This window comes from Excalfactoria chinensis, chromosome 2 (assembly GCF_039878825.1).
Source record: "Excalfactoria chinensis isolate bCotChi1 chromosome 2, bCotChi1.hap2, whole genome shotgun sequence".
Classification (NCBI taxonomy): Eukaryota; Metazoa; Chordata; class Aves; order Galliformes; family Phasianidae; genus Excalfactoria; species Excalfactoria chinensis.
Genome location: NC_092826.1, coordinates 54,216,290 through 54,360,468, shown reverse-complemented (window position 1 = coordinate 54,360,468; position 144,179 = coordinate 54,216,290). Strand labels below are relative to the sequence as shown.

Here is a 144,179-nt window from a genome sequence, read left to right as displayed (position 1 = left end):
GTTTGTTTTCCCTCACAGCATCTCAAATATACATATAACTTTTAACACCTTGTCTTCTTATATGTTCATCCCTTTTCCAGTATGGTTACCATATACTAAAAAATAAATGCATTCATCTTGGTGTTTTACATTTTTATGGTTGTTTAATTAATGGTCTGCATCCACTTTCCACGCAGGAGTTAGTGTTCTACTTTCTGGAAGTTACTGAGTTCCTTTGGAGGACAGATTGGAGAGACTCAGATGCATAATATAGCAGCATAAGAACAAGGTTTCATCTAAAATGATCTTTATTTTGCTATTGTTAATTTATTGTGATAGAAAGCTTTGAAAATTCTCTTAATTTAAGTAATTAATAATGAATACTGTAATTACATAGAAATAGCATTTAATTATGATTTTTTCTATGCACAGTATGACCTATTAGCAGTAGTTACTGAGGCTCATTAGACTGACAAAAGCATTCACATAGTATATTGTGGTCATGCCAGAAACATTTTGTACTATTCTGTACTGCTTGACATTGCTTTATTATGCTTGAATGACTGCAATGAAATATGAACTCTATTGTAGCTGAAATTAAAAATTCAAAACCAATTAATATTTGAAATAAATCTTTGTAATCCTAACATTGATCCAGAATGTTATTTCAATATAACTTTCCAATGTATCAAAACAAAAGGAATAATAATTTATTAATGGAAAAGCATATGGAAAATTAAATACTAATCATAGGCAATAAACCACCCTCTGCCCCAAATTAGGACAATCCATGAAAAATGTATGGGACAGCAAATAGTTAATGGAATCACAGAATATGAATATTTAAATGAATGACTATCCATTCAGAGTCACAGGTATCAAATTTAGAAAATTAAAAGGCTTTTATGCACAGAGGAAGCAACCATATGTAGTGCAAGAATGAGTAAGGAACCTTCTTGAATTGGTAAGTAAGAATTCATTCACTCATATTAGTGAAAAATACTGAAGAATTAAAAAGAAAAGAAAAAACAATCAAACCTTTGAATGAACTGCAGAGTTGAAATATAATAAATGGCCAATCTACAGAAAGTCAATGCCAGTGAAGTGCTATGAGTAATACTCTTCACTGTCTGCCTGAGAGAATCTGATTTGATTTCTGGATTTGTTCTTTTTCCATATCAAGTAAATGCAGGATTCTAGCCAACATCCCCTTTGACTAAATCAGCCTATGTCTTTGGATGTTGTCCAGCCTTTGCTGAAAGCATAATGACTGCTTTATTTTTCCATACAGTTGATGTCCCATCAGAATTTAACCCATACTTTGTAAAATATCTCTGACTATCACGAGTATGAGAAGAGTTACTTATGAGTCTGTCTCTTCCCTTTGGCTGCTTATGGGAAAGGAGAATGCTCTATGTGGTATAATTTCAGGGTGTGAATACTCAATAAAAATGAATGCAGAAAATCATAGCCTGACTTTATTGAGAGCAGGAAATATCAAGTATAGCTTCCATAATGAACACTGTGATACAAGCTGTAAGGCTGCTAACACAAAAGTATGTTCAACTGTAACTGTACCCCACAGCTGAGTTGGTATGCCAAGCTTCACAACACTTTATTTATTGAGGGTACAAAGAAGCTAATACACAATAATGACATGAATAAGATTACACACTGTCCTCAGCACCTCATCTCACTCCACCTCTTTGAAGGCATGATGCTGCAAGCCTGGCTGACACAAACAGCCTTTGTAATTATGGCTAGCCCCATCCTTTGCAGTGAATGTCAAGCACAGAGGAGGAACAATTATTTCTGTGAGTAGAATGCACAAAGGTTTAAATCTCTCATTGAGACAGTTGCTCAAAGGGAGCTGAAAAGACATGGAAATCTTTAAATGTGGTCATTAAAATATGTAAAACAAATGCAGAGATAGAAAAGTCAACTTAGAGTCAACTTTGCAAGGTGCTGGAACCATACCAAGAATCTTAAGGATGAGCTACCTACTTGAAGTGAAATAAACCAATGACAACAAATATGTACATATCTTAAGTAGTGTAGCCGCATTATTCCAGTCTTGTTTTACATACATTTCACCAATTGCACAGTAGGGAAGAATTAAGAGCCTGAACTTTGATTAGAGTATCAATTAAGTTATCTTTATTTTTCTTATTAATAAGTAAAAAAGAAAAACAGAAAAAAGCAAACAAACAAAAACAAAAAAACAAAAAACACCCTAATTTTATTGGAATGTAATCTTCAGATTGGTCAGTGGCAGACTAATATCTTTCATTTGCAACTTAATTTTTGCCACTGCATACTGTTGTGCTGGAGGTAAAGCAGGCTGTTCAGCAGGAAATGGCATTTATGCTAATATGAAACAATGGATTAGCACTGCTGCCTCCAGCAGCACATGCAGCTGTCTGGAGAACTACTGTTCTCCAGTGTAGTGCTGAGGATATGAAGGTTGAATGAGGATAAGAATTTCCTCTCTTTCCACAAATGTGCAAGTATTGAATCAGAATTATTTTTAGGGCATCAATATGTTCTTGAGAAATAATAGTTCGAAAGAGTAAGATTGTCGCGCTTGCCAGTTAATTTTAGGAAAAAGCACTTTAAAAAGTCTGGGAGAATCTCTCGTCTGATTATCTTTTCATTTGAAGAGCAACAAACCAAAGTCACTTGTAAAAATGTTTGGCAGCAATATCAACTGGGATCATTAGAAGCTTTAAAATCCCAATGAATTCTTGCTGCTTGGCAAGCTGCCAGTATGACTTTCTAAACTCAGAAGCTTAATGCAGGTTATGTAAGACAAGATACAGACAGAAGACTAGATAATTCCAACTGTTTGACACAATTTACTTATAGAATATGCAGCAATACTGTACAAGACAGTTACCATTTGGGACACATTTAGTATGCTGCAGGTGCTTCACTTTAAAGCACAACCTTCAAATAACGACAGCTATGATGCAATCTGGTATGCAGCAGCTGCTAATGTGTATTAATACTGCACAGGAAAAGCAATTGTTTTTCTTGGCCTGTCAGGATGGCTTTGAGTAGAGAAATGTAGCAGAAATACTCAGTTAAATGATTCTGTCAGAAAAACTGCCTTTGTATCACATTCTTTGCTTTACTGATGAGTATTTCCAGTGTGCAACTGAACCTCTATAATTTTTTGTCAGACTTGTTAACTCCTGTTCAAGTTTTAGTGTTTTTTGTTTTTTTTTTTTACTATTCTTTCCTTAAATATTTCTCTTTTATTAGCTTTCTAATAAACTGATTCACTGTGTCATTGCTGTTGAGTGAATGCAGTCACATCACAAAGACTACAGCAGAGGGTAAGGAAACTGTGCTAGCAGCTATTGCAAGGAACTATACGTTTTTAGTCAAATCAATCTTATCCAAATTCAATTTTGTTTATTTTTATAAACAGTGGATGAAATGCCCTGTTTTAAGATGAAGAAATTATGACATATAAATCTCTTCTCTTACCTCACCTTCGCTATTCCATTGTCTTACATTTCCTCTAAAGTGAGAAACTCTCTTTTAAGGATCTGACACATGACTGACACAAGGAGCCAGTATAAATGTTAAAAGCCAGACACAGCAGCTGCTGTCAGGAACAATAAGCAGCCCCTTAATAGTCCCTTCTTACCTTGCTAAAAGATTTGATAGCTAAATCCAAAACAACAATATTTCACCAATTTCTGTTATCAATGACTGTGAATTTACAAGGATTACTGAACTGCCAGCTCAGTGCCTCAGTTACTGAAAGATTTTGTACAGAGATGAAACAAAACTCAGACCCTTTCCATGTTCCGGCATGGCACATTTCTCTTCAGATGTTAACAGAGATAAAGAGAATCAGCTGCTACCTGAGATCCATGACCCCTTCCTGTAAGCTGTCATTCCTTGTATCAGGGAAAGCATGGGAACAGGCAAAGAGCAAGACTTTACTCCTTCACCTTGGTGTAAAGCTCACATCGCAGTCACTAGCAAACTGGCACTAAACCTGCTGACCTAACTTGTAATACAAAGGCTTGAGTTTGTAGAAGTGAGTGCCTTCTACAAGTTGTACAAATAATTGTCTGTTTTCATTCTCATCCATCATCCCCAGAATGAGTAACTAGTGGATGCCAAATTCAGAGGAATGAGAGCAAAGTTTGACTGTACTGTGGATTTGCAATGGATAGCAGTTTTATTTCTTGAACTCCTTAATTTATTTGGAAATCTCAATTTATTTATTTATTTATTTACTTATTTACTTACTTTACCATGGAAAAGTCTGGTAAATGGAAAGTATCCCCCAGCTGCAATGGTCTGAAGAAATCCTGTTCCAGTTAGCATGACCATTTCTTTCTGAGTCTGAATTTTCTTTGAGATCTTTAACTATTTTACTTCTTAAATAATACCTCTACTCAAATCACATGAACTGTGGATGCATTTACAGTTATTTTATCCAGCTTTGATAAATTTGCTAAGCAAGATGGGTTGAAGGATGCTAATTCTGGGAGAGATCAGCTGATGAACTCTGTTATTCCCGAATAAAATTGGCCATGCACAGGAAGCAATGGTAAAAAAAAAATAAAAATAAATAAATAAATAAAAAATCTTGTTTGTGAATTTGTGGCAGTAGATATACCATTTTTCTTTAGAGCAGCCCAAACCTTTCAGCTAACAATTATTTTCATTTCCTTTATTTACTAGTCATGTCTGTCAAGGAAAAACAATTCAAATCACGTCTGTATTGCCTAGATGCCCCCCCTACTTAACATATGTGGAGCACAACCTTGTTCAGAGCACCACAGTATATTTGCTAGTATGCATATATGTCATGGTTTTGTGCTGTCAATATTCTACATCATGACATCATGTGCGGTATGAACTGTTTTGGTGGTATAAGAAAGTGTAACAGAGGGTATGTGGAAGTGTAATAGAGGGTATGTGGAAGTGTAACAGAGGGTATGTGGAAGTGTAACAGAGGGTATGCGGAAGTGTGGAAGGTTCATGCTCCAGATCTGTGGAATGGCAGCATCCCGAGTACTCAGCCCTTGGAGGAAACTACATATCCCAGGGGACAACGCGGCCAGAGATGAATCACCAGAGGAGGAGGACACACATATAATCTCGCTCCCAGGCTGGAACGTCCCTCTTTTCGCCCTGTCTTTCGCTTTGGAGCGCTCCATCCCTGCCGTCTCGCTCTATCAGCAACGTTCCAGCCTGTCGCCTAGAGATCGCAGTAGGCCCCCGGTTCTCCGGGACTCTTTTTCTCTCTTTCTTTTTCTCTGCCTTGTTTGATATAGTAGTTGTAGTTATATTGTATCATATTGTGTCTCGTATTTAGTAAAATAATTTCTTTCCTTAGATTGCTGCCGTTGTTTTTGTTCATTTCTCCCCTTCTAGGGGCAGCAGCCTCTATCACGGATAAATCTAGATAACCCGATTACAATATAGAAAGGGCAGAACTGGCTGAAGTCTCTCATTTCTTTTGGTCCCCTTCTAATTGACATGTGCTACGGAAAATAAAAATATCTCGAGGCATAAATTTTTCAGACCCTTTTCTCACCAGTATGGTATAAAACTGAATATTGTTCTTTTTCATTTTTCAGTTACCAAAAGGATCAGGAAAGTTTAGATTCATTTACAGTGAATCTCTCAGACAGGAGTGAGTCCTAGTGAACCATAAAAACTGGAGGCTTGATGTCTTGATGTGAAAAGGTGCCAAGCCATTTTCTTTGAAAATTTTGATCAGTAAAAATCCTAAACTCTGTGTTAAAAAAGAGTAAGGTGTACTTCCTTAGAGTCTTTAAATTCAGCTGTCTGTCATGAAATGTATTTGCTGCTAAAACCTGAATCACTTTGAGCCTATGCAGATACCCAAGATGATATCTGAAATAGTCTCTGTAGAGTCATTATCTGTAGTTACCTGTTTCTGATTTTTTCCATGGGTTTTAAAGCACGTATTGAAAGGGGGTGCACTTCTTCCTGGAGCTGGTTGTGGGCTGTTGTATTTGGAAGGATTTTACAAAATATTATATTATTGGTTGGTCAGTTTTGTTACCTGAAGGATATCTTAGGCTTAAGTTGATGTACCTCAGTCTTTCCCATCTAATAAACAGTGCTAATATCCCCAAAATGTTTGCAGATATGAAAAGATCTCAGTAGTAGAAAGAGGGCTGTAGAGAAAGCAGAGAAAATACTGCTAACTTAAAATGAGACTTTCTTGAATCAAGATTTAACCTTACTAGTTGTAGAAGTGAAACTTGTTTCATTCTAATTTTGCTTCTGGCATCACAGTTCTGGAATGCAACCTAAACAAAGAGAATTGGACAAAATACCCCTCTTAGATTTTTCAAGAGTTCCTAAAATCCTTATATTTTTAATTATTAGTTCATTCACAGTCTCATCAGTCTGGTTGCCAAAAGACTGTGCTTTTGTTCTGTCATCCTAATAAACAATTTATTGTAATTTTCTTCATTTCTTTTTTTTTTCCTTTTTTATTTATTTGTTTGTTTGTTTGTTTGTTTATTTCTTATATTAGTATTCCAACACATTGATCAGAATCACAGAGTCATCTAGGTTGGAAAACACCTTGAAGACCATCTAGTAGTTCCTTACATTCTTTCTTATACACTCAAATAGTCAATTTCTGTGAAGGATTTCTGCAAAATATTTATGTAAGAAATCCGTGAAGTGTTTACTGTCAGCTTCTGTAATCGTATCTCTGCTGTCAGGCTTTAGTTAGCAGTAGAGATCATTGAAGAAGTTGTACAGAACAAAAAGCAAAAGCCTTCGTTAATGCAGATTTGAAATAAGATTCTGGTCATTGAAATCCCACAAGTTAATGAAGAGATTCAAACTCACCAATGGCACTGAATTATGATACCTTATGTAAATCTTTATTTTTTTTTTATTATTATTTTTATTATTATTATTATTTTTTCCTTAGGATGATCTAAAATCTAAGAACAGACACAAGCAGCTTTAAAATTTGAGGATATTGAAGTATAAGTCTATAACTAGACTTCTCTGAATTCCAAGCTATTGCATGCTTACAGCTCTGGACGTGAATACAGCTGCTTGAACTGATTTCTGTTTCACTGAAATTTGTGGATGAGTAGAATTATTTAAGTTCTCTCTTTCTTATATTTTCTTCCTCCATCTTGTCTTTTTCATTGATCCTTCCTCGTGGAAATGGAAAGAGCAAAATGTGGAAAAATAAGACAATCTGTTTGTTAGTACCTGATTTTGATGGTTTGGTGGGTTTTGTTGTTGTTGTTGCTTTGTTTGTTTGTTTGTTTTCCGTAGCTTAGATTTGTAGAAGAGGGTTAGTCAGAATCCTAAAAAGAATCCTGTATAAAATGAGAGCTGCCATGAAATTTTAAGTTACATCACATATTTGAAGATATATTTTAAATTTACAATTTTATAGACACATAGCGTGCTTTGTGATATGATAATCCTCATCTCCACTGTGTTCTGTGGGAGGAAAAGTGTTTTATTACCCTTCCAGAATTCATTATTAACAGAACAATACCTTAATAAAGTTATAGTTCTCACTGTTTTTTGTTTTGTTGTTGTTTTTTTTTTTTGTTGTTGTTGTTAAAGAAGCAAGAAGAAAAGCTGATGTGTTCTGCTGCATCATCACAACTGAAAGCTTCCTAAAGAATTGAGTTTGATCATTAAAGAGAAGTTACCTTTGGGCAAAGATCAGAGAAATACAAAGTATTTAACTTATTCTTTGTATGCAAGCAGAGGTCAGTCTGTTGCTGTGTGTTCTTTTGGGAAGCTTGGTGCTGCCAGTTTTGTTCTGTATGACAAATACAAGTGAAGATAAATGACCTTCATTTCCAGAGTTTAACTGAAGTGGTTTTTCCAGCAAACTAAACTGCAATTAAAGAAAAAGTGTGGTTCACAGCTCTCTGCTGTGTTATAGCAATTGATCTGAATAATTATTACCTGTTTTATTTCTACTGATTCAGACAGATTTCCAGAAGTGCAACACACAGAAACAAGGAGTCTTATCTACTTGTGAAATTGTTTGTTAGGCCATTGGTTATCAAGGGACCTCAACAAAGGTTCTGAAGACTGAAATTGCAGTAATTGCCACAGATAAACAGATAAGCAGGATTGACTAAGAAGGAAATTAATCTTTTTGAGATTTCAGAAAGCTCTATGAAAGAAAGAAAGAAAGAAAGAAAGAAAGAAAGAAAGAAAGAAAGAAAGAAAGAAAGAAAGAAAGAAAGAAAGAAAGAAAGAAAGAAAGAAAGAAAGAAAGAAGGAAAGAAAGAAAGAAAGAAAGAAGCAGCAACAACTACAATGAACCACTAAACTTGTTTGTTGGTTTGTTTCTTTGTAGTTTTCACAAGGAAGGACCTAAATATTCACAGCTTCCAGGAATAAAATTCCCATTCTACTCAAGCCACAAACAGAACTTCAACTCTGGTCTTCTAAATTCTAGGAAGGGCTCTAAATTTTAAGTTTGGTGGCTGTTCTGGTTCATTATGTGTAAATAATTACTCTGAACGAATGGGAAAAGTCACATGTCCCTGTCTAATGTATTTGGCTTAATGAATCAGCAGTACATCTTTTGTGAGTCTTGCCCTGTCAGCTTCCCTTAACTTTGTCTAGAAGTACATGAGGGAACAATTTATTTTCCTGTTAGCTACACTGTTGACCTTTGCTAAGTGAACTCACAAGGTATTTCCTAATTTCAAACACTGTAATAATATTTTCAATCTTGATTTACCCCCTAGCTAGATCAGTTTTACATTCATATTATTGGACAGTATTTCCAATAAACAACTTTTATTTATAATTAATCTCAAATAGACTGTAAAAGATGCATTGTTATCTCTTCACAGAAGATGTGTAAGGATGTTCCAAAGTTATTATGGGTTAGTGCTTTGATTACATTAATTAAATTACATTAAACCACTGTGTAGAGATGCTTATTCAGAACCACAGGGTTTTAATTCAGATTAATATGTTTTGAAGTGAATTGCACCAAATCAATTATGGCATTTAAATTCAGAATTAACATGTTCATTTGGGTTGTACATAAGTTTAAGTAATCTACTTTAAACTCATATCTTTAGTTAACTACTTAACTTTTTTGAACATGTCCACACAGCATGGTAAATGTCATGGTCTCTAAGTCAATTTCAGCATTTATACAATCACAAGCACACTTTTATTTAGGCCAATATTTGAGAATAACTAGAGAGACTATAGAATTACATTTTTTTAAATGAAAATCCTTTCTCCCTCTAACAGCTTGATTAAATCAGATCAAAGAGTCATTGAACATATTTCACAAATTAAGTATTACAATAATTATCTCTTAGGTGCTTAATCTTAAAATAACTAAAAAAGTATACCTACTTAGCAAGTGGTACTCATCTAAGTTGATAGTCAAGGTAAAAGCCCTTCTTAATAGTTTCTACTCTCTTCAAAGAAACTTTAAGTGCAGAATCTTCTCTCGGTAATTCTCTCCTAGTTAGTTCAGAGCCAAGGAAATTCAATCAATGTAATATTTTGCCAATTAACTTTACTGATTATCCCACTGAAAAATAAACAAAGAAACATTAAGGGATATCACTTCAGGTTCCCTCCACACCCCTCTCCTCCCCTCTTCACAGAATCACAGAATCACAGAATGACCCGGGTTGGAAGGGACCTCAAGGATCATGTAGTTCCAACCCCCCTGCCTAGCAGGGCCACCAAACATACGCCTTTACTAGATCAGGTTGCCCAGAGCCCCGTCCAACCTGGTCTTGAACACCTCCAAGGACGGGGCATCCACAACCTCCCTGGGCAGCCTGTTCCAGGACCTAACCACTCTCCTAGTAAAGAACTTCCCCCTAACATCCAACCTAAATCTTCCCTCTTTTAACTTAAAACCATTTCCCCTAGTCCTGCTATTATCAGCCCTTTCGAAGAGTTTGCTCCCCTCCTGGGAGTAAGTTCCCTTCAGGTATTGAAAGGCTGCAATGAGGTCACCCCGCAACCTTCTCTTCTCCAGGCTGAACAAACCCAACTCCCTCAGCCTGTCCTCATAGGGGAGGTGCTCCAGCCCCCTGATCATCTTCGTGGCCCTCCTCTGGACCCTTTCCAAAATCTCCATATCTTTTTTGTACTGAGGGCTCCACACCTGGACACAGTACTCCAGATGGGGCCTCACAAGAGCAGAGTAGAGAGGGGCAATCACCTCCCTATCCCTGCTGACCACCCCTCTCCTGATGGAGCCCAGGATCCCATTTGCCTTCCGGGCTGCCAGAGCGCACTGCTGGCTCATGTTAAGTTTCTCATCTATTAGGACCCCTAGGTCTTTCTCTGCCGAGCTGCTCTCAAGGACAACTCCTCCCAGCCTGTACAAGTGCCTGGGGTTCTTCCGGCCCAAGTGCAAAACCTTGCACTTTGCCGTGTTGAACCTCATTAGGCTCTTCCTGGCTGCCAACTTCCTTGCTGCAGGCTGTACTCAGGCCCTTCAGAGAGCTGATGAAGTTCAGCACCTTGTGGTTCCTGCTGCTCCAGCATGGTTCCTCCACCTGGGTTTCCAATTTGTCTCCACTCATCTGGCTGTTCTGCTCCCCCTGCCCTGCTTGGGGCTGTTAGCTTTCCTTCAGTGATGTTCCTGTTCTGCTGTCCTTCCTGCCTTGGTTTACTTCTTATTTGTCTTGCATCTGCTCAGATGGTGGTTTTTGCTCTGTTTTGCAGTGTTCTTCCTGCTCTGATCCCTCCTTTGTGTGTCTTCCCATCTATCACTCCTGCTCTGGGATTGTTTTCTCAGCATTTGATGTCATTTCTTAAATGCCTTCACAGAGACGCAATAAGCCTATCTAATTGTTTCAGTTCTGCACAGTGTATCTAGGCTGTCTGAAGGCAGATGGGAGCCTCTGTGTTCAGCACACTTCAGCCCCTGATTGTACTTATATGCAGGTCCTTCCTATTCCTTCTCCACAACCAAAACCCTTCCAGTTATGGCCTATACTATAATGGGCTCCTAAATTTCTTGTTTGGTCAGACTCAGACAATAAACTTGTCAAGACTTTTCCTGTGAAAGACCTTTAGAGATCCAAAAGGTGCACAATATAAATGACAGATATCCTGTTATTTATTTTACACCCTTGTAAGCCTGAAGTGATTTTCCTCCTGTCAATGACCAGATTAATAACCCATTGACCATTTTTTATAGTCTTCACCCAGACAAAATTTTCTTGGCTGCTGGCAGGTTGGTGTTTCTGAGGGGACACAGCAATGTCTCCTGCATTATAGGCAAATAATGAAGGCCTTGCTGTGTTTGTGACATTTGCTTGCAAAAATGGTATCAACTCATAAAAACTGATCTCTCAAGAGCGACATGTTCATTGATTCCAATGTGGAAATCAATTCAGAATATATATATATATATATACACATATATATGTTAGATCTTGACAGTCCCTATCTAAACTAAAACAGCAAACATTTCTTGAGAGGTCTGCTATTCTTCACATCAGGCTTTCATCATGTGTTGGTAGGTAACTGATGAACTGAATCAGGTAGAAAATACAAAAGATATCCCAATCAGTACCCACATAGACTTCAGTGTAGAACAAAGGCGTAAATGAGTTGCTAAACTGAAGAAAGTGCATAACTGTTCATGGAGATAGTAAAAAACCATACTGACTAATGCTTTCATGAAATCTGGAGCTAAATCTTCCTGCTGATCCTTGGCACATTTTCATTTTTTCTTGCATTTTCAACAATAGCTTCAAGCTCTGTAAAGCTCCTCAAAACAGCCCATTTAGTACAGGAGGAAACTTCTTTGCTCAGTATTTTTGTTAGGAAATGTATTTCTGCCCTGTTTACTCATCCACAAAGACCACAATATTTTCTCACAAGATAAGAATTTGGAAACAAAACCTCTTGTAATAAAATCTGATAGTGAATCTAGAGCAAAGCATAGTTGAGGCAAAAGGAGAGAAAAGATGTGTTTGAAAAAGTATGCCCAGAGGGAGAGCTTGCTTTAAAACTTCAGAAATGGAAATTAGTTATATGTGACTGAATGTAAAATTAGAACTAGACAACCAGAGCTGAACCACTTAAAACTGTCTGGTGGTGCTTCGATCCAAATATATATATTTTTTGCATCTCATACTTAAGTTAAATCACTTGAAAGTAATGTTCCTTTATTAAAAGTCTGAACATTACAAAATTAAATTTTGGTCCACCAGTCCCAGAATATCTGAATGAAATGTCAGAGAAACATTCCTTAATCATTGGCTGTCTACCTGACTAATGTTCTAAAATATGACAGGTCAATAACTTCCTTTGTTTCTTCATTGATAAAATCCATTCAAGGACATCTCAGGTCATTATTTTATTGAAGTTAAACAATTCTAGAATCTGCAAATTCTACTACACTAACTTAATTTAGATATAAACACTTTTTTGTATTACCTATAACAGTTTATGTAACTGTGATCTTGAAAGTCTTAATTCAAGTGAAAAAAGATATCTTCTTAGTTTTTTCACTACTATGTGAATGCATTAAATATAAGTTAGATTAACTGTATTATGTATTCATTATTTTTCACAGCTTTTAAAGGTGTTTACAAAATCAATTTAAAAAGGTTTCTCAACTCTTCTCTAAGAGTGGCTACTAGTTTAAAGAGCTGCAACCAATAAGGGTTTTGTAAGGAAAGTTTCCAACATGTGAAAGAAACTGTAAGTGTCATTATGCAGATCATCATTCAGCAGCCACTCATGTCTGAACAGATGGTGAAATCAATTCAAATGAATATGTAAACATGTTTTCAAAGATCACAGCACCCTAAAGCAGAGGGATAGAATTTATTTATCTTGAACATTTCAGATATCTTAAAATAAGACAGAGATAAGACTACCGAGGCAAATGTTTTCACTGACCTTTAGCATTTTCGATGTTTAAATACAAAGTTTAGATCCTGGTCCTTTAATTTTTCTTGTAGCTTCAGAGGTTTCAGAATTTCCCAAGTGCCATTTTTGTAATGTCACATTACAACAACAACAAATGGGGTATATCCATGTCTAACTAAATTTTATCATTTAATGATTGATTTGCACTAAGGGTCAAGGGACATTCACAGATTGAGTATGTATATGTCTTTTCTGATGTTAAAGACATGGCTAGAGCTACCCACTCTGTTCCTTCATAGACCCAAATTTTGAGAGGATGCATGTTTTTTTTACAACCTACAGTCCACCCAGTGAGTTTACCTGGAATATGAGAGACACAGACCTTGGCTTTTTCCTATCTATATTTCATATATCTTCCTTACCCTTTCTTTCCCTTCTGTGCCCTTCTGTTTTCTAAAATTTTGTTCCCTGGTTTTAAAAGCAAATGCTTGCCATTTATGGCTGACTGGAATCAGAAAGCTGTGTTTTTCTTAGGATGATAGGCTTTAAGTGTTACATTTTGTCATTTTGTAGCACAGCAAGACTCTGGCCCTGTTAAGAATATTCAGTTGTCTGAATCCACCCTATCTTTTATAGACTTTTTTTTTTTTTTTTTTTTTCTTTTGTCCATAAATCTTTTATGGTAGAAATACAATGAAACTCTATCATTTTGTGTGCCAGTGGTTCATCTGCATATCATAGAATCATAGAATGACCAAGGTTGAAAAAGACCTAAAAGATCATCCAGTTCAACCGTTCACCTATTACCAATAGCTCCCACTAGACCATGTCCCTCAACACAACATCCAGTCTTTCCTTGAACACCCCCGCGGTCGGTAACTCCACCACCTCCCTGGGCAGTCCATTCCAGTGCCTGACCACCCTTTCTAAGTAGTAATACTTCCTAATGTCCAGCTTGAATCTCCCCTGCTGTAGCTTGAAACCATTCCCACTCTCCAAAGTTTATCTGGTCCCCTAAATATCTAAGCACAACCAATTACTGATACAGAGATCCCCAATCACAATAAAACTGGTTTTGATGTTCACTGAGTCTGAAGGACCACCGACTATTGTAGGTTTGCCTGGGTACCTTTAACAAACTATCATGAAAAATACCTGTGAATCTCACTATTTTCACAGACCTATTGTTTTTTAATTGTAAAACAAGGATAGTTATCTTGTTACTTGCTCTTGCTAGGCTATGATGTAAAAATTTTTGACTGATGTCTAGATGTTTGTGTAAATGGTTTGTTATACCATTTTTTTTGTTTGAATATGAGCTCTTAGATTCTTTAGAGCCTTGTGGCCATGAAGTATTCTGCCAGTCAGATTAAGGAGCCCTTTCTTCCTTCCCCTCCCTCACCTAACCCCTATTTACTTCTAGAGGGCTCCTGAGCAGAAATCAAGTACCCAGCTTGTTGTATATCAAAATGCACATACAATCATGCACAGTCTTTGTGTGAGATGCTAACAGTCAGAACAGATAATTTAGCCACTACCATAATCTTTTAAAGTTTAACTGACTCATATATCTTTTCCATCTTCTCTGTGATTTCAGTCTCATCTGAAATATGTCTAGTCAACAGGAACAAAGAGTATCCTAAAATCCATCTTGTCATATTCTTTTCATCTCCCAGTGAAACAAGAGTTCCAATGCTAATTCAGTGCATCCTTCTTTTCTTTTTTTCAAATCCACGTGCTCTGTTTTTCCCCCTACAACACTGCAGCTGCAAGTACAGCAATTCAGCAGAAGTTGGCCATAGAATTTTGAAAAGACAATAGTAGTCAAAGAAAATTGCTTGAAATTATTTATTTCTTTTTTTTCTTTTCAGTGGTCTTTGCATCTACTTTTGGCTGAAATGTTTCACTCTTAAGTGTTCCTGTGCAACAAGAAGCTAGAAATTCTGATCACAATGACAAACTGTATTTATGAATGATGCTTTATATGGTGGAGAGAACTTTGCAGTAATATATTGTCATTTTCCACTGAAGTAATCCTAGTAACCTGTAAGCTAAAAGAAGTTGTAGAATCTTTGAGAGATCCCACATGCTTATTGTCAGTGTGTACTCAGCTTCTGTATTAGCCAAGGAAAGAGAAGGACATTTGGATGACAGAACTGCTTTGCAGTGGCTTACAAGTAGAAGTTAAAGAAGTTCTAGTATGTTTCACCTCACCACGTACAGTAGAGTGAAATGAGTTTTGCAACTACTGAACTGCAGCTGGAAATAGTGTACTCAATTTCTACTGACTTAAAATCTACTGAAAGTGAAACAAAATATCTTGAAAATGTAGTGAAATTAAGTGAAAAATTCAGTCTATGTATTGGTGATTGAACATGAAATGTGCATGGCCAACAATTTCTTTAGATATTAGAAACTTTTATCTTGTAGAATCATAGAGACGTTTCCTCTTTCCTCTTTCTTGAAAAAAAAAAAAAAAAAAAAAAAAAAAAAAAAAAAAAAATCTGTCTACCTACACGTAAAGGAATTGAATTGTCTCATTTGTGTACTTAAACACATTCAGTGGAAAACCTTGAGACGTGATTTATGCTCTCTATAATATTTTTTGTTTTGTGAATTCGGGAACCCAATCTACAAGGATTTTTTAATATAATTTGTTAATCTGCTTTTGTAAAACCATTCAGGAATAAGTTGGTCATTCCTAACTGGAAGACAATAAGGTCACAAAATGCTTTTAACTTTGAAGAAAATCTTAGGATGCTTATAATGCATATGCTGAAAAACGTAGGATAATGAATACTTCTTTTTTGTTGTTTATTTTTTTCTTCATTTAAGTATTTCCATCATACTTATCTTTTTACTTAAAACAGTATAAGTTTTGTTGATAAATTCTGAAACTTCCTTTATTTGTCACTGGAAAATTCCTGGATATTGTCTTAGCTGCAATCCCTTCCTAATTGTCCTTTAACAGAGAAAGTAAAATAGCTCAATAATTACTATAAATGCCTTAAGGAAAATACCTGTACAACCTTGTTCCTATCTCAAACTATTGAAGACTGTGGTAGTTTCAAACAATTTCCAAAACATTTTTCTTTAATAGGATAGCATCTTCATGTCCTTTGATTTAATGTTTGTTTTCCCTTAAGACTGCAGTTATTCATCTGGCAAACACAGAATAGGCTACTTAGTTATTCTTCAGCTTAAACATACTGATCATCCAAACTAAGTCTACCAAGTGAAATGTGTAGCTGTTTTGGAAGATGAGAGAAAAGATCATTAAATAGTTCATAAAATTTTCACCTTTCATTTTCACAGTGTGTTCCAGAACAGAACTGCATCCCCAGGTAATAAATCATGCATGAATTAAGATCATATTATGGTACATGGAAACAGGGAAGTTGGATGTGTTAATCTTTGGTAACTTCAGCTCTGGAGATGTTTTGAGAATAAAGTTGCTATCCCATCATTTATAAACATGGGATATTTTTCTAATCACAAGGACGTGGAGTCTCCTTCTCTGGAGATATTCAAGACCCGCCTGGATGCCTACCTGTGTGACGTGGCGTAGGGAGCCTGCTTTGGCAGGGGGGTTGGACTCGATGATCTCTAGAGGTCCCTTCCAACCCCTACAGTTCTGTGATTATGTGACATATGATCAGAAATGTTTCATACAGCATTTTGAAAGCATTACTAGAAGAAAATCATATAGCTCTGTTTCTTGATTCCCTCCAAATTGATTCAGTGACTTGATTAATCAAAATTGAAATGAATGGAGGTATAGCCACCTTGCTGGTAATAAATATGTTCAGAGTTGTTTCTGTCTGGACTCTGAGTTCATGTGAAAGGGAACTCTTGCTTTATATAATTTGAAAGAAAAAAATTCTTGCCAGGAAACATATATTATCTATCTGTAACTTTTAGAGGTCTTCTGAAACTGTCTTGGTAAAAATACATCAGAGTGGACAAACAAAAAATATACTCAGAAAGAAGTAATTGTGACCTCATCCTGTGTCAGAACATTTTTTGTTGTATCGCATTTTTTCTCGTGTTGGTGGAAATCTCAGGCTACTTGTTCAAGGTCCTGACCTGCAGATAGGAGAGATTTTGATTGAGATTTTTCAGTGTTGTCTAAAAACTTTTTTGAATCCTCTCATCCAAGTGAATATCCTAACCTTTAAACATAAAGGGCACACAGCATCCTTTAAGCAGTCAAAGGTTTTTATTTTATTTTGAATGAAAAGATGGGCATAAATCTTAAGAAGAATGAAACTATTCTCTTTCACTATGTTCTATTAACAGATCCTGCAGCTTAAGGCAATGATCTATATCAGCTTTATAGGGGATTACAGCAGTCACTTGGTAGTTCATAAGACACCAGAAATTCAAGTGTTTGCTTATTTTCAACTTGTAATAAAAAAGGGCCCAAGGACCTGCTATTAATATCACTGTATCATTCATGTCACCATCATGAGACTGCCTTTAGCAACTTTCTAAGTGGTATTTACCCTCAAACTGGTACTTGAACACTTTGTGTAATATTTGCCTCCCTCAAAAATAAATCACTATCAAAACTTTCATATCCCCAGACATGTGACTATACCATTAGCGCTGTCTGTTTTCCTACATGACCTTTTTCAATATATTTAGAACTGTCTTATTATTCTTGACACCAACATCATTTCACACCATGTGAAAGACTTCAAAATAAGTGTCTGCAGGTGGAATTGCTAAATGAAATCTTGTCTGACTTTTCATTACCTACTGGAAGAACTTTATTCTCTTTTTTGCAATGGTTTTCCTATAGGAATAGTAGAATGTATTGCTCAAGGGCATTTTGTAGACAAGCATTTACTGCACTGAATGTTTTTACATCATGGAATACCCTGATGATTTTGAAACTTTAACATTATGTTAATAAATCTGACAATGTAAGATATTCTTGTGTCTACATCCACATTAGTCGTGAACCTAGATATGTCTTATCATCTCATTTTTAAAGCTACTAAAGAGTGCAGAGATAAATGGCTACACATTGCTTGCCCCAAGGACAGTGAACTGTAGGTGTCAACGTGGAGAAGACTAATTAGTCACCATCCACTACCTCAAGGTCAGAGAATGAGGTTTTTTGTAGCTTGCATTAAGTGATCACCTACTCTGTCCTGTGGTCAGAGTGTTCCTCTCCATTTTTTCTCTCTCTGCACCTTCTATCTGGGCAGCCATGAGGAAAAACTTCCAGTATTCAAGTCCTATTTTTGCAAAGTGCTTTGTTCATCACCAAGTCTTTGAATAATACATAATTTATTTTCCTCATAGAATCAATTGATCACACCGTCACCTTGGCTGTACTTCAATAACTGAGCAGACTGGCATTGAAGTCTGTTTATCTTCACATGCATTCTCATGTGTTTTGGGTCTTTTTGATGCATACCAGGTTTGTGCAACTTTGAACACTAAAGCCATATTGTATTTCTGTGTGTTCAGTGTGCATGCATGGTAAACAGTTGTCCAGCCTCATTCATATTTTCCTCTTTATAATGTCTTTGAAATGACATTATGCTATATTAATACTGAAAATAAGTTTATCATCATTTCTAATACACTATCACAAATTCATTGACTGCCCTTTAAAATTTCAGCCAAATCAGATCTTTTCCATTTACATGTATTTTCTTCAAAGCATACTGTACATGTCACATTTTACACCATCTGCATTTGTCTAGCTAAAGCCATTGCTTAAGTTAAAAACAAACAAACAAACAACAAATTAAAATAATAATTAACTTCTCTCTGTATTCCTGTAATTTATGACATGCAATTGCAATGAAGAAGCACATATTCTTTTATAAATGGGCTTATCTTATTTGTAAAAGTAAGACAACTATTCTGACCTCACTGCATGATTTCAGTCAGATACCATATTATTATTATATTTTAAGAGGGGTAGAAAGGATGGACACATTCGATTTTCAGGAGAGAAGGATCTTCTCTCTGTGGGAAAATCATGTAACAGCATCATATAGGAGAATAGTGACAGATGCTTCATATTCTGAAATATGACCTAATATTATTAAAGCTGTTCTAAAATAATTTAGATTCTCCATGAAGTAAACACTCCCTTTCATTCATGTCATCTATAAGGTGTATAACAAAATTGACCAATCAGCAGGCAACTTCATTGTGCTTCTGTTTCTGTTCTGTTTTCCATTCATTTAATCAATCACATGAACAGAACATTTGCTCTCCAAACTGCATTGTTCAGACCTTAAATCAGTTAAATTTCTTTTCCATTAGGTCTGTAACAAATCAGAAGGGAAACTGCAAATACCAGTTACAAGTTTATGTTAAATCAAAAAAAAAGCAAGGAAATTCAGATGATGATGAAGAATGAGAACTTTTAAACAAGGACAAATTGTTTTCTCCAAATGTTTAGGCAGGAATATGATATATATTGTGGATATATCAAGATTTTCAGATGTCATTCCTCCAGTGCTCTCAAAACATCTGAAGTCATGTTAATAATGTTAAGAAAGACCAAAACTTCTGAATGAACTGAATTTCTTTCCATTTGTACCTCAAGTCATATGATGAAAGTGAATCTCATCTTTTTCTCTTTGAAAGATAATTTCTCTATATAGTATTATGAAAAGGAACAAAAGTTGAACAAATTATTTCACTTATGACTGGGAAACGGATAGCAGAAGATTTTTCCATAAATGCGGCTTTTATTTAAACAAACTGCTAACATTTCTGTAAAGTTCTGCAAAAAAACATTTAGGAGTCTGAATTCTAACCAGGTTGTTTATTTTGCTCTTCATTCCTAATCACTGACAATACCCATTTTGTCTTTTTGCTTGCTGCAAATTTTAGTTGATATCATTAAAGACCTTTCCACAAAAAATTCAAGACCTCTTCAGTGCATCATAGTAAAGTATAGTTTATTGTTGCATGTCACCTGGTGATTTCCTTTTTAAATGTTACCTGGTATTACATCTTTGAGTTAATCTGCCACTTGCTTTCTATTTTTTGGTGCATCATCCAAATATTATAAAGCTCTGTAATACATTCAGCTTTTACTGTTCTGCTTTATTTTGTATTCCTGGCAAGCTATATTGCATTGTTTCCCATACAATTTTCAGATTTAGATATAAAGATGTACTTAACAACAAAGACTTGAATCTATTTCATTGAAAAGTCCCTACAACTGTGAAAACTGACCATTTATTTCAATGTTTTGTTTCTTCCCACAGCAGAATCATCCCTGTCATCATTGAACATTTGTGCACACAATACTGAAGAGCCAAGAATGGTCTATTAGCTAAATAGCCTTTCACTTTCTCACATGTTTATTAGTATCTTAGAGAGTTATCACAAATACATCAGAAATTACTTTCTTCTGCAAAAGCCATGTTGATACTTTGTACTATGGCATATTTACCTTTAGGTGACCCTTAGCTCTTATTTCTACCATTTCGCCTGCTTTTAAGCTCAGACTGATCAATGTTTATCCAGATAATTACCTGGCTTTCTTTTAAAAGCAGACATTACTACTTTCACCTTTTATTCCTTTATCAACAGTTTCAGTTTAAGTATTACTATATACTCATCCATAAAAAATAGTTTCAAACAGGAAATATCCTCACCTCTGTGATGAAAATACAATGCAGAATTTACCTTCTTTTATTATTTTTCTTATAGAACTTCATCTTTCTTGCATATTATATGTATAATGTCTTTACCTCCCTTATATATCTGCTTTAAGTATCTGCCCTGACAGATTTTCATTGAACTATGAAGCAATGAATACCATGTGATTGCATTCTATTTTCTGCTGTATCGTATTTCTGATTCTGAAAAGTAACACAAAATCCAGTGCTAATCCTATTAAAGTTTTCATTTTATGACTCAGAAAGTGAATGTGGTTTGTGATCGGCTGTAGCAAATAGAGCATTTATTTAAATAAAGCACTAGCAATATGTTTATTTGTTTCAAATCTGTCATGAAAATTCACTCATTGAGCCTGATCAATAGGGTTGGGGCATTTTTTGTTTGTTTTTTGTGGGTTTTTTGTTTTGTTTTTAATAATTTATTTTGCAGAGGTAAAGGTCCTTGCAAACAATGCAGTTATGGTGAATTTGTGGTCATTTTTCTAAATTGCACTTCAAGAAAAGTTAGGGACATACAATTTTTGTAACACCCTAAGTCACTGTACACAATCATGAGTGGATTATATGTAGTTCTTAAGAGCATTTTTGAATTTACTTTTGAGTGATCTTATAAATGTTATCACCAATAATTTCTCACTTTCTGCATGGCAGCTGACTTCTGAATATTTTGAAGACACTGATATGATTCATGAAGATTACTGCTTTATTATTTTCACAAATGCAAATATCTGCTTGTCCTTGAGATTTATTAGAAAACTTAGGGACTGTCTGGGAATTACTTGTATTCTAGCAAGCATGGTCTTGTATGAGACTCTGTCTTCACATTATATGTTACGGATAAAGGGTAAGGACTTCATCGTTTGTCTCTTTTCTTGCTTCTGAAAGGCTTATGCAGAAACAGGCTGTGATAAATCAAACTGTGATTTGTAGCATCAACCAAAACAAGCAAGTTGAACAGTAGTGATGGACTTGTACTGCATTAAGTAGATGGGAGAGAAATGAGGGAGGAATATTTGGCATTCCAAATGTCTCAGGCAGGTGGTGCCATATGATATCCCATACCACATAGTGTTTAAATTGTGTAAAAAAACTAAAACTGCAATGCTTTCCATAAATTGCTGAGGAATCACTTAAAAAATTCCATATATAGCTTGCTCGAGCAGTAGAAACTTGGCAGAGAGCTCCTTTGCAGCCCATCTGGAGGTATTATGAGTGTTAAACCTGTGGTTTATGTTTTGGTGTACCTGGTTTGATATCCTCTTGTGAATTCTGTTTGAACCAAAGACTAAACTAATCAAAAAGTTTAAGTACAAAATCTAACTCCCCTAATGGAGGAAGTAAGCTTCCAATGAGTGACACCACGATATTCAGATCAGTATAAGCTCATACTCTTGTAATGCTTAGACATGTTCTGTTGGACAGTGCACTCTGTCAATATATGGTTAATTTGCATCCAGAGATTCAGGTTAGATATTATCATAACTATTTGAATAATAAGGTCACTGAAGCATGGAAAGAAATCGCCCATCTAGACTTTGTCATCTCCCACACTAAGTATTTTTAAGGGTTGGCTTCACAAGCATGCATCAGGAATGACAAAGATGTAGTAGTTGTTCCTGCCTTGTGCCAGAGAACTCAGTGACCTCTTGAAGTCCCTTTCAGCTTTATTTTCCTATGATTCTATGAAGATTTGAAAATAAATATAATAAAAGCTCTGAGATGCTCACAGACTTCAATAATGGAGCCATATAATGTTTTGAATAGATGACACAAGTGCTCTGTTCCTGGGACTTTTGCCAACTAAAAGGTTTTGAACTACGGCTTTCCTGAATACTTATACTGCTGAATCCCCCAATTTATCTCTAGTGAAGCCTTTATTCTTAAATTCATATAAATAAATCAGGCATCTGAACAGAAGGGAACACGTTCTGATTGTTAGGAATTGATTAGTATGCTGCAAGTGCTAATAAATGAAAATGCATACCTACACATAGATAACATTTCTCTGATTTAGACCATTTCCCCTCCTTGACCTCTGATCTCTGTGTGGGTCATCTGATCAATTACAAGCACATGCAGATGTAAAGACGTAAAAATTTGCCTGTTAAAAATTTGAAAATTACCTTAAAAAGTACATTGAAATGTCATTATAATGTACAGTCAAAAGTAAGATAATGCTATGTGTGAGTTCTTTTGTAATCTTATTATGATACCTTGTTTTTATAAGACATATGGACTTTAATTTACCACAATCTAATACTTTTCTAAAAAGATTTTTTTCCACAAGAGCTAAGCAATAGCACCATCTAGAAGAAGTATTGTTTCAGTTATGTGTTAGACCCTTTGAACCTATTGTTCCCATCCCTTTTTCCTTCTGGATTGAAGATAACTCTAATAAGCTTCCGAAATTAATTCTTTCTAAGCCTTTTAATTTAGTCAAATTTGGGTGGACATTTATTAATTTACACAAGGCATTAGAAATTTAAAGTAAATTCATATTCCTCTATGTAAAATGAGGTTTCAGTAATACTTTTCAGTTAAATAACTATAATAAAGAATTAATGAAGAGAACATTTTTCTGTTTCATCAGGCTGAGAAATGGTTGATCCATTGTTAGGATTTTTCTAAAGTACAGAGATAAAATCAGAAACTTGGCAGAAGGGATAAAGCTTAGAAAAGTATAAGAAACTGAGATTGGACTGTAAAATTGAAAATACTGAAAACTCAAGATAAGCCTTGCTACACTATATGGGATATATGTTCATATCAATAACATTGGGCCAATGCTAACATAGCACATGACACATGACAATGTAGCTTGGTCAGATAATACTATGATAGCCCTGAGCAACTTTTCTCCTTTTCTCCCAGAAAAAAAAAAAAAAAAAAAAAAAAAAAGACAACATTTTGTCTGTGGGCAAAATCTGGGTCTCTGGGTTTAGCACACCCAAAAAAGTTTCACTGATCCTGGATCACTGCATGAGTGAAGAAGTGAATGGTTAAACTCCAGAGAATGAATGATTGAACATACATTTCTGGGTATTTATGCTGGTACCGTACATTCAGGAGCCAAGTTCAATAATATTAGTGGTATGGATATTTATGCTTTAGATTTGGAGATTCAGTGTCTCTCAAATTTTACATCTCACCATATTTGGCACTTTTTTGAAGCCTCATGAACTGTCCAAAACAGCTGTAGTAAATCAGCAGCCAGTGGATCTAGCACCACTCATGTGTTTGATGTATTTTAGAAGGTGTACTTTTTTTTAATTTTTTTTTTTTTTTTTTTTTCAGGGAGACTTATGAAATAATTTATTTAAATTTTTTTAATCTTTTTTCATAGTAAAAAAGAACTGCTTGAAGTAAAGCTTTTAATTTCAGTGTGCTAGTGTTTGGAAAACTGCTGATCATAGCCTGAACCTCTGATTAACCATGAGGCGAGCAATGAGTCAGCTGCTGGAGCACAGGTAAAGGTAATTCAGCTGTGCTACCAGGAGGGGTGGAGCTTGGCTGCACCTCTCCTAGATCTTGTTTAAAGGCTGACCACCATTAAGGTAGGATCTCTTTCTGGAGATTGCTCCTGTGTGGAGTTTTGCAGTGAGTCTCAACATTGGTGAGTGTTTATCGTTTATTCTCTCTATTCCACAACATTCCATAACCTCTGTTTATCTATCTGCATTATAAGTGTACAATTGCAACCGTACAGCTAGTTTCAAGAAAACATATTTTAGGAGAAGCTTCTTTCATCCAGCATGGAATTTTCCACAAACAGAAAGGCCTGTGGTCAAGATGTTGATAAATCATTAGGATACATCATCTGTAGCCTGAATTATGGAGGGAAAAAAAAATCAAAGAAATAAACGTTGTATCTGGGAGGAAAGGGAAGTATTTTTTTTTTTCCCTTTTGCTTCCTCATGGTTGTAAAACTTAGCACAAGTTCCATGAAAATAAAAATCCAGCATCTTTACCTGATAAAGTTCATCTAGACTTAGCTTACAATGTCCATTAAACTTCTATTTTTAATTTTTTTATTTATTTTTTTTTTATAATTGAATGAATGAGCTTGTTACCTATGTCTACCTCAACAAATTCTGAATTGATACTATAGTTTCCCTAAGCTCTGACCATAAAGGAATAACTCAACTAGAAATGCTAGGGGAAAACAAGTACCATGGATAGGAAGGGACAAGCGTAGTCCTTCGAGTTCCTGCAAAAAAAGGTGTGGCTCTTGTATGTTCCTGCACAAGCTATAATTTTTTTCTGCATAGGAAGATTAATCCTGATGTGAATTGAATTACTGTAATTCAGCTAAGAAGTACGTATGTCAGGCATATGTAATAAGGCACATTTACGTTGAGCTAGCACCAAGCAGTGGTCACACAATCACAGGGTAAAGTGAGCACTCTTTTCTAGAAAATAGACCATGTTTCCCATGGAAACCTTGTAGCTCAAACTCCTTCAGGTCATGGTCATTATCTTGATGGGAGTTCTCATCCGGCTGCGAGTAGAATCAAAGCTAGTTTAGGAGCTCCCATGCTATGCTTCTTGGCACACTGCAGACAACCCACTGAGGCTCTCATTGCTCTTCATGAGGAGATGAAATCACCAAAAAGGAGACAGCAAAACTGTAGTAAAAATTGAATTGCCTAAAACTCACATTTCTTCAGAGGTGGAGCTGCCTCCCTTGTGTATAACATAAATGATAGTTAACCTGGAGAAGTTGTAAATTTAAAGAGAATAGAAACCACAACTCCACAGTTTCACATGAGAAGTGCTGTGGACCTTAGTTTTTTTTATTTTTTAACCTACACATGGTTATTGCCATAATGTCACAACTGAGATCTGTTATTTTATGCGAAATGAATATGGTGAGAATATCTACTACCTACCTGTTGTTTTTTTTTATTTAGAATGATTTGGAAGAGAATAAAAAAGAAAAATGTCATAACCAAGAAATATGATATATATACATATCAAAAGTTAGAAGATTATACTTTTTGTTTGTTTGTTTTTGAAGGGGGCAGTCAGTTTATAAATATCAGGTATGTGACATATGTATTTAACATGTTTCAACTTACGTTTAAAATGCATTAAACATAACTGATTTAGACTGTTTATGTTCTAAGTACAAAGAAGCAAGACATTAGTATTTAGTGCACTTTTAATTAAAATAGCAGTTTACTCTAAGCCCTAGAATTAATTACTTTTTGAACTGCTTCTCTGCTTTGCTAATAATGTTTGGCAGTTTTAAAATAGAGTAGCTAAACTTCAGGCTATTCATTTTAGAAAGCTGATGCAGAATACATTGGATAAGCAGAACTGTAATTAAAAAAACTGTCATGTGCAAGTTCATACAATTAATTTAACCATAAGACCTCTGTGAAAAACTGCATATGTGAACTGTGAATGAAAAGCTGCTCAGAAAATGGAAATCAAAGCCAATTGTAGCATTATTGACCTAATGATGTGAAATGTTGCCCTACTGAGGATTTTAAACAAAGATGATTACCTTTACACAAGATTTGCCCTTGGAAAGAAACAATAGATTTTGCAAGAAATGTGTACTACAAATACCGTGATACTGTTTTTTTACCATATTTAACTATGAAGAAATACTATAGAAATGAAATAATAGGATGCACATTTTAAAGTAGAAATTGAGAATTGTTTTCACCTAGTAATGACGTACTGGTGTAAAGAGTAGTCAAGGAGGAATTTTGTATTTATGATTAGCTTGCGAAAATGACTACCTTGATACCTACTACCATTATCCTTCTTTTAGAGTATTTTGATACCAGTCTCCTATAAACAAAGCTTCCTCAGACATCTTCAGTCATTAATGAAATGTGTTTCTACATAAGGTAGATAAGTTTGGAAGCAGTAAAAAGACCCAAGAATGGACAGGTGTGGCATTAGTGTGTCTGTTACAAGCAGGGACTGGTATTGTGATTCACATGCGGTATATAAAAATATAAAACAGTCTCATCCAGTTGCCAGTCCCACTTGTAAGTGATGCTGTGTCTGTGGCTCTCTGGAGTGCTCTTCATACTTTTCCTAGGTCAATTATGTCTTGGATTTGCTTGTATATCTGAGAACCTCTACATGATTCTGTTTTTACTCAGGGTCATTGTGTTTAAACTTCAGACACCTGCTGAGGGGTGAAACTGGATGGTGTGATCCCAAGTAAATCCATCAGAGGTCACTGGTGAGTACCTGAATTCAGATCATCAGAAGAATTTAATTTTCACTGCTAGATGTTGTTTTAATATTTAATAGTGAAAATTCCTGTATTCTGACATATTTGTAATTAAGCAGTTTTACCTCAGAAGATTTGTTTGCAGTGGTATACATTAGGAGCATGTTTATTTGTCACTACATATCTAGTCTTTCCATCCCTTGCCAACCTGCCAACCTCCCCTCTTCTTTCCTCCTCAAAATTAAGAGCAGAAAAGTATAAGGCCAATATAAACTATTTGCTAATCTAGAAGCTGGTAATTGAAACTGAACTTCATCTAGACTGATAAATGTGTTTCCAACAGCCTCAGTGAAATTTTGTTGATTTACACCTGCTGACCCAGCTGGGCATCTATTTGTAATTCAGTGTTCCCATATAACTCTTCCTCTTTTACTGTCATCTCAATCTAGTTACCACTACATCATTTATTTACTTGTAGCTTTGTTATATATGCTACATATATAACCCTTGTGATGGATATCACAAAGACGCTGATTTGGCAGTGAAAAAGTAACATGCAACACTCAAATTGTTTTTCTCTAAAACATTATAATTAAGTTTCTTTTTTGAAGAAGGTTTACAGTAATGAGCATTTTCATGCAATCTAACAATATTTCTGTCTAAAACGTGTGACCTGCCGCTACCTCCCTTATTCTCTCACAAGGATAAAATGTTTGACTAGACAGCAAGATTCATGCTCTTCTTTCCACTGCATGAGATTACTAGCATTCCATTTAAATAATAAAACAGAACCACTCTGCCTCTCTACTGTAAAAAAAGAAGTATTTGTCTTTAAATGTAAATTGAGTCCTATTAACAATTCCCTGGAAATATCTACTAAAGATGTTCCAATTGAACATTAATGAAATAAGAATTAGTTTAACTTTCCAATTCTTTTAAGGTTCTATACTGTCAGGTAGGAGAAACCATGCTGTTCAGTCTTAATAAAGATTTCATTTCCATTGTCAGTGCTTCAAGGAAAATCCAAGTACCTTGATAACAAAATTGAACTTTGTTATAACAAGCAGTAGAAAGAAAGTTATGTTTCTTCACACAATCCCTATGTAAATCATTTTTTTAAAATAAAAATTTTCAGGTGGGATGCGCATTTGCTATTGGATATATTTCTCCTAAATACAGTTGGAGGAAGAACAGTTCAGGCAAAGCTGTAATGAGATGGCTCAGAGTTAACTAAGATGAATCAGCTAATATCTAATAAACCATTGAAACAAGGATATTCACTGTGGTGCATAGTCTACCTGTACATTGTGCCAAGATCCCAAAAGCATCAATCATTAGGCTATAATTCATTACTGCAGTGGCCATTTCTGAGCATTTTCCATTCACACATGGCAAACCAACAGGCAAACAAATGCTCTCCTAGAGCATCTGCAAATAATTAGTTAAAGAGGATTGATATAGGAGAAATTTTCTGTTCCCCTGTGAATTGATAGGGAGGGTTGTATTTCAGAACACCAATAAAAGCAGTGCCCAGAACTTTATTACTTATACTAGTAGAAAGTTCCTGCAGTCCGTCAGCAGCTACTGTTGGCTGCCTGCAGGCACTGGAGTCCTCATGAGGATGAAGTCACTTGAATATATTGAGAAGACCATCCTACAGTTTACATTTTATTCCTCCACTTGGGAGCCTCATGGTTTTACCTGGCGCTTTCATTTTGCATTAACATTTTCCACAGCTGGTATCTTATCAAGATTCTTCCTCCCAGACTCCCACCACTTATCCTTGCTCTTCTCCCCCATAATGTGTTTGTTTTTTGTTTTTTTTTTTTGTTTTTTTTTTTAATGTTAAGATTGAGGAAGATTCCAGAAAGAATGCATTTTAATTCATGTAAATATGGAAATGAAATATTTAAATATGTTCTGCCTTATATGAGTGTTCCTATTTGAATTGGCATAGTTCAAATAAAATGAAGTCAAAAACCTCAAAGTTGACTTACTTGTAGTCTTCCTTATACAAGATAAAGCAGTTCAACTAGGAATACCTAATTTCAAAATTCTGCATATGCATATGACTGTGTTTATGCAGATGCATAACATTTGATTTTTAGCAAGATTTCTAAATCTTAAACAGAGTTTAGGATACGAAATGAAAGATGGCCTACATGTTTTGCAAGTTTGAAAATCTCTCAGAATATATTTTTTTTGTGTGTATGTAAATATGAATCACAGAAGAGCATATTTTTCCACTCAAATGATTATTTTATAGATTTAAAAATGGACATGTATCTACCTAAATCCTTTGTATGACCCTGAATTATTCTTTACTATAGGATCCTCAATCGTTTAGTACCTCATATCGTCCTTGAATCTAGCAGTCTTTTGTAGTATTAAACAGCAGTTATAATAATAGAGAAGGGTTGATAAAATATTTGCAATTAATATATAGTAATATATTTGTAATTTATTATTTCATAATAAAAATCAAATAGTTATAGTTCTTTAATGCACTTACCCAACATAACTGTTGCTGAAAACACAAAAGAAAAAGTGTTGCATGTAATTTTTGCAGTTGGTCTTAACATACAAAACTAATTTTTGAATATTTGGTGGTTATTAGGTTTAAGAGTCAGTGTGAACATTAACTAATTAATCAATTAATGTGATGTGGTCTCAAAAGCTAACAAAGTGTTTTTAGTGCCATATGAATAAAACTGATCTTTGTAAAAGGAATTTTCACAATCACATAATATGCCTGTTGTTTGGCAACTAGATAGAAGAAATGCTTGGGGAAAAGTGCAAGTAGCAGTTTTAAATTATGTTTTCATTGTGTTGTAAGTTAAAGATGGATATATATATATATATTAAGGAAGAAAATAAATATTTTAAAATTAATTTTAGCTTCTGGCATTTTAGTTTCCATTAAGCACATTCCTATGGTTTATATTCAACAGACTTCTTCAAATTCTTAGTCTGTGATAGATGACTCAGAATATAATCTTGGGAAAGTTTTGACGTAAGATTCCTGCGCTCTTAAAATGTCTTATTTGGAAACTGATTACATATGATTTTTCATTTTCACGTTTTTTTCTAAAACTTTATTTTGATCACAGTGATAGTCACAAAACTCCTGCAGAATGAACTGGAAAGGAGAGCTTTCCAACATTTCTGTTTAACAACTTTCTTCCACATTATGTCAATGATAAGCATGGAATTTCAAGAGTTCTTTTGTATACCAGTGTATCTGTGCTTAATGATAAAACAATTCACCAACATGTGAATATGTGAATTACCAAAACAATTGAACAAAATATCAGAACCAAAAAGCAAACAAACAAAAAGAATAAGAAAAAATAAAACAACCAAAAAAATCACAACCTAAATAAACAAAGAAAAAGCCCTGACATCTCATATACTATACTAAGAATTCTGTTAGGAATGATGCTTACTGAGTCCAAATAAAAAGTCCTTGAAACTCTTGTATAGAATATATCAGCCTCAACAACTGAATCCTGGCTAGCACTTTTGCAACTATTGTTTACTTCAGAGATAACAGTTGGCAGTGGTTTTCTAGGTCAGTGGTCCCTATCTCTAAAATCTGGAGTATGTGCTTTTTACTTATACAATTATACATATATACAACTACACTAATGTATTATGTACATTATGAAATATATGTTTAAAAAAGGAAATAGAAAGGTGAAATAAACACTAAAGAAACACAAATTTAAAATTAATGTTTAATTTATTTTCATTTTCTAGTGATACAAAATATTTTCATCCTCTTCTCCAATGGATTGTCTCATGCACCCACAGGTCTGCATTCTACTTTGAGACAACCATTCTAGTTAAAGACTGAGTACAAAAGCAGCCTTATCAATTCCTATGTCATACAACAAATACCTTTCAATTAATGCAGTTTATGAGGTCTCTAAGATAGGAATACTACTACTACCATTACCACTACCACCACCACTACTGCTACTACTACTGCTGAAGTAAGAATCTTTTAGAAAGGTGTCTGTTGGCTCACTAAGATAGTGAGCTATCATGTACATAAGATGCATAGACCATTTAGTACTTAGTAAATCATGGGCTAATTATGAGCAACTCTGCAGATAAAAAGCACCAGATCTTTTTTCGGTCCTTCTGTAGATTACACTGCTTTTATATATATTATATATATAAATTATATATTTAAGTGTTATAATCCAGGCTGTCTGTAAGAGGGGAAACAAGAAAAGTTTCCCAAAAAAGCTAGTGAAAGAGGTGTTCTAAACCTGCTGTGTTCAGGATGTTTGATTGTATGCATGGAGCCCCAGAGTCCTTCTGCACTTACAGGAGAGAGGTCTGCGAATGCCCAGGAAATGGGTAATACAGAGAATAGGTTTTAAGTGACCAGAAGATGCCATTATCCTGACATCAAACATGGACCAGTTTCCATTGTTACAGCTTCTGTCCTAATTGAAAGAAATATTGGGCAATTCCAGGCTAATGAGTAATTCAGTGCAAAAAGATCTCACTCAAAAGGTGAAATGGGTGTTACTGAGATTTTCTCATCAGTATCTGTTTTGAGGGGAGTTACTTAAGTGTAGCATAACATAACTTTATTCTTGTGTACTGCATTCCCTTCAGGTGCTGGCCAAAAAAAAAAAAAAAAAAAAAAAAAAAAAAAAAAAAAAAAAAAAAAAAGACTGTTTCTAAAACATCTTTCAGTTTAGTTTCATCCATAAATAGTACAACTCACACACTAATAGACTGCTCCAATTTGCAATCCAAAACGCGGTAAGTGGTGCAATTGAGAGATTCAGTTCAAAAACACCCTCCTAATCTGAACCAAAGCACGGATGTAGATGTGCTGATTGGCTTGGTGATTCATTTTAGCATTTCCAAATGTCAGGTTGTGTGTAGTTGTATTATTACGAGCCTGTAGTTTGGAAACTAGCAACAACAACAACAAAAAAAAACATTTGTGAAGAGATCATAATGAAAAGTACATCTGCAATTATATACATCAGCAAAGAATTCACAGTATCACAGTATTTAAGTGTAGAGAAGTGAAATATCATTTTTATTTCTTCTTTCTCACCCTCAGAAGGGTAGATTGCTATCCATAGAACTGTAAAATAGATTCTCCTCCATTTCAGAACTTAGCTGTTTCTTGCAGTTCGAGGCGTTTTCTGTATAAAAGTGTGGGAGTAACTCATGTCTACTTGGAATCCTTTAAGTTTTTTTGTATTTTTTTTTTTTTAATCTATGGTGAAAGGAATTAATTCACTTAGTTCTTAAAGGACATAGTAATCAATGGCAAAGTAGGGCTGAGATCAGACAATGTGAAATGGCCCAGAAAATTATAAATGCCGGACTAATTGTGACTTCATAAGAAAGATTTTGACTGAGAAATTTATAGGGGCAGTTCACCTCAAGTACTTCAATGTTGGGAAATTTTTGACTGAGAATGAATAATTTTTGAAAAGATATATTCTGGCTCAAGGAGGAAATCATTCACATATAGTGTCTAATTCTTCTACATGTTATAAATGAAAACAAGCTAATTCAATCCTGATCTTTAAAGAGATTCTTCTTCTCCTTTATGATAGAAAGGAGAAAATCCTTTTTATCTCTTTCCTCATGCTTCTTCTTCCCTCAGTGCTTAATTCTGCTATTTATTGTACAAACACAGAGATTAACTACAGAAGGAGAAAGCAAGACAGAAGTCATAATTTTATCTTTTCCTGTGATTGAAACACTATTAAACATAGTTCCAGAGGAAAGGATTTTTATCTGCCTATTAAGTGTCCAATCCTTGACATAGCTCTAAATGATAGACTGCACACTACTGTTTCTGACAGACCTGTCAGAAATATTTTCATACTTGTTTGTCTTTTCTTTCATTTTGCAGATCTCAGCTAAAAAATATATATATATATATATTGCCTAAATTTGTGTCCATATGGTTGATCTTCTTACTGCCATCCAATCCATCCTCACACTGATCAGCACCTAAGGAACATAGACTACAGGAAGGAAGTTCTCCGTATCTTGCTGAACAAAATCTTCTGAGTCCAAACAAACCCTCATAAAAATCAATAGAAAAACTCAACTGTGAAAGTGAAAGGAGGAGGCTGACAGAATGTGCTATATAGAGAGATTGCCACGTAATGGATGGTTAAAACTGAAAAGAACAACACTGCACTGTATGTACTGCATCAAGAAACACAACTGCATTTGGGTGCCCTTCTTATTTTTACAAATAAGATTTCAACTGACAGCCAATAAAGAGCTAAAAGAAGATGTTGCTGCCATTTCTTGTAATAATATAAGATGATGTTAGTAAACTGAGGAAAATACAAAACTTCAATTAAAACTTGAAAAAAAAAAAAAAAAAAAGAAAAGAAAGAAAAGCCCCATCATTCAATATCTTAAAAGCAATTAAAAATCAATTGGAGTTTTACCAAATGAAATCCAGAGAATTCCAAAGAATAATAAGATGTCTTTTGAGAAAACTGCTTATGGTCAGTATTCTTTCCCATTTAAAAATAATAAGTCTTTAAACATCTTATCCTTTATTAAGTGTGAATACCTTTCTTATTATTTTTAGTTTACTGCTCAGTTGAAATGTAGGGCATGGTTACTGGCTCATTAAAGGTGGAAAAAAGAGCCCACGCTAATTAAGGAAATATATACCCACACAAAACTGGTGTAGTGAAAAATGTTGATGAGCTGCCACTTTTTCAGGAGGAGTATTCACCAAAGCTGATACAAACAGATTCTGTGATAAAATGAAACATAAAGTCCCTCAGAATGTGCTGGTTGTATGAAGTTCAAAATTTCGTACTCTATAAGAAAGGGCTCTATATAACTGGAAAGTGGTTTTGGTCAGTATCTAACTTGCAAACCCTGTGTGCAGGGGAGTTGGGCTGGATGAACTTTGATGGTCCCTTCTTACTTGAACTACTTGAACAATTCAATGATTCTATGAATGCATTTGAATAAGCTTTTCCACATCCAGTTATGTAGATCCTGACATGTCCCCTTGATGTATCTTTACTAGAACAGATAATGGTCACCATGGCTTTTCTGTGGATATCTTGCTCGGTTGTGACAATTGCTGATTACATTTTGCTATAATTTAAGCTTACCTGCAATGTACCAGTCACGGTTTGTCAATACTGTTGCAGTGGTATCCTTCAAATGAAGAGTGCCAATCTGAGATATTTGAAGATATAAACCCCCAACTCAGAAAAGGAAAAACATTGAGGCTTGCTGCTATACAGTGTGACACAGCACATTTCCTCAGAAGAGCAAAATCAGCGGTTTTGTGCCTACTTGTTCTATAACCTTCTTTTAAATAACTATAACTTGAAACTTAGCCATATGGATGGCTGCATCACCCTGCCAAAAAAACATCTGACTGCCTATAAACGCTCCTCTGACTGTTCTCAGCACTGTTCTTTTTCAGTTATCCTACTGTTGCTTGACGAGGGCATACTGCACATCTGTAGTACAGAAGTTTATCCTATGGATAAATCAGATGACTTTCAATTACAGAACAAATGAAGTTCAGTAACTTGAGGTAGGAGAGAATAGGGAAGGTCAGAGAAAGCGCTGAGATGGCTGGAAAGCAAAGCAGGACAGTTTATTAAGATTAACAGCTGCAGACTTGATGTTGCTAATGGCAAGATGGATTGCACAAAACACAGGTTAATCTTTTCAGAGTCTTATTTTTGCTACACTCCTTATTGTAGGGAGCTTGCTGCAGAATCCTGTGGCTGTGCCCTTCTCATCCCACACAGTTTGTGAATGCTCAAGGCCGGGCTGACGGTGTGACGGCTAATGGCCATGTTAGCAATTGGTTCTGCCAGCCAGGATCCCCTCTACTTCACCGCCAGGTTGCACACTGCTGCACTGACTGCCTGCATTCATAAACGCCAACAGAAAATATTTCCTTGATTTCAGAGTACAGAACAGACAATCCACAGAGTGAGAATAAAAGTGATGTTTTTTGTTATAGCATGGCGATTTAATGGGAAAACGACAACAACAAAACGACCTGAGTGTTTCCCATGCTTCCCCTCCTGGATTCTGTGCTGTCCCAAAGGCGGCAAATAAACCCTCGGCTCGTTAAAAATCTATCCTAACACAGTGGTTCCGCAGCTCGCGCTCTCCCCTCCCCCAGGCATCGGCATTCCCGCTCCGCGGGCGCGCATCGCCCCTCCGCGCCCGACCGCGGGCACGCACCGTGCCGTCTGCTTGCGCTCTGCGCGTAGATGCGGATCCCGGGCCGGATTTTATCTTCTCTCCCTTCTCAGCCCCTTCCCCGGCAGCTCCCCGCCCCCAGACGCACTTTTCCTGTAGAGCACAGTGCATCAGGTGCGGGTGTGGTGCAGCGGTTACCCGCTTCCCCCGCACCCCGGTGGCACAGATGCCCCTTCCTCTCACCCCCTCTGTGCACCCCCTCTGTCCGCCGCCCACTCCTGCGGGTGTCTGTTCTGCCCGCCCCGCTTTTTCTCCCTGAAATCCTTTCCGCTCGTCTCAGCCCTCTCATCACGTTTGCCCCGCTCTTCTTCCTCCGCAGCCAGAGGGATGGGGGCCTGAGGGTGGGAGGAATATAGCCGAGGAAGCGGATAAGCCTGGGAGAGGGAGGGGGGAAGCAAACGGGAGAGATTTTGCTGTCGTCTAAAGGCTGATTGGAAGAGGCAATCATTGTATCTGCGGTTGGAGGATTAGCGGAGAAACTTTTATAGCTCCCTTTAGTGAGTGCATGCGTGCAAACGAAGTCTCTTCTCCAAGAGGAGCGTCCTTTCGGTTGGCATCAGGTGCAGCTCAGGGAGGGACTTCGATCATTTCCCTCATCAGTGAGCTGAGGGGCGAGGGGAAACGACCCCTCTCCTCTCACTCTTCCTTCCCCAGTACTGAAATCGTTCCTTCCCCACCACCACCGTCTCCCCGTCCCTCCCCTCTCCTTCCCTTCCCCTGCTCTGGATGAATGGAAGAGTCTCCGTGGTTTCCTCCTGCACCTCGCTCCGGACCGGAGCAGTGAGGGGACATCGCTAACCCTCATCCGTCTCTGTCTCGCTCCATCCGTTCCAGAGAGGACCTCAGACGGTGCCATGTGTTTTCAGCCTCTCGCCGCTGCGACCACTTGATACCACGCAACGCGCGGGGAGAGAGAGGCTTTTGCAAAATGGATTTGTTCGATTTTAAAGGATTTTTTCTCTAATAAGGATAGCATTGCACACAAATATGACTAAATCCCCTATTTGGTAAATCTTTCTTCCCCCCACCCCTCCTCTTTGGGTTCTCTCCCGCCCACCCCCACCCCTTCAGAGGAGCAAGCACGGGGAGCTGATGACGGACCCATTAATCCCTTCTTCAATGCATCAAAAGAAGCCGAAGGGCTGGAAGTCGCTGGGCGCGGAGTCCTGCAGGAGATGTTTCCCTCCGCTCTGGGTTCTGTATGAAGCTGGGGACTAAGGCTTGGCTCACCCCGCCGCCGCCCGCCGGCACCCGGAGGCGCGGGTCGCCGCCGTACCCGCTGCCGCGATGCTCCGCTGCCGGCAGTGCTGCCGGGAGCTCACCGTGATGGGATCGAGCCGGCCGTGATCAGTGGAAGGCGGCGAGGGAGAGAGCGAGCGGGAGGAAGGGCTGCTCCGCTCCGCTGTGTGTGGGCTCCGCGTTTTGGTGTTGTTTTGTTGTTGTTGTATTCTTTTTTTTTTTTCTTTTTTTTTTTTTTTTTTTTTTCTTTTTCTTTTCCTACTTCCATCCTCTCCCTGCCACTGGAAGTCCTCCCGTATCTAAATGGAATTAGAGACCGAAGCCCCTTGTGTAAGGCACAGACATGACCCATGGGCGCAGCTTCCTTCACAGTGAGTATCTCCTATAGCCCAGCCTTACCTTCCGCTGCCCCCACAACTCGTCCAACGGGACCCCATGACAAACTCCCCCCACCCCAAAAGACCCCCTTCGCCCCTTCCCCAGCACCACACTGCGGTGCGGTGGGGGGAGGTTTGTGTCTCAACGCCGCGCTCCCGCTCGCGCTGTCTGTTGGTTTTCACCTGGGCGCGACGCGTCTAAATGGCTTTCGGAGTGCCGTGGGGAGAGGGAAAGCGGCCCCCCTGCTGCCCCACTCGGGACTCGAACCAGCGATCAGAGGCTCCAGGAGCGCTGCGCCCACCGCCCGCAGGCTCCGCTCCGACGTTCCCCCTCCCTTCTCCCCCCCCCCCCCCCGCCCCCAGAGGGGGTCCTCCCCGAGCAGCGGGGGGCACCGAAATGCACCGAGACCTCGGGCTACGTTGTGGGAGCCTCTCCTCCCGGCGTAGTTTCGGAGGACCCTCACTGCTGGAGGGGGCACAATTCCTTTGCCACCTCGCTATGCGCCCACACCTGTAAAACAGCAGTGCTATGGCCGGGTATGGCTTTTCCAAAAACTCTTCGCTAGGCTAAACCACATTCATGGCAAATCATTGCCTCCAAAAAGCTTCCTGGTAGAGAGATAAACCTCTTAATGTGAGGCTTGCAATGGGAAAATGCACAAATTCATAAAGATTCAAAGATGCGCAATCAGTGGAAGTAGAAAGTATGATTATAATTACAGTAAAGATTACAAGAGGAAAGAGAGGAAGAAGGCAGAGAGAATGCAACAAGAAATTTGGTGGAAACTCTTTGAAATATTTCCCAAACCTGGATAATGCCAATATTGTTGGCTATCCCGAGGGATAGCTATGAATGTGTAAAGGCAGTATGATTGGTCTCTTTGGGAAGGGGGAGTCTTCTCTCTCTTTCCCCCCCCCCCCCCCCTGCAAAAATGTTCTTTTCTGATGGTTTGAAAAAGAAAAATGCAGGAGATCATAGCATAGAATGGACTATCATGGGTGCTTGAGTGAAAGGTATCATGTTATCTTTCCCTGTATTTTAATTACATGACCCCATGATTTTAATTACATTCTGGTACCATATATATTTTGGCAATGCTGGTGTTAATGCCACTGTATCAAGAAAAAAAATCTCTTATTATTATTATTATTTTTAATACGGGATATATATTTCCCTCCAAATGATGGATCTGATATGTGAAAAATATTTGTATCTCTCCTTTTTTTTTTTTTTTTTCTTTTTTTTTTGTTACATCTTCCATTTTATTAACAAATTTATTTTGACTCCCCATGATGATAAGTCAGTGTAGCTCCTGGCTTTGGAATAACACAGCTCTGCAACTTGGAAGCTCTCTTTCTAGCGGTTAGCTGGAATTGAAAAGACCTGTGTTTTTCTATCATATCTGTAATTATATCTCAGTGACTTGGACCAAGTCTCTCTAATTTTCTGGACTTCATTTTTAAACATTTAGAAAAGGAGAGCCAATAGATAAAGGTGATGGAAGGGACCCTATAAGAAAAAGACATGAATTGTGATTAATAGCCTAAGAAGAAACATTTCTCACGTAGGGTTTGTTTAGCTACTGTTCTGCCTATTCTAGCTGTATATTATATTCTACAAATAATAGTCTCCACATTCTAACACCAAACCACTTTATTAAGGAGAAAATCGATTTCAACTGGTGAGAATTATGGGCATAGATGGGGTGTGTTCACTGCATGAAACACAACTAAGTAAACGAGCAACTTAGTGAATGCGCAAAACCTTCATTGCCTCCAGATTCTGATATAGTCTATGGTCAGAATCCCAGCAAGAATGCATTTCCCGAATCCATCCCGGAGGAGGTTAAGGGCATGAATGGTTGGGTAGCATCCAGATCTGAGCAGAAGATGCAATGTTCTCACTGAATGCCCATGACACAGAAGAGTTTTTAACTACCAGCCCTGCCAACATCCGTCTCTGTTAGCTGGGGGATTCAGAAAGACACAGGGACTGTGAGCCTGACCAAGAAACAAAGAATGTGCTGCCAAAACTTCATTTTCCCAGCACCTCAACCTTTTCCTGCTTAATAGGGTAACCATCATCCACACCTAGAGCCCTCTGTCACACAGGAAGGGTCAAAGGCATAGAAATAGATGTCAAAGCTATCTTCAGAAGAACCACTGGGGATAATAAGAAGAAAGCAATCTATTCAATTATATGTGTTAAAGACCACCAATTCCTCCATATAATCAGTGACACAAGTAGAAGCTGGTGAATCCAAAATACTCAGGATAAACGGACAAGTTCCTCTCCACTTTAACTTTAGCTTTGCCTGGGCACTAAGTCTGGGCTTTATGCCAAACTCACTGGGGTCAAAATCCTGAGTGCTCCAGGAACTCATGCTCTTGCTATCTCAGTTTCTCCTGGAAATAGCTGGAGAAGACCAGGAAGGTGGGAAAAAATCATAGAACTATGGAATGGCTTAGGTTGGAAGGGCCCTCAAAGCCCACCCAGCCTCACTCCCTGCCATGGCAGGGCTTCCCCCAACCAGCTCAGCTGCCCAGGACCCCATCCAACCTGGCCTTGAGCACCTCCAGGGATGGGGCACCACAGTACCTCCAGGCAGCTGTGTCAGCACCTCAGCACTGCCATCATCATTGCATGATTTTTTCATCAGAGAGTAGGCTAGTTAATTTGGTCTTCTGAAGCAAAAATATCTGAAGAACTACTGATCTTAATGTTTCCATCTTAGTTTTTTCTAGTTGAAACATTATATTCTGTAACATCCAAAACTCAAGAGTTGCCTCCAAGTTGAATTCCATATTTGTTCCCAGGAGCCTCGTGTGTTCTACCATGGTTGGAGATTCTTATTTATAAAACAGACTGCAGCTTAACTGCTGCATAAAGCAACATACTCTGATCAAGTCAAACAAACTAGATTAATGAGGCTATTAAACACACACGATAATTTATTTCACTGAGGATTTGCATATGAAAACCTTAACCCTCACTTCTTTCATAGTCCCAGTACTTATTTTTTAATTTTATTATGCCTGGATAAGAAACCAAAGTGTTTCAGTGGCACTGAAACTTAATAGGTCTTTGTCTACTTCAGATGAATACAGCTTTTATTTTTTTATTATTATTATTACTGGACCAAACTATGATTATATAACTAAATATGGGTAAAACGTTTTGCTTTTATATTAAAAAGGGGAAAATAAAATAGGAGGCAAACATTAATGCTTGGAAATTGCATTTTAAGCCAAATATTTCTCCACTTCATTTAAATACATTTGCAAAGATGAACACTGTCATAGAAAGGTTACAAGGAAATGAGTTCATATAAAAAGTGAAACTTAAGGATAAAAAACAGAAAATATTGAATTTTTTACAGTAATTCTATTTAAATTGTGTTCTTTTCAGATGTTTACATTTGATTTAATTGCAGGCACTATTACACTATCTAATGCAAATCTCTCTTTCAGTCGTAGCAAGTCTAATCATCCTACATTTGTCTGGGGCAACCAAAAAAGGAACAGGTACGTGAACTTCAGACTTGCTTTTCAGATATCATATTAAAGTCTTAAGTTTTGAAGTGAGTTCTTAATATAGATCTGGAAATTGTTTGTAGTCCACTTACTTCCAGTAGGTTCATTTGTTTTCAGTCTGTACACTCCCAAAAATCCAGTAGTGATTTTTTAACAAGTTAGTGACCTTATCCATGGCTAATGCTAACTAAAGGCTCAGCCTGACATTATCTAATGGCTTCAAAGTGCCCTCTCTTTCAGGCTGGATGTTCATATTTGGTACCTAGCAATTTTGTCTCAAAATCTTTTTGATTTCTGACATAGAATTCAAAATGTGAAATTAGGTGTCCTGGCTCCTTGTGCAGTGTGGGTATAGAAAAATGGTCTTTGAAACCCCGCATACTAAGTGAGGTGATGGCGAAGCAGGGTGGGATGCTCAGCACAATGTGTGTCTGAACGCATATCTGAATACTCACTCCCTGCAAACCTGAATTAATTTCAGGAGATCAGGATCCATTTCATCCTTAGCTTGGATACAGACCATGAAGAAAGAGAAATGCATGCAGAATCTAAGGCAGATCTCAGGTGGTTAAAATTATCCTTGGAAGGTGCCCGTCTCCTTCTATTGATCTTAAGAACCTCAAACAACTCAGCTCTGAACATGAGAGGCTTGGCGAGACAGACTTTGGATACAGGCACCTGGCTGGGAGCAAAGCACAGGAGGCCATTTGTGATTCCTGTGAACTCTAAGAACTGGTATTTTTCCTAGAACCTGCCATCCCTTCAAGTCTAAATATATTTCCTCCATTAAATCCTTCTCATTTTGGCCTACTAGTTAAAGCACGATGCCCAGGAAGCGATTCTTCATCTCCTTCAGCCTGAAAAGAGGGCCCCTGAAAAGCAGGTCCAGAGAAGGGCTACAAGGCTCGTGAAGCACTATGAGGAGAGGCTAAGGAAGCTGGGGCTGTTTAGTCTGGGGAAAAGGAGGCTGAGGGGAGACCTTATCACCCTCTTCCAGTACCTGAAAGGTGCTTACAGTGAGAGTGGGGCAGGTCTCTTCTCACTGGTGACAAGTGACAGGACAAGGGGAAATGGCCTCAAGTTGCTCCAGGGCAAGTTTAGGTTGGATATTCGGAAGTACTTCTTTACAGAAAGGATAGTTAAGTACTGGAATAGGCTCCCCAGGGAGGTGGTTGTATAGCCATCCCTGAATGTGTTTAAGAGAGTTTGGATGTGGTGCTCAGGGATATGATTTAGCAGAGGGTTGTTAGAGTTAGGGTACTATAGTTAGGCTGCGGTTGGACTTGATGATCTTCAAGGTCTTTTCCAACCTGGGTAATTCTATGATTCTATGATTAAAATCTTTGTCTGCAAGCTTGCTGCCAACATGCAGAAAGGGAACACAGGAGTTTCAGGGCTTGCAGACGAGGACTGACTGTGCTCTCTGATGTCTCACCCTGGAGGAGGAAAGTTCTGGGCTGTGGTTTGTGGCCCCAGAGCTATTTATTCATTTTACAACAAACAGAAAAATAAAAATAAAGGAAATATTTGAATAAGAAACTAGGAATTCCCCCATCCATCTCTGTCAGGTGAATCTAGATTCACAGCACTGTGAATTAAAAACAGTTCTATCAGAATTCTGGAGTACTTTTCATTGGTTTGTTTGCTTGTTTGTTTCCTTGATTTTGTGTCTTGTTGAGAAGGAACACACTTGATTTTTTTGTATGCAAGTGAGAAACTCATATCTTCTATTCTTGAGCAGGTAATTTAAAAGGTGATGTAAGTATGACTTCCCTCAAATATTCATGCCTCTTTTCTGCTTTGAAAACATATTTTGAGTGAGAACACCCTCAAAGAACAGTCTAAATTCCCTCCAGGTCAATGATTATACTTAGGCTAAACTGCAAAAGCTGAGACCACCATCAGAAGGGACTGTTTTGTTCTGTGGGGGAGTTCAAAGTGTCACAGAGATATCATAATTTGTAAGCTAACCATATGATTTTTAATGTGATAATTTCACAGAAAAGCAGACTACTGCCGAAGGACAGAAACCAGTGCAGTGTGGAACTTGGACAAAATATGCAGAAGGAGGCATCTTCACTTCTCCCAATTATCCCAACAAGTATCCTCCTGACAGAGAGTGTGTCTACATTATAGAAGGTGATCAGCCAGTGAATCTTTGTAGTCTATCAACTGTCAAAAAAGTATTTTACTTTGCCATATGTGAAGAGTAGATAAAGCTTGTAAGTTCATGATAAATCTTTTCAAGAAGAAAGATTTTGAAAAGTTTTATCTATCTCAGCAGTTTTATTTTTATTTTTTTTAAAAAAACAAAAAACTAAAACACTTTGTACAGTATACCAGGAAATACTGGAAAATGCTAGATTTCCTAACAGACTAATAACATAGTTTAGATGTCAAGTCACTTAGGAATAAACAGTATTATTTATTTTAGTGAATGGATAGAACCTAAAATGCTGTAACATGACAGAAAACAGAATATTTAAAATGAATAAAAGGCATGAACACAGGAAAGTAAAATGCTTTTGATTTCTCATATAATTTTTTTAAACTTATCATAACTGAATCAGGGATGACAAGTATAGCTAGGTGAAGTACAGTAAAGAAGGTTATGCAGAAAACGTCCATACAGTGAGCATAAAAATATTTTCTACCCAAGTGTTCATGAGAAATGAAAAATAAGCAGATTAACAAAATGAAACAACAAGAAGAAAGAATAACAACACAGAAAATACTAGATGTAAGATACAGTTTTCAATGAGTAGATAGTTGAAGGTCTGGAGTTGATGTAAAAAAGTTACATACTTGTAATTTCTTTTCACAAATCTTAGCAAAATGGATGTGAAGGGATTCTTGTAAAAAGGAATCTGCAAAAGGTAACAAAAGATTAGATACTGTTGAAAGTTGGTAACAGAAAAGATGAATCAGGAACAGGAATGATAAGGCCCTGAAACTAAAATGATTCATGCATGAGTTGTGATTACATGCAAAATACAACATTGATGATTACTCTATTCATGCTGAGTTGGACAGAATTATTAACTTCATGTGCTGGAACCAGAAATTATAGAAATATTAAAGATGCTGATTGTTCCAAGAGAGATTTTGAAAGCTGTATAGATCATTCTAACTGAATTAGCTGCTTTAGAACCCTCCAAAAAACACTTAGAGAAAACAGTTTGTCTTTCCAAACCTAGTGCTGAGTTACTAATAGAAACATAATTCATAAAAATCTTTCAAGGAAATGATGGATAGTAAATGTTGTATGTATTAGTTTGAAAATAAATAAATAAATAAATAAATAAATAAGATCTCTGAATTACAATTTAGTGATAGGTAAATTGACTGAAATCAGAAGTAAAGAGATGGTTATAAATCAGGGAGTCAACAAGACCTTTAAGATAAATTTATGCTTCTCCAGCCTTCCAGTCTTCTTCCAGTATGAGTCTAGAATTTAAGCAGATGTATAGTATGTCAGTTCTTTCATAGGTTAGAAATACTTTTAAAACAGCAATGAAAATCAATAATAATAATGAATATCTGGGTTCCATATGCTCTACTTAGTATTATATTGTGATATTTTTGTATCATTTATGCTTCTAAATCAAGGTCTTTTTGCACATTGCATTGAAATGATCTCAACAATCCCCTAAGGAGGGAAGGAAACATCCCTGTTTTATTTTTTAGGAACTGAGGCACAGAGACAAAGAGAAGGGTGGTAGAAAACAAACAGAAAACCAACAACAATAACAACGACAACAAAATATCAATTCTGTAAACCCTAATCCAGTCTCTTAAGTCATGAGGAATTCCTTCTGTTAGTAAGAAGGTGCCTGGAATATACATATTGTAAGGACCTGTCTTTATTATTTTAAGTATTTATGAAAAGATAATTAATAAAATGAAAAGTGATAAAATCTGCTATTGAAATAAACTGTTTTAGAATAGCTCAAATTGGGAATATCAAAGTATAGGAAAGAAATGTTTAATCATCTGTGTTCTAGACAATGAAATTCTATGTTGACAATTTTGTAGTAATATGCAGTGCAGGAAATAATGTGAATCCAATAGACATCTTTATATGCTATGGGATAAATCTATTTTAGGCTCTTTACTTCTTTTCTAACTGCGCTGAACAGTCTGGATTCCAAGTGGGTAGTTTAAAACCTGATGTCTCCTGTTTCGTATGTACTTTGATAGGAACCATGCATACTGCACAGAACAGAATGCTTTTAAAAAGTCCCCAAAGTAAGTATAGATGTCTGTGGAACCATACTTTCAGAAGTACCAGTTTTGGAAAAGGGCGAAAGGAGACACACTGGAATACAAAAAATAATCTTTTGTAGTTGAAGTAATGTATCTGTTGCAATTTATTCTTTTTACAATAGATAAAGACAGCACAAAATGACAAAGAAGGCTAGCCAATGAAAATATTTTCACATATCTTCCATACATTGTAATATTTTCTAATCCAAGACATAAATATCCATAAACATCTCTCTTTACATTTTATTCCTATGTTTATTATTGAGATTTCAGCATGCTTAGAATAGCTTCTGTCTTCTGTTATATACCAAGTATCAAACCACAGGGACTGCTGATGTGATCCAGACTAGCATTCCCACACTGAAGTCACCTCTTTGTAGCTCAACGTGCCAGTACCATAGAGTACTGACTACTGTGTAACCCAACTTTAAATATGTGTATGGCTCAGCAGGTTCCCTCCTGCATGCTTGGTTTCTTTCCTTCATTTTTTTTTACTATCAAACACTATCAAGGGTAAATTCTGATGGCTTTCCACAAATGCAGTTCCGACTGACTTTAAAGTGAGCATGGCAGCAGATAGTCTGTTATAATAAATTTGATTCTCATCTCACGTTTCAAGTTTTCCCCAGTATTTTAGGTCATCTTAAGTGTATGCAAGCCTTTTATCATTTCAAAATTATCTTGGTGAAGTAAAAGAGCTGGCAAAAATTGCCATGATCATAAACTTTTAAAGGTGAGGATTTTTGATTATAGAGTCTGTACTAGCAGTCAAAGTTGTAAACAGATCAAAAAGCTAGAACTTTCTTTTTCCTTTCATTTTTTTTAATCAATTTTTTTATTTTTGTTTATTTATTTATTTTTTTTCCTTCTACTCTGGTTGTAATGACAATTAACTTTTAGAACAACCAGAATTTTTTGAAGTCCAGTTTGAATGCCTTTTTAAAAGAACTGCTTTAGGTCCTCCAGAAGTTACGGACTCAGTACAAAAAATATTATGCTACAGAACAGCTTTTGGTGAGTCCCATTTACCTTTCAAAATGAATCAAGTTTTTTTTTCTTCTTTTTCTTGTTGTTTGCTATGTCATTTTGGGCATATAGAGAACATAGGAAATAGCTGAATGTGTACATTAAGTTCTCTGTTGGGACTAATTTTACCCGTTTCACATATTCACGACTCTTACCTGGCAAAATTCGCAGCTGCTTGGAACCAACCACAGCAGTAGCATTAGACTTAGCAGAAAAATTGGGTGCACATACTCTAGAGGGAAACCAAATAGGAGTTTCTGTAGAAGCAGTCTTCTGTTGGTTTCAAAAATATGTGGGCAGTAGGACCATCATAGTTTACACAGTATATTTTAAGAGCTCTTTTGGAAATAAATAATACTTATATGCTTTTTTTATCAGATCTTATTTACTAAATAAGTGTTTATGTATAAATACAGTTATGGACCAGAATTGCTTCTGAAGAAAAGTATTGCTTCACTTATGAAGTAAATCTTACACTTTATTTCCTTGTGGAAATTTATAGTAAATTATATAGTGAAAATCTTCCATGTTTCATTTTTTTTTTTTTTTTTTTTTTTCCCAATGAAATTAAACACTTTCCTCCTAGATATTTACCTGTATAAAAAAATAATCCCCTCTCAAAATCCTTTTGTATTTCAGGTTGATTTTTTGAGTCCAAAAATATTCATCAAAACTAAGAAAAAAATCATCTTTCAAAGTAGGTTATAAGTGTATTTCCTATCAATAATAGCTGTACAACCAGAAATCATTCAAAACTGTTAGTATTGCAGTATCCCAGATAGATAAATTTTGATGTCTCATTTCTATGCTGTCTGGTAAATTGAAACATTTTTTCTTAACTTCTGCTGTCACTTACACAGTCTCAGAGACTGATCAGAATCTAAATCTTAATTGTGTGTTTTGTTGCAAACGTTCTTCCGTAGCTGGAACACAAATGACTTTTTTGTTCATTGAATGTGAAATCTTAATATAACTCTTGTATAAGATAATTAGATGAAAACGATGGCAGACGTAAGCATTAAGTAACTTTTCTACCATATTAAATGTCTTTGAAGAAACATAATTGGAAGCTAAATATGGAAGATTTTTATGATTTGAAATGCAATCTTTTTCTGAGATAACTTCAATGTATTTCATTTGGACACAGCAAAAACTTTCTGACACTGTAGTCACAAGATAAGCTTTGAAGATGTAAGATGTGAATGTGATTTACCTGTGAATGAGGACCATTTCATGAGGGCATCCTCTGATTAGGCAGTAGATTCCAATCTAGTATGGAATAATTTTTTTTTTTTAATCTGTTTACTTGATTTTTGTATGTGTGTGTATGTACTTATGTATACTTTATTATTAGTCATTATTCTAGTCACTGTATTTCTGTGAGGTTTACAGAGATTAGATTTGCACATACTGTTGCAGAAAGAAAGCTGTGACAAAATACATATATTCACAGAGTACCTGCTTGCTTTAGTTTACTTATAGCAAGGAAATTTTTTACTGAAGTCAGTAAAAATATGAGAAGATACTTTTTTTTTTTTTTTTTTTTTTTTTGGCTAAATTGTAGATAAAGTTGGGAGTTTGAATTATGTTTTCATCTCTTGTTCTCATTTTCTGCAAGATCCCAATCAATACTTTGCTTGTTAGATTATTGTGACAAAATGTTTAGCTTTTTGGTCTAGGTTGGATGTTAGGGGGAAGTTGTGGATGCTCCATCCTTGGAGGTGTTCAAGGCCAGGTTGGATTGTTGGATTGGGCCCTGGGGAACCTGATCTAGTAAAAGTGGAAGTTTGGTGGTCCTGCCAGGCAGGGGGGTTGGAGCTTCATGATCCTTGAAGTCCCTTCCAACCCAGGTCATTCTATGATTCTGTGAAGCAGAGAAGTTCATATCAAAGTCTGTAGAGGAAAGATAGCATGAATGCTTACCTAGTATCCCTCACAATCTCTGCTCAGTTTTCTGTAATCATCTCAGTCATTGTAATTATGGAAACAGAAAGTGTTGCATTTCTGAGAAGAGTTAGGAGAAAAGAGCCATCCTCCTTTGAGCTAGTGCACGGAGCAGTTTGTGATGCAGAATAAAATGAACTGGGAAGCATTCACTGGATTTAAGAATGGTTGGTGCAATTGTGCATGAACAGATAAGCTCCTTTCACCTTCCCAGTGACCAGTACAGATCCAAATCATTTGTTGTGAGTGATCCTTGACTGATGAGGAAGACCACATCATACCTAGGGAGGCTTTTTGGAATTCTGACTGGCATGGGCCAAAATCATTCTAGGAGGTGGTTTTAGTGGTTAAGAAGTGAGAACTATGAGTTGCCAGCTTCTAGACTCACACCCTGGCTTTCTTTTATTTAGCAACAGAGAAGCAGTGCTGATGAATGGTCAGTGCTCCATTCCTAAAGCAAAGCAGCCTCTAAGCATGGGAGACATGGTGGAAAGATGGAAACTCTTCCTTGGGCACTCTATAAGTTAAATGTAATTTTCTTTGATCCTTCAGCAAGAACTGAGCTTGACTAGAAAAAAAACTTGGCTTTGTTGGAAAATTAACAAAAGTAGAGGAGAGTAAGCTACAGCAACATTTTGATACTAAAATTAGTTTGCCATGTGAAATTCAGAGTACTGTATGGAGACTGTGAAAATGATGTGTTTTTTTCTCAGGCCATACTTCCACTGAGCCAGTTGATACAATGTGCAAGTCTGTAGGCCTCAGTCTCATTTACCTCCAAGGTCTCATGTTGCAGTGAGGATATAACTGACTTAAAGCTACTTTTTCAGTATCAAAAATAATATGAATGGACTCAGAAGGGAGCTTATGCCCATTTTTACCATATGGGAAATGAGTCTTGGATTCAGTGAAATCTGCTGAGTATTTAGCTTTGGAACTGCTGACCCTTAATATGAAACAGAGTTTGCACCACCATAAAACATTAAAATAAAGCTTCTCATATATTGATTGTGTTGTATTTTGGTTAGTGAGTATGCAAGTCTTATAGAGCATTCCCAAGATCATCCATAATGTTGTCATTTTTTAGTTCTCAATACTTGACTCTTTATTCCTTAGATGAGAAATGAATAGTTCTCAATAAATCTCCTTGAATAAAAATACAAAAGATGTTTGTAGACAGAAAAATGATGATTGTTTTCTTCTTCCGAAGTCTTACTTAGTTATGTTTAAATAAAAAAAAAAAAGAAGACAAGTGTTGTAGGCAAAGATGGAAGCACATGGCAACAGACAAGGGTTGAAAAATCTGAATGAAAGAATCAATGATGATATCTTCCAATAATTCAGTCTATCATTATTACCTAAAAGACCTCCTTCTGTCTTCAGACTTCACTCAGAATAGCATTGTCTTTCCAAGGTTTTTTGTTGCTGTTGTTGTTGTTTTTTCCCCTTTTCTGATTTTGTTTTCCTTTCTCATTTTCATTTTTTCAGGGGTTCTGAATTTCATGCAATTCTATCTAGAGAAGTTTTAAATTTTGATTATTCTATTGAATGTTTGTGGGCACAAAGATCACAGGATGAAAGTATTGCAGAGAATATGTACAAGTCAACTTCCTACAACTTTTATGTAAACAAAGAGACAATAGTAAATACATTCATAATCTTGAATTCCTTCAAATGTGTAGCAATTAGGAAGGTTTCTTTTCTGCTTTAAATATTTCATTAAATATAAATCACCCCAATATATTAAAAAGTAAGCTATTAAAATGCCCTTAAATCTCATATAACCTGTGTTATTAACTTTTTTCTTCAGAGTTTTACAAAATGAACCCATGCTTATATACATGAGGTAGTTGTAAATGTTTGTTTTTTTTGTTTGTTTGTTTGTTTGTTTGTTTGTTTTTCTGTAATCTTATGTAAAGTAAGATTTATGTCTACATCTTTAGCTTATTTTAATTATTCTCAGTTCTTAAATAAGTAATGAGGTCATCTGAAAAGTTCCTGTTTCAGATTTCAAAATACATACATGGTCTAGCTTCTTGTCACACTGATAATTGTCTTATTATTTCTGAGAAAATAAATGGAAAGATACTGACTGCCAGAGTGGCAGTGCTTGCCTTGTTAAGCATGTATCCTAGACTTGGAGTTTGATCAATATGCAAATATTTCAATGTGAAGTGAATGGCAAAAATTGGGTAAATTTCTCTACTAACATGTAGAATGTAGGACATGATCCCATGAGAGGCATAGGATGTGGTGACAATGAATCTTTGTCTTTGCAAAAGATGGTATAGCAAAAAGTTTCACTACTACACCAAGACCTGAACACATTATTAATCCAGTATAACTTTTTAACTACAAATTGGATTAAGCATAGAAGCAGCACATCTCGGGGATTCTGCAGCTTTAGAACTATGAATATTTTCCTTTTAACAAAATGCTACAGTTGAAACAGCAACTGAATTGTGTTCCATAGGAGATGACAGGGAAATTTTATATTTGATATCATTGTGATTGCTACTAGTTTTAGTATCTGTCACTAAAGTGTTTTTGTTGTTTATGTTTTTGTCTAAAATGACCACTATAAAGTTCATTCAAGCTTATTCTAAAGAATATTCTTTTACTCTTCAGTAAGTTACTTTTGCTTCATCTTAATTCTTAAATATGCATTAACTTCACTTTTTCTTGTTTTAATGAGAAAATTTATATGAATTCTACTCAGAACTACTGTATGTATGGGAAAAGAATTTGTGCATAGTGCTATACTGCAGTTCCAAACAGTTTTTTCTTCATCTTTGTATTAATTATAAAAGTATTCTGATTCACATTTCCCCTCAAATAGAAGACAAAGCTGTTTATTCAGATACATTAGATTCTTAGAAAGCATTTGTGTTTGACATAATTTTTCCTAAATTGTGTTTTGCTTTGCGTCTCAGATTTCTCCTTTAATTTTACTAAAAATGTATGCATCTTTCTGTGAGTAGATGAGTAAACCAATGGTGTAAAGTCTAAATATGTATATATACACACATATATATATGTTGAGATTCATATGCTAAGCTGTATGAAAATTGTTTACTTGGTTCTCTTAGTTTTGTATCAAGTTTGAAGGATTTTGCTTTAGAAAATAATATGATAATTTTCTTTTCATCTCCAGCTGCCCCTAGACAATGCATTGAACTACACTTTGATGAAAAATATTCCATAGAGCCTTCTTGGGAATGTAAATTTGACCACATTGAAGTACGAGATGGACCTTTTGGCTTTTCTCCAATCATTGGACGTTTCTGTGGACAGCAAAATCCACCTATGATAAAATCCAGTGGTAGATTTCTGTGGATTAAATTTTTTGCTGATGGTGAGCTGGAATCTATGGGGTTTTCTGCTCGATACAATTTTACACCTGGTAAGTATAAAGCATCACACATTTTGATAGAGAAAGCTAAGTATATTAATTTTGCTTATGATGTATAACGTATAATGATGTGTTATTTAATATACTTAATGGGGTCTATCTTAAATATCAAAGAAAATATTAATAGATAGGAAATAATACAAGATATATATGTTGGGATTATTCAAGGAAAAAATATTCAGTACAGTTCTGTCCAATACACAAATGCTCTGGCTCTGTGGTTTTGATAAGAATTGTTTTCAATAGAATTCTATTACAGTAAATCATTCAAAATATGTCATGGGAAATGTTGTGCTTTATGCCTGATTTTTACATCGTGCAGCATATCCTTCAAAATTATTATTGATAAAGTATTCTAATAAAATAATCTAGTTATCTCAGCAAATTCCATCTTTGCATTTCCACTTCACCAATTATTTCATTAGCTGAGGAGTGGACTAGTTCTCCCTTACAATAAAAAAAAACTCATATGTTTTGCCAGGGAAATGTGGAATTCAAATACTAAAATGTACTAAGCAAATTGTAATTGTACAGCTATTCATTTGTCACTTTTAAATCTTAATTCATCAAAATGAAATAAAATTCATAGTCATACTTCTCAACTGTTTCTTATCAACAAAAGATTGCTGCTCTTAAATTTCATTTTTGGTTGAAGCTACAGTATGTTGCACTGAACTGCTGGATTTGACGTAGTTCTTTACCTTTTTATGTATTGACTGATGAGTCATACCTTAATATAGCTTGATTTAAAGCACTATAATTATTATGTAATTTTATCAATTATGTCACTATTGTTTCAAATAAATTGTTGTATTAGGTGGCAAAATATTCTTTTATAGATATATATGTATCTGCTAAAAATAAAGAGCCTCAGATTCAGTTTGCTTAATTATTCCAGCAGCATTACAGAAAATACTAGGGATACTTGAGCGTTCCTCTATGTGGCTTTGGTTCTCTAATGCAAAGAAAATAGTTATAAACTTGATCAGAGTAGTTCAGTCTTCTTTTAAGTCAAAGTTACTGGCTTCTAGAGGGAAAGCATACTTAGATAATTCAAAGAACAACAGAACACAGAATTTCTGTAGGAAATAACCTAATAAAGAGGTAGATATATGTATTATAAATGCAAGAAAATACATGAAATTGCATTATACCCTTACACACTTGCCACTGAAAAGTGAGTTAAATCTGTATATCTCAGTTACCATGGCTCTCTGGACTTTTGCCATTTTCCTTTCCATCTTTCTCAAAAGTTCTTTGCCTCAGATTTCCTTCTTTTTCAAAGGGATTTGCGTTATGGCTGAAAATATGTTTGTAGCATGACCTGCAGTTTAGTCTGTCTAAAAAAAATTCATAATGATAATTCATAATGTCTATGATAATTTCATGGACAATTTTTTATTCTCATTTCGTTTCTACTAATTTCATGGACAATTTTTTATTCTCATTTCGTTTCTACTAATGTAAGGTGGATTTCTACACAGAGATCAATGCTGCTGAATTTCTGTAACAATATAAATTATTCCAGACTTCAGATGGAATGGCTGTCTTTTTCTTTTCCTTTCTTCTTCACCCCTTTGCTTTTTATAGGAAGCTTTGCAAATGATAAAGGGTTTATATGAATATTGGCCAAAATGAGAGTAGGAGCAATTTTACAAGTGCAAAACTGCCTTCTTAATCCTCAGTAACAGGGATTCAGTTCACATTCTGGATGAATTGCTTGACCAGATATAAGAACAGATTAGGCCTCATATTTTGAGATGTGCTGTCTAAGTATTTGCAGTTAAAGGTTTCACTGTCATCTCATCAAAGATTGACAGCATTTAAGAGGGTGTAAAAGAGAGGCACTGACTCTAGAAAGTGTCATCTAAATTCATCCCTGACTACTTTTGCAATTAAACTATATAGAAAGATCAGAAGAAAAAATAAAAATAAAAATAAATAAAAATAAAAATAAAAATAAAAATAAAAATAAAAATAAAAATAAAAATAAAAATAAAAATAAAAATAAAAATAAAAATAAAAATAAAAATAAAAATAAAAATAAAAATAAAAATAAAAATAAATCAGCTGACTTCCTTTTAAAGAAATAGAAGAAGATTTAAAGTAATTTGGCAGTCCTTGGTATCTGGAGCAGCTGAACTCTTGGAACTGATAGTTTGTTACCTCTAACTGTATGGGTGCAGAAAGAGCCCACTTGCAGCCCTCTGTAGGAGGCTTCCTTCACTCTTGTGGTAAGCACAACAGAGTTGTCTCTTTGGTACCAGCAGTCTTTGATGTTTCCCCCTGAATTATCCCCAGAAACTTCTCAGAAGTTTCTCAGCTGCCATCTTTGCTTTTTTGGATGTTTTGCTTTGTTGATGAAAGAAACATAGTACTGAGTGTGTGGGTGTTTGTGGGGGTGTGTATGATAAGATTTAAAAAATAAGTAAGTAAATTTGGCTAGATTGAAGCTGTAACCATTTATTATTATTTGACTAGTACATGGAAAAGTAGAGAAAGAGATTATTTACTATGTCTCCAGGGTGTACAGAAACAGCTAAATAGATTAAGTTGAAAAAATATCAATAAGGGTATCTAGACAAGTGTTCCAGTAAAGATCTATTAGTCTGTGAAAAAGGAAAAAGCTCTGAGGCATTTTAAAACTAGTTTAGATTAAGTCCTAAAAAAAAAAAAAAAAATAATTTGTGTAGAAAAATCCTAAGGAATAGAGTAGTATTTTGCATTTACTAAATCTTTCCTGTTTAATAATTTCCTTGATTTTTTGGACTTGAAATGATTGGAGTCCTAAGCTTTGTACATAGGTAGAGCTCCTTCCACCAAAGTGAAATGCCAGTGTAATTTCAGCAGTCTCTCAACAGGTTGGGGTTTCAGGCATCTTAGAAAATAAACATCATTGTCTCGTCATATATTCTAATTAAGTTAGACTGTACTTACATTCCTCAGATTACTTTTCAGCATTCTGAAAGATGAACTCTAACAGGACAAATGACTTTTATGACAAAAAACATTTAAGAAGTCCATCAACATAAACATATCAAATAAGTGATTTAAAAAAAAAAAAAAAAAAAAAAAAAAAAAAAAAAAAAGTAGGCTTCTCTTTTTTGTGATTTTATAAGCTATAGGATTAAGCAAGATTAGGTTGAATGGTATAATTCTTGAATATTTTTAATGCTAAAACTCTGGGTTAAAGGAAAGAGCTGCCTTTTTATTTTGTTATATCTGAGTACCAGAAACAACCAGATGCAATTTGGATATAAAATATCATTTCAGACATGTTGTATGCATGAGTTTTTAAAAGTAAAACAAAGTTTATTCATTCATTTTGTACTAATTTGATTTTATATTCATTGTTAAGTAAAATTACTTTCAAAGATTAACTTAAATCATTTCTAAATGAAACTATCTGAACTTAGTAGATCTTTCTAAATACATAAAGCCTTTTATGTTTACTTTCAAATCTCAAGTAGAAAAAAAAATGACACCTGGTTCTATAATATTTTGAAGTTTCCCTTTGGTTCATTCTGAATATAAAACATATCTGTTAGTGAAGCTTATTCTTGTTTCATCATTCTCTGGATCAGTAAAACACCTACAGGTTTCAAACACATTACATCTCTGGGTCCTTGTACTTCTTCTCTTGTCCTCATTTCTTCCCCCAAAAAGTTATGTCTCAAGAGCATTTTCTCAAATGATGTTAAAAGTTTTGTCTAGTCTAATCCTGCTGTTTCAAGCATTACTTCAAAGCGACTTATTCTTGAGAACCATTCTTTAAAATGACTCAATTTTTCAGTGTAGACAGGGATTCAGATAGAGAGAGGACATATTTATTCCATCTCTGCTACTCAGCTAGAATAATCAGATTTTTGTTTATCCTGGTCTCTGGTTTTGCGGGACAGTGGCTTAAGATATAACATCATTACTTTCAGTTCCATCACTTAGTAGAAACCATCTGTGTTTTTATTTAGTCTAGTTAATATAAAGGTCTGTTCAGCTGCCTGATAACAGAAAACTAAAAAAGCTTTATACTCTCATGCACCCAAAAATGGACTGTAAAACTCTGTCTATTCAGAAAAATGGTACTTTTATATTCACATTGCACTGGTGTGAGTAGCTCTAGAAAGACAGGAGAATACAATGATAACATCATATATCTTGAGTAAAACAAAAATCAAATCCAAAAAACAACAACAAAAAAAGTCTTCTTGATAGGGTAGGTCTGTACAATAGGAATTATGAAAATTGCTTGATAGATAAACTAAATTCAACTATAACCCTAGAGAACAGTCGTTTTAACACCTAATAAGCTTGTCCTGCCTCGTGAATTTAGGCATTCCAGACACCCATGACAGGTGAAGAGTGCTTGGGAGAGCTTGCTTTTATTTTATTTTATTTTATTTTATTTTATTTTATTTTATTTTATTTGTTTTGTTTTGTTTTGTTTTGTTTTGTTTTGTTTTGTTTTGTTTTGTTTTGTTTCAGTTTAATTTAATTTTAATTTCCAGTTCTCTTCAGCAATTGGTCTAATTGCTTCTATGTTAAAATTAGCCACAACAATTTTTAACCAACTTGTAATCCATTTAAGTTTTCTGGGAAGTAATTAACTATCTCAGGCTACAAGAGAATATATGTTTGCCTTTTCCTCTAGGAAATTGTCTAACACTGAGAGATGAGTCATTTTAAACCTTCCTTTATGCTTTTGAACCAGAACAAGATTTCTAATCTTTTTATTTTATTTTTTATGTGTGAGTTTGTTGTATTTATTCTGTATTTATTCTATTCTTCAGCATGTCAAATTGTTATAAAATGCTTCTGTGAATTATGAATTTTTAACGTGTTCATGCAAGTGTGCAGAAGACAGCACTGCATTACCATGTATAGTGCATATATTAGGACTTAAGGTCTTCAGAATGCAAATGAATTGCATGTAGTATCTAGCATGATGCATTTGCTTGTTGGAATGAAAGCCATGATTAGCTACATAAATGTCTTTTCAAGGGAATTTGTTTTGCACTCTGCTATTCTACAGACTCCATTAATTTCCATGAACTGTAGGCTAGGCCCAGAGTACTTCAGTACCATACATATTGGAAGGTAATGGGATAATACGTTTGTTTTAAATATCTAGAGAAGAAGAATACCTTGAGCGGAACAAATGAGTATATGGAAGTTCTCAAAGGAATCTGAGGTCCCATATTACCTCTTTTTATCTTTTTTTTTTTTTTTTTTTTTTTTTCTTTCCCCTAATAATATCTTGCAGAACTTCCTGCTATAGAAATCCCTGCGTGCTGAAAATATTCTATTACTAGCAGAAAGAAGCTGTACACTGAAGCTCCTACTTTGATGAACTTTTCTGTAAAAATAAAAGTAATAGAAACAGATGACATAGCTTTAAGTATTCTAATATTGAAAAAGAGAAAAATGAGAAAAATCCTATTGCAGTTTGGTAACAACTGCATTAATTGTGGACAAAAGAGTTGCATTTGTTTTGACTGTGTATGAGCGTAAGGGTGAAGGGGCTTTCCAAGATGTGTAGTGTTGTCTAACACTAGGACTGCAAGCAATATGTTTCCAACTTGATGTTTTACTTTCTGCCTCAGATATTCCTATGGAAGGATCCAAATTATTATGATTTCTCACCTAAAATTATTCATGGCTAGTTTATGTCTTTTTTTTTTTTTTTTTTTTTTTTTTTTTTTCTTACAACAATCTGTTGGTTTTTAATTTCCCCTCCTCCCACCCCCCCCCCCCCCCAAGTGTACAAGCCATTGAGGCTTAGAGATGGTAGTCATACAGAATTACTCATGTTAGAAAAGATCTTAAAGATCATCCAGTCAACCTGACAACCCACCTCTAAGTCATGTCCCTGAGCACCACACCAATATACTTTTTAAGATGTCAGTTTTCTTAGTTACCTAAGCTAAATTCTTCTACTTCCCTAATGCCATGTTCCTCCTGACATCATGACCATCCCACCTCCCTCCACAAGTCTCTTTTTCTGTTCCATGACTACTGAACACAGAATTCTAGAGGAGGTTGAGCAGGATATTTTACAGTAATATATGTGCAAATAATTATTCTTTATCTCCATTGGAAAAACTTCTTCACATATGTGATCTTACCAGTAAAGGTGATTATGGTATTGCATTGCTAAATGTTTTTAACAGAGGAACCATTTTTCCCTGACAGTCTGTCTTTTTAGAATCACCTGCAAGGAAACTTTAACAAATTTATATGTACATTCAAAAACAATCCAAGCAAACATTTTTTTTTTATTATTATTATTTTATTTTAACCTGTATTTTTCCAACACCATCTTCTCATTCTCAATATAGTTTATATTATTACTTGTTACAGAACAACCAAAATGAAATCTCAGAGGCAGAGGAGGATTTTCTTTGAATATTATCTTTGTTATGCTTTTCCCCTAGAGATACACTTCTGTCTTTGCATACTTACTACACTGAGTTGGCAAGCCTCAGTACTGATTTAGAGAGGTCATCCTCTGCTTTAAAATGTAGAAATAACTAGTGAGCCCTAGACATTTATTTTCCTTTTTAATTCTTAATCTGACTGTAATATTTGTGGAAACTGGAAATGATGGAAATGGAGGGGAGACAATATAGAATTCGTACTGAATGGAAGACTGGGTATTCTTCTTCCACAAGTGCTTGGGAGAAACTAGTCCACTATGAGCATTTTCACTAGTAGCATATATTTTAAGCATATACTTCCAACATTTATACGACATCTTACTTCATAATTCTCCTTCAAATATTTCCACACCTATTTTGTCAGGTAAAAAAATGAAATACTTGCCTAATATGTAATAAATAAGTACCTTAGCTATTTTTGTTCATTACTGTTCATTTGACCTCCTTATCTGGCAAATTTTCATACTGTTTTTACTGGGATGCATTTCTGGATGGTTGTGGTGTGACCCCACCCTAGAAACACATTTGTTTGTAACAGTTTCTCTTGGTGATCTTGGCAATGTGGCTGTTCAATTCCTCTTTAATATCCATTCCTTAAGTGGTTGAATTTTTATCTTTATGTGTTGTATCTACAAGTTTCTGAGGTGTATGGCCAATAACTCTTGACAGTGATCTCTGTCCTTTTGTATAATCAGCATGACTGTGACTCTACTGTTAGGCAGAGAATCTATTTCCGATTCTAGACACAGACCTGCTTCTTTAGTTGTCCATATGGAATTACCAGGCTTTTATGCTAGGTGCAAAAACATGTTTATATCTTTTGTTTTCATTTATTAATTATCATCTGTTGTTAATTTGACATTTGCATAGGTAATTGTTGATTTTATCTGTTCTTTACTGACCTATTTCTCAAATCTTGCAGCCATAAGTAAGGCTTCTTATTGGCATATTTAGCTTTTCTTAACAGATTTCTGCCTTCTTTGTATAGTTCTTCTACCTAACTCTCCTTAAAGAAATTGACTTTGTCGTAAAGTTCTTTACACACTATAAATGAGAAAAAGTGTTCTCATCCAGTAACTAGGTACTCTGCATAGCATAGTCTTTGAAAAGGCCAGTCATGTTTCTGTTTCTAGAATTGAGTATTTTTGCAATATGAAATAGTAAATTAGTAAATGCATCAAATTCAATTATATCATCTAACAGCCTTTGCTATAATCAGCAGTTGTTTGGCAATCAATTCATTTTCTTGAGTAATATTTATATTGTTTCATCAAGAGATCAATACATAGAGTCTCTCACAGCTGTTGAGATGACTGCTACTGAATACAGCATATCTGTATATTTGTAGTGATATTGATGGATATGATTAATGTTGCTTTGTTTATTGGTTGTAGAAAATTGAAGATAATGTAATTCTTTTGTCTTAAATATCACATTTCCCCTTCTTTGGTGCTCCTGTCCCAAAATAAGATTGTGCTTACTTCAACTCAGATTGAAATTTTATCCCATCTTTTTTCTATAAAATCCTTTTAAAGTAATCTGTTAAAATGTCTATGCATTTGACCCATCTTCTCTTTCTCTCTTACGTGAGATTGAAGTCCTTGCAATCTTCTGTATATGTACTATCATATTAATCTTATGGGATAAAGAAATACTATTATTTTCTATGTGAGAAATAGAAATAAAAAGATTTCTGTGGGATTTAGATTACAGCTATATGGCTGCACATGAAACTGGTGGAAAATAAAGAGCTTGAATATGTTTCTAAATACAGAGATTATTCTCAGCTGTATTTTTCCTTTTCTCTCTTCCAAACTCTCTCCAATTACTAAATTCTGACAAATTAGAATTGCTAACTTAAGCTGCTGACAAGCTCTTTTTAACATATTCATCTTTACCTTTACTTACACTAAGGGTTTATGAACAAGCCCCATCTCAGTAACTTTAACTTAGGCATATAGTAGTAGTAGAAGTAGACATACTGTTCTAAAAATCATCATGAAAGACAGAGAAAGTGAGAAGCTGAACTTTTTAAAGTGTAATCGTAAAAGAATCTAAACTTTTAAATCTGAAATTTTATAGGGAATATGTATACAATGATAATAGTAGGTTGATGCAAGAGTCAGTTGATTATTGTGAGTCCTTTTCAATATTTGTGTATGCTGGCTAGGTTCAAAATTTTATTTCTTCCAATGTTAATTCCCTTTTTATAGTGATACTCTTTTATAATCTCCTATATAGCTTATTATTTAGGTCCAAAGTCTAAGGCTGACAAAAAGATTGATTACCAAATATAGGATACTGCAGGTCTCACTGGTAGTTCTCCACTTCTGCTGAAAATGTGTAGTAGATACATATCTGTAAGGGAAACGGTTGATCACAGCCTGAACCTCTGATTAACCATCTGGGGCAAGTGATGAGTCAGTTGCGGGAGCACAGGTGACAGTAATTCAGCTGTGCTGTTGGAAGGGGTGGAGCTTGACTCCACCTCTCTTAGATCCAATTTAAGGGCTGACCACCACTAAGGTAGCATCTCTTTCTGGAGATTGCTCTTTTGTGGAGTTTTTGTGGTGAGCCTTGACATCAGCAAGCCCATATCTTGAAGGCCTCAGAGTTGGTGAGTGCTTTTTCTTATGTACCCTCTAGCTATTCATTTCCATCTATATTTGTACTATTCCAACTGTACAAATACCGTACTTGTATTATTTCCACTGTACAATATCAATTTAGTGACTGTCAATTTAATAATTACCATAAACCTGATATAACCTTAAGAATGCTGTTTATTCACTACCTTTTTTTTTTTTTTTTTTTTTTTTTTTTTTCTCCTCTCCTCTGGTGCAGTAAATTAAGTTTTGTTGGTTTTATAACATAATTAGTGATTTGTCTGTTTTCCTCAAAATCACCTGAAATGAAAGTACTTTCTCTATTCAAAAGTGTATCATTTTTTTTTTTTTCAACTGTAGTTATTAGTTAGTTCAAGCACATTTTTTATTTCAGCTCTATTCATCAATCAGTTTTACTGCTTGTAAAATGAAACAATAGAAGTTCTGCAACCACTTGCAATGATTACTGGTTCCTCTCCTTGGATTTTATGTTTTGAATAAAAAGCAAGTAGATTTTTGCTACATTTCTGCTACTGCCAATTGGACTTTCTGAAATGAAAGTTTCTGAGAATTATTTTTTTGAAATGAGTAATTATTGATAACAAAAGAGGCCTGTGACTTTTGCTTTCAGACTTTAATTATTTTGTGTTTGAGTTATTATGTGTTCCTTTCTCTAAAACCAGAAATTAAGTTCCCAGACAAAATCTCCACTAACAAGAGGGACCAAACAAAAGCCATGATGACCTTTAGTGTCTTGAGCTCTTTATAGAATCTCATCTCCTCACCCTATCTGGTTTTGGAATTCAATAGAAGTCAGGATTGAGAAGCTATGTCTATTGCATGTCTTCCAAAAATGAAGAAATAAAATTCTTGAGCCAGAGCTAGCTCAACTACGGATTTTCTTTTGGTGTCTATCTTTCACATTTTATGCAGCTGTGATTGCAAATCACTAATTTATTTATTCCTTAGTAACTTCATCCATTTATCCAGCATTCTGTAGACACCTAAAATTTCTGTTCTTTTTTTTCAACTCATCTAGGAACCAGTATGAAGACATTTTGATGCTGAGATACCTATTGAGAGAAACAGAATTTAAGCAAAATTGGATTGAGGAAGACGTAAATTAAAAAAGATTATTTTCTTTACAGGTCTGGCAATTAATTATCTTCCAATTACATTACATAACTTAGTCTACAACTCAGTAGGTAAATGAGGGTCTGACTCTATTGTTTCCTCAAATGGAATTGTAGAGAATTTAACTAAAATGAGAACAAATGTTTTGGTCTGTGTTACGTAGTCTAAAATGTCATAGTTACAAAAAAAAAATAAAAAATTGATTTGTGAAGTCTACCAGATAAATGAAATTACTATATGAGTGGAAGGAAAATAATGACAGATTTCCAGAAATAAGTTAGCAAATACTTCTCAATAGCACTCAAAAAATATTACTTCAGAGACCATTACATGCTAGAGATACAGAAAGATTATTTGAATACTTTGATATCAAAAGACTATTTTGTGTTTTGTATTAAGAAAGACTGCTCAAATAATGAGAAAAATTATGAGAGCAGAATTGCCAAATATTTTTTTGAGAATTTATATCCAAATAAATTATTGCCATGGAACATTCATTATTAAAAATCTGTGGTAGCATGACAAAAGCAGGCAACATGAAATGTGCTATTCTAGTCACATATCAGTCCCCTAGTTGACAGTGAGAAGCCAGAAGTTGTTGTGTAACCGGACTTACAAACATCATTTGCCAGATGTTATCTGATAGTTGAAGCTCAAGAGACAATGTTATCAAATCTGCTGGTTGCAGTATGTGGGTTAATAAAAGATTGTATGATACCACTTCTGGTTTGCTTTTTTTTTCTTTTTTTTTTTTGTCTTTTCCTTTCTTTCCTGTAGTTCATTTCTAAACTCTGAGTTAAAATTAATATTACACAAGAATGGAGCACATTATTCACAAAATTATTTTGCTTATTTTGCTGTTTAATGCTGATTTTATTTTATGGATTGAACACTTGGTCATTAACTGCCACCAACTACAAAGTTCATGATAAAATTATTTGAAATGAGTATTTTTTATTATTATTATTTTTGTAAAATACATACTGGTATAGCAGTTTAAAAATCAAGGTTTAGGTAACTTTGAGTCTCTTTGCTTCTGTGTGCTTTCTTGCTCTCTACAATGATCATTCTTAGCAGTGATAGTTGTTTATATAAAAGTTTTATTCATGTTTGTTTTTCTTTTTTATTACTACAGCTTTAAATGACTTTTAAATCAAGCGAGGAAAAATCCTGCTGTTTGGCAGCCAGAACCTGGTCTAGTCAAATGAAATTTAATTATTGCCTGCTTGTCGGATAAGCAGCTGACCTATACTTAAAAATCCTGAGTACTATGACTGACCAATTTTCACTCTTTCTAAGACACTGAGCCAGAAAATTGTTGTAGCACTCAATACACCTATTGCTAAATTCAGGTCAGATTGTGAACATAATTATCCACATTGATTAATTACCTGAATAATACTAAGAATGTCAGCAAATCCAGTGGAAGTAAAATTGTTGCTTTGGACTGGTAGTTTTTGAACAGAGCAGAAAACCTCCAGATCTGTTAAATTACAGAATCCCAGAATTGTAGGGGCTGCAAGGGACCTCTGGAGCGCATCTAGCCCAACCCCCTGCTAAAGCAGGTTACCTATGGTAGGTTGCAAAGGCAACCATTCAGGTGGGGATTGAAAGTCTCCAGAGAAGGAGACTCCACAGCCTCCCAGGGTAGCCTGTCACAAGGAAAGGCAGATGTAACTATGTTGCTATTAGACATCAGTATAAATCTCAAGCTCTCCACTGATCCATATTTTTCTAATTTCCATGATAAACCAGCTTCAGAATCATTTAATGAATACTGAGCATGTGGCATGAATGATGCATAAAATTACTGTCAATTAGTTAAAATTTTCTTGTTTAAAGAAAAGGTTTAAAAAAGTTGAAGACCCTCTGATTTAGAATTTATTATCCTGGTTGTTTTTTTTTAATATTTTAATATTTTATTTTTTTTTTCCATGTGGGTATGTAACAAAACATGTCTTACTGCTCTTGATTAACTTCTTAACACTTAACACTTTTTAAGTGTTTAAGTGGAAATCATTTGTGGGTAGAACTTGTATGAATTATGTTAATTTTAGTCATATGTAGGATACAACAGTAAGGATTTCCTCATCAAAATAATAGAAGTCCAAGATGACCTAGTGTCTTGTTTCCAACAGATTGTCTGTAATATATCAGTATTAGCAATTAATTGTGGTTTAGATTTTACTTTGTCACTTTTAATTGACTGAAGTTGGAGCAAAATGATCTGCTCAAAGAAAAGGGAATGTTACTTCCATGAAGTCATAAACAACAGGAAGCAATAGGCTTGTAAGGCAAAAATCTAACTGTAAATATTTAGGTAAACCATGAATTCACAGTGTGCACAGACCTCTCTCCTCCTTCATTGCTTTATGTTTTTTGATTCTTCCTTAAGTGCTTCAGGAACCAGAATGACCTTTCCAACATTCTTCTTTTCTTGCATCTGCCAACTGATAAAAGGACATACAGAGTCTTTCTGGGGCTTGAACTTACCTTTGTCTAAGTGTTTTTTGTCCCAAAATCTCAGAAGTTCCATCAGGAAATAAGGAAGCGTTATTGTTCCCTTCTTATGTTTTTCATATATCCTTTTTATATCTTGATTGTATCCTGTATAGTGAAATATAAAATTCATAACTATCTGTGAAATTTAAGTAGAAATTCACAGGAGTCAGTTTTTTGAATTCTGGAATATATTGAAACTCTTCTGCATAGAGAAAACTTCTACACCCTGCTGTTAAAAGATGAAGTAAAAAAGGAGAGTGAAAGTAAGGCCATCTCCAAAGCAGCTCCATGGTATGGCTTACATCTCAAACTGATATAAACCCATCTTCATAGGCTGTAGTACATTTGAGAAAACTGCTATGGTCAGCAACTCAGTGCACTTGAAGGAACATGATTTCTAACCAAGAAAACTCCAAAAAGTAGCTGAAAGAAAAAAGAAAACTGCAAGACTGAGAGTTATAGGGCTGGAAGGGCAGGACAGATGACTTATTTTCCCTGCAGATGTTTCATTTACTTACTGTTGAGCTCAGCAGTTCCTTATGCTATAGGACTTTCACAGCTTCTCTTCTTGCTTACAGAAAGTGAATATTTAAGCTGCCACATCTCTTGTGGTAGGCACACGTAATGACAATTGGAGTTAACTATCTGGTTTAATTTCCTTTTTTTCCTTCAGAAACAGTGCATTCAGGCTAAAGTGAGGTGGGGTGAAGACCTAAAATTTTCTCTCAGGTGCTTAAAAAAAATCTACAGATATCTACTGTGGGTACTAAATACAATTTAAAAACATCCTACAGCTCTACAATACTCTTCACCATTAACTTTCAAAAGTCTAGCAGCTGCAGAGTAAAATAATGAAAGGCTCTTGTTCTGTTTATTTTACTTCTTTCCACTCTAAGAATCACACATCCATGAGTATTGTCTGTTTCATCTTCCTAGTATCTTATACAGACAGCTGATTAAGCAATCAGTTGTTTTTGCAAATAAAAGCTAGATTTCTTTTCTTATAAGGCTATTCACTTTAGAAAAGTACACCTGGTTCTTTGCTAGGTGGTAAGAGAGAAATATTTGAAAATGGCAAGACATCTGCTCTTAAAGTGGAAGATGAACTGTTCACACATGAGAATTAGAATGTTTAAAAACTGTTTGGATGTGGTGTTTAGGGACATGATTTAGCAGAGGGTTGTTAGGATAGTATGGTTAGGTTGTGTTTGGTCTTGATGATCTTTAAGGTCTCTTCCAACCTGAGCAGTTCTATGATTCTATGATTATATAAAATGAAGTTATCTTCAGGACAGTGATACAGCCTACCTAACATGGCTAGCTACAGCAAAGGGATGTAAGTTGATGTAAACACTATGCTGATATTTCTATTTGTATTAAAACATTTTCAATGTGTGGTCAGCTACAGGTTATTCAGTACTACTTGAACTAGCACAATTAATTTCTCTTGAGTACAATAGCTGAAAACAATGTAGCTCTTCAAAACAATTGGAAGTTCTCTTGAATGTTCTGTTGAAAGCCTTTCCACTACAGTAAAATCACAGCAGTTACTTTATACTGATGAATTGTTCCTGTACATTTCTTCCATCCTGGTAAATCTGCTCTGTGGACAGACTAGTATATCATGAACAGCATCTCTGAAAAGACAATGTGAGTTTTCACACAATAGTAGCAAGCAAAAAACCATGTGTAAATTGATTCAATCTGAAGAATGCCCAGCAACCAGTTGTGGCTAAACCCACTGAGTCATTTTCCCCTGAACTTCTACAGTGAAGAGAAGGTATTATTTCCTTGGACTACACTACCTGTCATCTCTAACAAACCAAAAAGACAAATCCTGAGCCTTGGTAGTATTGTACTGAAATTACTGAATAACTAGGCCATACTTAGTGTTCAGCGTCACTGAGGAGAGGTTCTGTAATGCTTTTATGTTGAGCATCTTTCTCCCTAGTGAGGTTCAGGCACCATTAATCAATCACAAGAAACCACTTAGATATTATCTCGGGGACATATATGCAATACTGCCCTTGATGACTGGCAGCCAAATCAACTGCACTGTCACAGAAGAGATTGCTTGGCTCCAGTTCTTAGATAGAGTGGACTCCTAAGCTCGTTCAGTCTCTTTTCACACATTTTTGGGTGACTGGCAGACAATGGTATATGCAGACCCTGAGATATTTCTCATGGGATGATCTTTTCCTAATGTTTCTAGATATATTGTGCTGCATAAGGAGAATCTGATTCCTGATAGGGACATCCAGCATCTAATATAAATATTCAACATAATAAAAATTATCTGCCAAACAATATCGCCCAAATCATCAAGACTCCCAAACTTGATGCTTCCACTAAGCAGTAATTAACTGTTGACATTCCTGCTCTCCTTTCTAAGTCTATCTTGCAGTACAAAGGACTACTTCTCACTTTTGGGATTTAGGTACAAATATCAAGTTGTCCAAACACTGTTTGAGATGTACTTCAGGATGGCTTGATTTCTGCAATTTATACTGGAGAAATAACTTATTCTGAAGAGGTGACAGAGTAGGACAGAAGCAGGCTAAGATCCCAAAGTTCACAACTGTGTACGTAATGAGAAATCTAGACACAATCTCTGTATTTGTGTATCCTGTTCCAGTGGAGTTCATTCAAGCCACTTCTTGTCTACGCAGTTTTATTAAGCTTAATAAGTAGCTAAGATTGGATTTTCTTTTTCTGATGATTCTGCCCTTACATTTCCAAAATGATGTCAAAGACAAGTATTAATTTTTGGCATACAAATGTCTGTCTATTGTTAATATATGCAGTATATCTCATCTCACTGATGTCACCACTGCTGTGCAGGTTGTGTAACATACCAATTACAGCATACATATAATATGATTGTGTGTGAGCTGAGAACAGTAAATATGACATCAGAATTACATATATAATAAGTAGAAATTCTGGGAAGCAGTCTTTGTTATTAGCTGGAGTAAGTAGGCTGTATACTTCAACATTTTTTGTTTTCTTAATATGATTTTACTTTCCCTGCAGCTTGCATCATTTACGTATAAAATTTCCTAAGAAAAATAGTGGTTGTATACATTAATGGGGCGTTGATCACCAAGCACAAGGCAGAGGATTGCCTTTGTGTAGAACTACATCTTCAAAAACAGGATTTCTCAAACTGGTCTCAGCTGAAACAACGCTAATAGCATAACCACTGTCTTGGCTGTTGATGAGCATTGGGAGTACACTCAGGACAGCACCACTCAATCAGGGAGAGCCGTGGCCATTATGTTGCAGCAGTAGATTGTGGGGTGGAACCACAACAGGTGACCTAGATTGCTAAGGTGTTATTCCACACCCTGTGACAAGTGGAAGGCTATAAAGCTGTGGGGGATTTGTCTGAGGGGTAGGTGTTGTTTGGAGGGATGCTGGCTGTTGGGTGAGCTATATTGGTACAGGGGCATTGCCTAAGTGAAAGAATGGCTGTGTGGTGCTGGACTGCTGCTGAGTTAAATTCCAGTAACAGAGTTGTCTTCAAGTGAATTCTTGTTGATCTCGAATGTCAAGGTGAAATGCTGAGTTGTAGTCACTTCTTTTTGTACTTGCTGCAGTTAAGAGTTCTTCTGTGACTGTGCTGAGACATGAACAATTTGAGAAGTATTGTTCTACATGCAGCCTCAAAAAGATATTTGTTATTGCACACAGTGTTTTTTTTAAAAGTTGGTATATAAAATACCAAGACCTAATCCAGCTTTAGCTAGCTATAATTATTACAGAACTGTTTTTCAGTGTGTCTAGTAAACTATGTTTTTATTTGAAGATCCTGTTGTACAGATATAGAAATATTTGAGTATCAGTAAGATACAGAGTTGTAAAGATTCATTGAACAAATTTCTGTTTGCTATCAAGGCAGTAATTGCTATATTTCTGTGCATCTTGTTCACTTAGAGCATTTTTGTTCCTTAGAACTTTTCAATCGCTCTTGTAGCAGAGTAGCTAAGTCCCCTTGCTCATACATTTCACAGAATATTTATTTCTGGAACCATTTTCTCCTCCTTTAGATTTGCTTTTGTGATTCTTTATCACATTTTTATGCTTTTTAAATATATTTGTCATTTTCCTATTTGCTATTTGTATCATCAAATACTAAGAGAAAGCCATTAAAAAATCGTGTTTTGTACAGAGTTCTGCAAGTGCCACTTTTGCAAAGAAGTATTACAGTTTACACTTTGAGAATGCAGAACTTGTTTAGGCTCCCATAAATAACTGTAAAAGATACTTAATTTTGTAAACTTGAAAATAAGTAGCTGATGGTTTGCTGAAAATTGCAATTCTGTTTACTTCTCCAAGAATATTTACATGAAACCTGTTCTCTGATAAATTCTGTGATAAAGATTTGCATACACTAGAATATCTTAAATATTCATAGTTTGAAACTTGAATGACTATTTCTAGTTATTCAAGTACAGGAAAATGAAAAGATATATCTGTACTTGTGTATTAGATAAGTGAAATTGAACATGCGTATTTTTTCATTAGCAAATTTAGCTTCCACATGCTGTGATTTTTGCTTATATTTTTCTATATTAAAAATCATCACAGAATCACAGAAATTTTCAGGTTGGAAAAGACCTAGAAGATCATCTAGTCCAACCATTACCAATACTTCCCAGCTAAGCCATATTCCTCAACGCAACATCCAAACGTTTCTTGAACACTCCCATGGTCGGTGACTCTACCACCTCCCTGGGCAGTGCATTCCAATGCCTGACTACCCTTTCTGAGAAGAAATACTTCCTAATGTCCAGCCTGAACCTCCCCTGTCGCAGCTTGAAACCATTCCCTCTAGTTCTATCACTGTCTACACGAGAGAAGAGGCCGACCCCCAGCTCACCACAACCTCCCTTCAGGAAGTTATAGAGAGCTATAAGGTCTCCCCTGAGCCTTCTCTTCTCCAGGCTGAACAATCCCAGTTCCCTCAGCCGCTCCTCATAAGGCCTGTGCTCCAGACCCCTCACCAGCTTCGTAGCCCTCCTCTGAACACGCTCCAGGGCCTCAATGTCTTTCTTGCAGTGAGGGGCCCAAAACTGAACACAGTACTCAAGGTGCGGCCGCACCAATGCCGAGTACAGGGGGACAATTACCTCCCTGTTCCTGCTAGTAACACTGTTTTTGATGCAAGCCAGGATGCCGTTGGCCTTCTTGGCCACCCGGGCGCACTGTCGGCTCATGTTCAGCCGTGCATCAATCAAAAACATCAATCATAAACATATCTGTTTCAAAAATCAGCCATCTATACTGCATAGTTTAATCAAATAATTTATTCATTTCTAAGTAACTGGAAAGAAAATTGCATAATAGGTCTCATATGCACTAGGATTTTGTGGCTGACATGTCTTTCATCTTGACCTCTAACTATACATTAATTGTTCATATCCTTCAACTTGTGTATTTTATAAACATATAAATGATTCTGAGAAATTAGATGGATTCTAGATCTAACATATTCTAGGTAATGCTAATTCAATTGTACCATGATTTGTAGCAAATTCCACCACAATGGAAAATGTACTCCATATGAGATCTCACCAATGCTAAGTAGAGGGAAGGACCGCCTGTTGGTGATTCTTTGCCTAACATAGCCCAAGTCCTGTTAGCTGTCTGAGCAGCTGGGGCATATTTCTGGCTCATGTTCCACTTGGTGCCTAGGTTGTTTTCTGCACATTTGCTTTCTAGTTGGATAGCTCACAGCATGTCCTCCTGCTTGGAGTTGTTTCTTCCCAGGTGCATGACTTTGTATGTGGGCATCACAGGGTTCCTGCTAGTCCATTTTTCCCAATTCCTCAAGATGGCAGCAAGACTTTCTGGTGTGTCTACAACCCTGGTTTTGTGTTCTTTAAAAACTTGCTGAGGCAGCATTCTGCTGCATCATCCAGACCATTAATGAAGGTACTAAATAGAGCTGCAGCCTGTATGTTCCTCTGTTGTACACCATCAGTTAATGCTCTCTAATTGGATTCTGGACCCATCTATTCAGCCACCACTGTCTCATTATCCAGCCCATTTCTTACAGGTTAAGAAAGCCTACAGATATCATCAGTGTCTTCCTGGAATACTCTAAATTATCTCATTCTGTTTGTTTGCCAGTAACTCTAAATAACCTGGTGCACATTTTATATCTGACAATATTTTTCAAATCTAGTTCTGTGCATTACAGGGATTTTATAGTAAAGCTTGTGTTAACAAAACAACAATCTGTTATTTATGAAACTGATAGTAATATATCACCAAAGGAAATTCTTGGATACCCTTTTTTGTTTGCTTGTTTATTTTTAAAGGAGATGTTTAAAGAAGTATTGAATTTATTTTGGCTGCAAGGTCTTCTATTTGCATACCCTTTGCATATTTTCACATTTCCTATGTAAATACCATGTTTCTCATATTTCATTTAATGAGAGAGTTTCCCATAAGAAATAAAACAAGAAGTCCATATATTGCAGTTCTCTCAAGACTTATTGCACAATTTTCTTTCTAGTTGTAGGTGATCAATCTTGTTTTTCGCAGCATTGTTTTTTCTAACTTGGGAATTTTCCCTGATGGAACTTGATTTTCATTAGTTGCAAAAGAAATGACTACCTGGCTATCAGAAGATCTAGTCAGTCAGTTCTCAGATATCATTAAAAGAGTTCTGACTCAGCCAGACAGATAATAACAATTTAACTGAATTGCATACAGAAGGGGGGCTGAAGTATAATCTATTTAATGGTAGATTATTTTAAAAACTAAATTTTGCTGGATAAATATGCTTCAACATTTTTGAAATTTTAGAATCCCTGATAATGCCTTACTTTCAGACTGTTGTATCAGCCAATAAACTATTAATATATTACTTTAAGCGTCACACATTTTATTTCACTCTCACTCTTAAGCTGCAGAAAGATAATTTTTCACTGCCTGTCCAATTCAAGTTTGAACATATCTCTAGAATTTTAACAGAGTTTGTACTTTGGTGTGACTTTGTAATAACTGTATTGCTAAAAAATGAGATCTAACTCAGAGTTCTTTTATGCATTAAAGTGTATGGTCTGGATTATACTTTAGCTTTATTAAGTTTACTCAAGAAAGATGTTTTGAAAATCGATAATAAACACTGAAACAGCAGGTAGAATGAGTATTACATCTTGAAAACAAAGGGCTTTTGTTTGTTTTTATTAAAGATGTATGAATTCTTTTTATCTTCACTTTACTATCATTTTGAAAAAAATTAATTTTATTACCATAATGTTAATACTTATGGAGAGCAGATAACTTGCTTCTCTACTTCTGTCATGAACTAGCAAAACTGGACATAGAAGCCTTCTAAAGCAAAGCATACTAGCTACCTGGGGGGCAAGTCTGAACAGACACATTTCCTCTTGGACTATTAGACTTGCATCCCAAAGTGCTGCTTAGTAAGCCAGATCTATCTGTCCTGCGCAACTTGGCAAAAGGTTAATGCGTGCTTACTCTAGGATGTGATAAGACTTAGAAACTTGAAGAGTAAAAAGTTTTCCACATCTTCTTTCTGACATATAGTCTGTGTCCAACACTCTCCACCTATTTCTACCATGATTAGCTGATGCAGCAAGATGTTTGGATTGTTGCTACCTTTCTATGAAAATCCCTTCAGATGAGAGAAGTTCTGTCAAGATCTTTTTCTTCCTCTTTCTTTCTCTGTGTTTTGTAAATGTGTTGGAGTGTTTGCAGACCAGTCCTTGTGAACTCAGAAGAAATGTGATGGTTGCACTAGGTAGGGTTTGGATGTTAATTTGAACCAGGAGTTAAATTATATTTCCTTTAAGTGCTTTGTTTTCAGTAGTGGTTATCAACATCTGAGTATGTTAACTGAAATGTTTAATTAAAATTACTGTTGTTTGTGATCGTGTCTATGTGCTAATCTAAAAAACTGTTTAACAATTAATACTAATTGCCTACTGAATTATATTTCCAATCTCTTAAGTTCATGAGTATCTAATCAAGATTTATATTATGCCACAGTAAAAGAAAACTGGGAAGAACAATGGCAGCCTGGTTATAATAAGACAGTTTTAAAAGTTGATTTTACAACTCCAGTTCTGAGTATATCCATCATATGGCACTAGATTTCGTTTTTCATATTATTTGCCAAATTTCCACCTCCTTGTTTATATAACTTTTGATACCTTGAGATGAGAAATAGCAGGCATTTGAGACTTATTACCTTATTAACATGATGAATTCAACAATAAATTCAAATTCTGTTTATTTATGGAATGCCAAGTGGGTGCTTCTGAGAAAGAAGGGAAATCCTCACTGTTGATAGGGATGGTAGATTATTCAAAAAGACAGAATCAAGTTAAGTTGGGTGTTATAATCACATTGAGAATGCAGAATAGGCAAAAGGATTCTGAAAGGATTTGTAAATTTATCTTGTTTCATTAGACTGTATTCAGATATCTTGGGATTAACTGTGTAATGTTCTTGCTTGCCAGGACATACAGGGTTTGGGGTTTTTTTGTTTTGTTTTTTTTAACTCTCACTCATGAAACAGTGAGTGTGATTTTTGACTGAAGTAGAAATAGAATAAGAACTTTCCTCAAGAGTATCAATACTTTCCGTACTAATAATTACTATGTTGCCATAGTTTTTAAACCTCTTGTATAAGCAATTTATGATCCTAAGAAATGTATGTATATCATTGCAGTTAAATTTTAGCACAATGACATTGCAGTCAAGATGCTGAACAAAACTAATTTTTTCTTTCTCAATTTTTAAGATCCAGATTTTAAGGACCTTGGAGTTTTGAAACCGTTGCCAGGTTGGTATGTTGGATTTTTCCAAGTGCTGGAGGCCTTTGTGCTGTGCTGTAGAAAATATTTTTATTTGCTGTTCAAGATTCATTTTTCTGGTATTTTGTTATTTAGTTTGTGAGTTTGAAATGGGAGGACCTGAAGGAATTGTGGAATCTGTACAAATTGTCAAAGAAGGAAAAGCTTCTGAAACTGAAGCAGTAGACTGTAAATGGTACATTCGAGCACCACCCCGATCCAAGGTCAGTCCTTCATCTACTTGCTAATTTGTCTCTTAATTTAAGAAATTGACTTTTCTAATATGCTGTGCATTGCTTAGTGCAGACAGATCTTGTTTAATAACTTTACAGCTTGAACCTGTAAACTGTTTTTTTTTTTTTTTTTTTATTCTGCCGTAGAAAGGTAATTTATCACCTTAATCAAAATAACCTTCTTTCTCTATAAATAATGATGTGGGCAGCATTAATGTGCTTTTTGTGCCATAAGTAATTTTCTTAAATTCATCTTTAATTTTGATCATACTTTTAAGGCATCAGTTTGTTTAGTTAAGTGGGAGGCAATCTTATCTAACATAGGGACTATTAAGGGAACACTGCCGGATCCCTAAGATCATTACTGTTTTTCATCTGGGAACAGTAAAAATGGAGCCAAGGTGAATTAACATTTTTGTGTATGAGCCCTTTTTCTATTATTTTAGAGCCGCTGACAAAAAGAGCTATCATTTTCCTTTTACTGTCCCACCATACACAGCAAGCCATGTCTTCCTAACAAGCAGAAAAGGAGCACAATTAATTAATGATTCCTTTCTTGGATTCTGTTTCTTTCTTATCCATGGCTTATCTGTTATTATTCAAATTAATTTTTGCCAGCTACCTCGCTGTTTCTTGTCAAGCATGTCCATACCCCCAACCTACTTTTATCCCTTCTGCTAAAGACAAGTTCTCCACATATTCTTATTAGCTGTCTCCTAACAGCTAATAAGATGACATCATCTTCGTGTCCTCCTGGAAATTCCATAATTAGTTATCTGTTTGATTTATCCAGAATTCAGTTTTGATTTAAAAATACTAATTTTGCAGCCAAGTAACTGTAACAACAGTGTATAACAGAAGTATGCCAAACCATGTCATTAGAGGATAAAAAGTACATTAATTATTTGTGAATTTTTATATATGTGGATTTAGCTTTGCTTCATTTCATAAAGTGTAGACCAGTCTGAAAGGGAGAGCAATTAAAATATTTTATAAAATGTGAGAAAAGACTAAAAGTTATTTGATATTACATAGATGCTTTTGTGAAGGAGAGTGTTAAATCTGTAAGTCTCTTGTGAGGAGGAAAGGCTGCTCAGATGTCATCGCATTTGCAGATGACAAGAAGTTAGCAGGAAATGGCTATCTGTTTGGGGATAGGAAGGCCCTACAGAGAGAGATCTAAGCAGGCTGGAGCTGAGCTAAGACCAATGGGATTATGTTCAACAAGACCAAGTGCTGGTCCTGCACTTTGGCCACAACAATCCCAGGCAACCCTACAGGCTTGGGGCAGAGTGGCTGGAAGTGTGTAGAGGAAATGAACCTGGTGGTGTTGGTTGATGCTTGGCTGAACACGAGCCAGCAGTGTGCCCAGGTGGCCAAGAAGGACAGAGCTATCCTGGCTTATATCAGAAACAGTGCAGCCAGCAGATGCAGGGAAGTGATCATCCCTCTGTACTCAGTCCTCAAGTACTGTATTCAGTTATGGGCCCCTCACTACAAGAAAGATATTGAAGCCCTGCAGTGTGTTCAGAGAAGGGCAACAAAACTGTGAGGGGTCTGGAAGTATTATGGGGAGCTGCTGAGGGAGCTTGGATTGTTCAGTCTGGAGAAGAGGAGGCTCAGATGTGACCTCATCACTCTCTACAACTACCTGAAGGGAAGCTGTGGTGAGGTGGGGGTAGGCTTCTTCTCCCATGTGACTAGTAATAGGACTAGAAGGTGTGACCTCAAGTTGCTCTTGGGGGAGATTCAGTCTGGATGTTAGGAAATACTCTAAAAGATACTCTAAAAGATCTAAAACATCTAAAATACTCTAAAAGAGTATCCAGGCACTGGAATGGGTGGCCCAGGGAGGTTGTGGAATGACCAACCCTGGAGGTGTTCAAGAAACATTAAGACGTTGTAGTGAGGGACATGGTTTAGAGGGAGATATTGGTGACAGGGGAATGATCAGGCTGATGATCTTGGTGATCTTTTCCAACCTTGGTGATTCTGTGTCTATTGGATAAGTCGCAGTATTGCATGGGCAAATGAAAGATTCAGGTTAGATATGAGGTAAGAAAAATTCAAACAGTAGGAAATGAATTATATGGCTGAAGGAAGTTTGATCAGCAGACGTTGCTAGCAACCTTAAAGTGCAAGTACAACAAAACAAGCAAACAAACACCTGAAAAAAAAGAAAAAAGGAAAAACAAAAGGAAAATGTGAGAAACATCACTGGTCTTATTTTTTGTCAGAATAGTGGACTAGCTTATTTCTTGATGAATCATGTTTCTCCCATCTTATCTCTTCAGCCAGATAATTCTATAGGACAGTATGGAAACATTTAAATCGGTGTTTCTAAAGGTGAAAGATTTTTCAGCACGCTAGGAAAAAAAATATTTTCAAGAGGGCTTTATTCTGGTTTTCATGCATGCATACACAGATGCCTGAGTGTATATGTGTGCATATGCATTTATATTCATGCATCTATAGTCATGGTATTACTGTACTGGGAAAGTCTGGAAATTTTCAGATGTTGAGGGAGGAATTAGAACATAAACTTTAGAAAGGTATGAAGGAAGATCTATGGTAATGTTGTTTTTGGACCAGGATTCTATTGTCCATATTTTACAGTCAGCTTCCTTTGTGCCCATCTAACCTTGAGTTAATGACATATTCAGTACAATGTCAGTGATATCATTCTAATTTATGACAGATTGCACCTATGAAAACAGGCTTTCCAGCTAGGAACAGTAAGAACTCAACAACTGTCTTTAAATCTACATGCTTGTGTTCTGGGCTGCACAGTTTGTTACTGGGAACTATGCCTAAAAGGCCAGAGTTTCTCAGACAGATTTTGAGTTGGATCTTTACATCTTTAGTTTCTCAGTCTTTGCCAGTTTGTGGGCAATTTCATTTGGCTTATGCTCATCCAATCTAGTAAGATGCAAGTCTCTTCCTTGGTTTGCAATTCCAGATTCAAGCCAAGTCTGAGCTCAACATATATGCAATGAGATCAATTGAGGTGTATGAACTTGAGTTCTAAGTCTGGGCTTCAACCTAACAGTTTGGATGTAACTGTCCTCAGCAAGGTAGAATGATAGAGAACACTCAATTTCTTTCACACACTTAAAATACTGAGTCATCACTGATTACCTTGTAGCATGAAAAGTAGAATACTGAAAATTAGTGCAGAACTAGAGCTTCCTGAATGTCCAGAAAGCAGTTGAAGTACAACTGAAGCCTTGTTTTTGTTGCAAATTGTGTAATCATTTCTGCTGAGTAAGATGGCTATGAATCTGAAGTTCAGAAATACTGGGGGTTCTCAGCTACATGTGTGAGTACTACTAGATGAGGAACTCAGTGTGAGCCAATTGTGTACTTGCTGCTCAGAAAGCCAGGGCAAATGTAGTTAGCAGGCTGATGGAGGTGGGTCTTCCTCAGTGCTCTCATGAGACTATACCTAGAGTACTGTGTTTCAACTCTGGGGCCCTGTTCATAAAGATATGAACCTTTTGGAGTGAGTTCAGATGGGGGCCACAGAGATGTTCAGAAGCCAGGAGTACCTCTCCTGTGAAGAAAGACTGACAGAATCAGGGGTTATTGAGCTTGGAGAAGGATCCAGGGAAATCTTAGTGTAGCCTTCCATTACCTAAAGCAGGCCTAAAGAAAAAATGGGGAGAGGTGGTTTGTCATGGGGTGTAGTGACAGGGCAAGAGGTAATAGCTTTAAGCTAAAAGAGGAGATATTTGGATTAGACACTACAAAGAAACTACTCAAAGTGTGTGGAGGCACCGGAACAAGTTTTTCCAAGAAGTTCAAGGCAAGGTTGGATAGCCTTTGAAGCAACATGGTCTAGTGGAAAGTATCCATGCCTATGGCAGAGGGGTTGTGGAACTATATGGTCTTTTAAAATCCCTTTCAACCTTAACTCTTCTTGTTATGCTTCTGTTGGTGATGGTGAGAGGGTGTGACTCAGCTTGATCGAGGGTGGCTGCTTGATGTGATTAGGCCAGGGCAGTGAGGTTGGGCATGGGCTAAAATATCCTGTGCAGGCTTCATAGGATCCGTGCTCAGTCAGAGCCACCGGCCCAGCAGTGTAGCACACTGTTCTGCCACGTTCATCTAAGTAAGCATGGTAAAAACAAATCCAAGCTGAGCCTGCTCTTATACCCAGGGTCCTGGTGGGAGTAATCAGAGCAGGACACTATTGCTTGACCATTCAGGCATGCCATCAAAATATTGCCATGGAAGAAAGGTACCTTCAAGACACTGACACATTTAGTAAGAAGGATTTTAATCATTTCTCACTGTTTTCACAGTTACCAAATAAAAAACAGATGATGCTTTCAGTTCCAGGAGCCTGACTCCAGATTGAATGCAGTCTTGAGAGAGACTTAGTTATTGCTCATGTTTTTCCTGTACCCATAGGAAGAAGTAAGCAGTGAAACAAACTCTGGAGCTACAATCTGACTTACAGATTGAGACCTACAAGAGTGATAGTTTAAACTGTCAGCTCTAATAAACCAGCATGATCCTGATTTTTGAAGGATTCTTTACCAGGACACTAAAATTATAGAGTCAAAGAAACATCAAGGTTGGAAAAAACCTCTAAGTTTCTAGTCCAACCATCTACCTACCACCAATATTTCCCCCACCAAACTATGTCCCTTAGTACAACATCTAAATGTTTCTTGAATATCTCCAGTCATAGTGACCTCACCACCTCTCTGGGTAGCCCATTCTAGTGCCTTGTTAATCTTTTAGAGAATAGAATTTTCCTAATAAATTAAGAGGAATTTAAATAGTGATTCTTGAAAAAGTTAGAGAAAAACTGAATTTAGACATTGAAAAACCTAAGAAACAGATGTATTGTTAATGGCTTCAGGTGGGCTCCATCTCTGGAAAACTGAAGCCTGCTAGTATGTAAATAATATGAATGAAAAATCCTTTCCATTTTGCTGGCATATCAAAAGCTTTCTCCCTGGAACAAGAGGGGCAAATTCTGTTTGAACAAGTAGAAAATGTTGTTTACCTATGCTAAAATATGAAAATTACTTTTCTGCAACAGTTTTGTCAGATGACATTGCAAGACTGTGTGTGTGTGTAATATTTTTCTAGCTGATGTGATAATACATGGGCCAGAGTAGCACTGGCAGAAAGATGCTGTTAAATTAGCATGAATATATTCTGTTCAGGTATAACTAGCCTCAGCATCCTCAATTCAAACAGTTGTTAGAAAATACAATTTAAAAAGCTACTGATGAAGGTAATAAATAAATAAATGTACCAAAGAGAACAGCAGAATCAAAATCTGTCTATGGTTTTCACTGTAAAAATCAGAACAGTATCAAGGAACTTTAGTTCTTCCTTGCCATTGTTTTTCCATTGAACAAGAGACAAAATGCAAGTGATGATGGCTAGAATAAACGTCAGTTACTGAGAACTTGTGGAAGTCTGAAGAAACAAACTGAACAAAAAGGATTCCAAAGAGCTTCACTTCTCTGAGACAACAACAGGCAGTATTTTTCAAGTGCCAGGAGAGAGGAAAGTATGAGGTATAGAGTTCTGTCTTTCCATAGCACCATACCAGACAGGAACCACCATTAACAAGTTTCAATTTATGATTATTAAGAGACAGGTTTAGAATCCAAACAACAAGATGGAAGATTTTTAAAAGAAAAAAAACAGTATTTTAGTAACACGAAGTTTTTTTGGTTTTTTTTTTAGCTGTTACATTTGTCATCTTTTTGCCTCGAAGGAGAATAATTAATGTAGCAAAAATCTGCTTTAGAAAAAACTGAGCTTGCTAGGCCAAAATAATTGAGATATTATGTCAAAACTCCATTGCTAATTGCATACTGCTGAACAAGATGCAGAATAAAGCAAACATTGTAAATGGTCAATAAGCAGTGCAGAAAGACAGGACTTTTTACCCTAGCCCTGTGCTTGCAAGATAATTGACTGAATTTTGAAGCTGAATATGAAAAATTTGGAATTTAGGACCTGATGAAGAGGAGGTTTTTCTCTCAATTCTAGAGTATGTTTGGCAGTTGAATGAAGGCTTTTTTGCTTTTTCTCTCTCCTTTTTTTTTTTTTTTTCTTTTTTTTCTTTTTAATAGTGTTATAAGGGGCTGAGTGTTTGTGCACATATAATAAGTCTGAATAAGTCTGATATGCTGGGATATGGTTTGAGCCTCTTCATGACTTTCATTTTATGACTGGTCTGATCAGTTGGGTTGTCAACCCTAAACCTCGGTGATTGATTAAAAAGCAGAACTCTGCAAAAATGATTCACTATGAAGAGATTATAATCTGAGTGTTTTACTGAAGTGATATATTATTCATAGTTGACAATCATTCTTTTTTTAATATATGTAATGAAAGATTTCTGTTGTTTTCAAATTTAAATAAAAAATAGTAAAACTTGTCCAACATTTCATTTAAAAGTAACAAGACAGTTATTTAAACCGTAATGTGACTGTTAATTAGATATACCACAGTACAGTGAAGGTTTATCAGCTTTGTTTCTAATGACATTAGCATTTGCATGACATCTCAAAGCTCAGTAAAAGCTAATACTTGTGGACTAGCAGCCTGCTTTTCTAAATAATGTGGGTTTGATCACGTGAGGAAAATATCTTCTTAAAACTTTACAAGAAAAATATGAAAGGACAAGATATGACAGTTATGCTTCTTTCATGTACAGTGTTCTCTTTAACAAGAAAATCCTCATTATGCTAAAATAACATGACAGTACCTGCAGGAATATTAATATTCCAAAAGCTTCCATTGGAATCAATGGAAGAATGTTTAATGAAGACAGAAGATGGTATTTCAGTTTGTGACCTCCTTTTTCTTCATTTATTTGCTTCTAAAGAGACAATTTCTTATCTACTATTGGTAGAAGTAATGACTGAAATCACAGCAAATGAAATAACCAGAAATATAAATATTTTTTCTCTCCATCTGCTTAATTCATCATAGTGAGATCCACGTATTAGTGAAAGTAATCTCACCACTGATTTCAAAAAGCTGTGTGTCTGATATGTTTTGCATTAAATAATGATTTGTTGTATAATCAGTTTTGTTCTTTCTTTGGGGATCTCAATTATTTTTTTTAAATTTTTATTTTTATTTTTTTTTTCCTGCTGGTGTGGTCCTTACACCAATGACAGCAAAAATGGCAAATGTGTTGAATAAGATTATAAAAATTGGCAGAAGTATGCAGTTGCAATTAAATTACTTTCATCTCTTTAAAATAAAATTGGATTCAATATTAGATTGTCAGTTTGTATGAATTTACAATATTAAAAAATTTATTCCAGTCTTATTCCATAGATCTGATCCAAATAAACTTAAGCAAATAGATTTCGGGTAGCTCTGGATCAAATCCTCATTGCTTAATATAAAGTTCTAAGCATAGTTATCTCCAAAAGAGAATATAAGAATTAAATTCCAGGTCACTTCAGAATATTATGATTTTTTTTTTTACTCTAATTTATGAAACTTCATGCCACTGTAGAAGGTGCCATCTTTCTTCTGATGGATGGACGTAGATTTTTAAGCCAAATATTTACTTCCAGTGGTGCCAGCACCTATCAAATCTCTCTCTCTGTATCTTAGCTGAATTTATCTCATATGGGAATTAACTGAAGTGACGGAAAGCCGAAATCAGCCTTGGAAAACAGTTAGTGTTGGCTTCCTCACGGAAAGAATCAAAGCAGAATGCTAAACTGCTGTTCTCCTGTTTCCTTCTCAACCTTTATAACTGTCTGCTCTGAGATATATTTTACCATTTTAGAAGGCTAATGTGATATCAGAAACTAGAGAATGCCACAGCATCTCACAGAATCACAGAATCGTGGGGGTTGAAAGGCAACTCCAGAGATCATTGAGTCCAACCCCCCTGCCAAAGCAGTTTCCCTACACCAGGTCACACAGGTAGGCATTCATGTGAATATTGAATATCTCCAAAGAAGGAGACTCCACAACCCCCTGGGCATGTCAAATGATAAGCCAATAGAAAAAAAGACATTGGCCATACTGTTATAAGAGTAGTCTCTTTGAGCAGATCAAGAATAATGGATAAATGCTGGAAATTGCTGGGAGTGCTATTTTTATTTAATAATAATAGTGAAAATTTCTTGTAAGAATATCAGTACTGAAATACATATATATATATATGTGTGCTTTAATATTTAAGTGAACAGATATATATATATATAAGGCATCAGGGTAGAAAGAGAAGACAAGCAAACAAATGGGAGTGATCCTTGCCCCATTATGTTAATTACAGTTTTATTGGTGTTCTGCAGTCAGGCTAAGCTATTTTTCTTCTGGAGTTGGTAAGAGTTTTCCTGAAGACTGCAATAAGACGGAAATATAATCTGTGCACACTGCATTATGTATGGTTTTATTATGTCTATATGGTCTGCTATACATGTATATATAGTGATAAATGAAACATTATGAAGAATATGGACTATACCAGCAGTTTCACAGGAAGGCTGAATGCCAGGGTTTCACAGTGCCTGTTAGGCTTGTGTTTGAACAGTGACTGGTCTCTAGACCACAGGAAGCTGCTTTCCAGACCTGTCCCTTTTGTGGCCATTTTCAGATGTGGGTATTCTAGGCCATACTTCCCTTGCAAAATCTGCCTCTGGTGGTACAGTGGTGACTCTAGGAGTTTTTAATACAGGCAGGCCTTGTCTGAGTTCTGCATAGCTGCATCTGAATCTTTCACGGGTCCAAAACTTGTGCCTAAACCTCCTTTACTGGACTTTTGATGCTCATTCAAGTTTGTTTTCCAGTTGACTTCTGCATGTTTTCAGACCCTTCCTTTTAGAGGTGTAACACTTTCTAGGAAGTAACTGAAAGTGGATTCCAGCCATGGAACTGTAGAATCATTAAGGTTGGAAAAGACCACTAAGATCATCTAGCACAACCATCAACACATCCCCGCAATGCCCACTGACTATGTCCCTCAGTGCCACATTCACACATATCCTAGACACCTCCAAAGTCAGTGACTTCATCATCTTCCTGGGCAGTCTGTGGCACTGCCTTACCACTCCTTCTGAGAAGATATTTTTCCTAATATCTGGCTTGAACCTTCATCTGCTTGGTGGCCATGGAAGAGGCTGAAAAGAGCAGGATACACACTGAAAACTGAGATTAACCTGAGGAATTAAAGTTGTCTGGCATCAGCAAGATGTATATGCTCTAAATAGCTGGAGAACAGCAAGAGCAAGGTTTTGGAGGGAAGAAGAAAAGTTTTATATACCCCAGCACCTTGTGAGGGAAGAAAGATTGGAGGGAATGAAAGAGAGACTTGTGAAGTGATACAGCCAGTGCAGAGAAACTTCAGAAATACATTTCCTGCACTCAAGAGATTTAAGAGTTTGGAAGAAGCTTTTAAGTATGACTCTGCCAAGGAATTTGGTGACCCATTTTAACTGAAATAGAAACTCTATGCTCCTTGTAGAAGACGAAATTGCAAGACAATTCCAGACAATATATTAATAAAATTGGTGGATGACTGAATTCAAGTAATTTTTCATTTTACTACAGGGATGGAAGAAGAACAAATGAAATTAAAAGCAAAATTATCAAAAAGATCAACACTACAAAAACAATTTCTTCACATAAAATTTTGCCATCTGAAAATTATTACTTTTTGTGTTGCTGTTAAATGTTCAATTTTATAGAGATCAGTACAGCTTCTTTAATTTTTTGTATTGAAAAATAGTAATATAAAAAGATGCTGAATGAAAGATTCATTTAGATACAATTTAATTGAAATGTGTTCCTCACATTTCTTCTAGACGATGGCTGTGTTTGAACAGAATTAAAGCATGCTGTAAGAAATGACTTGCTGGAAAAAGTGAAATGAAATTCATATACTGAATTTCATGTGCAAGTAAAAAGTGTCTAGATAATATTTTCTTCAAAGAGACCAGTTGCAAAGTATAACAAGGAAAGGAAATGTGACATAATATTGTTTCATTCTCTTGAAGTCTCCCAGGTACCCTTGGTTGTTTGATTATGTATCATCTATTTATTGGAAATTTTACTTAGTTTCTGTTGCTGGAATATTTTATGTTGCTTTTTTTATCAATTGCCTTTACAATGAGATTGTTTCCCTGTTCAAAATCTGTATAGAGGTGAGTATCAGAAAGTAGCATTTTCTTCTCAATCCTTCTGTTGGGTAGATTAATAGACATGTTTGTAAAGGGTGAGACATATATATTATATTTGTGAGATAACTTGTATGCAAGTTATATTTTCTGAGGAAAATTTCAAGGTTTCTACAAGTTTCCATGGAATTATCTTGATTTCATCCCTGCAAGATTATGAAGACATGTACTGTAAAGGCTTTGTTTAGTAAAGCTGAGATGGTGGCCAAATTGCTTGAGGAAACACAAAAAGATTAATGGTTGAGTTCTGCCTGGCTCCTGGATTCTCACTTCCTGAATCAGTGTAGCTGAGACATATCACAAAGATGACACATATTGACTCTGGGGAGAGAGTAGCAATTATTTGCCTTATTATTTTCCATGTCAGGCAATAATAGAGTAATACAGTGCCAGTTAAAAGAAGAAATTTCCAGCTTGTCTGTCCTTCAGCTTCAAGGACTATTGTACATACTGGAGGGGCATATATTTGAAATTAGGACCTTACTTGAAAGAAATAAAATCTGTCTTCTGCTGAATTCTATTTTGGAGCAAGACAAAATACAAAGAAGTATAAGTAGTTTGCACTTTCTGTATCAATGCCCACCCAAAGAACTTATTTGTGAATCACCTGCTCCAGAAAAATAATATTGATGTTGTTGTGTATCCTTTCACCCACAAGATAGAGCACTGCTGTTGGATGCTTTTTCAGTCATTCTAAAATGTTTCTACATGTTGCCTTTTCTTTTTGTTTTATTTTTTTTTCTTGTTTGTTTCACAGATATATTTGCGATTCTTGGACTATGAGATGCAGAATTCCAATGAATGCAAAAGAAATTTTGTAGCTGTCTATGATGGAAGCAGCTCCGTGGAGGATTTAAAAGCAAAGTTTTGCAGCACTGTTGCAAATGATGTAATGCTGAGGACAGGTCTTGGAGTAATCCGTATGTGGGCAGATGAAGGCAGTCGAAGCAGCCGATTCCAGATGCTCTTCACATCTTTCCAAGAACGTAAGACCTTAATCGATGTGTCTGCCTTTCAGTTTGTTAAACGATACCAGTCCCACAAATTGCTAATGTTTTCTTCATGTAGATTATATATCAAAGGTTGTTCCTGAACAAGCAATGTGAACCAACAGAACAGTTTTAATTTTTTGTATTTTTTGTACTGTGCAATAATTTGTAACACAATAGGTAGAGCACAGGGTTCAGAGGCAGGAAGTCAAGTACCACTTGTCACTGTGACCATAAATTTTTCCTGATTCTCAGTCTACTGGGCTACTTTCTACTTTCTCTTGCAGAACTGGAAAACAGTTCAACTCTGAATGTTTTTATCAAGTCTCATATTTATATGAATTTGATCTTTTAGATCTTACAGTGATGGTACTTGAAAAACACCTCATGATTATTTAATAATGGATAATGTATACGTTCATTCATATACAAGAATTTCAACAAACACGTGTTGGATAGTGTTAAACAAATAATGAAAGATTTGGTGGTTTTAATATTTTCTCTATGTAGCTCTCATTCATACATCTACGTGATTCCTGGGCTCAGGTAACAGGAAAAGCAGCCTGTGGAAAAAACAAAAGGTACATCTTGCCAGTCTGAAAATCACAAAACTCAATAATCCCATTCACTGAAAACTGTTAATTCAGTTAATCACCCATGAAAGATATTGCTTTGTTTTCTTTATTGTAAAGATGGTATATATAGTCCCTTGAGGAAGGAGTGTATGTATTTGTTTTCTTGTTCTGATTCATGTTCATTTTTAACTTATTTTTTGGCTTGTGCTTCACATTTTTCACAGGAAGATTGCTATGTGACTGTCAGTGATTGAAATGAAGGTGAAACCCTACCAAACATATCCTTCATCTGTATTTTGTGTGTGTATACCCCACAATGAGACTGTTGAGAGCGGCCTCCGTAATTCTTTAATTATGGCACTGATTAAAAATTTCTGGCAGTTTACATGCTTGAAACTGCATATGCCACTGTACTCGGACACTGCAGCCTTAGGGTAGATTATTTATCTATTTTTTATCTAAATCTGTCCAGGATCTAAAAGACACTGAGAGGCCTCGGTTGAGATGACTCTGCCCTTTTCTTATTTTGGCAACTGGAGATGTCTTGAATATTCAAGATCTGATTCATTATTTTATTTTATTTTTTTTTTTTTTTCACAAGACATCCTGATCTGTTACCTTAGAAACAACTGCATAGACACTGGAGGTTCAGAGCATAAAAGGAAGTAAAGAGTGAAGCACTGTGATGACTAACTTGAGATGAGGCTTTGAATTACTGTGGGTTTGCAATGTTTCCACATTTTAAAGGAGAATAAGGAAAGATTTTGTTAGTCTTTATTTTGTTTTTTCTTTTTTTTTTTTTTTTTTTTTTTCCTCCATTCCTAATATTACATATTACAAACTCCTCTGTTCTTGTGAACAGCTAATGTTTTATAATGAATGATTTTCTTACTGGGAGGTTGAAAATAATAACATGATGTGCCTTCCATAAATTTATTCTGAACAGGTGTTGCAGACTAAAAGCTGAAAATTTATAAAGGGCTAAATTATGCTTTGAGATATGTGTACACAGCCTGATCATAAATATTGAAAGAAACTGCATCTGTGTTTTTAATGCTGGAAGCTGGAAGCTGACTTAAAAGATATAAAGGTGACACTGACTGTACTCTTTGTGCCGTGTCAGTTGAGCATAGTGCTGCCCCATACTGCAGATTGGTACTGGTTGTGTGAAGTCAGGTCGAGCAGATGCCCATTCTGTGTGTGGTGTGATGCAACACACACTGTGCAAATGGCTCAGTCTTTCATTGTGAGAATAATTAGATCATCTGCATGGAAGAGGAGGAATGTCAGATCTCATTCAGGGAGATAAGTATCATGAAACAGACACCTGTGTCTCTATGTATGGAAAATTAAAGAACAAAAAAAACCCCACATTTTTGTTCACATAGAGCTTGGGGAAAAGAAATAAAAAGAGGATGAAATTTTTGTTGCAGTTAACATGCATGTGAAAGAGTGACTAAGTGTTTTATTGATTGTTGCTGTGGGAATGACCGAGTGATGCTATTATATGGTACTCCTTGAGTTCTCCAGTGCATGGAGTTGCTGACTGTAGAGTTAAATTTTTGAGACTGTGAGCTCTCTGTTAGGCAAGGCTCCATGAACTGTATGTGGTTTTGTATTTTGGGGAAACAGAACACTTAGCCTGAGAAATGTTTTCTTTCTGAGTCTGTTCATTGTTAATTCCTGTTACAGTGCTGTTTCTGGGGAGCTGACATTTGTGTAGAAAGAAGAAATCTTAAAGAGATTTCTTAAATGATTATTTTCATACTATTTCGTCAGTGTGTTCCAATTATATCTGAAATATATACAAATCTGCTTTTTTTTGGCTTCTGAAAAGTGGTCTTACAAGATTCCAAACCTCTAACGGTGGTGCTCTACAGAACAGCAGTGCTGTTAATGTTTCAAGAAAGAACAGGCATGAGATGCAATAATTTTTAAAGTTTACTACTCCCGAAAATCAGTAGTGATTCTCACATCACCAAAATTTTAGTAGAGCTCTAAGTAATTCAAAAAATTAGCTAATACTGTAGAGTGATTATCTTATAATCTATGATCAATATTATCAGCTATTCCAAATATCATTGGGTTTTATTTTTAAGTCCTTACCTTTTCAGCCTTTTATATGTCTTATTAGCACATACATTTACCACTTTTTGTGTTTGTGTTTTTTGTTTTTTGGTTTTTTTGTTTGTTTGTTTGTTTTTTAATGGCCTAAAATAGATTTCAAATATCAAACACAGATAAGAGACAGAAAAAGGAGGGGGAAGAAACAAAAAGAAAGAAAGCTTGTATCATCAAAAGGTTTATGGACTTTGGTGTATGGTGGCATTGAGTGACATGGTTTAGTGGACATAGGGGTGATGGGTCGACATTTGGACTAGATACTCTTAGTGATGTTTTCCAATCTTAATGATTCTATGATTCTGTATGTTCATTTGGTAAGAAGACTAGAAAAAATAATCTTTGTTTTTTCCTCCACTATCTGTTTGTTTCATTTTCCATTACTGTGCTGTAGATCAATGACAGACATGCTACACCTACAGCTTTGTCAAAGACATGCTCCTAAGCAGACACATACACTTTAACCTAAAAGCAGATCTGTAAAACCAGGGCATAAGGGATAAAACAAAAATCCTTTTATATGCAGAACAAATAAGGTACATATTCTCTCATCTCTGACAGCCATTTGGTAGCATTGCTTGTCTCTACATCCATAACCCTGCATCAGAAACCCCACATCAGAAAAAAATATCATTTCTGTTTTTGTTTGTTTGTTTGTTTGTTTGGGTTTTGTTGTTGTTTTGTTTTTTTTTCTTTGTTTGTTTTTGCTGCTTTGAGCTTTCAGACTGTTTTAAAGGCTCTGTCATGTGTGAATTTTTTAAAGAACAAACTCTGTCATTATCACTTTATTTTTACTAACAAAACCTATGTTTATGTAGAGATCTAGAGCTGCCTTTAAAACAGTAGTGCATAGATTTATGGAGTAACAGCAGTCGAGTCATTTGCAGACATAATCCTTGAGTATGATCATCTCAGCATGAGCAATTCTCTAATGGGGAGAGGGCACTGCAGGTATTTGGTATTAATGGCTGTGTTTATTGTGATAATGCAAAAGGAACAACCGAGAAAGGGAACAGAAATACAGTAAGTGCAGTGCATTCAAAGAGAGAGTTTCCACTTGAGAGACTTAGGGGTGTAAATAGATTACAGCCTTGCTGGTTTTCTCCCTGCTTCGACAATGATATATAAAAAAAGAAATCATTGGGATTGCCTCCTTAATAATGAGCACTTATTTGTGATTTTTCAGCTTCTCTGTGCTATCTGCAACTGTCTGTAGTCACTAACCCCCACCATTTAAGCTTCCCAATGGTTTTCTACCCCTGAACAAAACAGGCGTCCGTGGAGCCTGTGGTGTTTAACTGCACTGAATGGAGCTCTGAGCGCACGCTTCTGAGCTACCAGTCTCTGATGGACTCATATTGACATGTGTCTGGTATTAACTGTCAGAATAGGTTCCATTTACTTCAAGCAGAACTGTCTGAAGGTGGCTGGGAAGAAAATTCAGAATTAAAAGCATTTCATTTTCAGGCTCCTAATAGGTGCATTTTAATAAGGTTGGGGGTTTTTTTTTGTTTGTTTGTTTTTGTTTTGTTTTGTTTTTGTGGGAAATGAAAAAGTAATTTAAAAAAACTTCAAAGCATACTTCTAAATTTGTCTTTATTTTATAATTCTCATAAAATAAGTGAACCCATGTATCAGGTAGGGCTGATGGATTTTTTCCTGGGGTTGCTGAGAGAGAAGTTCCTCTGTTTCCAAGATGAGTTGAGGAACATCAGAAGAATTTCTTTTTTCTTTCTCTTGTGAGGAAAAGAAAGCTCTATTTTTCAGTAACAAGCAATAAGAAATTCTAAATGATCTATGCATAAAGAATGGATGTGCAAAGCATGACGCAATGAGCTATCTTGAGAACATTAAGAGTAGGTGTGAAATGTGTAATGAGTTCAGCGGAAAATATTTTTCACATCTAACCATTATTCAGATTTCAGAATTTTCTCATTTGCCCTCAGGAGACGACAAGACTGCTAAAAAAATGTTATGACAGGAGTGGAAGGGGAGGAGCTGGTAAATAGTAAGTAGGATAAGGCTGTCATCTAAGATTACAGAGTACTGGATTGAAAGCCCTGTCCTGAAACAGACTCAGAGGATAAATCCTTAAGTTTCAATGAAACAATATAATATAAAGACACCCAAGATAGCTTGCTCAGAGCTACTACACAATGTAGGAATAATGGTGTTAAAACTAGCTCCATACGGTGGTGAGAAATAGTGTAAATACACTGGGGAAAGAACTGCATTGGACCAGGCAGGCATTACACCAGATCTGTAAGAAGTCAGCTTTTGATTTCATCATGTAAAAATATTCTGACCCTACTACATCTGCATTTTATACCCAAAGTATCATGTAACCCCTTTAAAAATCGTGCTCAACACACAGATTTTGTTATTTTTGTTACTTTTATATTTTTTATACTTTTTGTATATTATCTTATACTTTTTTATATTTTGTTACTACTACTACTATACCTCTATACTATAACAATTATTAATAGCACAAACTACATTATGCTTCTATATAGGTATTATGAGTTTTTTTGTAATGGGTGAATACTATTTGTGATTACTTATTTTGGTGCCCAAGTGAAAGCAAATTTTTTGGAAAAAAAACTAAATATATGAAATATGACTGCTTCTATTTCATTTACTTTGTAAACATGGCATATGGAAGAACTACTATTGCTTTTTATGTTTTTTTGCCTTAGGGCTATTCAGGATTAAAAGAATTTGTGATTGTTTGGCATTAGTAAATGAAAAAGTATGAATTATTAGCTCCATGTGCATTCCAAGAACCTTTTAACAGTAAGAAGATGTAGACCATTCAATTGGCTCAATTTTTTATATCTTTTGAAATTGTACTTCAAATTCTAAACTTGGCTTTTCTGAGTACTGGGATGGTAACCTTCTGGAAATGTGATGGCTGTAATAATCTTCTAATCTTCCAACTCATCCCCACTAGGAATAAAAATATACTTATTAGTCAGGTAACAGTAAGAAAATTGTAGAATAATGAATCAACTAAGGTATATGTTTTATTTACCTAAAAAACTCTCATATACCATCTCCCTATCTTTTTATAACACTTGCTTATATATCTTCTAGGGTAAGTGCTCCATCTTGTGTTCAATGTAAATACTTCTTGCTAAAGAGAAGACACTACATTAAGTTTTGTTCCATGACTGTAAAATTTGTTTGTGTATTAAAGTTCAGAGCACAGCTACACATACGATACGATATTTTTAAAGAATGTTTTACATCTTAAAATAAAGGGAAACTGTTTGAAGGTTTGCATACACACACATATGTGTGTGTGTATATCTATCTATCTATCTATCTATCTATCTATCTATCTATCTATCTATCTATCTATCTATCTAATCTATCTGTCTAATTTCCTATAAAAATAATGTGTGGTTCAACTCTAAAACACAAAAAGAATTCTGAGTAATTTTTTTTAATTGAATTTTTAAATTACAATGTTTTTCTACTTCACAAATTCAAGAAAGACATTTTTAAATTAATAATTAAAGTTATTAAAAATAGATCAGTTTGAGTTATGTGAATAATTCCAATTTGCTTACTTGTGCTGTCATCATTATGAATTGTTCAGTGTGCTGAAGATGTTACTAATTTCTAGGCCAGTATCTTGGCTGATTTTGATTCAGGGTTGCATAGGGATACAGTAAAAATAAATGCAATTTTGTTAGCTGAGCTGGAATTTTTAATCTTATTATCAAGCCATGTCTTTTCAGAGAGTGAGAATGATTGAGTCTGGAAGAGACTTTGGGGTTTGAACTCTGCTTTAGAGCTGCTGAAAACATGTTCAACAGCTAGTTACAGGGGGTGGTGGGGCAGTGTCCGTCCAGTTGGGTTTTTGATATTCCCTACAAAGTAGACTGCAGAAACTCATGTAAAAACAAATCTTGCCCAATGTATTACAAGTCACAAAGCAAAAACTTTGTTCTTGTGTTTAGGAGGAATGTCTTGTGTCTCATTTAGTGCTCATCGTGTCTTGTCCTGCCACTAGGAACCACTAGAAGGTCCTAGCTCTGTCATCTTTACTCTGCCACATTAATTATTTGTATGTATTGTTAATATTTCCCCTGAGCCTCCCCTTTTCCAGACTGATTCAGTTCCAGCTCTCCCAGACTTCCCTCATACGTCAGATTACACAAGACTATAATCATCTTTACGGCATTCTGTTGGACTCAGTCCAGATTGTTCATGTCTGTCTTAAGCGAGGGAGACCAGAACTGAACACAGCATTGTAGATTTGAATCATAGCTGCTGGGCAGGGGGTCACTTCTCTTTACCTGCTGGTAATGGCAACCTAGGACATTATTGACTTTCCCTGAAATAAGAGCACAGTGTTGGTTCTTATTGCACAGCAGCACCTTTTCTTCAAACTTGCTTGCCGGTCTGCCATCCATTCACCAGAACATGGGGTGTATTCCTCCACTGTTGTGCCCTCCAGTGTTGCTCTCCACAGGTAGTTAAAAGCCTGCTAAGCCAGTGAATATGTGGCTACTTCCAGTTGTCTAAAGATTCCATCACTTTTTCTTGTTCCAGGTAGACTGTAGCAGACAGACACTTATTGCAGTTTTGCTCTGTTGGGGTTCACATTTGTCTGCTCACTAATTCTGGGCTGGAAACCAGCAGCTAGCACATCACAAGGCAGAGCTGTGTTCATTCCTGCTGCTCACTCATGTAAGGACATTTAGGTAGTCATGGAGAAAACTTCAGACTGATGGATCAGGACTCCAGTACAGAAGCTTTCTATCTGAAGCTCTTGATAGTAGTTGCTTCCTTTTAAAAAAAAAAAAAAAAACAAAAAAAACAAAAAAAACACCTACATTCACCCATTTTCCTCATATTTTCATTGGCTAAACAATGCACTCAGCTCTTCCCCTAGCTATTCCAGCAGTGTGGCTTCTCCAAGCCTTTCTTCCAGGTAGTGTGCAGCCATGAAACTTTAGCTGAAATTTGGGCAGAATGAAAATATAAAGCTGTAAGCATTAAAATTAAAATAGATCTTCTGCTGTAACTGTAACTATTGCCACTAAGGATTATTATGATGTATTATATATATTTTAATTCTACTTTTTTCTTTTTAAAAGCAGTTCAAATGATGGAAACAAAAAAGCTGTTATGTTTTATATCTTGAAAACACATAAAGCCAACTGAGGTCCCTCCCAAACTAAATTTTTAATGTACATTATTTTACATAATGATCTGTGTTTTAAAAATGTGTTATTTATATAATAGATCAATAACTCTTTAAGCCTCTGACAACACTGGGCTTTGCTGAAATCAGTAGAAGTGTTGAATAAGTAGATTTGAAAATATATGCTATTTAAAAATGTAAGCCATTATACATGACATAAATACATATATTCATAGTATGTGATTGGACGGGTCTGTATAAGAGCTGCTCTGAAAACAATGCCTATTGTACTGTAGTGACCCATGATATTAGAGGTAGATGATGGTAGTATGGTAGTAGAGGTTGAATCTTTCCACCAATATCCCATTACTTGTTGCTGTGTGACAGATGGCAGCAGAGGGGCAGTCAGACAAAATGGTGTCTGATGTGGAAGTGTATATGAAGCAAAGATATGCCACTCAATTCTTTCACATAGAAACAATTGCATACATTGATATTCATTTACACTTTCTGAGTGATTATGGAGACCAAACAGTGGATGTGACCACAGTGAGGCAGAGGTGACAGCAACATAATAGACAAGCCAATATGGCCATGCATAGCTGTTACACCATGAGAAGAAGGGCATCTCAATCAGCTCATCTGTGTGAATTGGTGGATTACTGTCAGGGAACTGCGTATAGATCTGAATGTCAGCTTCATTGTATTGAAAATGATGGTTGCCGCATTGGAATATTGCAGTTTGCAACAGATGGATCTCTGATGAATTCTCATAGAGGAACTAGAAGAACACTTTGCTAGTTTATCAGGACCTACTGAGCTGAAGTTGACAGTTTCCTGGACCACATCATTACTGTTGATGTGACATGGTGTCACCACTACAAGCCAGTCAAAATGTCAGTCTATGTAGTGGTGACAATGGATTTCTCATAGAATAAGAAATTCCGGATTAAGCTCTCAGAGGATAAAGTAATGTATGCTGGCTTTTGGGATAGGAAAGGAGTGATTCTTCTGGATTTCGTGAAACCTGGACAAGCCATCAACTCTGACAACTGCACTGTGATCATGACTACGCTGATGGCTCAAATTTCCAAAATCAGGCCAGAGGAGAATACAGCCTTTCTTTTGCAACATGATGACACCACATCCCCTACCAGTTTGAAACTGTGGAGCACACTGCCAATCTAGTCTGGAATGTCCTACCACACCCACTGTATATCTGGATTTGGCACCTTCTGACTTCCATCTGTTTGGGCTTATGAAAGAGGAACTGTGTGGGCAACATTTTCCCACTAATGATGCCATCACAGCAGCTGTGAAACAACGGGTCACCTCTGCTGGTACAGATATTTACAAGCTCACCATTCAGACTCTTGTTCATCAGTGAAAATTCATAGCTAATGGTGATGACCGTCAAAAATAGTGTTGTGTAGCTGAGAATTACTTTCAGACCAACCTCATAACCAGGAACATATACAAGTTTTTATATGGCTTTTATTATTTCTTTAACATAATGTAACTGATATGGAGAAGCTATTATAGTTAGTTATGCATATCTGAACTTACATAGTTACAGAAAAGGGAATTTATTGATATGATATATGGAGTCATTAAGTTCTAAAATACAAAGCCTTTGTACTGTCCTTAGCTAGCAAACCACTGAAGCAGTCTTCTGCTCTGAACCAGTCTACACGGAGTAAGTATATTTTATCATAGGAAGCACTTTTAAAATTGCAGAAGAGAAAAATTACCATGAAGCATCGAATTCTAAGTACCAAAACTGAATTAATGTCAATGTCATAGCTGCTTTTTTATTAGTAGGTTCTTGTTTTTTAAAAAAACTTTTCTTTAGGAAGTAAAATAATTGTTTGGGGTTGAGCTAAAATAAATTGCATAGAGTTCATTTCTGTTGATTTCATACTGATAAATTGTGTAGCTTTTTTCCATATTGAGCAAGTTCTTCTGGCCTTTTAAATTATTATTATGTAATTAAAAGAAATATGAGAAGTGAGATATCTTTGCTACATTAAATGATTTTGGAATAGTATCTTTATAACCCCAATACCTGAGAAGCAGGTCCAGTTCCTATTGATGATCTCCAGGCTGCTGCCCTTTTAGAAGTTTATGTTCTTCAGTAAAGCTTTAATTCTGAATGATTCTCTTAAATTATGGGCCGTAAGGATGCTGATGAATGTTGCTGTTTTTAATCTTCACACGTGATTAATAGGGTACTTCTTTCTACTGCAGTCTTTTTTATTAGTTTCCTTTTTATTAGTTTTATTTTCTCTGGATATAAGTGTTCAGATATAATTGTTATGAGCACTAAAGTATTTATCTTTATTCAGTCATGCAAGGTTTCTTCTAAAATTGGAGTTTCAGCAACAAACTGAAGCAAATTATTTGATGTGTACTGGATCTAGCTATGGTACAGTCAACATTCTCCTTATCAGCTCATAAAGCGCTGTGTTTTGCATCTGTGCCTAAAACTATATAAATATATTGATAATGCACCAATGACACCCCACCAATATGTGCGATGTCAACCTGCTACATCCATCAGAGTTAAACTGTGGTGAAGTCCATCTGTCTTAGACAAAAGTGAAAATCTGTTGCTCCAGAGTAATAAATGGTGTGTGACTTGAGTGCTGCTGATGGTGCATGTCATTTATTAAATATGCTCAAGGAACACATGTTGTTCAGCTTTCTCCTAGTATAGGTGGTTATGATGTATTTGCTGTAAATAACTGAATGATTTACTATTTAATGTCAGCTTTTTATTTTTGTTTTTAGCCCCTTGTGAAGCCAACACTTTCTTTTGCCACAGTAATATGTGTATCAATAATACATTGGTCTGCAACGGACTCCAGAACTGTGTGTATCCTTGGGACGAAAACCACTGCAAAGGTAATATTTAGGATTGAAACTAACAGTTTATGAGACCACATGGAATACAGCACATTATCCTTAGTTTCTTGTTAAGTATGTATTGGATTGATCAAGACTCGAGAAATGTAATTCAAGGGGAGCATGCATCAGACAACATGAAAATGGAGAGGTGAAAATCCTTGTAGATTTCCTTTCAGTGTTTACATTTGTTTTTCTTGGTGCTTGTTTGTGTTGTTTATATCCTTCTGGAAGGCTTTCTGATTATTTGATTTCTGTACAATATAAAGTTACCTTTGTAACTGTACCTAAGTACAGTTACCTTTGCAGTAGACTAGAATATGCATAGCAGGTGTCTGCTACCTGCATGCCATGCCCATAATAGCCCAGATGGTCTTAAAGAAAACAGCACAGGTGGATTGAAACTAGCACCATTAAAAAGCATCCAGATCCATTTATCATTGTCTAGTGAAATTGAAGTCCAAGGATAAGTGCGGGAAATCAGGCATCATGTCTCTTCTATAGACAGTAACTGATGTTCCCAATCAGGTATTGACAACCTTTCTAAATATTGCTTTATATTTCTATAAAAGACAGCATCTGTGTTTTCTTCAGAGTAAAGAGCTTAACTAACTTGCATCATAGACCAGGGAGATGGTCTGCTGCTTCTTTTCTTTTTTTTTCCCTCCACTGCTACAGCAGATTTGTTTCTGAAAACATGGGTAATGCCAAATTTAGGAACCAATCAAGAAAAATTTCAGAATGACAGGGATTAGCCATCAGCTTGTGAGTCTGCTGAAGTCTGTAAAAGCCTGACAAGCAGTGCAACAGGGTAAAAAATAAATTGTTTCAAAGGAACACAACAAAATTGTGACATGGAAAAAAATATTCTTCAAAGAAATAAAACAAACAACCAAAGAAGAACTCTTCTTCTTCAGCACAGATGAAAATAGAAAACCTTCCCCTCCCTAATTTCCAGAATTATTTTCAGCTTTCACATGCCAAATGCTTTTTTATTGGGCCCTGTGCTTGTATCCCTTCCTGTTTGATGGTTCCAGCAAAATAACTGTTTGCTGTTCTGTTGCTTTTTCTAAATCTGTTCTTTCCCTATAGACTTTGTCAGTCAGTTATACAAACACCAAAGGAGTCTACAAGAGTAGGCAATGGGGAGTCTTGAAAAGTTCGTTTTGGGTATCAAGATTATAAAGAGCTGGGTTTTGTTATTTTGCTGCCAGTGACTTTCATTTCAAAGGCTTTTTATTATGTTCTTTGGTATGTTTTAAGTTGATAGAAAAATAGCACCAGATTGGGTATTGAAACTTAATCACAGTTGTCAAGTTTGTTGTGTCTGTGAGAAGCTGATGTGCACCTGCTTTCAGCTTGGCTCTGTCACCGTCTCAGGTGTTGTCAGCCATTTGAAATTAAATCACAGAAAAACATGCAGAACACTAGAGTTAATTTTTTTCTCTGTACTATTTTATTGTACATTTTTCTTCATTCTCAACACTGAATTTTCTGGCCAGCTTCTTGGCAGCCCCTGAGTAAAGCATTGTAGCTCTGATCAGCATTGAGTGTTTACACATCTTTTGTAAAGTTCAGGAAATTAATAGGTCACAAACAAAATAAATAATCTGCACCCTTTCCTTTCTGGAAGCTCAGTTTGAATAACTTTTCTATTTTCTCCTGGTACAGCTTTTCACTGACTACTATCAGCAGTCCCAGTTAGCTCATAAATAACAGTAGTTCAAAGAAGTTCCCAGTGCAAAGAATTTATTTCTAGAACCTGTAAAGCCTTGCTGTTTCATTAATCTTAATGTTCCACTTGCATGTATTTACTGGAACAGACAGTAAATAACAGAACTTTCGCATCTGACTTGGGGGATTTAGCAGGTGAATAGAGTTTAGAGTTGGCACTAAATCCATCTATTTCTTATTGTGGTTTCTTTTTTTTAAAACAAACATACATAATTTTTTCAGGTAGCTAAGCTTATAATATACCCCGAATAAACCACTAACCAAGTATGGAGCCAATCAGAGGACCTATATTATTTATTTGGTTTCCATGGGCACATGATTTCTTCCTTTTCACTCTTTCCCAGTAAGACTGATCATGTGAACTTAGATATAGACTAAAATATGGCTTTGTAGTACTCCAGGAACACATCATGGCTGTTTTTAATCTTGACATGAAATTAATTCTGTGTTTTGTTTCTTTTTTCAATTGCATGCAGAAAAAAGAAAAGCTAACCTACTGGACCAACTCACCAATACCAGTGGAACTATAATTGGGGTGACCTCTTGCATTGTTATCATCCTCATCGTTATCTCTGTGATAGTACAGATCAAGCAGCCTCGTAAAAAATTTGTCCAAAGGAAAACAGATTTTGATCAAACAGTGTTCCAGGAGGTGTTTGAGCCTCCTCATTATGAGTTATGCACCCTCAGAGGGGCAGGGACTACAGCTGACCTTGCTGATGTTGCAGATGACTTTGAAAATTATCATAAACTGCGGAGATCATCTTCAAAATGCATTCATGACCATCACTGTGGATCACAACTGTCTAGCACTAAGGGCAGCCGTAGTAACCTCAGCACAAGAGATGCTTCTGTCTTGACAGAAATACAACCCCAGCCTGTAAAACCCCTCATTCAGCCCGTGAACAGGAGAAATATTCTTGTCATGAAGCATAGCTACTCACAAGATGCTGCAGATGCGTGTGAGATAGATGAAATTGAAGAGGTACCAACCACAAGCCACAGGCTGTCAAGACATGATAAAGCTGTTCAGCGGTCAGTATCAATAAATTTTTGATGAAGACTATTGTGTAAGGACTTGATTGCCCAAACATATTCACTTTTTTTTTTTTTCTGCTTTTTTTTTCTTTTTTCTTTTTTTTTCCCAGTAAAGATATACACTTTTCCTTCTTTGTTTCTTGCTTAAATTTCTGTTTCTTGACAGCACATGTCATTTTATTATCACTCTCTGTCTCTCATCTCTGCTCCAGTTTCCTGGAGGCCTCTGTATCTCAGTTTCACCTTTTATCCAGTATCTTTCTTCTACTGTTTTATTTACATGCCCACACACATGCACACACAAGCCAACAGAGAACAGGCACACTTTTTAAAAAAAACCAAAGATTTTGTCTGAATTTAGCTTTTGAAAGAGCCACATACATATAGTTTCCTTGAAACTGAGGTGGCCTTGAATTTTGTCCGCTACTGGTCTAACATATCTGAATCAATGCATCAATAAGAAAAATACATCTTTTCATTATGACACATAAGAGAACAAGGAGACATGCTATCTTGCAGTAAGGAAGCTTATAAAATAGTATATTTTATGAAGTGAGTGACAGTATTTACATAATATTAATGTATCTGTCCCACTATCACAGTGTGGTTTTTATATAAACATATATCAAATATAATATGAGGCAGTGTAGGGAATAGAGAATGCTCATATATTTACATATAAGAATGTAGTTTAAAAAAATCTTTTTAATGAATGAAAATGTTGAGCATGATATTTTTAATAAAAAAGCTAATTTATTGTATATTGCACTCTAAATGACTGTGAATATAAATGATTAAAAGTTTACAAGTAGAGAAAAAAGTAAAAACAGATATGAACTATTTATTTGGAAAAGCAAACAGAGACTTTTTATGAATATTTGTGTTTTCTCTTGCATGCATTATTTATACACTTCCTGTGACTGTTTACATCCACTCCATATTTTCTTTGTACATTAAGGCACTTCTTTTCCCTTAAAAAGAATTTATTTATCTTAATCTAATAGCATGCTAATGTAATTTACTTCATGAATATTTAACAGCTTATCAATATGTACTCTCTATTAAGTATCTATATGCATATATTTCTTTTTTTTCTATGAAAACATTATTATTTTGAATGAAATAGCCATAACATTCCAGGTTCTGCCTCATTGGGTCTCTAAGCAAACATGAGTCTGAATACAACACAACTAGGGTCTAAGAGACAAACCTGAGGTAAGTAAACATACCTGTACAACAAATGAACCATCTGTTGCATTCCATTTTATTTGTTATATTGTTAAAATGTCTGTTAGTTCCCAGTTTATGTACGACCTCATAGAAGTTTTTGCATAGAAAGATACATAGATTTGAATACAGATAAAACTAAACATCAAACACATGATTAGTTTAGCACTGTGAACTTAAGCAATATCTTTTAAATTCTTATTCTTGACTGTAGAATCAGCTAAGTGTAATCTTTGATGTAAATATGACTTGCATTCTAAACAAACCATAAAAAGAGATGTTTAACATGGCTCCAGTGTTTTTTATTGATTTTTTTATTTATGAAAATAAAATTTAGAATATTGATATGTGAAACTGTGAAATTTATCAGTCTAACCCAAGTGATGAAGATATGAAACAACTGATTTTCAGTTCTTACTCTTCAATCTTGTTAAGTGTCAGGGGAAAATTTTATAGGAGTGCAGAGAAATTTAGAAATTCTGTAGAATTAATGTATTAATTCTGCAATTAATGGAAATTAAACTTTGAGTCTTTTCCTAGGCTTTTAATTTTGAGTAGTTTTTTATCAACACTTAATAAACATCATCTCATTTCTTCTATATTAAAGTTATAGATAGTTGTTAGTTTGTTTTCATATGAATATATATATGGACATATATACGAATATATATGTTGACATGTACGTACATCTATACAGCAATTTCACTGAGAGATTTCATTAATGCTTTTTTTTTTTAATTATTTTATTTTTTTTTTTTTAAATTCTAGATAGTTTAAGTAAATACTTGTCTGTTTGCTTCTTCCCAGAGAGAATATATTTTAACTTTGTTTTGCTTTCAGAGAAGAAATATGTATAAAGTCATGTGAACTGAATGGAAAAATCTGTAGTGAATTACTTCTGCTGTCGGAAAGAGAGAGTGGACATGTCCCTAATTTCATTTCACTGCCTTTATCCAAACCTAAGACATTTCTTACTTCTTTAGCAAGAGATTCCCATTGCACAATAATATGTTATTTTTCTAATTTGTTTGCCGGCCACCAAGTGCTCCTTAGTTTTTAAATACATTTTAAGTTTTGATGCAAACTTGAAGAAGTTAGCTCGTTGCTGAGACTGTCCCTGCTTTATTATTATTATCTTTTTTCTTAGATTTATTTTGTTTTATATGTTTTATGTCTGTTATCTACATTTATGTTGTGTGATATGTGGAAGAAGAGTTACACTGAACTTCTGTTGTATGTACATTGTTTTCATTATATAGAGTTCTTGAGAATAGTGCGCTCCTGGGTGATTTTGAACATGCTACAATGAAATGTGAAACTATGGACCTTGGAAACACCAGCTAGAGGTTTTGTGGACTCTCTGACCAGCTATTGTCATATCATGACAAAATTCAGCAAACAGTGTTGAGTAAAATCACTAGAAGGCAATAAGACTTTCATCATTATGCTTATCAGTCCTTTCTCTTTTTCTATTTCTCTCTTCTTTTCATTGCAAGTAAATTTCCCAATTTCAGGAACAATTTATTAAAATCAGGTATTTAGCAGCTCATAATCACTTCAATAGAAATGTTTGTTGGTAAGCATCTAGCAATATGACTGAATTTGACATTGAGAAAATAATCTGCATGTATGTTACTGAATATTTGAGTTGGCAAAAATCTCTTTATTAGACACATTGTAAAAAGCATGCATTCACAACTGTTGCTGTTACTGTTCCATTTCTGTGTCATATGCTTGCTACTTGTAACTTTTTATATAAAGATACATAAAAAAATGTATAATAATTTCCTACCTTGAGTTTAATGGCAATGTTTTTCTTTTTACTAAATTTACAAATCTTTTAACATTCATGAGTTTAAACTCAAAGCATAGCTCTTAGGAACATGAAACCCTGATACATCAGAATCAGCTGCCTCTCATCCCATACTTATTTTGTATCAATCTCTTCAGAGTTGAGAATTCATAATACATAAAGATGAAAAGGTTTGTGACAACATTTTGTTCAGTTCTGCACTCTTTAACTAATTTATTTTTCTGGCTGTTATTAGGGAGTTTGTTTCAGTGCAGAATAACAGTTTATTTTTACCAGTTATGCAAATATTATGGCTGCACTTCAATTTTAGAGATGCAGACAAGACAAAACACTATCTGTAATTCAAGCCATAAACATTAATAACCAACACTGGAATCAAACCTGTGGCAGTAATTGATTAAGGAAATATTGTATGCTGAAAATTCAAAATTAGGTGTACTTGAAAAAAAAATAAAAAAATCTGCTTAAGAACTCAACAACCATGCATAAAATCATACTATGATTATAATTTTAAATAGTTGCCTTCTAAATTCTGTCTAAAATGAAATCTCTTCCCTTCCTAAACATTTTGTCATTCATCGTCATTTACTAGCTTTTATGTATTTCTGATAAATATGTCTATTGGGTTTTACTGGGTTTCATTTCATTTTCTTTTCAACTGCGAAGAGTTCCTTGGTTCTTCCCAAAGTATAAAAGGATGAGAAAAAGAAAACCTAAGGCCTGAGGCTGACCAAAAAAAAGAAAAAAGAAAAAAGAAAAAACAAATAACAACAACAACAACAAATGTTTGTATACTTTCATCTGTTTATATATATGCTACATACTTTATATAACTGCCAACAGAAAAATTGTTTCCTCCAAAACAGATTATTTTCTACAGATATATTTTAGGAATTATATGTGATGAAGATTTCCTGTACTTTCATGAATATTCAAGATATTATACAGAATCTAATTTTAGCTTGATTTATTTGTTTGTTATCCTATATTAGCTTTGAAAAACACTCCCCCTCCACTGCAAGTCATTGAAGGTCACTGAGCAATCTGTAAATGACATATATCCTGAGCATGTGTTCATAGTGCATTTTGAGGGTTTTTTTAAAATTCTTTTTTCCTAATATTCCAAACTCTTTTTCATGATAATGATTTTTGTCAGTTCTGTGCTTAAAATGGATGCATCTATGCATCCATTGTAAAACCAAGGAAGTAGGAAAGACTTGCTGAAAAAATGTATATACATGCACACACATTTTTGTATATTTATAAATATTTGCTAATGAGATAATGTATAAATAAATATATAAGGAGAAATCTAAATATGTGAATTTAGCTTTGAATGAATTAACTCTGCCACCTAGAAAAATACTGAAGACTTGGGTTTCAAAGCTGCTATACATTTAAGTGCCTAAATCCCACTGAAACACAGAGCTGGTCTGCTCTCCACTGGACATGAGCACAGGAAGATCCAATTGATTGGCTGAGAGAACATAGCTAGAGAAGACATGGGTATTAATATTTATGTAGCAAGCACATCTCTACTTTCTTAAAGAAAAAATAGTTGCATCAGGGAAAATGAATGCAAAATGTGAAAATTTGCGATAATACAGTAGTTCAAGCAAACTGAGAATGGTAACATTAACTTCTTTACTTGATCTTGGAAACTCCTCCCCAGATTTGTTTCCTAAAAGCTAGGAATATATTTTAACAAAAATACCTTTATAAATTACAAAATATATCTTTATCTTTACTGAGGAAACAGTCAAATTATAAAATTACTTACTAAAGAAATAAATAATTCTGATATCAAAGCCAGCTAAAATATTTAAATAGAAAGACTTGTTTTGAGATATTTTATTCTGCATATATCCTGTGTAAATAATAGCCTGATCCACTACATTACAAACAATAATGATAGATTTTGTTTTGTATCACAAAACAGTAGGATATCTTAATGTGATCTATAAAACTCATCACATTAAAACAAAGGATATTTATTGTTTCTGGAAGTAAAGTTTGTCTTTCCTGTGAGTATTTTTTACTATCACAAGGCCAATTCTTTAAAGAATAGAAAGTGGGTCAAGATTTTCAATTTCAAACAAAATGAATGCTCATAACTGGTATTCAAACACAGATTACAAGTAAATTTTTACTGGCTCCATACCTTCTCCATTCTCCATTCTGGTTTATTGAATTAACACAGCTAATGTATTTTGTCAGACAACTCAGTTGAATAGTAAACTTAATAAAAACTGAATTAGATGAGTAGGACATGATAACTTCATGCATTTTACCTCATGTTTGACTAATGCTAAGTCCAAGACCAGAAGTCACTAGAACATTTTGGTTTGACCGGTGGATGCAATTTGTGTGATGTATAGCCATGCTCTCAATATGCTCATTCCTTACACTTTTTTTTTTAAAGATGAGATTTTTTTAACCACGGTGCATTGCCACATTACTTTTATCTTTTTTGTTCACTCTTTCCTAGACTGTATTTTTAAGTACTTAATTTATTTTTATATCATATGTGAAGTACTCCTACTCATTTTTCTCCAAAGCAGGAAATATGTTTTTTTAGTCTGCGAATACTTCTCTGCATCAGTATTAAAAAATCTGAAAAATTCCTTTTTATAAACCATCCCATTGTAAACCTTTTTAATCTTTTCCTAATCTTAACAACAGCTGGGGAAAAATAATAATAATAATAAAGGAAATATGGATCTGAGAAGTTTGAGTACCTTACTCTTCTGTTTTTATCCATTTTTTCTTCAGGAGATACTTCTTGAACCAAGCAAGTATGATTTCCTTTTGGAAAAGGTTTCCTCCTCAAAAGAGATTACTAGCACCCAATTAAGACAGGAACAAGGAAAAATAACAGAGTAAGAAATACAAATGAAGGATTATATCTCACAACCACTCACAAATTTGCTGACATAACACAGATAAATTGCATAGCCACCCAGCAAACATACTGCCCATGTTCAAATCCAAAAGAGAACTGTAATACTTAATAATAGTTAAGAATTTTTTTGTCTTCTACTTTCCTCATGTGGACTCTCCTACCACAGAGAGGCACTTGAGTCAAGGGAGCATAGATGAAAACCTAAATGATAAAAAGATGGAAAACCGAACTATTCAGGACTGTTTGAAATATGAAAATTTATATCTGATCTTGGAGTCTCTTATGTCCTTACTCCTGACTCAGCATTTAATGTGAAGTTTTGGACTCATGTCTCCACTTCCTTTTCATTAGTATCATCTCTCTTCACTCTAATTGTCATTTTACCTTTCTCACTATGACATTTCTGTCCACATTTAATTTAGTTTTGATCCCTTCTCTCCTCCAAATTCATTGAAAATGCTGAAATCCTATTAGCTCATTGGACTTATTATGTTCATTCATCCACCCGACTTTTCCTCATTTATCTCTTCCAGAGCCATCTTAACCTTCTCTTGTCCAAAAACAGCAAAATGAAAATGTATATCTTAATTACCTTTACTCTGTACAGAACAACATAATCTGTTACGATGTATTAGGAAGGACTGGGGTAAAGTTTTACTAGGAATGCTGTATTTTTATCTTAATGATTATGCATCAGTGTTGTCTGGGCTGTATACCTCTGGGCTGGCATGCATGCTTCTGCAAAAGCCATACTTCAGTGTGCTGGGAAAAAGAATCTCACCCATTCTCTTCTCCCAAAGACATCTGTGCCATTGTTGAACCAAATTTTGCTTAAAGCACTTCTATTTTTTCTTCCATGCTGTATTTGTAAGAGTTTGTCCCTCCACACAACATGAATAACCATTCTAGCTTCCTTCACATGTATAGTAAAACACATTTGTGCTGCATAGCCTTGCAAACATGTGGCATGGCAGAACTGTCAGCAGCAAGGCAAGAACATCAGCTACCGGGAGAAGCAGAAACTTCTGCTTCCCCTTCATTTTCTTTCTGAGAAAAAGGAGTCGTGTTTATCTGGAATCTCTCAGTGTCATCGCAGGAAAAAGGGAAGCTACCAACCCCTACAAACAACAAACCACAGCGAGAACAATCCAACTGCTCATGATAAAAAATGGAATTAACAACACTATTCTGATTTCATTATCAAAGTGACAGACCTGACCAACAGCATGTAGAAATATTGCATCTCTTCATTCTCAGATAATGGAAGACTGCAGTGCAATACTGTTCTATTTCAAGCAGCAGGACACCACAACTGTGAGTACTGACTATGCAGTGCTCTGGAAAGGACTTAGTAACTGCATGCACAAGTATAGGAAGACATGTACTTACTGTTTCTATAGTATCATCATCATCACAGTATCATAGTATCGTGCGAGTTGGAAGAGAACTTAGAGATCATCGAGTCCAAATCCCGGGATTCGAGCCCTTCTGTGTAGCAGAGCAGCATTTCTGCCACTTGCGCCACAGGGGGGATTCGAACCCTGGGCCTCTGGTGTTGCAAGCAGCAATTCTACCACTGCGCCACCGGAGGCACACGATATAGGAAAATTCTCATGCTGCCATATGCAGACTATTGCTCAGTATCTAATTATTCTGCTGTTTTAGGTTTACTTTTCTTCAGTACATCCTCCTCAGCTCCAGTGAGAGATGGAGTAAACATCTTCCACTATTTATAAAGAGATGGTTTCACTGGAAAGTGGCTATTTGAAATTTAGCAGTTACTGGATGTGAAATGGAGCAATGGTGCTTGTTGAACTGATTGTAAAACAAAAAATTTGGGGGAGGGGGGAGGGAGAGCGTTTGCACAAATTATCAATAATGATATCTGGTTAAATGAACAAACGAACATCCAGCTGTAACAACTGAATTGGCAAATGAAGATACCTTGCATGTATTGCTAATACAACTGCAGGCTCTAATCCATGCCCTATTCACATCATAACACTTGATCCTGCTTTTTTTTTTTTTTTTTTTTTTTCAATCAACATTTTAATTACAGAAAATCAGTCTGTTGGAAGTGAATGGCTTTCACTACCCTTAGTAATGAACAGAATGAAATTTACATGGGGGGATAAACAACTTCAGTCCTCAAATTTTTGCTAAGTGATAAAGGACTTTTCAAAGTCAGTGAGGATAGAGGTGAGCTGCACTTTAACAAATCAGTAACTCAAATAATCCTCTATGAGTAAATGACCCTTGTAAACTAGAAAATAAAGTAAAACAATGAAAGAGAGCATAATAAACAAAAGCAAGTATTATTTTCCCAATAATCAGTGCAGAAATGACAAGTTTAACAGTTACAAGACTAAGAGATGAAACATTTCGTTACCCCAAATAAAATCCTAAAATCCCCCATCTGTGTAATAAATTTAACCAAAAGGAATTATGCTTTTCTTTGATTCAAAAGTAGGTCCTTATATTTTGAGTTTTCCTTGCCAAAGGAGAAAAGTTTTAATTCTTTTACAACTTCTTCACTCCTAAATTCTGCTGTTTTGGTATAAAAAACATCTGTGGGATGACTAGGTTTGAAATTCTGAGTGTATCTGGCACCTTCTTCATAATGAAATGTTACGTTACAGCTTTCTTGGAAGGAAGAACTGGGAAAACTTTCAGTTCTTGTCAGAAGGAAGAAAAGTTAATGTGACCTTACTATTGTAAGAGCATATTTGTTAAAATCTGTGATTTTTCTCCCAAAATTTAGCTAGAATTCCTATTTTTACTTCTCTTCCTCTTTTTTTAATGCAAATATGCTTCTGTCAAATGGATGACTCAAATGAAAAAAATACTTGTTGTGATATAATATAATACATGGCTTTTTTAAACAGTGCTATCAGATTTCATTAGTGTTTACCTGAGTCACTTAATGTACTGCTGGAAAATGATTAGATCCAAGGTGCATAAAAACAAACATAAGAAAGTATTCCAGAAGATCTGCATGATTTTACTTCTGTCAGATTTTATTATTCAACTAGCTTTGATTAAAAGACAGGAATCTCAATAGCACAAGCTTTTCTGGAAGTCTCCTTAAGAACATAGACTTTATAGAATATGATATTTTAAACACATTTGTTTGGAGTATCTGGAGAAAAGAAAGAACATTTAGGAAATTTTTGATGGTTTGCGAAATGGAATGTTTCTTCTGCCTCTCAGAATTAGTAGAACAGACTTTGCACGGACTCTTTCTGTTCAGCTGGTTGCATTATGATGAAAAATATATTTAAACATGAGGTTGTTGCTATTATTATTATTATTTAACTGCAAGTAATGTGGTTTCAAGCTACTACACGCTGAGGGGAAAGTATCTAGTAAAGATACTAACAAAGTTCTTAATGTCTTGGCTAATTTCTGAATCAGGATCTTGTCATGTAGTCTGTGGTGGTGAGCTCACCACTCCTTGTTGCTAATGACACTAAATGAGGTAATGATACAGATCTGGTGGACTTTGTCATTGTTGCTGATTTTGGTGGCAATGTAAATCCTACCTCTAGTGACGGTGATAGTAACAGAAGTTAGAGAGCATTGGAGATCAATGCTTTAGTCTAGTTAAGCCTTATCTATAAAGATATTTATATTGTCTGCGTATATCTGTATATTTTAACAGTTAAATTTGAAATACTAATTAAATTTAAAATGAAATAGTTTTAATTCTATTTTTTTAAATTTTATTTCTATTTTAATTTAGTTTATTTCTAGTATTTAAAAAAAATAAATTCAAATTACATTCTAACACCCTGTTTGGATTGTCTTCTGCATTCTTCAGAAAAATTCATATCTCAAATATTGCTTTCTGAATGCCATGACTCAAAGGACACTGAAATTGAGCATGAAGCTTTAAGGAGAAATTATTTTTCTCCCCCCTGAGATTTAGGAATATTTTCAGGCTCTCTAGGCCTGCCAGTAACTGCTATACTGTTTAGGACTGGCGTTTCAGTGATGGGATTACCTGGGTTAAAAGAGAGAACAAACTTTGCATGCGAAGAATGTTAGAATATTTTCTGAGTGTGAAGAATGACATGAGTACTGTAGCTGCATGGCTCCTCCTAATACTAGGGGATAAAAAAAAAACCTGATTTTCTAATTACCTTGGTTTACACTATAGTTGTATTTCCTCCATGTGAATGTAGTGCTAATTATCCTCATTTGTAAAGTAGAGACAGGAGAAGTGGAAAAGAAGGTTTCCAAGAAAAAAGCATCAAAGAATCCAACTATGGTAAGTAAATAAATTATGTGCTTATGTGCACTGTTCTTACAAATAATGTGTTATATCATCAAATGGAGATGCTTCTGTTTCTGTTGCACGGTTTGCAAATCCTCTAATGCATTTTCTTGTTTTGATTTTTTTTTTAGATTTTGACTGGCACTGGCTGCTAACTTTTTAATTATGTTTGTCTCATACAGTTCTAAGAATTATAAACTTTCTGCATTACCAAGTACTCTTGAAAGCTCTTATTCTGAGAGCTCAGACACTTTCTGCTCTACATTTTCAGTAAATCCTTTAGAAAAGGAAACTATGCAATGGAATGCCTGTTGTGCCAACCAAAAAAAATTGCACTGTGGCATCTAGCCAGTACTGTTGACATAATACATTGTTTGAAGGAGAAAACTGCAAAGACATAATGCAAGGTCACATTAAAGGATGTAATCCACAGAACTCTGAAAAGAACCTTTAAGTGAAAAGACAGTGTAGAATCACTTCTGAAGAGCAGGGACATCTAAAGTGACAAAATACATCGTGAAGCAGAAAGGAAGAACCAAAGCATCTAGATTATTTCTTTCATGATAATAGTAATGAATATAGCTAAATCTGCTGCTGGTGTTGTGTTTTTAGGGGAGAATTTTGTGCTGATACAAGCTTGTGATCATGATTTGTAACAATAATGATTATGTAAGCCTCTGCCAAACTTGTTATTTAAATTCTATAAAGTTCCTAAATTCAGCGAACATGGCATGAGAATATTACAATATTTTGCCTTTGCTGTTTTCAACAGGAAACAAATTCCAGATTAAAAATTTGCAAGAATGTCAAGTTTGAAGAAAAGGCATGAATTCCCCCTGTGTCATGCGTGTAGGGGAGCTTAACACAGACTAATTTGTAAAATGCAGTACATGTGCTGACATATGAAGTAAATTTTATAATATGGCATGATGTCCATCATTTATTATGCATACCTTACAGGTATGTGTATACTTCCGAATGAACACAAGGGCTTATGTGTCCCCAGATAGCAATAAACAGTGATCAGATTGCTGAAAACTGTAAATGTTCTCAAGTTAGTGCTGTAAGTATTTGGACTGATATTGTACACAGATGTTGGACTGAGAAATATAAAAGAAGGCTTTCATCCATTTCCAGAACATTTCATGCTTGGCATTACTAAATGTATTTCAATTCCTATGAGAATGAACATAAATTTAAAAGATTTATTATTTAGCGTCTTGAGGATGCTTGTAGTGTTTTATTTTGAGGGGAAAAAAATAAGTGGTTAAAATGCCATAGTTCTTAGAAAACAACTGTTCTACCAGATCATGACTAAATCATTTTATTTGTATTTTGCTAATTTTTTATGCCTTTTAATCACTCTTGATGAATGTCAAAAGCTGTTAGTCAAAGATATGTAATATCTTGAAGCTGAATCTTGCTTCAGGAAGATCTAATATTGGTACTCACTGGGACAGGTAGAATCAAAGGGAGCTATGGGTACTTGGAACTGCTCGAAGTCAGTGCTACTGCAGTGAAAGTAGTGAAGGAAATGGCTTCATCTAAAAGTTTCTACATATCTGTTGTACCCCTTAATCTCACTGTATACTGGAAACCTAAGCATTTTAAATAAAGCCCCTCTTCTTTAAAAAGTACTTCTTTTATTGTCATCAAAAAGAGGTAAACTGGCATTCTCTCATTGACATTCTTTTGCTTTCTCAAATGTTTTTCTCACTGCATCAGTTTTTATAAGTCAATCTCTCCTGAAACTGAAGAATAATTCTTTATTCCTGTTATTTGAATTGACAGCTTTAGGTAGCTATATCTGAAACCCTCCGGTTGAAAGGAAGCTGTGATATTGCATCCTTCCATGTTTCAGTTATGTTATTGTAATTGAGTTTGGAAGCTCCTGCTTCTGAGGCATGGAACATAATCACTACAGAAAATGGACTGTTCCCCAATAAATTGAACAGCCTTATATAATCATTCCCCCTGCCAACTCAGTCACTCTTACTGGTGTAAAAGGTCAAACACTTGTCAACACCAGTGGCAGCTGGAGGAAGGAGACCCTGAGGTAATGTTGTTGGTAAGAGAAAAATGTGTTCTGTCTCTAGTCTATTAGTACTGGTGATTCAGCATGAAGAGCTAATAAGTTCTCATGTATGCAGGAAAAGGGAGTGAATGTTTTTCTGAGCAGGTCCTCCTGTGAATTTACAACAAATGCTAACTGGAAAAGCCAATTTCAACAGTGTCTGGCACTGTTAAATCAATAAATTCATACTCAAATGTTACTCTCTCCCAAAGTAATTATTTCCTTTGATCCAGGTCAAGATAATAACATGCCTCTGTGACAGGTCTCAGCTAGTCTTTGTTATTTTTGTTTCTTCTAGAATTTTAAGACGGAGGGAATAAAGTAACATTTCATCTAAAGTAATTTCTTCATTCACTTAGAATTCACTTCATCTTGGCCCAGTTGAACTCACTGGGCTTTTTGCCACTGACTTTAATAGGGTTAGAATAAGTAGAATCATAACATTTCTTATTTCTTCCAAATAGCCAATTAAAATATTAAGTATCTCAGGGTGAATGCTTCCTTCTATTCTGACTCTCCTTTTAATATTGTTACTCCTTTTTCTTCTGCTCTTCATTAAGTTTTAATTAAGATTTCCTTTGTTTGTATGTAGAAGGAGGTTATTTTATTTTTAAGCTTTTCAGAGTATGATTCAGTGTTGATTGTTTTCTAAAGAGAGAAAAACACAATTGTGAACATTACTTTTCTAGCAGAAGTTTAATCTGCCAAATGTGTTTTGCCTGAGGATGAACTGAGAAAATAAGGAATATGAGAGCAAGAGTGCATTCTCTCTCCTCTTTTAATTAAAAAATAAAATAAAATACATTTAGTTAATAAAAATTCTGTTTCACTTCAGTTCTCCCCAGAGAAAAAAATGCTCTTTCTCTTCCCATTGTGAAAGCAAGATTAATAGTACCAATACTCAAGTTTATTTCTGAAGCCTCATTACATTTTTATCCATTTATTCTTCTTTTAAACCTGTGAGATTACTGCTTATTATTTTACATCATTGTCAATTATAAGTAGTGACTTTTGATCCAGTTTGTGGTGTTGTTGCTGTGAATGACAATATAGGTGAAAAGGATGTGATAGAAAGGACTACAGACTCAGGTAAGAGAATGAAGGAGGAGATCTGGGCCAAGCAATACAACATTATTGAATATTCTATCATGAAAAAAAGATAGATATCTACCTGAGTGATGGAATGTAGAATGGAAAGAGAACAATTTTGTACATTTTTCATTGGATTTGTTCCAGTGACTATGTACTTGCAAGGTTCATTTGTTTCTACCAGTAGTATTGCCTGGATTATATATGAATTAATCTGTATTGCCTTCATTTTAGGTACATATATGAAAATCATAACTTTGGTCTACATGAAGATTTTGCACTACAATTAATGACTTAGACTTCATGTGCAAGCCCAAAAAGATCAGTAGTTTTCTCCTGTGTATTTTTTTAGCAGTACCATTACAAATTGATTAAAAAATGGAAATGTTTCAACTTTTGAGCCATTCCTGTCTGTATGCATAAGCAAGGTAAATTAATAAATACTGCTAGTGTAAATCTAATGAAATGCTAGCAATGGATAACACTAGGGTTCCTTTGGAACATTCAATTCATCCAGTGGTTTAACACAAAAACAAATTTTAAGCAGGAAAAACACAAAAGACCTTTATTTCAGATTTTTTTTTTTCTATAAAACTGATCCTAATGTACACATATTTTTGTATCTAATTTAATGACTGTAGTAATTCTGTTCATTTGCTGTTTGTCAAAGCCTGTTAAATATGACATTTCACAATGCACATATGCAAGCTCAGAGAACTTAAAGGTGTTATTACTTTTTGTAATGCTAATATCTTTCTGCTCATCTCATTATGAACTGATTGTGCTTTGTTGTGCAAACTGAGAACACTATAACAATATTTGTATCATGTATTGTCTGTTAATTCAAAAAGAAATGAAACTAAAGCCCTTTTGTTGTTAATGTACAACAGTTCCTTTAGCTTGTCTTGTATCATGAGACTCTATACTTATCTCTCCTTACATCTGTTCCTTGATCAAATCAGTCTATAATATGTTTCTGAAGCAGATATGGTTTGAAAAATATTTTTTTATTTGGTTTTACTTGTTTTCTCAGGATGCCTAAGGATTTTGACTGATCTGATGAGTTTGACTGTAACTAGGAAATCAAAATACCCCAGTTAATGTTTTCTTATTACCCAAAAAAAACCTCAGCTTCATTTTTCAAATTTCAGCAGATTGCAGTCTAAAGTGAAGTTGTACAGCTGAAATTGCCGGGACTTTAGGTTCTCCAGGGTACTAGAAAGCCATCTTATTATTAATCCTGCATTAATGAAGATATTGGACTTAGGGCATGATCCAGAGCCCATTGTAGTCAATGGGAGTCTTTTTCCATTGACTTCAGCGGGGTTTGGATCAGGCCTTTACTTCCTGAAAGGATAGACTCCCAGGAAAAAGTCTGCTGTAATCAAGAGGCATTCTAAGATGCTGAAGACCTAACAGTTTTGACTGGCTATGGGTATGGCTCACTGTTCATGGGGAAGTGTATCTTAAATACTAAGCTTTGGTATTCACATTCAGAACACTGAATTTATGTTCATATAATAAATTGGTAAATTATGAGAAACAATGAATGTACATTTCTAAGTATTTCCCAAGGGTGAGGGGAGAATTTAGTTTTAAAATTACCAGAAATCTAGTTTGTGAATCCTTGATATTCTGAAATAAAAAGCAATTTCACTTTCTTTCATAAACACTGTAATGAAAACTAACAGTACTAACATAAAATTGCAGATCACTCTTATAAAATCTCTGTCCCTCATTTCAGAATGCCTACTCTATGAAAAGGATCTAGGCATGTTACAAAATTGAAGGAAAATTAAGGATTTGCTTAAAAGCAATAAATATTAGGAGTTCTTGTTTGTTTGTTTGTTTTATTGTTGTTGTTTTCTTTGTTTTTTGTTTGTTTGTTTGTTTGTTTGTTTCCCTTGAATAAGTTTAAAGAATTTTCCTGGAGTGAAGAGAAAAAATTAAATGCTCCCCTACCTCTTGAACAGATATCTATTGAAAGGAAGAACAAAATCTGTTTCAAGCCGTGTAAATGTGTGAAGTCCTGAATGCCTCAGATAAAAGGCTGAGCTAATGGATTCAGGGCTTTTTGGATTCTTATTGTTGTTTAGTTATGTGATATCTCATTTATACATCTGCAGAACTGTCTTAACATCTGAGCTAGTTGCTCAAGATTTTCCCTACAGATGTTGTAGGTACTTTTGTGGCAAAAAATCTAACCAAGCTTTTCAGTTTTTTAAAGTAGATGTGTTGAACTATGCCCCAAAACCACATTTCTCTCTCTACTGATTGATTGTGAAAGAAATATGACAACTGAAAAATACATGTTTACATATGAGCATGCGATTTACTTCTGCTTCTGTCTCCATATGATATTAGAAGCAACAAAATCCTGTACTAAAGGCTAGAAGTTCAAGAGCCATGTGTTTGAGAAAGCCTTTAAACTTGCAAAAGTCATTGTAATGGTGAGAGGGCTTGGACACTGCCAGTTACAGTTTACGTGGCTGTAAAACAAGTTTGCAAAGAGGGAGCCCACAAGATCTCTGCTAGATCTGTCCTAAGTCCAGACTAATGATTATCATACAGTGAAACTGTAAATCTGTATGCATAAATTGTAAATACAGACTTGAGGTATACTTTGGGCTGCTGTATTTTTGAAGTTTACTTTTAAATTGTTTTCCAATAAAACAATGCACTTTTTAAAATTTTATTTTAATTTTAGATATTATCTTCACTCTGGTTTCTTATTTTATTTAGTCTAGTATAGTTTATAGTCTAGTCTAGTCTAGTTCATGAAAGAACACAAATTATGTCTGTTAATGTTATGCCTGCTGTAATGGATCTCTTCCTAATTTGCAAGGGAATGTTGATTGTATATTGTACTATGCCAAAGTACATTCTTAAAAAAAAAAAAAAAAGTCAAAGTGCTTAAAATTTTTTGATAGTTTTCATTAAAACTGTGTAAATTATTTCTGACATACATTTTTGCATGCATGAATGGGGATTAGGAGGATCATCTATGTGAATGACATTATAAAAGAAGGGTTGTATTGAAAATTATATGTGATAATTTACATCTTCAGCTTAAAAAAAGAATCAGCATATTTTTTACTTACAATAATTAAGTAGTGACCAAATTATAGGGATGACAACAAACTTCCTTTTTTGATGTCTTCCTAAAACAAATCAATTTTTCTTGTCTTACTTCCTCTTCTTTCCTATATTATTTTTCCCTTTCTCCTAATTGTTTTTCTAGTTTTCCTTTTTCTCTTTCCCCTTCTTCTTCTTTAAGGTAAAATACAAGCATGTAATGCTATAATTCAGTCAAATATGCTGTAGGGGATCTGTCTTGTCATGGCCTGAACTGATGATTGAGAACCTGGTGAAGGGGGGTGACTGGCCCACGAAGCACAGGTACAAGCAATTTACCTGTGCTTCTCAAACGACCCTGGGTCCACCCCTCCCTTGGTCATCTAAAGGCTAGCCTTTAAAGAAAGAATGTCTCTTGGATGGAGGTTGCTTTCTGATAAGGAGTGTTCCACTGTTAGAGAACTACATAAACAACAGAGTGAGTCAGCTTTTCTCCTTTTTATGATTATCAGTATTCCAAAGGTTACTTTGCCGTTATTGGAAAGAAATTCTCAGAAGCAGTTTTGTTGCTTCCTAGGATAGATAGATGCTATTGATGGTGTGGTGGATTGTGTATTGTTCCAGGTTACATAGAAAGTTCTACAGAAGCTTTACATGTTATCTGGAATGTCATTATACCTACACAAAGACAGTTGTCTTAATAGAGTCAAGTTGTCATGTTCTTATTTTTAAGAGTCTTTGGAAGTTTGCTGTGTATGTGTTTATAAAACCAAGACTGTTTCAGGTGCATCAGGATTATCTTACTGCTTTTTTCTTGTATTAATATTTCTGAGAATAGAGATGCAATGATTTGAAACTAGAAAATCGTTATAGATAGCAAGCGAACAAATACAATTTGCTTAAACTATTAAGAACTGAATGATTATACAGATTTATTATCTTATTGATTAAAGTTTACTCATGAAAGTAACTCAAACATATAGGGAAATAATACAAATTCTCATCTACAAGAAGTAGAACAAATGGGTGCTGACAGGAAATTAATAATTTAAATAATGATTATATGCTGGGGTATTGTACGAAGTGTGGTCATTGGCAAACATTACTGATTTCTCTGTATTGCTATGTATGTTTGATATAAGGCTATAGAACAATTCAGTCATGTTAGGATGTATCTTTTGAGTGCTAAAGCGACAAGGTTATTTACTCACACAGGCATGCAACTTAATAAAGAAGCCAAATCAAGACTTCTTGTTTCACGTAAACCTCCAGATTAAGAAGAATAATCATTATGATTCACATGTGATTGTCTCAAACTGTAAATTTGTTTCATTTTTCAGAGCTGGTATATCTCAGCCTATGCCTGTAGGGGATTCTGAGTCTTGACAGCCTGGAAGAATCCTCAGTTGCCATGCTCATTCTTCATGCAACAGAAAAAATACCTCTCCTTAATTGAGCTGTGTAAATATGATACACAGATAGAAAGGCACAGACCTCCACACTCCCACATGCAGTTGATGCTTGTGCTATTCATTGTTTGAATGACTTAGCTTTTCTATTTCTGGTGCTTGTTTTTATTTTTGTTTTGTTTTCATCACAGTATCATAGTATCATAGTATCGTGCGAGTTGGAAGGGACCTTAGAGATCATCGAGTCCAACTCCTGGGATTCGAGCCCTCTGTGTAGCAGAGCAGCATTTCTGCCACTTGCGCCACAGGGGGGATTCGAACCCCAGGCCTCTGGTGTTGCAAGCAGCAATTCTACCACTGCGCCACCAGAGGTTTTGTTTGTTTTGTTTGTTTGTTTGTTTTTTGCTGTTTTTTTTTTTTTTTTTTAAGAAGTTTTTTGAAAGAAGATATTTCACTGTGATGAAATGTCTTTCACTGCAAGAAAGACATCAAGGCCCTGGAACATGTTCAGAGGAGGGCACCAAAGCTGGTGAGGGGTCTGGAGCACAGGCCATGTGAGGAGAGGCTGAAGGAGCTGGGAATGTTCAGCCTGGAGAAGAGGAGGTTCGGGGGAGACCTCATTGCTCTCTATAACTTCCTGAAGGGAGTTTGCAGTGAGCTGGGTGTTGGACTCTTCTCTTGTGTCATTAGTGATAGGACCAGAGGGAATGGTTTCAAGCTATGGTAGGGGTGATTCAAGCTGGACATTAGGAAGTATTACTGCTTAGAAAGGGTGGTCAGGCATTGGAATGAACTGCCCAGGGAGGTGGTGGAGTCACTGACCCTGGGGGTGTTCAAGGAAAGACTGGATGTTGTGCTGAGGGACATGGTTTAGTAGGAGCTATTGGTAATAGGTGAATGGTTGGACTGGATGATTTTTTAGGTCTTTTACATCCTTGGTGATTCTATGATATTTGATGAATTACAAACAGCAATTAGATAATTTTGGCACATCTAAAAATTAGATATGGGAATATCTTCAGTTTCTGAAGCCCCAGAAGCAGTTGTGTAATGGTATAGGCTATGACATCACTTTGAGATGATGTTTAACCAGCCTGAAAGCCTGCATTGTTGACTCAGTAAACTTTTGTCCTATGCAGACTGATAGATCTACTACTGCCTCTTCATTTTGATGCTTAAAAAGCACAAATCTGTATGTTTCAGAAATTTCACTGTGCATAAGAACTGCCTCCTGTAAATCACAATAAGCAGCTCCTATTGTTCTTATAAGTACTGAAACTATGGAAGTGAAAAATCTTAATAGAACTTTCTTCAACCTTCTTAGCAAATGCCTCTAATAAATTTGGTACTGAAGGTATGTACATTTCTCAACTGTCACAAATTAGCAAATGAAGTTGAAAATTATAAATATGTTAGGAATATGATTTTGAATTTGATGTTTTATGAAGTAGACAACTAATGTAATTGTTAATTTAAATTTATATAGTTATTTGCTGTCAGCTTTAAACTCTCTCTTAATCTCCCTGATGAGCACTGAAGCTATGGTGTTTATATTACTTTTTTAATACAGAACAATCTCATCAGTTATTCTATAGGATATACTAGCTTGGAAATAAACTTCAGGTTCAGATTAACAGACTAGAATATTTTCATTTCAGTGTTTGCAAACCTAAAATGAGCCAGAGAAGAGAAACACTTTTGATAAGATACTTTACTTTATATCCACTTCTATTTATCTCACATTAACAATCAAGGATGTGATACCTCTTCCAGGTATTTATTCAGTAATGTGTTCCCCTTAAATTCTCATTTTTTTAGTTTATGTCAGTCTTTCTTCTATACTTCTCATTTATTTATTTTCCAGGAGCAACTTGGGGAAAAAAATAGGAAGATGGATCTGTTTTTGCATATAAATTATCAGAGCTCTTACATAAAAATATAGGTGTTTCTACTATTGTAAGAGATCAAGTGCATCCTTTTGGCTTGTGGGTATACTGACAGTATTATATTCTTTCATGATACCAGATGGTTTCTAATTACTAAGGAAGTTGCCTGGAAGACTATTTTTAGTCACTGACAAACAGCTTGCATCCTATTTGCATTTAAATGGTGTTCTCAGATGTACCTAATAGCTTCTGAATATGGTGTCAGTAGAGACGCAATTCTACACTCCAGTTCTATGCAATAGGCACACTGAAATAGACAGGTAGTAAGGTGGTAGCTAAAACATGCACATTTCTGCTTGAGGTGAAGATCTGTACCTGTAGTATGATGAGTAGTTACCTGTTACTTTATTATTCAGAACAGCCTTCTTGTATAATAAGCAAACTTCTATCTTTAACATAAAATACTCTTCAGACAACCCCTTACATATTTCATTATAACTTTCAGAGCTAATGTGAATTTTCCCAATGAAGTGAATGACTTCCAACTACTAAAGGTACCATGCCAGAGAATCTTCCCTTTACTTCAAAATAGGAAAAAACCAAGCAAACAAACAAAAAAACTCAGTTTATTTATGTAAAGCTTTCATCATAGCATTTTCACTGTAGATTCTTTACTGCATTTCATTTACAAAATAATTCAGATATAAATTCTCTTCTATACAGGTTAGCTTCATAGAATATCATTTACAAAACTGAACTTTGCTTCAAAGGCAACAGCTCTTCTCTGTTGCTTGCAAATCCTCTATAGATGAGGGTTCTGATTTCTGAAAGTTAATGTGGGTGGCAAGTATGTCTTCAAGATAAATGCTCAGAACCAATTCATATGATTTTTCCATTGTATGGGAAATTGGTAATCACAGTCTGAACCTCAGATTAATCAGCTGAGGCAAGTGTCAGTCAGCTGTGGGAGCACAGGTGAGAGTAATTTAGCTGCGCTCCCGGAAGATGTGGAGCTTGACTCCACCTCTTCTAGACCTCATTTAAGGGCTGACCACCATTAAGGAAGTGTCTCTTGGAGACTGTTCCCTGGTGGAGAGTGCCTCAGTGGTTCCCAGTGAAGACATCCATATTGGTGAGTTTTTCCCTATAAATAAGCTTTTGAATATTTATTACCATCTTTGTGTTATTTCACAAATAGGCAAAACATCTCTTCTACTGATGTGAATATTAAAGGACTCACTGAGCTCAACTTGGCCATATTTCACCTCTGATACTTATACTCCCTTTAAACTGAAATAAACTTGAAAGGTCTTAAGTGCTGTTCTGTGTTTTGTTTTTGTTGTTGTTTTTTTTTTTTTTTTTTTTTTTTCCCCAGTGTTTGAATTAGCCAGATATGATTGCAGACAGGAATGGAATGAGCAGAAATCATGTTCTTGATCATGAAGTAGGAAAGTCTGCTTATAGAATTTCTAGAAACCGAAGCTTTAAAAGAAATGTATACTTTGCTGAGGCACATTATTTCTGTTTAATCGTTGGCAGTAGTTCTACAACTGACAGCTGGAGGCCCAGGATAACTTTCAGCAGCAGGAATCTTTGGTTTCCGTATTAGTCTGGAATGGATTTTTGGTTCTGCATATTGTTTGTCTACATTTTATTTTGAGTTCCCTTCGCAGTCAGTAGAAATACATTGGTCTCTCTGGAGAGTGAGTAATTTCATTCAAAAGCAAGTGTGAAGATGTGCATGGAGAATGACTCACCTGAGTTATTTCTATCCATTTACTTGGAAGAAAATGATAGACATAGTAAATGTGGTCTTCAAAAAAAAAAAAAAATATATATATATATATATTTAAGATCTTGATGTAACTGAACGCTTTAAAAATGTTTAAGATTCAAGACCTGCAGTCACAGAACCATATCATGGCTAAGGCTAGAATGCATCTATGGCCAGGTGAGTTCTGAGGATCTTGAAGGATGAGACTTCACAGATTCTGGGCAACCTGTGTCAGTACTCCATCAATCATGCAGCACAAAGCTTCTTCCTGGTTCTCAGAAGAAACCTCCTGTGATGCAGTTGTTGACTCCAGTAGATGCTAAACTCAGCTCTGCTCTTATAATCTTCATTTCTGCCTTTTTCCTAGAGTTAGGAGAGCAACTAAGGAACATTAGGATATCTAAAGCCAGAAATCATTTGCAAAACTTAACAGGATGTCAAGTTTTCTGCCTTGCCTACTCTTTAGAAATTAGAATTTAAAGAAAAAAAAAAAGTGTGTGTCTGCTGAACCATTCTTCTGCATTTCTTTGCAAAAAAAAATGACTGTCATTCTTTAATCCTTTAATATCAGCCACTCTGGTGTATTAAAAAAAAAAAAAAAAAGCATTTACTGGAAGGATTTTGCTATTCTAAAACAAGCTTGTGGAGAAGTGTTACAATCTGAATCTATTCATTTCACTTTTATTATGTCAGTCTATCTGAACACGATTTTTTCTATGTTGTCATTTTTCCTATTCATCACTTAATGCTTTCAAAACTTGTGCAATTTTTGCTAGCCAGCAGAACAATGTTGCATCTTTTTTTCTGTAATTAACTAAGAAATATGTTTCTAAATGAAGTATAAAAAGCTATGGCTGGTGTACAAACTCACTGACAAGCAGACTGCAGCCTAATCTGCTTATTCATTCAAGTACCATTCATTTCTGGACTTCCTTTGCATCAAAAGCAGTTGCCACTGTCTTAGATAATTAAATAAATAAATATTTTATAGCATTGTTCACTAAATTCAAGGACTCTTTCAAAGATTAAGGATGACTTCATTGTATTTAAGGAGTTATTTCCCAGCAGAATGCATGTGCATGCATGTATATTTAAACTAGTATAGCTGCAGGATGTCTCTGTGGTCTTTTCATAGTTAGCACTGTAGTGAGACATGCCTTGGCACAACCCTATGGCCTGGAAAAAAGACCAAGAAAACCCTGTGCCTATCTGAAAACTGTAAATCTATGAGAAGTCCTCTGCTAATCATTTTTAAAACCTTTTTGAACACAATGCTAACAGCGAAGTTACTATTTCTAATTCACTTACCTGAATTTCTAATTCACTTACTTCACCTGAGAAATTATATCTGTGCAAAGCCCAAGTTTTACATTCTTCCTTGGTTATCAGCTAAAGAAATGGCCTTTGATCAGAAGCATAATGCATTCACTTTTATTATCTAAAGCAGCAGCAGCTCCTGAAAAACATCCACGTTTGATTTTTAAACTAATAGAGAATCCAGGTAACATGAATAGAATTCTGGGCAGATTAGTTTCCTTTTAGGTTATTTGGTTTGTTTTCCTTTTGGTATGTTGTTGTTATGCTGTAGTAATAAAACACTGCAAGGAGCTAATGGGCTATGGTCACTGTCATTGCTGACAGCAGGATTTATGATGATACCCTGGTGCGTAAGGTACCATCCTGTTGTTAATTGCCTGAAGTTATTGTCTCTGTAACTGCCTATATATGGATATGGGAGGGAAAAAAAAAAAAAAAAAAAAAAAAAAAAAAACCAACCAAGTAGTACTGAGTTCCATTTTTATTATTTACCTTATGCCTTCCACTGGGAATTTCAAGTTAGCCCTCGCTATATTAGCAGAAACAGTTTTATTAGCAGCATATCTACAGAGGATGTTACAGAGCTCTTTAGTATTCTATTTAGGGAAGAGTAGTTTGCTCAATACTTTGGGAACTCAGAACTCCATTAAAGTAAGGCAAGACTGGACAAAGCACATCTGAAATAGACATAACTGAAGTTTCAAGAATGATTCTCATGAGTTATCAGTCTTTTTATGTGTATATTAATTACTTATATTCTGTAGGCCAGATACAAGTGATGCATATGGTAGGTGAAACTAGATTATCTTAAATGCATTTACATCACTTTTCATAAGTCTTCTAATACTCTACTTATAGATGAACAAATTCAAGCTTTGTGCTTAAATACAGTACTAACATAGTTGATCTTATTTGTGATTCACATTTCCATTCATGTTTAAAAGCATACAACAATAAAAGACAAAATATAAAGGAAATCTAAGAGTTATTCTACATTACTTAAATTCTGTGATATGATCTCATATATTCTGAAAATTCTGATAACAACTTTGATCTACACTAACTTAAACATGTAGTTTACATTTATTACTGACTAATGTTCAGTGTAGGTACTGAGAAGCAACTGGGTCAGAATGTGATACAGCTCTAGTTAACGACAGTAAAATTGGTCATGGGTAAGAAATGCAGCAGGATTTCTCTCAGCTTGTGAGAGAAAAGTATCTAGTATGTGTGCTAGCTGAATTAAAAAAGAAATCTAGCAAAATTTCCTCATCCCAAATGGCAGACGTTAGAACACACTGCTAAAAGATTTCAGCAACTTGCTCTCTTTCAAGAAGTACTTTTTGGTTCATTTGAAACCTTCAAGTTGAGGGGGGGAAAAAAAATCACAGAAACAAAAAACCAAAAAACAATAAAAGGGCTTTTCACAGAAGAAGGAAAGATAGGTGATTATTAATGGCTGTAGGCTAATTATACTTAATAAATCGGAGTCTTGATCTTCCAAAGATGAGAAATATGAATATTACAGAGAGTTGATAATGTTAAGTTTAAAAATAAGGGATAAGAAATAGAAATTAATTCCTTCATAATTCAACACTGAGCTTGTCCACAGTAGCTATAATATAGATTGCCAATGCCATGTCTCAGAACAAAACCAAGGAATAAGTTATTACTTCATTCAGTGCAGTATCACGAGTATCTGGAGTGCTATATGCAGCTCTGAGACCCCTGGTATAAAACAGGGATCTGTGGGAGCAGATGTGTTGGAGCATCTCTCCTATGAAGGCATGCTGACAGTTGGGGTTGTTCCTCCTGGAGGCTGTGAGGAGACCCTGTAGTGGCTTTCCTATACCTAAACAGAGCCTAAAAAATGAGATGGAAAGAAAGTCTAATGGGAAGTGAAGCAATAGGACAAGATGGAATGGCTTTACACTGAATTAAGTTAGGTTCAGATTAGACATTAGGAAGAAACTTTGCTCAGGGTGGTGAGGCATTGGAGTAGGCTGCCCAGAGAAGCTGTGGATGCCCCATCCTTGGAGAAGTTCACGGCCAGGTTGGATGGGGCCTTGGGAAACCTAAGCTAGTGAAAAGTAAGCCTGTTCATGTAAGGGATGTTGGAAAAAAACAAACAAACAAACAATCTTTAAGGTTTCTTTCAACCCAAACCAATCCTTGGTTCTACAGTTCTATGATCTTATATTAGGCACAAAATGAGAAGTGCTATATGGATTTCTTTTCTGGACATCTCTGTGAGAACTATAATCAACTTCTCACTAGAGTCTCTTCTAAAGATGTATACACTCATGATGATATTTTCATACTTGTCAGGTGTGACAAATCTGTATAAGATGTAATTATTACCCTTAAATTTGAGGTTTTTAAAGGATTGAATTGGTCATCCTACATGTGATTTACATAGGAAATACTTCTTCCATCATCTTGTAGGTTGGTGAAGTGAGCTTGCATTTGTCTGTCTCAAGATTTGTTAAAATTCTGATGTTGCCTTATCTTTTAAGAACAGCTGGCTGGTAAAAGTTGCATATTGGATTGTTTGAGCTCATTCGTATTTCAAAGCATGTTTATATCTGTCAGTGAATGGTTTTATAACATCCCTCTTATATTTTACATCAACAGTATTAACTACAACTAGTCTTGTTTGTTTGCTATTAAAAGTAACAGATGGTACACTAAGCTGTTTTTTCTTCAACATAAAACATGCACTCATTTGACATTAAAATGTGGTTCAGCTTGGAAATGTGGTTTTCATAAAAACATATCATGTGGGTTCTTTATTGTTTCTCAGTTATCACTGAATGTGATATCTGTTTTACAAATTAGAAATTGGATTTTCTAGATGCTTGCAAGTTTGTGTTGTTTTGGGGAGTGGGGATAGAAAGCTGTTTTTAATTGTAGCAGAATCAACTGAGGAAAAGACTGCAATGAGTATTCGAGTAATAATTTTGTTTATGTTATCTGAGACAGGTAAAGATTCTAGTTCAGTCCTCAAATCATAGAATGGGTTGGAAGCAACTTTTAAGATCACCTAGTTCCGTCCTCCCTGCTATAGGCAGGAACACATCCCTCTAGACCAGGTTCCTCAGAGTTCCATCCTGTCTGGCCTTGAATGTTTTCTGGGAGTGGACATTCACAAACTCTCTGGGTAACCTGTTCCAGTGCCTCACCACCCTCACAGCAAAGAATTTCTTCCTGATATCTAGTCTAAATCTACCCTCTTCCAGTTTAAAAAACCATTTCCTCCTGTCCTGTCACTACCTGCCCTTATAAAAAATTCCTCCCCAGTTTTCCTGTAGGCCCTTCTAGGTAATGGAAGGCTGCTATAAGGTCTCAAAGCCTTCTCTTCACCAGGCTGAACAGCTCCAGCTCACTCAGCCTGTACTCATAGGGGAGGTACTCCCTCTGATCATCTTCATGGCCTTCCTCTTGACCTGCTCCAACAAATCCATGTTCTTCTTGTGTTGGAGCTCCAGAACTGGATGCTATATTTCAGGTGGAATCTCATAAAAGCAGAGTAGAGAAGCAGAATCACCTCCCTCAACCTGTTGCGCACTTCTCTTGATACAGGACATGGTTGGCCTTCTCAGCTGCAAGCACATGTTGCTGGCTCATGTTGTATCTCTCATCAGCTGAAATTCCCTAATGCTTCTCTCAAGCCGTTTTTTATCCAAGCTGTATTTGTACTTAAGAGTACTCTGACCCTGATGCAGGACTTTGCATTTGGCCTTATTGAACTTCATGAGGTTGGCATGGGTCCACCCCTCAAGCCTGTCTAGGTGTCTCTGGATGGCATCCCTTCCCTCTAGTGCATCAACTACACCACTCAGCTTGGTATCACCTGCAAGTGCACTTGATCCAGTGTACATCTTGCCTACAAAGATCTGTATTAACCCTACAGAACAAGAAGGAATAAAATAAATACACATAGGACAGCATGTAATTCACCCTTCTCTTTGAGATAAACCCTTCTGAAAGCATCATAGATTGTTGGCATGTGCAAGTATATAATACTTACACAGTTCATGTGTCTTTGGCTAATTAGGCATAGAAGGTTTCCTTACTACCTGAACCATACAAATTACTATGGAAAATTGTGGTGTCTGTTTTCTCCCTGTGACAGTACTATTTTCAAAGGTTCCTTTTTTGATTATGTACGTTTGACAAAGCTCTTGATGCAGGATAACAGACAATGTTGTGAGTTTTTAACTTTCTTCCTGTTTCTTATTTATCTAAACTCTTTTTCTCTGAAATGCATGCTGGTGTGGGGACATCTGGCATAGAGTTATGAGTAGTTTGCATTCTAGAAAAGCTCAGAACATTTGGAGATCTATAAAGTGGAGAAAACTAGAATTTTTTACACTGTAGTTAGAAGGCCAGTCCACAGTTAAATGACAGTTCAGAGGTAGTTAGGGTATTGAGATTCAAGAGATAATTAATACCTTATCATTGTAAGAACTTATCTCCCACTTTTGCTCCACTCAAGAAAGACTGAGAGAAGACATCCATAAAATTGCTGAGGGGGGAAAACAACAACAACAAACATCTTCATAGTTGCTTTTAGTGATGACTTGATTTTTTATTTTTTTTCTTTTTTACTACAACAAATTAGCATTAAGAAACTTCTTTCTCTTTGTTGGGAGGCAAATTTTTAGTTACAATTCACCCATCTCATTCAGCTGTACATTTTAATAATAACACTTTTCAAATCAGTAATATATAAGCTCCCTCTCACTAATAAAAGCATAAGCAAGAGGAATAAACAGACTTCTTTAAGCATGATTAGGAAACACTGAAAAAAATCATGCTACACTGGTGTTTTATAAAGGATAACAGAGACACCTAATGGCAAAGAACTGGAACTTGTTCTAAGACTAATTCTGAATACAACATTCCTTTTGTTGTTTAAAGTAAAAGGAACTGTGCTTCAAAGGAAATCTTCCTTTTGATATTCTGGTCTAGTTGTAACATAGATAAATGCAGAAAAGATATATTTATGCACTTAGAAAATAGTCATAGTTATTACCTGACAATTTCTTTGGTTCAAAGTTCTCACCTCCAAATAATTCTAATTTTCAAACACCTTTCTTCTGAGCAAATATCACTACAAAAATGCTCTCCTAGTCATAAGAGAAGTATATACTTGATTTATCTTCCCTTTCAAAAAGACCATTTATCAGAATGTAGTGCTTTGACAAAATTTCAACTTCAATGAATAGAATTTTTAAGATGACCTCAAACAGTTAGTAAGATATAAAGGAGCTTGTTTTTTTATTTTTTTTTTTTGTTGTTTGTTTGTTTGTTTTGTTTGTTTTGTTTTGTTTTGTTTTTTTATCCCCCCTTAAAAAGAAAAGCCAACAACTGAAAAGGACCTACATCCCTTCTCTGTCTCCTTTCTAAAACTGTGGTGGAACCATAAATGAAGTGAGAACTGAAAATCTGTTTTCACCAGATCTTGTATAGGCAAAGCAATCAAGCAGATTAGATAGACAGTACCTGAAACTCAGTATATTTGTGGATTAGCTGCCTCCCTAGGTAAACGCTATTCTGCTGGCATCTGTTTGCCAAAATCATAGTGATACATGAGAGACCTGCAGTCTATGCCCTTTATAGCAAGTCCCATGAATTCATAGATCTTCTTAAAACATGGCAAACTCTCACATTATATGATAGTGTATGGACAGTCTTCAACATATTCAAGATATTAGATTGTATGTGAGAAGAAAAATACATGGTTGTTTGCTGCTATTTCTCCAACTTATCAACCAAGGAACAACGGGTAAGTGAGATTTTTTCTTTCTTCAAGCACCAGCTAGTGCAAAGCATTAGAAATCACCAGAAAAGGTAATTGCAAATTTCTGATGCCACTAGCATGAGTAAAGTGGGACTCCTCTTCTGCTCACCTGTTCACCACTGGGATCATAAGACAGTTACTTAATTAGGCTGGATTATGGTTATGGTAGAGCCTAAGGTGAAAGTATCAACCTCGCTCATAAAATATTTAAAGACACACATAAAATTGCATGCTTATAATTCTCTTCTGATTTCACTGCATTTAGATTAATTCCTGTAGCACACCACTGACTTTCTAGGCTAGCTTGTGAAATGAACATTTTTCTGTAACTCATCTAAAGAACGTTATAAAAGATAGTTCGTTCCAAGGGGCTTCAGAATATATATATTTGTCTTTCTATAGACAATCCTCTACTTTAAAAATATTCCGCATTAGCTGGCTTTGTTTCTTAATTCTACCTTTACCAAACTAAAGGTGAGAAAGGAGAAAGTCTAAGGAAAAAAATAATAAAGGATCCTATTTCGTTTCTCCTCTCAGTAATACAAGATCTCCCTCTCACAATGTATATATTTAAGAAAGTGTGGAAGTTTTGAACTCTTCACTGAACAACACTCCAAAATTAGGATATTTCCATACTTTTCACATTTTTGCTCATATATGCCAATCCCTGTATTATGCTTTTAGATAAACACTCTAAGTACCTTTTCACTTCTTTGCTTTCAGTGTCAGCAATTAGAAACTTTGGGAAAAAATTTTGTAAAATGCAGTAAACTATATATATTTTTCCAAGTCACAATCCCTTTAAAAGTCATTCTCTTTATCATGGAATCTGCTAGTGAAAACTGTATTCACAGAGTGGCAATAGGTGACCTTATGTATTTTCTTGCTTCATATGTTTCTCTCCTAAAAAAAATACTTAGCAACTGATGAATCTATCCCAGACTACAATTCTGTGTTTGGTCTAAACACAAGCCTTCCCCAATGCTTGCAGCACCTCTCTCCAATGACCTTTTTAAGTTTCTAATTTGCCAAGACCAGTTTTAAATCTGATTTATATAAAACAGGATCAAGCCCTATGCTGTCATCCTGTGAAAATACTTGTGCCAAGAGGCAATTGAAATAAAAACTTGATCAGGGAACTTTGCCTGGGTAAATCCTAAAATTATGTTGTTTTCAGTCTCTGTAACCTATAGGCCCACCTGTGCCCAGAGGTGTCTACTGACATCTTCTATATACTTAATCCCTACGTCACCCTTAGCTTTAATCATAGCTGCTGTCAGTTGCAAATCAGTACAAACCTTGCTGGCACTGCAGACGTTTGAGCTAAATTTATACTATTGCCCCCTCCATAGCCAGCTACAATCTAAATTGTCAGGTACCTGAAACAGTCGCTGATCCTGCATCTACTGTTAAGTCCAGAAACAAAACAAACAAAAACAGGCAATGAAACCAAACCAACATCCAAGTTCTCCAATATTATTTTATTTCTCTTGCAGACCCTACCTTAGGCAGTGGCTCTGCAGACTGTCAGTCCAAACAGCCAAACTGTCATTGACAAACTCAGAGCAAACTTAGCAAGGTGACAACTATAAGTGTCTATTCAAAACAGGAAGCTGTTGATAACGGTCTCTGTTGAGAAGGCTTTCCAACCCTTGCTGCTTGCTGCATTAGTACTGAACTAGCCGTTTCCTCTAGACACAGTCCTTAACAGTTTACAATTCTCTGCTCGTTTTACCTTTAATTACATTGGGAGTCATTAGCAATTTCAGAGAAGCATAAATCAAACAGATCTCTGATGATATGTGTAATGGTAATATACAGATGACATTAAAAACATGTAAATATGCCCTTAGAAAATTTGTTCTCTGTCTGTGAAATTGCTCTGGTGTAGTTATCTGCTAAACATAGACCTAAGCCTTGGCTTTTGCCTGGCAAGCAGCAGACTCACAATTTACAACATCAAGCAACCTTTTCTCATCTAGAAATAGCTGTAGTTTGATGGCTTGGGGTATTCTGTAATTCTTGGGTGTCATGGGATTCTCTAGGTTCGAAGACAGTTTTCATAACCTCCCCATTTGGGGTGGGGGGGGGGGTGGGGGGGAGGAGATTATCTAGATTGGGATTATTTTGTTTTCACATTGACGTAAAAGGCTAATTGCTAGGCTTTCAGGGGAAGGTAAAGTAGGTGACCTGTCCTTGTGATACTGAGGGTCTTCCAGAAAATAGTTTTTACATCTCCTTACATCTCCACTCCTTACATCTCCATTCCTTAGAAGTGCAAGAATGCAACACCTCAAATAAGGCAAATGACAACATGATATATATGTCCTCTGTTTAAAGATTTGTATTAACATTTCTTTTCTTCTAAATCTAAAATATTACTTTATTAACATGTCTACAAAAAAGAATTCTAAGTGTTATGAATGTAAATATTTCATGTTTTGTCCTGTGTACATTGATTACTATTTTTGAGTCATTCAGTTTCATATACTCAAATCTAAATGCAGTAGGTAATAGGTAAAAATGATGGACCTGAGTTATATTTCTAAATAATCATAACTACAGGTTATAAATAATTATAACTACAGGTGGTGTCAGCATTAAGCATATTTATTATAATGAAAGTCTCAAATAGAAAGCAAAAGTATATTACTAACTGTATATTGAATTTTCTTTATTGGTTAAACTAAGCCAATCACATATTTTCCTTAGGAAACAAGAAAAAGACTTCAAAACAAGTGATAGACATTAGAAAATAATATTGTCTATACTGGAAGTCTTAACTTACTTTTCTGGAGTGCTCCCTCTTAACCTAATTGATTCAACACCCCTTAATGAAGTGGCCCATAAACTAATATTTTAAGAAAATTTCTGTACATCAGTGTAAGCATCAGTGCAGAACAAGTGAAAGCTTCCCAGTCCAAGAAACGCTGTTGCAAGTATAAGGTTAATATTGCAATAGCGTATTTACATTGCTAGTGATTAAATTATGTCATGGATTTTTAAACGAATACCAATCTATTTTTTAGAATTGGATTGTGGTGGAAGCATAACCATCTTTGAACTCTTTAAATCAATAATTAATTATTACCTTGCTAAACAAAGTCTGCTTTCCATTTCCTTCTTCTCCTGAGGCGAAAGGTGACAAGATTAAACCTATTTCACCTGTAAATTGTATACTAATTGCATACTGCTAACCACCAGGGAGGCTGACATAATCTTTGTGAATAAAAATTGGGGAGCTCAGCTGAAAACACTGTGTTACTGAAAATGAGGATATTCACATCATATCATCATGAAAACAAGATTTTTTTTCATTTATTTTTTATTTTTTTCCCCTCTGTTTAAAATTATTTGTGAAGCATTCATCGAATATATCTGATATAGAAGTAGATCTGTTGCTGCATCATACTTTGCTGGAACTTGTGGCTCTGTGTAACCCCTCAGATGCTCCTTAGTCAGAACTTTCAATTTTGTTCTTCAAGCGAATGTCATCACTGGAACAGGGCAAGAAAGAAGAAAGTAAAAATTCCCTGCTACCTAAAATGTGGTTGTTTTTAAAAAAGCTAAACATGGTGAGTTTTCAGATACTGTTCTAACAAAATATCTTCCAAAGGGAACAGTGTTAATGAAGAGGAAAGAGAATAATTTTCTATGAATCAGTACATTAATTTTATATGTTATAATATACTGTTGAATTGATCAACTTGATCAACTACAAATCCTTAACAACTTTGAAGCTGGATCTGCTTTGAACAGGAAAATGGTCAATGTAATTGACATCCTGTGATCATCCATGACTTTTTCTGTGGTAATGGGTTTCAGAAAACAAATTGGAGAGTGTTACTGTTAATGTATCCAAGGCTCTTAGTTATCAGAGTAGATTCCAAAACTTAGTGGGAGATAGTTGTGTTCATAGAAAATAAGCTTTTCTGCATCAAATTTCTACTGCTATGTGGTTATGTGGTGTTGATAAGTCTGTTTGTATCAGTTCTGCTTATTCTGAGGTGGAGGCAGAAGTCTTCTCTTTGTAGAAGTCTTCACCGCCTCTTCTTAAAGGTGATCATACAATACTGTGATGCAGGTACTTGTGGCAGGACTATATTGTATATAAATATTGGTCCATTTGTGAAAATGTCCAAAATACGATGGATCTTTCTACTGAGGAGTAAATGGCTCTCTCTCCAGTTGCTCCCTTTCTTAAGAGAAATGGTGAAGCATGACATAATGAACTTCCAACAGTTGGCAGGTACTATGGTAATTTTTTTATTTTTTGATGGGGAAAAGAAAACAAAAATTCTTGCAGTTGAACATATCCTCTGAATTCTATAGTGTACAGGCAAGCTATATCTTTTTAGCAAGTAGCTCAATTTATTACCACAGATATTACCAAGAAGCTGAAATAGATGTAGGGACAGAACAGAATAAACTACATCTCCTACCTTTACAGATAAGAAGCACTGGCTGTGAAATACATGATTTTGCAAAATCAGTCACGTCTAATTCTTTAGTTCCTGTGCTGTAATGTTCACGACATCCTCAGTCTTGTCAGTAATAACGCTCCATTGACATAAAGACAAGAATGAGGGCATATGCAGCCCCAGGTCTGATAATATTTGCCTTTTTGCCCTGTGATGTGTACTGTTCGGTGTGTTGCCCTTTCTATAAATGAGTGCTTTGAGGAAGCTTATATAATCTTCTGCACGACTGGGTAGGCAACAGTAAACCTGAATTCCTTGTTCCTACATGTCAATCAAACCAATGTGGAATTCGAATTAGACTAGCCCTGTCATTGAAATTATATTTGCTACTGTCAAGTCATCATCCCCTCCCTTCTCTCCCCCTTCCCCCCCCCCCCCCAAAAAAAAAATAAATTAATTAAAAACATGTTCAAATTCTACCTTAATTCTTCCCATACAAAAAGATGGAAAAGATGAAAGATGCATGGGTATGAAATTCACCTGTGTAAATTTTGTTGCAGTTATATTCCTGTTCAACTTAATTGTCAAATATGTTATGCAAACTTACAACATATTAAAACCAAATAAAACTGCATGAGTTTCCTTTTTTTTTTTTTTTTTTTTTTTTTTTTTTAAGCATCTTTGGCTCTAGAGTTGCATGGTGGTTGAAGTCTAAGTAGTTTGATGTAATATAGTTACCTTCAGATTTGAGAGTTTCTGGCATTTCTCCCAGGACCTGTGAGTGCCATTACTACGGAAACTGATACCTTACTTCTGGTGTTATATATGACAAGCAATAAGACCGATAAACCACCAGAGGGCGCCAATTACTTTCATAAGCAGGATATCAGAAATATTCTTGTCGGTAAATGCTGCATTATATACAGCATGAACACTTTCAGAAGGTTGTGTCGGGTGATTTGCTGACCACCCGAAGTCTCTGGCTGACACTTCTCATACGCATAGGGTTGAAGCCCTTCACACTGAACTGAAGCATACAGTGCACAGCCCTACAGTTGAGGGGTGTATAGTGAATGCCTCTGGGCCTGTTTGTAGAGATGGATGTGGTCAGGTATTTGATTTTAATGACAGTCTGCAAGAGCTGTCTTAAAGCATGTGATGTGCCATAGCCAAGAAGGCTGCAGGTGCGTGAGTGATTAACAAGGTGTGAGGGTGCAGTGACGAATAAGGACCAGCATCCTTGCCAAGCAGGCAGTGAACTCTCACTGTAGCTTCTTAACTGTGATATGTGCAATGAGATTGTTTATCTTTACATGTGTTTAGCCAGTCCAAGGATGGAATTTAAAGGAGTATGATGGCACAGGAGGTTTCCTGGCTACAGGACAATGTGTTCAATAAGGATCTTATCTTCCTTTACCCATCACTCTGTGTTGCTGCAGCTGTTATCTTCTGCAAATGCTCCCATTACAAACAGACAGTACTTAACTGAGCTGCCAAGCCAGCCATTAGATAGCAGACACAGAGCAAGGAAGACAGATCTGGAGGTAATTTTATTGAAGGAACAATTTATGAATTATGAGCAATTTAAATTGATAGTAATCTTTTAGAGATCTACAGTTATAGAATATTAAAGCAGTTTGTGTTCCAACAATTAGTATTTTTGTTTTGTTTACATAAGATTCACTCTCAGCTTAACAATTATACAGTGAATAGACTGAGCAAAAGAAAAATACAGTGGTGATCCTATTTTGATTTTTGTTCCTTTTTTGGGGGGGGAGGGAAGGGAGTAGTGATGTGGCAAGATGATCCTGAACCCAGTGTCTCTCTCACTCCCCTTCATAGCAGGCAGAAAAGAAGACAAGAAAATCTCACCAGACTGCATAAAAACAGTCAGATCACTATTCAGTTACTACTGCATGCTAAACACACTTAACTGGGAGAAGATTAATTTTGTGTTTTGCCATTTAAGAGCAGAGAAGGATGGTGAGACACAAAGATCACTTTTAAAAAAGTTAGATCTAAAAAGTTAGATCACTTTTCTTCCCATTCTTTCCAGGATCAACTTTATCCCTTCAAACCCAGCTTCTCTTCCTCCTCTCTACCTCCAAGCAGGGCTGGTGGAAGGGGAATGGTGCTAATACCTGTCCTGTCCTCTCTGCTGATGCTCCTCACACTATTCCCCTGCTCCAACAATAGGAATACAGCTTTCTATAGGGCCTCACTGCAGCCTTTCAGTATTTAAATGGGGATTAGAAAAAGGAGGGGAATCAACTTTTTACTCACGGTATATAGTGACAGGATAAGGGGGAACAGTTTTAAGCTCAAGGAGGGAAGGTTTAGATTGGATATTAGAGGGAAGTTTTTCAGAGAGAGAGTGGTGAGGTGCTGGAACAGGCTGCTCAGGGAAATTGTGGATGCTGCATCCCTGAAGGTGTTCAAGGCCAGACTGGATGGGGCCCTGGATAGCCTAGTCTAGTATCAGATGTGGAGGTTGGCAGCCCTGCCTGTGGCAGAGGAGTTGGAGCTTGATGATCTTGAGATCCCTTCCAATCCAAGCCACTCTATGGTTCCTGTCCTGCAGAAGTACATAAGTCAATCCTATCATAGATGTACTAGTTTTACAGTTTCTCTGTAAGATACTTCTGTGTGTTATCTGTATGTGCATAAATTAATTTGTGTCCAGTCACATGCCATGCCAAGCCGCTGTCTGACCCAAGGTAATGTTATTGACATATTTTCTACTTTCCAGCAATTAAGTTTCTTCCCGGACAACACTGATAAAATCAATTAATTGTCTGGTGATTTAGTTTTAGAAATGTTAAGAGCTGCAGGTAAACAAATGTGTCTTGGTAAGTAGAAAATCTCATTTTTGGCTACCAAGACTGTTGAGTAGTTTTCACCATAACCAGAATGAAGCAGGGGAAGATTTTCATCATTGCCTTCTATGAAACTGTGAAACATATCCTATTTTCACTGTGTTCGGTCTCCTTACAAGCTTAAAGATCAGTTTATGTCTCTGTTAAATTTATGTTAAAAAAAAAAAAAAAAAAAAAAAAAAAAAAAAAAAAAAAAAAAAAGCTAGGAAGGATTTTGCATACCTAATGTGTTTGTACCACATCTCCTCTACCTCCAGCTTCAGGAAAGGTGTCAGGTGTTTCCACACAGCTGCCTTTGCTCCAAGCTGACCACGCACAGGGAGGAAATACATTAGAAATGAATAGTCTGCATGTGGGGAAATGTTAACTCTTATGTCTCTTTGAAGCATTTTAAGTGCCCATTAGTGAGGAAGTCAAGGAGTCAGTTGTTCTCAGGAGGAATATATCAGCATTTGCTGAAGTGTTTGTGTTGCAGACTTTGACCTTGTAATGTTATCCATCCCTCAATTTCTTACAAAACCTGATCAGTTCTGGAGCTTGTAATTGAGAATGTCACCAGAAAACATATAACAGCCTAGATCTGCAAGCACAGTAAGACACCTGGTGTCCTGGTTCTTCTTGTTAAGTAGACAGAGGATCCTCTATTGAAAATCTGCATCTTTGTCAATGCATGTAATGACAATATTTCATCAGTTTGAGGCTACTTGTATTGCACATGGAAATGTCTTTTTCTACTTTTCCTTATTGTCATTGGTAAGACCAGAAATGGATCTGAAAGATTGTGTCAGGATTTGCATGGTATTCCTGTATCTGTCTATAGAATCTTGGAGACAAAAAGGCCATCTGAATGATGAGAGAGAAACAAAAGATGGTATTTGATGTCAATGAGGAATAAAGATCATGAAGATGTTTTGGGAGGTGGAAAGTAATTTTGATTAGATCACCCATGATTTCTGACCTGGCAAGAGTGTTTGAAACGTTACAGGGAGGAGTTACAAATTGAATTTGACTGATTGTATGTTTGGCTGTGAGTAGCACTGCACATGGAAAAGCATGCTACCCCTGTGTGTTAATGAAATTCTTCTGCTGCTCCTGGAAAATGGGAATGCTGGCTAAGGGTAGTATCTGACTTACATATTCTAATAATAAGTATTATATAAGTATAATAATATATATAAGTATATTATTATAAGATAACTTTGGTATCTTATTTCTGATGCCTATTTGCTATAAAATTTATTTCCTAATAAGATGGCTATCAGGAGAGATGGTATTTGGACTTTTCCATCTTCATATATAATAATACTGTGTTAATTCCTTAGAAACTGGGTCAAGTAAAGCCACATAAGTAAAGATTGTTGCTTGCTTTATGCTACAAGTCTTGGTCAAATACAGAATAGAAAGGAGATTGCAAGTGGCAGAAAAGAGCATGAAGGACAGTTAGCAGCATTTCAGATAGTGAGACTAAAAGGCTGCTGAAACGAGCAGGAGGTGGCAAGTTTTGGTGGAGAAGGAAGGACTTCTCTACACCCATTCTTGAAGCTGTGCAGCTCAAAAAGTTATTGAGTGATTCAGATAATGGCTGGAGGCAGGGCTTACTTGCAAGGACATGTGAGGCAATGGATGAGGTAGATAAGAACCCTTTTATCCATGTTATGCTTGTCCAAATCACTTTGAATTTTCTTTGCTGAGATTCATTATCTTGCTATATAGCCTTACTGCACTATCAGAATTTAAGTCTTTCACTCCTTTCAGGGAGCTTGCTACAGAAAAGGAGCTGAACATCTGGGACTCCTCACAAGGTATCCATCACAGGCTCTTAGAACAATTGTGGTTTCTGACCTTTCTCTTTGTTACCCAAATTCTTCATCTTCCTATGTTTTATCTTTATCTTTCTTTCATTTTCTCTTTCTTTTCTTTTCTTTTTTTTTTTTTTTTAATTTATATATTTTTATTTATATATATTTTTTATATTATATTTATATTAAAAAAAAAAGAGAGAGAGAGAGAATTGTTCATATTGGTGTTACAGAACAACTGCCAATTACTTCATCAGCATATTAGTTGATACCAGTGGTTTATGATTTTTATTTATTTATTTATTTGTCATAAACCATCAGCACTTGAAACTTAATAACTGGAATTTATGGCAACTTGCAAAGATCTAGTCGAGTGAAATATTATTTGTTTCTCTGACTTATCTATTGAATTATCTACAAACTCACAAAAACTGTCTTTTATATACAGTTACATTTGCTACTACTTAGTAGTTATGATCTTCCTTTATCAAAAACCCATATATTAAAGGGGAAACTTGAAGTGCTACAGTAATCCTGCTGTGCAAACTAGGCATAATTTCTAAGAACTAGAATGAAAGAAAATTTAACTCCATTTTCATATCCATATGATCTCAGCCACAAGTGACAAGCTGATAGCTACTATCATATTTTATTCATATCCCTCTCCAGGTGTTTAGGTAGTTCTGCCTTACTTATTTGAGTTTACAGAATTACATTTATCTAGAGGTACTTAATCATGAAGAAAATAGGTACAGAGATTGTATGTTATTGTGTGACAAATATTTTTTACCATTTATTTCAAAGTAAAACCATAAAAATTAAAGACACATTCACTAGTTTGAAAATTATAGAGTTCATTCTCATTTTATCCAACAGTAATTTCAATTATCCAAAGAATTTGATTTTAGGAAAAGATAATCTAATTTGGCAAACTCCAGTGCTGCATTTTAGGCCAAATGCAAAAAATGTAGCACAAAATGTAAATATATTTACGTAACGTCTCATAAATAATTCAGTGTTTAGACAGTAATCTAATTTTATTTAAACTGTAACACTTGTAGGTTACAAGATTTTGAAGTTTGAATTAAACTAATGCATAACACAGACTTAGCCTGTGGTTGGATTTCTTCATTTATTTATTTTTTCTGATTTTTCTTTTTCTCTATTATTTTCAGGGTGAGGGAGGGAAAAAAAAAAAAAAAAAAAAAAAAAAAAAAAAAAAAGAGAGAGAGAAAAGGAGAAAAAAGAAAGAAAACAACAGCTTTTGGAGGAGGGAAGAAAAAATAAAAACAAAAAACAAATAGAGAAAGGTGTTCCTGAGAAAGCACTTGTTCATAAATTTCTTTACATTTGACAGTCAATAGACAGCAAAGTACATCCCCAATTAGAGCAGATGTTCTTGTTTTCTCTTCTCTCTTATATTTAGCATTTTCAGGGGGGTGGGGGAGGGGAAGGGAAAGAAAGAAGTAGCCTTTTGTAAATTCAGCTAAGCTTACCAAAACACTTCACAAATAGAAGTGATGATAATGAAAATAAATTCTGTGAAAATAAAGTGTATGAACGAGTTTAATTGATGCAGTGGCTCTGTACAGCAGACTAAGATCTCCTTTGTTACTTTGTTACTAGTCTCAGAGCTGCTAGGGATTTTGAAGGGATGCTTTGAAAATTTCTTTTTGTGCAGATATAGAGTGAAAGCATCTTGCAGTGAGAAAATATCTGCAAAACAGAGGAAGCCAAATGCTGGGATAAAATCATAGAATCATTAGAGTTGGAAGGGACTTTAAAAAGTCATCTTGTTCAATTCCTCTGTAGTGAAGAGGGACACCTACAGATATATGAGGTTGCTGAGAGCCCCATCCAACCTGATCTTGAATGTCGTCAGGGCTGGAGCATCCACCATCTCTCTGGGCAACTTGTTCATGTGCTTCACCACCCTTATCATAAAAATCTTTTCCCTTATATGCAATCTAAGTCTCCCCTGTTTTGGCTTGAAACCATTTCCTTTTGTCCTGTCTATGCTAAAGAGTTTCTCACATGGATACAATACTCTAGGTGAAAATGCACCAGTACAGAGCAGAAGGCAGGATCACCTCCCTTGACCTGCTGACCATGCTTATTTGATGCAGCCAAGAATATAGTTGTACTTGATCATGTCCAGCTTAGTATCCAAGACCTTTTTAGCAGGGCTGGGCTCTTTTCTTTTGTCCCCCAAATTGTAGTGATAGTGGGAGTTGCTGTGATGCAGGTGCAAGACTTTGTCGAACCTCATGAGGTTCTGCTTGGTCCACTGCTGGATCCTGCCTGGTTCTCTATGGATGGCATCACATTCCTTGGGTATGTCAACCACACCCTACAGGTTGGTGTCATCCACTGACCTGCTGAGGATGTTCTCAGTCCCACTGTTGATGTCATTGATAAAGGCACCCTAAAGATTACCTAGTTACAACCCTCTTACTGTTGGCAGGGCTGCCACCCACTAGATCAGGCTGCCTGGTTCTCCATCCAACCTGATCTTGAACACCTCCAGGGATGGGCCATCCACAGGTTCTCCAGGTGGCCTTGCCAGTGGCTCACCACCCTCTGCATAAAGAACTGCTTTCTAACATCTAGCCTAAATCTCCCCTTATTTAGTTTAAAACCAATCCCTCTTGTCCTTTCACTATCAGACACTGTAAAAAGTTGCTGTCTCTTCTTCTTATAAACTTCCCTCAAGTATTGTAAGGATGCAACAGGGTCCACCTGGAGTTTACTTCTCTCCAAGCTAAAGAAGTCCAGGTCCCTTAACTTTTATTCAAAAGAGTGATGTTCCAACATATTGAAGATCACCAGGCACAGTACAGAATGCTGAGTGACACCACTTTTACCACTGATCTGCTAAACAAATATCCACCTGAATATGTCTTTCATTGTGCAAGGGAGAGTTTTTACTTTTGGAAGATTTCTCATTAACTGTTACACAAAAAATATTTTGAGAGCTGTTGGAGTGCAGCCAGAGGAGAGCCACAAAAATGAGGTAAGGGATGGAATGCTTTCCCCGTGAGGACAGGCTGAGAGAGCTGGGGCTGTTCAGCCTGGAGAAAAGAAGGCTCTGGGGAGACTCAATATTGACCCTTCATTATCTAAGGTGGGGTTACAACAAAACAAGGAGACAAACCAGACCAAAGCATGGTCAATGGTGACAGGATGGACTGGAACAGGTCACCCAGAGAGATGATGAATGCTCCATACCTGGATACATCCAAGATCAGGCTGGATGGGGCTCTGAGCAACCTCATATACCTATAGGAGTCCCTATTCATTGTAGGGGAGATGGATAAGATGACCTTTTAAAGTCCCTTCCAACTCTAATGATTCTAGAATTCTATGTTTAAATGAAAATAGATAGGGAGGTTTTCGTACCCAGAAAGAGATGTTCCTGAAAATATAGAAGGCACTTCCAGGGATCAGTTATTCTTTTGCTTTCAAAACCACCTGAGAATAATCTTGTTATTTATACAATTTCTTTAGCTCATTACTTAAACCTGGTTTATTACAATTTTAAGAATCCATTTCTTGAAATTGTCTCACAAAAACACTACATTGCTTAACATTATTACTTTTGCTTAATGCATATGTTTGATAGCTGTATTTAAATGTGTTTAAATTCTGTAGTTCTTCCATTGTACAAAGTTTTCTTTCTTCCTAATGTTCACTATTTTTCTGTTTCCACTGTGAAAAGCAAGAGGTGCTCTCCATGTGTAATTGTGCTGAAGAGATGAACAAAATGCTCTTCTACAGTATTCAGTGAAGTAATGTTTTCTGTGTAATAAAGTCTCAGCAATGGAATAGGAATTTAACTTACATATGAGGGATTTTAATTCAAATACAAGAAATGCCATGCAGAAGAAACTTTTTTTGTTCCTTTGCTCACTTTTTAAATTAGTCTTTCAGTTAACTGATTAAGAACACAAAGAGGTTCAAAGGTGTTTCCTATCTGGTTATTTTTAGTTGTTAAAATTTTATATTTGTTTTGTAATACCATGAATGTTTTTGGAGGGGAGAGGAAAATCTCAGCAGGGCTTATTATCTCATCTGCAGGCTTCATTCTTTTAGATGGAGATGAAACCTTGTCTTGTGGTTTAGATTGTCTGTGGTGCCTTTCCTCTCAGCTCCTATCCCAGCTTGATCTCCTTGTGTACGCACAACTGTACAGAGCATTTCACTGGAGGTTCCATGGGGGCCTTGTGCAATGGCCATACTACTTCCCTATTTCTACTCTGAGTATTGTATTTTTTTTCATTCCTTTGCCTTTTTCCCAGACCAAAGGAAATACTCCTTGTGATTTCAGTCACTCAGAATCTAATGACAGTAGCTTTGTAGATCTCTTTTGTAGATCTGTTTTCCTGAGTTCAGTCTTGAGGTGTTTTTAACACACTTCTGACAGTATGGAAATTATCAAACAGAGGTTTTGTCCTTTTACGTTATTGTTATATTTTGTGCACTCGGCATTTTAATTACAGTCTGCTTATTGCACCTTTTCCCGTTGTTCCCCAAAATGAAATCTGTGGGATACAAAAATAACTGTAAGCATAATGAATTTTAGAAGAAACTGAAACTGCCTGTGATCTTTCACTTCTTTCTGTAGACTCTTAAATCTGATAGACAGCACCTTCAGACTTTAGCATCTGAGTAGTCTGAGTACTCCTGACATTTGAGGACATCATAAATAACTACTCAGAATAATGCAGATTTGTATGATTCCTGAATAAAACTGTAGATGTGTCAAAACTGAATGATGGCTTAACTCGCTTGATAGGATTTTTTCTATAATTACAATCTTAATTTCATCTTCAGAGCTAAGGCCAGTATTATTAATTAGGAAAAAATATCACAGACAATTTTTGGATGGGAGGAAAGAAATCTGCCACTGAAATGAGAGTAAGAATGTTTTGGACGTTGTCATAGAATTTTAATAGTGGTACACCAAAGATGGTTGAGATCTCGAAATCTGGTTCTCTGGCAAATATGATTGACTTATATCAGTCTAGACAACATAGATATATTTATTTAAATTCTATACAGTTAATCTTTTTGTTACAGTAAGTGGTGTGCTAACATTTATATGGTACAATATTAATATGCCTTGTCATACAGCTGTCTAAAATCCTATTATACCATCATTAAAACAATCTCCTGTCATGATCAAGATAATTATTGTTGAAAAAACTATAAAAGGGGATGTAGAATATATTGCAAATATCATGTTGAAAGAGATGTATTTTGATACTTCTTTATATAGAAAAAGGAATAAACATTATCCACAGAATCTTTAATTAATACAATCACTTTTAAGTGTTGATAGTTAGTGCTAATGATGTTTGTTATAAGGTTTCATTCTTCTTCTGTCATAAGCATAATAAGGGGTTTAGAAGATGATCATTTGGGTGCTGACCTCAATTTATCCCACTTCATAGCAGAATGGAATGACCATTTTTATTTTTTTTCATTAACTTAACTTATTATGTAAGTTGCCATTATTTGATGTCTATGCTGCCTTCTGCTACAATTCTTAATGCAACATCTATAAACATTGATCAATGTTAGTTCATTTATTTAGAGAATAAGAAATAGGAGAAATAAACGGAAAAAAAGTCCATTTAATTCATAATAATTAGTTATTTTTTGTTTGTTTGTTTGTTTGTTTGTTTGTTTAAATAATATTCCAGTGAGTTCTTAGTTCTTTCTGGAGGCAAAGGACAGAAGTGTATGGAATAGCTTTTTCAAAACCATCTAATGATAATTATGTTAATGTTTCCATCAAGCATCATAATATTGAGTTTAAAAACTTCCATTCTTTGAATTTGCATTGAAAACAGGGAGAAACTTCTCAGGCTAAAAGTTCTGCTTTTTGCTTTCAACACCTTTAAAGCTGGTATCCAAAAGTATATGAAAAGTAAATCCATTTCAGCCTTTCCTAATGTACGTCTTCACACCGTGCTACAAATATGTGCTGTGAAAACAGTATTGAATGGTTTGGTTGTGAAACATGCAAGCTACAACCTATTTCATAATGTCTGTTCTGAAGATATGAAGCCAAGTTTTGATTGGTATCCACAAAATGTGAAGGCAAACTCAACAACCTGTAAAATTGCTAGAGTGAGTTGTTGCGGTAAATCATGAATGTCAGTCTCCTGGGTTTCCTTAGGAGCTTATTCCTGAAATGAAGGATAGATAGCGATCTTGTCCATTCCATTTCTGTTGCTCTACTAAGCTCTACAATGGCAATTTATAATTAATGAATTATGAAATATGAACTTTCTACCCTGCATATTTATAGAACTTACTCTCCATTTTTATAGATATTTTAAATTAATAATGTAAAAATCTATTGATTTTACTTACGTGTTTCATTTAATATACAGGAATACTTGTGGCATTTATGAGATAGTAAAAGTAACTCAAGGGGAGAGACGATGGTTTATGTTTAAAGATTGCTCTGGAAAAGACTTTGGAGTGTTGTGACATTAAATTATTATTGGAATTTTTAATCCTCAGGGAACAGCTACATACTAGGATGTAAAGTAAAGTACTTGAACTAAGGGAGGAGTGGTTGCATCAGCTTAACTAACTACTTTAAAGTTGGTGAGTTAGAATTCCCTGTATAAATTAGATCTTACATTATGTTATACAACAGCAGAACACAGTGGATACTGTTATCAGTTCTTGTAAATTTATAAGTCTTGTAGTAGTCTTCTACTTCCTGTATATATTGATTATGGGAACCAAGATATCCTTGCAGAAAACCAGAACCAGATTTATTTTCAATCAAAGGGGAGGTGGGCATTGCTCCATATTTGGAAGGACCATTTCAGATTATGGTAAGCACTGTTCTGGCTTTACTAGGTCCTCTGGTTTGTAAGGGTATCAGCCAAAAATGATTTGTTGTCTTTCTTGGAATGCTATAATACAAGTTCATCCACTGACACATTTTCCCTTGGATCTTATGGACTGCTATTTCATAAGAACTAGTACAGAATCATAAATATTTCTATTATAATCAATTTCAAGCTATTTTCCTGTTTTCATTGTGTTGTGGTTTTTTTTGTTTTTGTTTTTGTTTTTTTTTTTCCAGAATATGTAAGCTTAATGATGAATCATTTTGTAAGAACTCACTGAAAGAAAATAAGTTAGCTCAGAAGTGAACACCCATAAGATAAGAATTACTGTAGCACATTTCTGTTATTACTGAATAATTTGCATTGCCTTGTGACTGAGCTTACACTCACTGAAAGGCAAATCAACTTGAATCTAAAGTGTTAAAATGCAGTTTCTAGCATTTCTGGGCCAAAATCTAGTTAGGGGAAAAACTCAGTAATTAAACTACAAAGAGCACTTCAGAGAAAATAAACACATATAAATAAGTCCAATAATCATTTGTTTTGTTCAATATGCAGTCTACTGTTACACTGATTTACAGCCATTAATAATGACTGCCGATTGTCCATAATAATCTTTCCAAATTCTACTACACCAGCCAGCAAAGCTGGTCACAACATTTTATTTTCTGAACTACACAGAAGATATTTTACCACCTATACTCAAAAGAAATACAGTCATTGAAGTACATTCTAAAGGACCTAAAAATAATCCTAAAATGTCTTGCCCCTGGCCAAACTGGCCTACTGGATGGCAGTAGTGCCCATGGCAGATGGGCATATGATCTTTAAGATTGCTTCCAACCAAACCATTCTCTGATGTATGGATTCGCTGGGCTCCTTTTACTGCCTTACACTGAATTTTATGCTGATTTTTTTTGTACATCAGCAGAGGTGATCAATTTGCTCAATATGAATCTGAAACTAGAACAAGTAATAGAATTACACTAAATTTATTTTTCAGATTTTGAATGTCTAAAATATTTTGCAAGTCAAACTTCTATCTGGATGTTGTGTGTGCTTGAGTGGAGGGTTGTTTATTTTTTTAATTTGTGTCTTCTCAAGCAAATTTAATCTGTTTATATTAGCTGGGAAATTCACTTCAAGCATTACTACCTTGATTCTTAACATGGTGTAGCCAAAGCATTTTTGCATTTTTTGGTAATCAATAAGAACCCTGTAGAAGGATTTACTTAAAGTATCTCACTGATTTCTTTGGATTCATAAGGTAAAAATCTATTTCTAATTTCCTTTGCTCTTACTAAATCATGGAGTGTTTGGAAAGCTTTTTAATACTGCAGTGACTGAATATATAACACAGCAATATCTTGGAAAGCTTAGCAAAGGGAAGACTTTCATATGTTTAAGCAGAGTGTAAGAGGCATTTTGGTATTTTTGACACTTATCAGAGAAGCAAAATAAATATTTGTATTTCTAATTGAACTCGTGCTACATGTTTTGGTCAATATGTACTCTGTAAATATTGCAAGAAAATACTGTCCTACTGTGAGTGGAGGAAAGACTAAATTTGACTGTATCCTTTTAAGTCAGGAAGCAACACTGGATGTTTTGTTTCATTTGTATATCATTTCCTAGAGGCATTTTCTCTGCAGTGGTAGATCATTGCTTCGATTATAGCATATACTTTAATGAAGATAATCCAGCTTTGCTGAGACCCAGATCCTTGATTTGTGTGCTAGTAATCATTAAAATACATAGCCCTTTATGAATTTAAAAAAAAAAAAAAAAAAAAAAGTTTCAGTGTTGATAATGCTGAATAGAAAAATTCTTTTTTTTTTTTTTTTTTTTCTACAGCACTTTCCAAGTGTTGAGCAACTAGGATACACAATTATGTGTAATTACATTCACCTGCTGTGGCTCTTGAACTTAGCTTAGTGCCTTTTAGGCAGAACACCTTTTAGAACACTAATAAATCTTGGTTTATTTTGTTTGTAGGTCTCAAATGAAGACAGTATTTATTTTTTATTTATTTATTAGGGAATGAAGCATTCAGCTCCAGAATTTGTACTTTATTCATACTTTCTCATTTTACTACCTGAATTGTTTATTTATTTTGGGGCAAAGAAATTGCATTGGTGATAGTGATTTTAATCAGTTACGTTGTTTTTATTGCTGGTATTGAGGTGGCTAATTCCATGACATTAGGCTAAGGATTATGAAATACATATCACATTTATCTGTCCTTCTGCTGATTTTTCTCCTAGTAAAAATTCCTATTAAAACCTTACAAAAAAACAAAACCAATTTTCCTGTCCCAACACAGATATAAGACCATACTTTTC

The 144,179-nt window shown here is 35.5% G+C and overlaps 1 protein-coding gene across 1 annotated transcript; it reads left to right on the top strand.

Annotated features, from left to right (window-relative positions):
- Nucleotides 1–36,231: 36,231 nt before the first annotated feature.
- NETO1 (neuropilin and tolloid like 1) lies at nt 36,232–100,990 on the top strand. The gene is made up of 11 exons (XM_072329415.1): nt 36,232–36,587; nt 40,065–40,118; nt 42,129–42,266; nt 50,518–50,766; nt 72,234–72,275; nt 72,382–72,509; nt 83,457–83,685; nt 94,333–94,446; nt 96,657–97,215; nt 98,359–98,433; nt 99,705–100,990. The coding sequence occupies exons 1-10, from the start codon at nt 36,560–36,562 to the stop codon at nt 98,417–98,419; spliced, it is 1,602 nt and encodes a 533-aa protein (XP_072185516.1). The 5' UTR covers nt 36,232–36,559; the 3' UTR covers nt 98,420–98,433; nt 99,705–100,990.
- The last annotated feature ends 43,189 nt before the right edge of the window (nt 100,991–144,179 follow it).

Bases quoted from the DNA above. Each gene is read 5' to 3' on its own strand.
- NETO1 (XM_072329415.1), top strand. From the start codon at position 36,560: ATGACCCATGGGCGCAGCTTCCTTCACA. The intron at 50,767-72,233 runs GTAAGTATAAAG...TCAATTTTTAAG, and splicing joins TCGATACAATTTTACACCTG to ATCCAGATTTTAAGGACCTT. The intron at 97,216-98,358 runs GTCAGTATCAAT...ATAACATTCCAG, and splicing joins CATGATAAAGCTGTTCAGCG to GTTCTGCCTCATTGGGTCTC.